The 144179-nt window shown below is 42.5% G+C and overlaps 1 protein-coding gene and 3 long non-coding RNA genes across 5 annotated transcripts; all 4 read left to right on the forward strand.

Moving 5' to 3' along the window:
- Positions 1-46851: 46851 nt before the first annotated feature.
- On the forward strand, positions 46852-57321 carry LOC134163924 (uncharacterized). Its single transcript, XR_009964913.1, has 2 exons — positions 46852-47761; positions 56166-57321. It is a non-coding gene; the product is annotated as an uncharacterized LOC134163924 (long non-coding RNA).
- A 6812-nt stretch (positions 57322-64133) lies between these two features.
- LOC134163926 (uncharacterized) lies at positions 64134-65624 on the forward strand. Of its 2 annotated transcripts, XR_009964915.1 has the most exons (3): positions 64134-64349; positions 65036-65084; positions 65425-65624. It is a non-coding gene; the product is annotated as an uncharacterized LOC134163926 (long non-coding RNA). The 2 variants fall into 2 exon arrangements; XR_009964916.1 differs by having other exon boundaries at positions 64134-65084.
- Positions 65625-66836: 1212 nt separating this feature from the next.
- LOC134163927 (cytochrome c oxidase assembly protein COX16 homolog, mitochondrial) lies at positions 66837-118043 on the forward strand. Its single transcript, XM_062619164.1, has 4 exons — positions 66837-66990; positions 79804-79881; positions 102779-102841; positions 117645-118043. The coding sequence occupies exons 1-4, from the start codon at positions 66877-66879 to the stop codon at positions 117759-117761; spliced, it is 372 nt and encodes a 123-aa protein (XP_062475148.1). The 5' UTR covers positions 66837-66876; the 3' UTR covers positions 117762-118043.
- LOC134163925 (uncharacterized) lies at positions 86071-90484 on the forward strand. Its single transcript, XR_009964914.1, has 2 exons — positions 86071-89731; positions 90349-90484. It is a non-coding gene; the product is annotated as an uncharacterized LOC134163925 (long non-coding RNA).
- Positions 118044-144179: the final 26136 nt, after the last annotated feature.

The following is a 144179-nucleotide window of genomic DNA, read 5'->3' on the forward strand; positions in this document are numbered from 1 at the left end:
CTGCTTCCTCAAACTATCCACAGAGCAGGGCCATACCAGGCACTGCCACGGTACAATGCAGTTGCACACAGAAATGCAAAAAGTTGGACAGCAGGCGGGATTCAGTGTGAAAAAGTATTGCTTAATTTGAACTGACAGCATTTACTGCAACACATCAGAAAGTGTAAGGGCCAAGAGGCATTTCTTTTTAGTCGGACTGCTGATGTCAATTTGGGTAGCAGATGTTCCAGCTAGATTACAGAGGCAGGGCAGAAAAGGTCTTGCTTTCTCATGGTATCTACTTGCTAATTTTACTGTTTCTGCCTACCCTTCTCACCTTTCTATTATACTGAGACCTCTGTGATTTTCATAAGGAAAAAGTGAAAACCTGTGTAATCCTAGTTGTGCATCACTTTCCTTACAGAGAGGCAGGATTGGCCAGATAATGGATGTTAAACATTTGCACTTTCTTGCTTTCCATTTATTTTGGGAATCAGAATATACCTGGACACATGCACATGTTGAAATATAAAGCTGGATGCCCAGTACTCAAGATTCATACCATGCTTTAATTGTGCCTCGTAAAGTTAGATTATATTCAATGATGCATGAAGTGGCAGACAGAAGTATTCTGTGGGGACTGTCACTTAGCAGTGGCAAGCCTATCAAAACATTAGCAGGAATACATAGCTTGCAGCCCTGCATAAACCCTAGTCTCACTGGAATATAAATCTGACCTGCATGGAGTAAGGCATTGCTGCACTTTACATAAACCGAGGTAACTGGAGAAAGCTCAGCTGCTGACCTTCCTCTCTTTAGGATCCTCACTGCCCCAACTCAAGGAACTCCATTCTGAGCTTCCTGATTAATACATATACTGCTTACTGAATGAGACAACACCCTGGCTGTTAAATCTCCTGCTCACTGATGGGTTTGATGTTGTTGCTGTGGCTGTTAAGGAAAATGCATAACTTTTACTTTCCTTTTACTTTGGTTTCCTAGAAGTTGTTTTAGCATGTTTAAGTTGCTTTTGGTATCAAGGTTTGGCTAATATCTGTATTTTACTTTTATTACAGTACAGCCTGGAGAAAAACTCGGGGTTAGGATGGTATAGTAGAAGGCACTGTATATACACATTAACTGTCCTCTGCAGTGCCTTTTTTTTGCAGATTTCCTCTAGCAAGATACACCACCAAGAATGACAGAGGAAAGTGAGCCAAAGAAGTCACTGGACCTAGTGGCCTGACAACATTCAGCAAGAGCCAGACCCAGAGGCCAGGTCTTAGAGCCAGGCCTTAACTCGTTGGACTGGGAGGCCAGTGGATGCCAACAAATCCCATGTGGTCATCCCGCAGTTGTGTCCGGGCTTGTGGATTTGAATTAGCTGCCATTTATGGTGTAGGACGTGTATAAGGGGAATATTTGGGGATGATGTGATTCAGCAGCAGAGGAAAATTCCTTGTATCCCCTCACAAATGCCTCAGGAACTCCAACAAAAAGAGGAGACAGAATTTTTCTTTGTCCCATCCTAGAAAAAAGCAACCCAATCCTTGCTGACTTATTTTCGGCCTGTGGCTGGTTGGTGAAAAAACAGAGACGCGAAAATTGGTTACCGATCAACTGGGGGTTTGTTCCTGTTCTTGGTGTCTTGGACGGCTGCTGTTTTGTTGTGGATTTTTTTTTTTTTTTTAATCCAGGATGATCGCAGTAAACTAATAAAAGGCAGTTCCTTTGTTTAAGCGATGTTTGCATCCGTATGCGGCTATCGGTGTGAAAAGCAGCCATTCCCTGAGCATCCGACTAAACAAAAACCTTTAGAGCAAAGTGCTTAACGCAAACAAGAAGTGCAGCCTGGGGGGGGGGAGGGCAAAGGGGAAGAGTGTGTGAACACTGGGTGGGTTTTTTCTTTTATTTAACTGATATTTCTTCGACCCCCTAAAAAAGAGTCAAACACCAGAATCTGACGATCTTTTTTTCACCTCCCAAGGTTGTGCCTTACAATAGGAAAGGCTTTCCTGTCCCCTTCTGAAGCAAACATGTTTAAAACCGTGGTGACTGGGGATAGCCCCTAAATCTGTGGCTGAGATGGCACCGTGCTCAGCACAGCCGGATTCAGTCGGGCTGAGATGCAGCCAGCATCATCAGCAAGACAAAGGGAGAGAGAATGAAAACGGGAACTAACCCAAAGAATTAAGAGAACAGAGCAGCATCTGATGCGAGCTGAAAGGAAAACCCGGCTGGTAATTCTGAGCCCTGACTGCATGGTTGCCTCCACCGAAAGTGATCTGCTCCATCACAGGAATTGAGGACAGGACAAGCAGGTTCCACCTCAGTAGGTCTCATCTCAGTCACAGCATAACATGCCCCTGGCCAGCTGCAGGAGGGGAAGAGATATTGATGGAGTTTTCTCTTCCCCCTCTGCAGAAATTTGCAGAGAGATTGGAAATGAAGCGAAGGAGGTGATCTCCCTGCGTGCCTGCTCCCAGCTATTTTCTCTCCGACACCTATGTTGTTGCTCTACTCTAGTGCTCGGTCTCAGCTACCGATGGAGCAACTCCTTCATTGCCTGCCACCCAGGCACAAACACCACGTTCTCCAAAACTCAGACAATTTACGTTTAGAAAAATAAAAGCACAAGAGAGCTTATTTAACGTGTGCTCAGAAGTCTGTGACAGTGTGTCTGCTTAGGGATCACAGTGGGGTTTGTTTAACGTTATTGAGAATAGGAGACTTCAAAGCCAGCTCCTTCTGGAAACTTAACAGTCAGACCCCATCTTCTAGCTTTCACACCTTTTCTCTTTGTCTGTCCACGTAAGATTGAGAAAAAATTTAATAGTGGTAGTTGGGGAGGCACCATGTGGGGAAGCCCAGCTAATGGCGCCTAGGCCAAGGAGGAGCAAGGGAGTCAGTAGATGTCCCTGCCCAGTTTCCCACAGAAATGAGGTCAAATAGATGCAGCTCGAGTGTTGCAGTGAGCCCTCTTCTTCATGAAAACTTCAGTACAAATGGTTTTTAAAATTACAGCCTTTCATATACCTGCCTCAGCACCTTTTGAGATTTCATTTTGGGCAAGAGTGGGTTCCAGGAGTTATATTTAAGATGATGAATACATTCCCAGGGCAGCCCCCCACGCTCCACAACCCCTTCAATCACAAAAGAATGTCTTAATCTTTAAATTCCTTTAACCAAAACTTATTTAGGTTCAGGCTAACTTCTACACATTCAGGCTATCAGGGAGAACTATTTCAGCTGGGAAAATGTGGGTAGTTATGCCAGTATTAACATTACTGGGGAAAAAAAAAAAAAAAAAAAGAGTAGTCAGTACCTTAGGGGTTTGGCACAGAACTTTTGAGCTTTAGCAAGGAAATATTCCCGGAGTCAAAGAGGTGGGTTTAGCCATACCTGCAAAAATCCTGCCAAATTTGGTTGTGTTACAAGATTCTGAAAGTTACTATTCCTGCATGTGCAGTAGAACTTGCTAGCAGCCTGTTCTGCTGCTGTGTGAATACTCTGCCCTCACTGGATTATATTCCCACATCCCACTGAACCCTGAATGTCCTTCTGTAGGGTGGAGACTAAATACGTGTTCATTGAGTTTTGAAGAGCATTGATTTGGTTTTGCAGCTCTGGCATGAGCATTCCCGGAAAAGGACCAACGCGTCCTGCCTGTTGATTCGGAGAAAACTCCAGGAACAAAGTCACCAACAAAGTTTCAAGTTGACAAGCAGGTATTCTTTATTGCAGCGCCGGGAGACACAGGGGATAGCTCCTCCTAACGTGTATCACCGTATTGCTACACAGGCCATCCTTATATAGTCACTGGGCATACATACATATTCATGAGGCTACACATGAATTACATCATTTTCCAGAAAGTTTCCTGCATGCATACAAAAATGTGGTGATGGTCTTTGAGAGTTGTTTACTTCTTCCAACAATCTTCATAACTTCTGGCAGTCTTTGAAGCAGCAGCTTAATTAACATTACAGAGGTAGCAATAATCCTGTCCTTCTACTTATCAGTTAGTTTAACTACTCCCATCCCGGACATCTGCTAGTCCCGAATACTCCCCAGTAGATGTTTATACCATCTTAATGGGCTCATTCACACCACGAACACAGCAATCATCCTGTCCTTCTGCCTAGCCCTTAGTTTAACTGTGCCCATCCTGGACATCTGCTAGTCCCAGGTACTCCCTATCCCCAGGTCCTGTTTTTCAATTCGTTTTTTCCTACTCTTTTTGTACTAAGGTTGTAAGGACCTAAAACTATGTCAACTGCCTTCAAGCACCTCAGTTATTTTCCGTTACAAAACCATCAAACTTAACCTTGCTTAGAACTGGTTACATTTTATGCTTTTGTGCCTCCTTGTCTCATTGTGCATTGGTTAGTTCACCTTCTTTCTTCTTCAGTGCAGGAAATCCCAGGCTGATGGTCATGTGTCAGGGAGATTTGGCACATGCCACTTGACTGTCATATCAGTGCTGGGTGATGGGGAGGGCAGTGGGAGGCTATATTAGCCTGCAGGAAGATCTGGAGAGTTTCTCTGGCAGCACTCAGACTCTGTCAGAGAGCATTTCAGCCCAGGGACCCCATGTCCGTACGTGCTCTTTCTTTTATGTAGGTGAAGCACTCCCTTCCATCACTTTACCTGCCTCTGTGTGCGTCCACGGGATTTTTATGGACTCTCCAGTGGAGCTATTCTGGAGGAGCTAGAGCAGGCATCAGTGTCACTGGACTCTTGCAGGTGGGGTAGGACTAATGTTTTGTAAACCAAATTGGATCTTAATTGAGATTCAAAATTTGCATCTCTTCGGTGTGTCTCTTCCATGGAAAGAAACATAATTTGACTGTTGTAATCAGCAGCTGTGTGTGATTGTAGGTATGTGATTTCTCAGCTCCTTTACTTTTACTGGGGAATATCCATAGAGGGAGGGGGGTCTCCCAGATCAGAGAGAAAACTTTCCTAGCAGCCAGCATGGAAATCAACAAGGACTAAACACCATTGCAAGACCCTCCACAAAAAGAAAAGCTTGCTTCTTTACCCTGACACAAAAAGCAGCATGTACAGGAAGAAAACAAACACTTCTTCCCTTCAATTAAACTTGTTAGAACCCCCTACAACAGATGTCAAAGCACCTGCATGATAGAAGATATTATACTGCACATACTTCTTGAAAAGAAGATGAAGGAATGTTTCTCTTATGTGCCTTCCCATTTCCATCCTTGTCCATTGACTTTCTCTTCAGCTACCAGCAGCCTGGAATGGAGTGGTTCTGAAATGCACCAGAGCTTTAGGAGCTTGTACCTGACCTGCTCCTAAATTATCAGCTTGCAAGAAGACAGTCACTTCTTTGACTTCATTCATCACAGTGGATTGTCTGTCCATCCTGTGTCATTTGTTTATGTCAGAGTCCTTTAGTTCTGTAAGCTTCACTTGATAATGCAGTCATCTTATGCATTGCTAGCAGTTTCCTCTTCCTTCAGGATTCATCTTTTGTCTTTGTGGCAAAAACCTTAGCCCCTGCTTTCTTGAAAGCACTCCCAGACACCGTGTGATTCTGCTTTTATGTGCATTCCTAAGCAACAGCCATCACTGTCAGCTCTGCCATGAAGATCATCGTGCCTTCCCACTACTTTTATAAGCTCTGCTGCTTTCAGTGATCAGTGTGATTATTCCCATGGGGCTAATACAGAAAGGCAAGAGTTGCCTAGCTCCATTCTTTCCATCTAACAGAGGGCACAAAGCTTCTTTCTGTAAGTCTTGAATTGGACCTTGTAACTTGTGGCTGAAGTAGAGAATTGCCTAGATGCCTCCATCAACAAAGAGAAGATAGCAGACCAATTTCTGTATCATCATCAGTTTGTTTCCCCTGGAATATTTTATTAGGTGCTAAAATACTTAACAATTTAAATGCAGACTGTAAATGATAGAACATTTGAATTGCAAAATCATAGGTAGGGAATTGACACTCATACTTTTGCATTCTGACATTAGCTATCTCCTGACAAGAAACAGGAATGGTACTGCACAAAGGAAGACGTCAGTATAAAAATTTGGATATTGCAAGTGTCCACCATGCCAGCATACGCATTATTATCTATCCTTACTTTGTGCAGACTCAACCACAACATCTGGCCTGGGTAGTAATCCCTTACTCTCTCAAAAGGTGCAAGTAGGATGTTTATATCCATGTCCAAAGATGTGCATGGCAGCCCTCACTATACTTGCCATGTAAAAAAGGCTCCTCCTCACCACTTGGCCCTGTGTTGGTGATAAGGTCTGAGTTTTTATTTTAAGATTTGAACTGGAAAGGCATTATATTCTTTAAAAAATCTCAAAGCATGCTTTGAACATTAGCAGCTCTAAACTCTACTTACGGTTTCTTATGACATATAACTTGATTGAAAAGTAGGTTTCTTTGAGTTTAATTCAGAGGTGAATGCAAGATCAAATTCTTCCCAAGTGCAAGCGTCTGCAGCCTCATTTCCCAAGTACAGGCATCTGCAATCTCACTTGGTGTGAGGGATGTTTGTCATGCCTGCAGGGCAAATTACTGAACCAGCTTTGGTGCAGAGACATACTTCTGCTTCCTATGCACAGTATCAGAATTATAATCACATAGCCATGTTCCTAGAAGACTCCTGGACAGCACAAGCTCTGCTGATAGGTTTCCAGTTTTAATTGAACTGTGAAGCCTAAGAGCTGTTGACTGACACAGAAGGTGCTGGTAGAAGTAGACCTTTGTTTGAAGCTTATTGACTTTTTTCTGCATAATTTTTTTTGGTTGCCAAATCAATCTAATCTGGAAAAGCTTTGTGAGAGTCTTCACTCTTCACTGACAAAAATCAAAGCTTTGAATAACATAATTTAATTTTTTATGGCTAGCAATAAACTTAACATGGGATTTGGTTTTGCCTTGTGAAAACCAGCCATGCTGGCCCCTTGCTTTTCACAAGAAGCTCAACTCAGCATGACCCAAAACTTGAGCCTCCTTTAATGGAAGAAAGATAAAGCAAACATATTTCTTTAAGAAGTTAAAAACCAGTATGTTTTTTTTGTGACTGCTCAGTCACATCTCATCATCTTGCAAAGCATGATGGAAAGAGGTGTGTAACTCATTCCATTTTTTAGGGTCCTCAGACACAAAATATTCAGCTTGCGTTATAGTGACCTCTGCAAAGAGGTAATCTTTATTAAGAAGACAGGGTAAAAGTTGATATTATAAACTCCTGTTGCATGTCATAACTTTTGGGAATGCTAGGATTTGTACCAAAGCTCAATGACTTCTATGAGCTTTGGGTTGAGCTGCTAAATACATGTTTTCTCAGCATTCGTTGAAATGCAGCCCATCTCTGTAGCATCAAGCAGTCATAGAGGACTGTGTGGCTCTGGAAAGTGAGCTACCCATTGCCAGGCAGTATATACATCATCATGGATGCTTATAGCTGCCCTCCGTTATGGAGAATGGAGGGGACCATGAATCCTCACAACTTGAATAACAGCTCTTGCCAGGTCTGGGAGGGATGCTGACAAACTAGTCTTGAGAGGTTTATATTGCACAGTGACAACATTCAGGATGTGTCTGAAGCTTCTGTTCAGGTTCAGGCAAGATGGCATGAGCTCTCCCTCCACATAGTAGCGGTAATCCTTCCTGAGCTGATAAATTGTTGGGTTTGCAGAACAGTCTAAAGCACATCTAGATTTCCCCTCAAGCCTGAAAATCTTAGCCTCAGAAAAGTTTGAATTTGAAGCCATGGATTGTCTCTGTCCTTTCAGATCATTAACAGAGAGAGAAGCATCACAGATTCACCTTCCCTAGCCTAGAATGCTGCGAAAAAATGTCTCTCAGGGAACAGGGGACAACCTGAATCATAGCACTTGTTGGCCACAGAGTCTGAATTTCTATCAAGCAAATGGAAAGTCAAGGTGAAAAAGTAGGTTGGCATAGTTTGAACCTTTTTTGCTTTCAAGTGAGGGGAGTGCACTAACAAGGGCAATTACTATGTGCTTTGGGCTCCATTTTACATCAATGGTGTCTATCAGTAACACAAACCTTATCATTAGGTATGTGTATCTTATTGTCCCTCCTACTTGTTAGGCTGTTGCTGGTAGTCGAGTGTTTGTTGATATTGAAGCCTTTACATTTTTGAAGTTTTATCTCCAAAACTTAATTCTGTCCAGAAGGACTATAGGAGATTTGGTTCTATGGTAGCCTCATTGCACTTTAAAGACTGTGTGGCTGGCTGGGGCAAGGAGGTAGCAGACTAGGTAATTTGAATTTGTTTCTGCAGAGCTGCTGTATCTCTTAATAACATTCTTAAACTAAGGCTTAATTTAGTTTGCACATGGTATCTAAGGGAAAGGCATTTGGGGCACTTCCAAATATTAAGATTGTAAATTTTACCATTGAGCACAGTAACATCGGAAAAGGGAGAGAATGAAGACTCTCTGTAGCTGCTCTGTTGCTTTTATTGGTGTGTCCATTTGGACGCAACCACCACAACGTAGTTAATTCTTTGCTTTGAGCTGTGAATGAGGAGTGGCATGTATTTGTACGCCTCAAGCATATGCCCAGTTTAGAGGTAAGGAAACCATGGCAGAGCAGTGCAGAGCAGTTTGTCTTAAGGCACACAGGTGGTCAGTGCAGAAGTCCAGCTGTCTAGTTTCCCAATGTGATGTCAGTAATCCTGCCTGGTGAAAATGACTACTGACCTGAAGGATATCTGTTGGGGGTGCTAATGCATCACAGTACAATTTCGTGTCCAGGAACATCCTGCTATCAGAGTAGGTCCAGAGTCTAATCTGGGCCCACTGTGAATGTACAACTGCTAGATGCAACTGCCCATGGCCGAAAATGCACACAAAGGAGTGTACGCCTGCCTCTCATTCATAGTCCAACATTTCAGCTTCAGTTGCTAGTAAAGGGAAGTTTGAGCTAAGATATTAATCTGTGAACTGGAACACCCAGCAGCTTGTCCCTTTCTGACAACTGTGCTGCAAGGTGTGCTACTGCTGTAGCAGGACTAGCTGAAAACTAAGGGTAGTGGTATCTTAAGCTGCCCCAGGAAGAATTTGTGAAGTTTGCCCATCTGAGCCCATAAACTTTCCTCTGTAAGATTGCTACAGTGGTGTTAGTCGTTCAGTTTCAATGAATTTCTTCAGACTAGGGTGAGGAGATTCATTCTTGTAGATACACTTCATGCCTCTATGTTCTGCTGCATATTAGAAAGGGAAGATGCTCCTTTATCTTATCTCACAAGGATGTTCTTACTACTACGAGATAGCCTGAAGATGACAGTAGCTATATAAATAAGAGTATATGGTCCTTTGCATTTGTATATGTGCACATACATATGTGTATGTACATACGTAGGATTACATTTACATTTATTTGCCACAGACTGATCTAGAAGCTCTTTGCAAATTGGAAGTTCTCCATTTCCCTTTCCTCCTACATGCATATTTACACATGCCTCAGCTCTGGAATTGTCTGGACCTTCAATGTTATACATGAGTTTGTAAATGTAGAACTGAAACTGTCAGAACAAGTGAGACAGCAGAAAGCCAAAGCCATCACCTAGAGTGGGACCAATCTCATGCAGGAGCTACCTTTCTCTGCTGGGAAGGATGGCAGGAGATCTCTAGTAACCCCACTTTGTCCAGCTCAGTTCACTTAGAAGATTGCTCTCAGTATTGTGTAACTTGGTTTTATTTGTGTAGAAACCACATCACGGAGATTGAAGTTTGCAGGAAATGGAAACGCAGGCTGAGCCCAAAGAATAACCAGTTGCCACAAAACCCCTCTGGCCTCTCAGCAGTTGAGCTTCATGTGAGCTAACAGCCCACTGACCTTACTGAGGTTACAGGATGCTGTAGCATGACAAGACTGCAGCCAAACGTAGTACGGCTGCAGGCCAGGAGCGAGGGAAGGAAGGCTAGTTCTGCAGGTCTGAGTTTTGTTGTCGCTGGCTTGTATTTTTTGATGATTTGTGTTTGGATGCTAATAGGCTAAAGGAGAAGCAGAGCTGGTTTGACAGATCCATGCTTGTGTTATGATGAAATTCCTGGAGCAGTGTAAATTTTCAGCCATGCGGAAATCTATTGATGCTGTAAACTGTGTTCAGAATGGCAGCAATTCTTCCCAGAGCCCTTAGCCAAAAGCATGTGGATACCGACTTTAAGCAGAGGGAAGGATGGCACTGGGTGTAGGTTTATTTATTCTCTGCCACGCACACCTATTTGATACAACAAAGATACAGAAAAGGCCCAAAGCTGAACTAATTTTTTTCTTCTCTCTTGTCTGTAATCTATGAATATGTCACTGAGTGAATGCAGATTTGTTTCAATAAAATGAACTGGCTGAGCACAGTACTACAAAGCCACTCCAGACAGTCGGTCTGAAAAGGTAGAATTGCAGTCGTTTAATAGTAACTGTTTCTTGCACTGTGAACATGTCATCTTAGAACTTCATTATGAAATACTACTGAAAAATGTATATGATTATATTTGGTTATACAGCAGTCTGGAGCTACATGAGGAGAGCAGAATTAAGGTGGCATATACATTATGAACTTTCAAGTGTTATTCTATTTACTGGAAATTCTGAATGTCATATTAGTTTGGATTACTTGTGCTTTAAATAATTCATTCGGGGTGGGGGGGGGGGAAAGCCTTAAATCCTTTCAGATTCAATTTAGAATTGAGCTTTTTGGGTCAAATTTGGGTGAATACAAACAAAACTACCAAATTTTTCACAACTTCCACCTCGATCAGGTAACACCACTTGGGCCAAGCCTCATCCAAAAGCTGAAAGTGAGCAGGTTTCAGCAAATCTGTTGAAGCTATGGGTTTACACTGAAACATGAAACTCAATGGGATGCATTCATTCAAAAAAGTGTTGTTCAGAGATCCAGTTGTGGGGAGGCTTCAAGAAGTGTTCAGTGCAATGTGTCCCTCAGCACACCAAGCTGTTACACGTCAAGCAAAAGAGCACCGGGACAGTGTATTTATCTTGAAATCTGTCTTGCTCATCAAGGAAACAGCAGTACAAAATGTGAGAGACCTAGAAAGAGAGGTAATATTAAAAGTTGTTGTTGAGCCTTTGCAGCCTTGAGAATCAGGGGACACACTAAAGACATCTGGAAGAGCGTGAAATGGAAATTAGATGTTCCTGGGACAATTAAACTGGAGGGGTAGAAAAGACTGCTCAACAGTGCAGAGCCAGAAGTGTGAGGTAAGGCTACAGTGCTGTGTGAAGGGGGTAGGAGTATAAGGCAGTGCATTTTATGGAAAGTCTGGAAGTGCCAGAGGATCATATATTCCTGCAAAAAATGTTATTAACCAGGGAAGGGCTCAAGGTGACAGCATGAAACAAAGGGAAAACAGTATAGAGCTTTGTTCAAGGCTAAGAGGTTATTTCTATTAATAAGGGGTATTAAAAAGTTTACTGACCAGGTGGTCACAAAGCACAACAATAAAAAAGTTACTAAATAAATAGAACAGCTACTTTGGTGAGTCTGACAGTGGGAAAGGCCAGTATGAATGCACTAAACCAACAGATCAAATTCAAATACAAGTCTAAGATAAAGGTGCTGGAAAGATGATGCAGTGCACATAGCTGTATTGAAAAATTTAACAGAATGAAATTTGGTGGAGGGCAGAAAAACGGAAAACCGAGAACAGTACTAGTGGTATGGCAATCAGCACAAATGATGCAAGAAGTATATAGAACTTATAACAGACCCAGGTCACTGTTAAAACATTTACAAAATGCAGGAAAATTGTGCATAATGAGTGAGGAAAGGGATTCCTCATGTGATGAGAAGGAGATGTTTTTAGGATTGTAACACAATGCAGCAAGTGGAAAAGGATTTTCCAATTAAGAATCACAAACTTCTCATCACTGGCAACAGCACAGTCAGCATTAAGGTGCATGTCAAAATAGAAGAGTTAACGTATCTGCAAAGAACTGCTGTTTGGAGGAACAGGAGCCAAGCTTGGAGAGCACACCCTAACCCACAATTAGAAAGGGAGAAGGTCAGGAGGTTAAGATGTAAGACATCTAGTATGGAGTTATAGATGTATGTCCCACAGTTTGGTCAAGAGGCTACGTGCCACTGAATTTCAGAAGGACAATGTGGAGCTACACATACGGGTGCTAAATAGACCTATGGGCTATATGGGAAGTTCCCTGCAACATCCAACAGCAGACCCAGTGCTTGCAAGGTGTGCTGCATGACAATTTCCACAAGTTTTTTAAAAAAAGAGGTTAGAAGGCAAGTTGCGCAACATGATGAAGAATAAAAGATCCCATAGACTGGATTGACTCCATAGTGGTCAGGGAAAGAGCACAGAGAGGGCTCAGAGGAGGTAAAAAAACAAATGAAAGGGAACGCATTCACTTGCCCATAAGAAAAAAAATCCATTCTGAGATGGCATAAGCCAAATTCTCAAGTAAATTGAATGCAATGGCAGGATTTTAACAGATCTCCTTGGAACACAACGTGCTCCAAGATCCACACTTTGAGAGCAGCATTTGACAGATACTGTGTTCTTAAATGGCCCTTTTGAGTAAATTCAGCATAGTTGTTCTGGCTGCAGTATAATGGCCTCAAGCGCTGTAACTACCAGAGATGGCCTAACAGACAGGGCAGCAGGACCCTTGCCTCAAGAGCGTAGAAGATAGGATTAGAAATTGTAAAAGCTTGGTAAACTTAAACCACACAAGGCTGAATATCAGTTTCAAAGAATGAATTTGGAGTGTGAGACTGTTCTTAAAGGGAAACGTGATTGAGGATGCAGACTTGAGCAATGTTGAAAATACAATCTCAAACACACAGTCTGAAAAAAACCACGAAACTCTTACTCATGTTCAGCTATGTCAGTAAACATATATCATACATCAACACACTGATGATCATACAATTTAAAGGGCTTTTCCTTCACAGTGTTACCCAATTGGTAGGCCACAACAGGAAGGAACTGAAAGATGTCAAGGATGTTCTGACATCAACATCACTTCTGGAATCTTTTTGACCCACAGGAAGTCATAAAATTATCTATGGAGGCTGTCCAGATACCCAAAAGAGGACAAAGGAAAGTACAGTTGTAATGCCATGGAACAGCTCATCAGTTTCACATGCACAGTAGATGTAGACAAGATAAGCAAACAAATTGAAGAAGAGATACTAAATCTGGCATATGGATGTAGACATCTTCACAACTTTTCTGTATGACCTTATTTTCAAAACACAGACATATGAAAGAGAGGAAGACAGAACAGTGGACTCCAGGGCACAAAAAAGGACTTGGAGAAGTATGCCCAAAGGTACATCCAAACCCAATATATACTTTGTGATCCCACCAATGCAATGCAGGTCCTGCTTGGTCATGATAAATATGCATGGCAGTATATGCTCTATCTCTCAATACACGGTCTGATGGTCTGGATCACCCTTTTCACACTGTATCTCTCCTTCTCCAAACATAAGGGTCTGGAGTATGAATCAGGTAGCTTTTACTGGAAGGCTTTTGATAGTTGCACAAGCCCTCATTGCCAAAAGGGAAGGCAAAGAGTCACTGACCATGCTTTCCGCATTCATTCTAATAGCCTGTTCCTGTGGCTAATAGTTGGGATAGGATATAACACTAAACTGGCAGCCAAAGTATCCTGTGGCAGCCTTGATTCCTTTGATCATATCATAAGAAATTACTGGATTGAACAGCAGAAAAGCAATGACTATATGCAGAAGGAAGAGACAGATAAATTGCATTTGGACATAGATCAATGAAGGCACAACAGACATGCCAGAAAAACAAGCAAGCACAGACCAGTCTAGAAGAACAGAGGACTCTTCTGTATGACCTTATTTTCAAAACACAAACATATGAAAGGGAGGGTTTCTCATGAGAAAGGACTGAGAGTGCTCTGTCAACAATTCAATACCATGGGGAATGTTAGAATTCAGGTGTTTTGTAAGGATGTGACCAACCTGTGGCTGTATCATGTGAGAGGCCATGAAGCTGAACTGGGGTGGATGATGCTCGGCTATCTGAATACTTGACTGATGGATGAGATGAGCCAGTAAGAGATGCTGAGACAGATATCACCATGTCACCCAGGAGTATGTTTGTAAGAACATATCTTCCTGAGCCATCCTGAGCTGCCATATGTGCCCAGCCCAGCACATATGTGACCCCATCAGTCACATCCGATATTGGAAACAATAGATACTGTTGGCGGACTTAAATGGGTATCGGGTGCTTGATATACTGATATGCTCACAATCATAGAAAAAGGTAAAAAAAATAACTTTACATGAGGGGCCTGCCACTGGAGGAGAGAGCAGTGCTCTGTAAGGGTGCACCTGCAGGGAGCTCCTCTCAAAAGGGGACCCCATGCTTGGCTTTGGTGTTTAGGAATTTCTTTGTGTGGATATAGCAAACCTCAGCAGGCACTTTGCTTCTGCCAGGACACACAGAGTTGCTCAGTGCAGTCTCAGGAAGATCAGTTGTCTGCTGACAGTGGTCAGGGTTCCTTGCACATTTCCTTAGGCAGCTGGGCCTGGCCTTGGTGGTAAGGAGACTGAGGCCAGACAGATCAGCGGTAGGGGAGATGCTAAGCACTTATGCTCGAGTCAACTATCCTGCTGATCCTGCTTACACAGGCATGCTCAAGAAATTGCTGTGCCATCGTCTATCTCATGCATCACCTAAAAGGCAAGTGACTTGACAGGAAATGGGACCAAGCAATAAATGAACTTACACTGTGTGACTTCATAGGTCAACAGGATAGGGAGGGGGTTAAAATCTCACTGTAGGAGAGGATCAGATTTGAGATCATCTTAATGAACCTGAACGTGCACAAGCCCATGGGACCTGATGAAATCCATCCATAAGTTCTGAAGGAGCTGGTGAATGAAGTTGCTAAGCCACTGGCCATCATATTTGAAAATCATGGCAGTCAGGTGAAGTTCCCGATGACTGGAAAAAGGGAAATATAACCCCCATTTTCAAGAAGGGGAAAATGGATGACCCGGGGAATTACAGACCAGTCAGTCTCACCTCTGTGCCTGGCAAAATCTTGGAGCAGATTCTCCTGGAAGGCATGCTAAGGCACATGAAAAACAACAAGGTGCTTGGTGACAGCCAGCATGGCTTCACTAAGGGGAAATCCTGCCTGACCAATTTGGTGGCCTTCTGTGATGGTGTCAGGGTCTGATTTGAGACAAGGAGGCGCAAAAGCATAAAATGTAATCAGTTCTAAGTAACCTTAAGTTTGATGGCTTTGTAATGAAAAATAACTGAGGTGCTTGAAGGCAGTTGGCATAGTTTTAGGTCCTTAGTACAAAAAGTGTAAGAAAACCAGACCTGGTGATGGGGAGTATCTGGGACTAGCAGATGTCCAGGATGGGAGTAGTTAAACTAACTAATAAGTAGAAGGACAGGATTATTTCTATGTCTCAAAGACCGCCAGAAGTTATGAAGATTGTTGGAAGAAGTATCACACAGTATCACAGTATGCTAGAGATTGGAAGGGACCTCAAAAGATCATCTAGTCCAATCCCCCTGCCGGAGCAGGAACACCTAGATAATGTTACACAGGAATGTGTCCAGGCGGGTTTTGAATGTCTCCAGGGAAGGAGACTCCACAACCTCCCTGGGCAGCCTGTTCCAGTGTTCCGTCACCCTCACTGAGAAGAAGTTCCTTCTCAAGTTTAAGTGGAACCTCTTGTGTTCCAGTTTGCACCCATTACCCCTTGTCCTATCATTGTTTGCCACTGAGTAGAGCCTGGCTCCATCCTCGTGACACTCCCCCTTTATATATTTATATACACTAATAAGGTCACCCCTCAGTCTCCTCTTCTCCAAACTATAGAGACCCAGCTCCCTCAGTCTTTCCTCATAAGGGAGATGCTCCACTCCCTTAATCATCTTGGTTGCCCTGCGCTGGACTCTCTCCAGCAGCTCCCTGTCCTTCTTGAACTGAGGGGCCCAGAACTGGACACAATATTCCAGATGCGGTCTCACCAGGGCAGAGTAGAGGGGAAGGAGGACCTCTCTCGACCTACTAACCACCCCCCTTCTAATACACCCCAGGATGCCACTGGCCTTCTTGGCCACAAGGGCACAGTGTTGGCTCATGGTCATCCTGTCATCCACTAGGACCCCCAGGTCCCTCTCCCCTGCACTGCTCTCTAACAGGTCATTTCCCAACCTATACTGGAACCTGGGGTTGTTCCTGCCCAGATGCAGGACTCTACACTTTCCCTTGTTATATTTCATCAAGTTATTCCCTGCCCAACTCTCCAGCCTGTCCAGGTCTCGTTGGAGCCTTCTGCCGTGTCAGCCACTCCTCCCAGCCTAGTGTCATCAGCAAACTTGCTGATAGTACACTCAATTCCCTCATCTAAATCACTGATGAATATATTAAATAATACTGGTCCCAGTACTCACCCTTGAGGTACTCCACTAGTTACAGGCCTCCAACTAGACTCTGCCCCATAGACTGCAACTCTCTGGCTTCTCTCCTTCAGCCAGTTCACAGTCCACCTCACTACCTGATCATCCAGACCACACTTCCTCAATTTAGCTGTGAGGATGCTGTGGGAGACTGTGTCAAATGCTTTGGTGAAGTCAAGGTAGACCACATCCACTGCTCTGCCATCATCCATCCACCATGTTATTTCCTCATAAAAGGCTAAGAGATTGGTCAAGCATGATTTCCCCTTGGTGAAGCCATGTTGACTGCCCCTCATAACCCTCTTATCCTTGATATGCCTTAAGATGGCACCAAGGATAAGGTGTTCCATCACTTTCCCAGGGATGGAGGTGAGGCTGACCGGTCTATAGTTACCCGGGTCCTCCTTCTTGCCCTTTTTGAAGACTGGAGTGACATTTGCTTTCCTCCAGTCCTCAGGCACCTCTCCCGTTTCCCAAGACTTGGTAAAGATGATGGCGAGTGGTCCAGCAATGACTTCCACCAGTTCCCTCAGCACCCGCGGGTGCATCCCATCTGGACCCATGGATTTATGGATGTCCAGATTGCTCAACTCGTCTCTAACCCATTCCTCATCGACTAAGGCAAACCGCTCCGTTGACCTGACTTCATCTAAGGTCTCAGGGGTACAGGGCTCTTCAGGACTGCCTGCAGCAGAGTAGACAGAGACAAAGAAGGCATTCAGTAACTCTGCCATCTCTGTATCTTCTGTCACCAGGGCACCCATCCCGTTCATCAGTGGGCCTACATCACCTCTGGTGTTAGTTTTATCTGCCATGTATTTGAAAAAGCTCTTTTTGCTGTCCTTGACCCTTCTCGCCAGGTTTAATTCTAAGGATGCCTTAGTCCTCCTAGCTGCCTTCCTACATCCCCTAGCAGCAGCCTTATATTCCTCCCAAGTGGCCAGCCCCTCCTTCCATGACCTGTAAACTCTCCTCTTCCACTTGAGCATACCCAGCAATTCCCTATTTAGCCACGCAAGTAAACAACTCTCAAAGACCATCACCACATTTTTGTACGCACGCAGGAAACTTTCTGAAAAATGATGTAATTCATGTGTAGCCTCATGAATATGTATGTATGCCCAGTGACTATATAAGGATGGCCTGTGTAGCAATACGGTGATACACGTTAGGAGGAGCTATCCCCTGTGTCTCCCGGCGCTGCAATAAAGAATACCTGCTTGTCAACTTGAAACTTTGTTGGTGAGTTTGTTCCTGGAGTTTTCTCCGAATCAGATTGGAGAAAATCCCAGTATTGGATCCTGTTTCATTTGTGATTCCAAGAGTGAAATTGAGATGCAAACAAGGTCAAGTACCGTAGTCAAACAGTTGGTTTATTACAAAAAGAATTATTATAAGAAAGGGAAATTATTGTGATAAAGGGGATAGTGATACGACAGATTGGAAAAAGGATGGAAATGAAGCAAGGTTTTAGGGAGCAGAGAGAGAGACGGAGAGTCACCACTGTGGATCCAGTGGTGTCCCAGGAATCCGTCATTGTCATTGGAGGTGGTGGGAGTTCTCCAGGGTTCATAGTCAGTATCAGAGCAGAGTGTCTTCAGCAGTCCATAGTAGTGATCAGAGGTAGGTGTCCTCGTGGAGATGTCCTTCTGGAGTCGTCCCTCTGAAGGTACCCCATGGAGTCTGTCTCTTCAAGTTGTCCTCATGGCCATGTCTTATGGAGGGTGTCCCTCAGGGTCTGTAGTTGTCATCAATGGAGAGTGTCCTCACGAAGGTGTCCTTTTGGAGTCATCCTCATGGCAATGGCTCCTCTTCATTACTACCTTTTCCCCCTGCTATAATGAACTGGGGGGAGTATCTCTCTTCTTCATGTCACATATTACATGTTCTTGGTGGACCAGTTTCCCTGGTCTTGCAGCCATCTCTTCAACTGCTCTGACCCAGGTGTAGGACCTTGCACTTGGAATGGTTAAACTTCATGAGGTTGGCATCAGCCCACCTCACAAGTGTGTTGAGGTCCCTCTGGATGGCATTCCTTCCCTCCAGCGTATCAACTGAACCACACAGCTTGGTGTCATCGGCAAACTTGCTGAGGGCGCACTCAATCCCACTGTCCATGTCACTGACAAAAGTGTTGAACACAACCGGTCCCAACACCGATCCCTGAGGGACATCACTCGTTGCTGGTCTCCAGCTGGACATTCAGCCATTGAGCACAACTCTTTGCGTGCGGCCATCCAGCCAGTTCTTTATCCACTGAGTGGTCCATCCATCAAACTGATGTCTCTCCAATTTAGAGACAAGGATGTCTTTCGGGACGGTGTCGAATGCTTTGCAATCAGGCAGGATTTCCCCTTAGTGAAGCCATGCTGGCTGTCACCAAGCACCTTGTTGTTTTTCATGTGCCTTAGCATGCCTTCCAGGAGAATCTGCTCCAAGATTTTGCCAGGCACAGAGGTGAGACTGACTGGTCTGTAATTCCCCAGGTCATCCATTTTTCCCTTCTTGAGAGATGTCACAGTACTTGAACAAAACATACCTCTTCATCATTGTGAGGCCAAAACAGTGCTACATGGTAATATATTTATGAGGGTTACCGTATTTCTTAATTACTAATATGGGACTGTGTACCCCAAACTGATTGTTTCTCCACCAAGTCTAGAGCACCTAACTCCTTGCTGCAGCAGTAGACAATTATAAATGGGGGCCCAAGAAATCAAAGGCTCAGATGGCAGAGCTTAAAGGGAGAAAACCTGGTGATCAGATAAGTTCTTAGCTGAAATTTGCCACAACTGCTAGGCCCCAGACTGCAGGCCAGGAACATTATGGTCCTGAAATCATGATGTTTTCTCCAGCTGAGCCTGCGTCACTCCAGGCTGTTTTGCAACCACCCTGGAATGTGATGGAAGGAACATACATCAGGATAGGAGCACCACAGCCCTCTGGGACCAGGGCAGGGCAGAACACATCCTCAGACTCATATCTTGTGCTTCTGGGGTACACTCTCAGTATTCTGTAGTCAATTGCAATGGTGCTTTTCAGCCTGTTCCCAAAGACACCTAGCTGCAGGACTTCTCACTGGCAGCAACCCTCCATGGACTCCGAAGCAGGTTGTTAGACATTGACTATCCAGAGAACTTTCACAGGGGCTTGTGTAAACCCTTAGGTCCAGTTCCATGCTCTGTTTTCTAATCCTGACTTTTTCAAGCCAGCTTTTCACCATCTTTAGCTCTTCTTAACAACAACCTTAAAATATCTGTGTTGTTTTTTGTAAGAACTAGATGTCTGCACTACTGTTGACCTGTGAGACCCAGAAAAGCTTGCAGCTCAGAAAACTAGTCCAAAAGATGGCAAAAAAGATCAGACGCCACTGGCTGAAAAGCTTTCCAACAGCTAGACATTTTTACAAAATGATAGGCCACTTTGGAAAGTGTCTTTGCTCCCTTTTTGGAGAAGGGAAGTAATACCCTTGTTTCTGCCTCTCTTTAGGTTTGGCATCACTGTGATAGAAAGAATATTAGAAAGGGTTTTTGTTTTTTTCTATCATTACAGTGTGATGCTCTCACCAGCACACTCAGGTTTATGAACTGTGTGCAGGAACTGGTCTTCAGCAGCTGCTCTACATTTTGTCCTTCCAGTTACAAACTTTGACTGAAATATTGACAGTGCTCTGCATCTGTGTTCAGCAATGGGGAAAAGTAAAAAGCTATGGAACCCAGACCTACACAAAATCACCCGCTACTGCTTTTTGGGTTGCAATGTGATTTTTGCAACTGCTCTGCAATGCCATTTTTTGTGTAGTTTTCTTTGCATCAGTGTTAACAATTGGCCCATGGCTAGATATTATCTTTAGAGCATTAACTCATGTTTTGATTCTTATGCAGTGCCAAAAAAGGGGGAAAATAATCTTATTTGTAATCCTAGATAAAAAATGCTGAGATTTGAAATGGCTAAACTTCATAGCAGATCCTCTACAAGAACCAGCTGTACTTGACCTGTGCTACCTAGTGAACAACCTTCTGTTTGTATCATGCTAGGAAGTATAGTATGTGATGTAGCATGACCTGCATCTGGCTCATCAGAAGCTGGTGGTTTTGTGACAGGCCATAAATAATCCTGTCCCCATATGTTCGTAGACATACTGGAATTTAATTCATTTACTCACAAAATTTTATTCGCTTAGTTAACAAAACCAATTACAGTCACAGGATTTGTTGGATGTACTATGTAAAGGCTCAAAGCAAAGCTTCTGTCCTGAATCTTCGGAAATCTAGGGGTAGAAAGGGAAAAAAACCCATAAATTTGGAAAATGATTCTACCTCTGACATCATCTCCTACCCTATGTAAAACCAAAGGCCATGTTTACTCCTGCTGGCAGCAAAAAGGCAAGCTGCAAAGATAATATAGGTAAAAGAACAAAGCTAGTAGTGCCCTGGAGTCTTACTAGCAAAGGATTTATCTATAGAGGCTATACTTATCTATATGAAGTTGACTGGAAGAAGGAGGTAGTTAGAATAAACGTCGCTGACATCTTCAACTATGTGCCATTTGGTGCTGCTGGTATCACAGCCTCTTCTCAGCTTGTGCCTGAATGCTGGTATAATGCAGAACCTGACACCATTTTTCTATTCTTCCCCTTGGAAACGTTCAGGGCTCGACTGGCAGTTGTTCCGGCCGAAACAAGCACGTTTCTCCCTGTCTGCCACGTGAATCAGGAGGAAAACCTGTCTGTGCAGGATGCAGCTGACACCTGATTTCTGTGCAGTATTGATCCTGCAGCCCCATTTCCTCTCTGTAAGCTCACAGCCATTTACACAAATATACAAGTGTACACAAGTGTAGCAGTGCTTCTCCGTCTTGCTTGAGCTAGGGACAACAGCAGCAGCAAGTTGGCAGTAGCCTTGCTGAGTATTTGCCATCCAGCTGGCTCTTTCTCAGGTGGTAAGGACTTTCTCAGACCCCACTCAGGTGATGGGCAGGGAACAAAACAGGGCAACTGGAGGCGCTGAGCTCCCACATGTAGCGTGAAGGTGGAAGGTGACCTATGAGATGACCTATGAGAGTCCTTTCTGATGCCACTTCCCTTTGGAAGTGAGGTCCTCTAGGAAGCCTCTTCTGAGAAATTTCTCAGGGTGTACATGAGGCGACAGCTTCTGCCTTCCAGTGAGGAATGGGATGCCTTGGGTATAGAGAGGCTGATGTGTGATGCCAGAGTGCTTATATGCATGAAGCAAGCAATGTTTAACTGCTTTCAGAGTTGCTTTGTTGTGTTTAGTTTTTTTAGTTAAATTTCCCTAGAATAAGAGATACCAGGAGAGGACATACCATCCTCTGCCTGCAACTCATTTCCAGATGCCAGGATGCCCCAAGGAGCTGGGATACCCAGGAGGACAGGCTTACAGTGAGGTAAGAGAAAAGCGTCTTCCTAGTGCTTCAAACTGTTAGCATTCAGAAACTGTTCCTGATCTCCCTGTAAGCTGTTTGTGTATGTGCTGTGGGGAAGATTTTCCCTGCTCTCTTCCAGCTTTATAATCCTCTGGGCCTGAAAAAAAGTCACAGGACAGGACGGGCAGTTGTTGTGGTGAGACACTTCCCCGAAAGACAGTATTTATCCCAGGTAGTAAAGTGGCAGTTGTAGTTAAGGAGAGATGATGGCCTTCTTTAGCAGAGACATCAGTTCTGCACCTCTCCATCTTCTATCCCTGACTGCCGTTCCTCTGCAGGTAGAGTCTGTTGTACCCCAAAGAACATGTTGCCGTTAGAATGTTACTCTAATGACAGCATTTCCTCATAAACCCCCTCCAGAGCAGGCTTAGCCCAGATTGCCCTGCCAGGGTCTTGTCCTGGCCTCTCTGCATGAGTAGTGTTGGAGTTGACAGGTTTTGGGTTTTGTTTTTTCCCAAGACTATCTCCCTCTTCACAACTAAATTCAAGGGCAGATTACTGACTTGCTTCAGCCACTGGGGATGTGGCAGGGCTGCCTTGGAGAGTGGGCTGGTGTCTACATGCCTGGTAAGACACATGGCCTCAGGCTGGCTCTCACTACTTCAAGCCCCGTGGAGATGCTGCCATCCCTGCCTTTCAGACTTTGGACTGAGCAACTCCAATCAGCAGACTGAACGACTCAAATTCTCTTCATCAGCAGATGTTGAATCTTCCCCTTTCACTTTCCAGGAAGGGGGAAGAGACTGATTTATTCTCTTTGTTGGGGTGGCTGAGGACAGAAACAAGCTGTAAAAAGAAACAACATATTCTCTGACAGTATTCAAATCCTGAGGTTTAATGCATACAATCTGCCCTTCCAGGATTTCAGTCCTCTTATGAGTGATATTTTAGTTTGCATCCAAATGCAAATAAAGTGTGCATCATTTAACCTTCTGAGGGAACTGTGCTTTTCACAGGTTAATGATAAACTGGTTGCAGAAAAATACTGTAACTGTGTGTGAGGTTGTATTTCTGCTTCCCAGAGAGGTCAGACTGCTCATTTTTGTCATACGCTCCTTGCTGCAAACTGCTTGGGGAGATGTTTTTTTCTTGGCTGAAGAAGTGGCAGAAGTGGAAAGAAGGAAATCAACCCCCCCCCACTGGTTGCTGCAGTCCTGAGCGAAGGACAGTGGGATTTTGCTGTTTGCAAAGGCAAGTTTGCTGATGACACGAAGCTGTGTGGTGGATGGAAGGGGTGGCATCCGGAGGGACCTTGACACACTTGAGAGGTGGCCAATGCCAACCTCATGAAGCTTAACAAGGCCAAGTGCAAGGTCCTACACCTGTGTCAGGGCAATCCCAGGCACAGCTACAGGTTGGGCAGAGAAGAGATTCAGAGCAGCCCTGCGCAGAAGGACTCGGGGGTGTTGGTCAATGAGAAAATGAACATGAGCCTTCTGCCGTGTGTGCTCGCAGCCCAGAAACCAACCATATCCTGGGCTGCATCAAAAGGAGCATGACCAGGAGGTCAAGGGAGGTGGTTATCCTCCTCTACTCCAGTCTGGGGAGACCCCCACATGGAGTACTGTGTTCATCTCTGGGGCACTCAACATTAGATGGGCGTCTCTTTGCACGGGGAGTACCTGCACAGCAGCAGCCCCATACCAGGGAGCGATTTGGAGCCATGCAGAGGCTTCCTCTGATGCTGCAAAGATTTACTAAATAAACCCAAATGTTTCTGGTGTATCCCTTCCCTTCCCTTCCTGTTGTTCGTGCTGCATGTGTGAGTCTGTTTGAAGAAGTTGTAAGCTATTTCAGCCTTCTACAATGAAGTTAGCGAGCCTCCTTGCTAATAAGAAAGCTGGTGAGAGACTTTTTACAAGGGCATGTAGCGTTAGGACTAGGGGAAAAGGCTTTAAACTAGAAGAGCGTAGACTGAAATTAGACATTGGGAAGAAATTCTTTCCCATGAGGGTGGTGAGGCACTAGCACAGGTTGCCCAGAGAAGCTGTGAATGCCCCATCCCTGGAATTGTTCAAGGCCAGGTTGAACAGGCCTTTGAGCAACCCAGTCTACTGCTGCATGGGGTCTAGTGTCCTCTGTTGCAGGGGGATTGGAACTAGGTGAAGTCTAAAGGACCTTCCAACCCAAACCATTCAACGATTGTATGACTGGTTTTATTACTAGTATTCCCTTTTATGATGATGATGATTAGAGGTATCAACATTTTTACTGGTCATGGTGCAAACATAATAAATTGTGTCTCCCCACCCCTCAGATTATGAATAATCTAACAACAGTCTGATGTCAGCAAATCTGAAACCATCAAGTGGCTGGGAATTTATGCAGATCACCGATCACTTCCTCCTCACATGCTTGAGCCTTTAACTTGGCCTCCTATGCAGTGACTTCATTTTCCTTTAAGGAACAGAGCAAATCAGAGGTCTACACCATGACCTAGGATGTAGTCCCATTGGACCTGAGACTCTTGGGAAAATTTGAAGGGAGCATAGCCTGGTCTCTGGAAGACTTGCAGCACATGGCATCTTGCAGCCACACAGCCTTCCTGGATAGGGACATCTCTGCCCAGAGCTGTGTGTCCTGCTAGCCCAGCCTCTTTAAAGCCTTTACTAAACAAATTCCAAAGGGATTCTGCGAGGACACTACATTCACCAATGTTAAGAATTTGTTGTTAGGGGTGTTTTCATTTGTTTGGTTTTTTTTTGGGGGGGATGTTTTTTCTGTTTATTATTTCATTTTTATTAAGGGTATTTTCTATTTCTGCTATTATTTTTGCTGAGAAGTGGTGACACTTACGGAGATATGCGACTGTAAATGTGCATAATTCACTCTTGACTATGTCCAAGACAATACTCTTTCCTTATCTCAGATAGTGGTTGAATTAATGGTGATGTCAGTCAATAGACTATTGACCTGTTTTGATTCTTCCCCAGCTCAGTCACCAGCCTCTAAGGAGGACATGGGGTTCAAACTGGTCATTTGGCCAACAGCTTTTCCAGATTTTTAGTGTGTTGTGACAATATGATTAATTTCTGCAAGCAACCCACTTCCCAGTCCTCTGATAAACACCCCACAAGCCAGACCAGAGTGAAGCTGCTGAGGGTTTTCATAGACTTCACCAAGGTATGGTTTAGGAGCTAGCTGAGCCAAGTACAGCTTCTGTGTCCTTGCAGTTCTGTCCCTGAATCTGCTGGGTCTTTCCCGTCCAGCATCCACCACATCCTGCTGTGGGCAGTTCTGCAGCATCAGTGTACATCATGTGAAAGCCACCTCCTCCTGAAGGTTTCTAATCTGCCACATCTTGCCTTCATTGAGCCCTCTGAGCTTTTGTATCAGAGGAGGCAGAGTTGATTATCTCTGTTAATTTCTTGTATGCCATCTGAAACACTGATTTCACAAGGGGCACAGGATGGCTGAAAGCTGCAAACTGTGTCTAACATATCAGCAAACATGCAGTAGATTGCTAACAGTCTCTGTGTCATCTCTCTTCCCTTGAATAAGGTGAGTTAGGTAACTTGATGGCATAGAAGGAAAGAGAAGAGGTACCCACGTAGATGCTTCTCTGTAGTCTTGCAACTGCTAGACTCTTTCAGACAAAAGAAACCTACCAGCTCTGTAAAACCATGGCCTCTCTTGCCTTATCCTAGGCTGGCTGCTTGCCAGGCCAGCTAGGCTGATCAAATGCCATTGCATCTCATTGCTTGCTATGACCTGCTCTAGAAAAATGCACTTTTTCTGTCCATGTTCTTACCTGCCGCCCATCTCCTGAGCCAGCCTGTGGAAACTCAGTTTGAGACAGCGAGTGACATACAGCTGTACTCTTCTCCACAGAGATGAGTCTTTCTTTATATGTTTGTTGTATTTTTAAGTCAAGGCCTCTGGAAAACAATCCCTCGCTTTATTAAGTGGGAGATACAAACACTGAGACCTTGGCCTCTGTGTTAAATGTAACTGGAATAAGGTGCACCTCTCTGCTTTCTCTCTGCTTGTTTTCTTCTTTCTATTTCATCCTTCAACTCTGAATGTGTCCCTGGAAATGATTCCTTCAGACAGCTAGTCCTCAGCAGCTTAAAGGATACTACTGCCTGTACAAGAGCAGCTGGATGCCCTCTGCATGCCTGCAAGGCTGAAACCCACTGATTACTTCAAGGTAGAAGATGGGAGGGAAGAGACCAGGATAGCCAGAGCAGAATGGCTTAACCCCTGTGCTGCCAGATCTCCTATCCCACCGTTGTGCCCATGATCTGGCAGTGTGTGTAGGCTGGGACACACTCAGGCGCTGCCTTGGTGCCTCGCTCTTGGAAGAGTGGTTGGTAGAAGGAAAAGAAGTGAAGGTGGTACCAAGCAGCAAGTAAAAAAATGCATCGTCAAACACAGAAACTGCTAGTGTCAAGGAGAGACAGCAGAGAGAACCTGGAAGATGCTGGTGCATTTCCTGCTGAGGGGAAGCAACACTAGAGCTGGGTATTCTTTCTGAAACAGCCATGTTGTAGTCACCTTGAATCATCTTCTCCTCTCAGAAACAGCAACGCCATTGCTCCTAGAAGCTCAGGTTGGTACTGAATGCAAGCCGAAGTCATCCTTGGAGGGTGGCCCCTGCGTGCCCTGGCGGTGAGGACCACCAGCAGCCTGTGGTGGGCAAGAAGTAGGAAGTGGGGGCATGGCTCCTTAGAAGAAAGCCCCTCTGTTCATTCCCCAAAGCCCCCCCCCCCATAGTAGCTGGAACCTTCAGTCCTCTCCAGAGCTCTGCCTGATCTTGAGGCCTCTGCCAGGCCTTGCACTGGGGAGCAGGAAAATCCCTGGGGACTCAGGAAAATTTGCTTTGTGCCATTTCCCTATTTTACTCCTCCAGCTTTCCTGTCTGCTGAGCTTTGTATCATCCTCAACCCCAGCCACGAGGTCCACTCCCTGCCGGACTCCATTCCCTCTTCCCCAAACCCCATACCTGCAGAGCTATCCTCCAGCTGTGTGTTTGAAAATGCAGGCTCTCAGAAAGGGTCTGTGATACTTTGCAAGGAGACTCAGGGATCACTCTGCAGTGCCCTCCCCTTCCAGATCCCTCTACTTCTTGCTCCCAAATACTCCCATTTGCTTCTGTTCAGCAATATGCGAGTGGAACCAGTATGTTGCAAGGCCAGTGAGCTCTTCAGTGTGTACCCTGAGTAAGAAAAAGCAGTTGTACATCATATTTGCAAATGAGAGCTTTCCACTCTTCTCTCCCTTCCTAGTGGCAGCCTGCACTGCTCCTCCTATGCACAGAGTGAAGGCACAGCTGTGTTCCTTCAAGACAGGAGAAAATGAACTGCAGATACCTCGGCAGCACGCCCTCCTCCTCCCCTGCTTGTTAATGCTGGGAAGCTGCACGAGTGTGACGGACCTTTGAAGCTGAGCTGTCACAACTCAAGCGGGAAGTGGCAGCACAAAGGGACTTGCAGCATGCAAGTATGTGCCCAGCACCTCACTCCCTTCATGCCCAGGCTGTGGCTTGCTTCCTGCAGCGATTCCTCTACCATCGGTGGCAGGAGCAAGGCAGAGAGAGGAACGCAGAGGGGACACACTGCCCCACAGTAAGTGACACACCATGAGACTCACAGAGCCACAGCTGCACAGGCCATGAGCATGTTTTGTGCGGTGCCTCTGGGTTTAAGCCAGAGCGTTCATCAGGAGAAATTCACCCTTAGGATAACACCCTACAAGGGACATTACCAACCCGCCTCCCCCTCCTTGAAGGGAAGTTTCAGCGTGTCTCGCTCTGATCTCTCTGCTGTCCGCTTTATCCGGAGTTTGCTGCACTTGATGGAAACAGTTCAATCAGCTTTGGATCGGACTTGTGTCAGCCGGGATCAGCAAAGCCTGCCAGGGGAAGTGGGATCTGCCAGCAAACCGGTGGCGCCCTCTCCTGCCTTATCCTTCCTTTTCGGTTTGCAGCCAAGTCGTCGCTGCCTTTGCAGGGTTTTGTTCAACAAAAATACCCTCCTTCTCCCTCCAACCCCAGGAAAGCAAAACTTAGCTCATCCTCCTGGAGACCTCTTCACCCACAGCAGTTTGCCAGCCACGACTCTTAACAGAAGGCTTGGCACTTTCCCCTTTCTGCCACTCATTTCCGTCTAACAGTGAATACAGAACAGTCTGCAGTGAGAAAAAAACATGCATATTACTCTGCATACGATTCCTCCACAAGGTACCTCTCTGTTTAGGTAGAGACTTTCATCAGTCAGTTGTCCTTCATAACCCCAGCATCAAATGCTGTCCAGAAGGTTGTCTATTATTGTGACTATTGCCACAATAAGAGGCTATTGCTTCTTAAACATCCAGCTTAAGAGGAGGTGTCAATATCTGTAACATGGTACTAGGGGCAGTGGTTCCAGTAGCAAATGATGAAGTCCAAGAAAACTCTGCAGGCTTGAGATCATGCGAAATACAAGGATCTCTGACCTTGTATAGTCTTCCACAATTTTTCTGCCAGCTGATGGTAAATCTACATTAGTGAACAGCAAAGGGGGAAGAGGTTGGCTGGCAAAGGGTAAAGTCAGGATGCCCACAGATCTGCCCATGCCCTTGCTCTGAAGTCTGATGGTGTTGTTGGAGCCTTTCAATTCCTTCTGTTTTCCTTTGGCAGCCACTGCAGTCCAGCCCTGAGGGAAAGACCTTGCTAACTGAGCTGGAATGTGGTTTTATTGCTTGATGCTGACTCAGTGGTTTACAAGGGTGAATTCCAGATGTCATCTACCTGCTAACATCTGCTTAGATGTCTGGGGAGTCAGAGCATGGAGGCAGACCACCTGTCACCCCAAAATCAGAAGAAATACTTGGAAAGTTCCCTTGCAAACAGAAATGTTCATAGGCTAGGGGTCAAATCTTGGACTCTTTTACACCATATGGATTGGCATTGGCAGGAACTGGCAACCTCTAGGGCATACAGATATGCTGCATTACAAGTCTTCATGCATCGCCATGCATGAAGATTTCCAGAGTCAGGAAGAAACAGCTGGAAAAAGAAGCACCAGGTTTTAATGATACATGTACTGACTTCCATTGGATCAGAAATAAAAACCTGTGGGGAGGAGGGAGAGCTGCTCCTCTCAGGTGACCTAGCTTCCGATGGTAAAACAGTCACTTTCCCTGCCAGCTTTCAGCAAGGGTTTAGCTCCCTTCAGCAAAGCAAGACCACACAACCCAGCGTCACCCACAGGGTGAAGCAGTCCCAGGGACCATCAGAGGCATCAGAACACAAGCTGCAAGGACAGAGTAATTCTTTATGAGAGCACAACAAGATTTGTGTATCACTGCTGGGTTTGGGGTTTTTAGCCCTGTTATAACACTGTGAGCCCAAGGAATTGTCAAGGGGTGGGGTGGCTATCGTTTTTTCTAACACAGGTCTTGGATGACCAAAAGGAAGGATGTAGACCTGTTGGAGTGAGTTCAGAGGAGGGCCACAAAGGTAATCAGAGGGCTGGAGCACTTTTCCTATGGAGACATGCTAAGAAAGTTGGGCTTGGTTAGCTGGGGAGACCATATAGCAGTCTTCTAGTACCTAAAGGGGCCTACGTGAAAGCTGGAGAAAGGCTTTTCACAAGGACAAGCAGTGATAGGACAAGGTGGAATGGCTTTAAACCAAAAAAGGGTAGATCTAGGAAGAAGTTCTTTACTATGAGGGTGGTGAGGCACTGGCACAGGTTGCCCAGGGAAGCTGTGGATGCCCCACCCCTGGTAGTGCTCAAGGCCAGGCTGGACAGGGCTTTGAGCAACCTGGTCTAGTGTAAGGTGTCCCTGCCCATGGCAGGGAATTAGAACTGGATGATCTTTAAGGTCCCTTCCAACCCAAACCATTCTATGATTCTATGAATTACAGATCAATTTACTTTGTTCTGCTCCACCTGCTAAGGTTGTTGAATGTAGAGAGCAATGAAAGGCTTAGCTGAGCTGTCACTTGATGGTGAAGAAGGACTGGTGCCCTTAGTCTGTGGTGGTGGGACAACTAGGTTGGAAGAAGGTGTTCTATTAGCCCAGTGAGAATCTGGCTAGAGTCAAGGATTGATTTTAACCTTGAGATGCCTCAAGGGGGAGTGTGATCATATGAATCATATGTGCTAGTTCAATGTTAAGCACCCTGAAACAGGATTTTTTTTTTTGTTTTCTTTCCCTAAAAACATAGCTCTCTGATGATTACTGTAGGCTACAGGATACTCTTGTTCTTAAACTTTTTTATAGAAGCCTAAGAATTATAAGTCTGTATTATTACTAGTGAGTGAAAGCTCAGGTACATAAATCATCACTAGGAGGCTGGAAAACCACGTCCCCAAAGCCCTGCTGCAAGACTGCAAAATAGCCAGAGTTGACAATGCTGCAGATAAGTCAGGCCCAAAGCATCAGAGTTAATGTCCAAAAGGTCATCTCTGAAATTCCTCCTCCTAAAGGCTCCTGCTTCTCTGATGAGGGTGACCTTGATTAACAATGTAGGGCTGTGTGAGAAGGCAAAATCAGCAGCAATTACTAGAGACCATTCAATAAAGCAACAAATGCTGTTTTACCCTGAGGTTTGTATTTATCCTGGCAGTGCTGTGATGAGAGAGAAGAAAAGCCAGGTAAGATGGGTGGTTCTGGTGACTCCTAGATCATCATGCATATTGTGTGGCTTTCTTTCTGTCTCAAAATGGATATAGGCTTTGTGCCTCCTCTTGTTTATTGGGGTACTGCCAAGATCCTTCCTCCTTATTGTCTCGGCTCATAGGAACTCAGCATCAGAGAATATAACTTTTTTTTCCCACACACCCCAGCTGTATTGGAAGGTAGGACTATAAGTTTCTGTTCATGGGGAAGGCAGAGCAACAAGTATGTAGCTGAGGATTAAAAAGAAGTGCTTGGACTGGGAACCTCTTTTGTGTCAGGTCTGTGGCTGCTTTACCAGGGAGAAACAATCAGCTCAAATGAAACTTAACATGAACCAAAAAAAGAACAGCTTGACAACAGTAACCCTTGGCAAAATGAAACTAGTTTGAAAGCCCAGCTGCAAAAAATTTGGCTAATCACAATTTTCATTCTCATGTGATGAGCAATGTCTCCTGGCACCTAGCAAGTAGTCAACACCAAGCTAGCAGAAGACGGGAAAGATGCTGAATAATCCTGTTTTGCAGCAACATCAGCAGGTGAAAATCAGAGGCTGAAAGCGGCAGCAGCCTCCTGAGATGCCTGAAAATAACTGATCCCTTCTGGTACTCCAAGGGTGGCTAACTGTGTAGCTGGTTTTGGCAGCTCCTGAACTGGTGTAGTGGGTATAAACTATACCATTTCCCAGATCAGTTGAGCTTCTGAAGTGAGATAAACTCTGAAGCCCACCTGCTGCTCCCACAAACACCAAAGGGAAGGTACATCATTGAGTAAGCACAAGACCTGAACAATACCTTTCTCTGTGGAAGATACCCTGGCTCTTTTAGAGGCTTTAGCCCTTTCAAAGGGAAGGCTGCAAGCCATGGTTGCTATCCATAAATGTAGTTACTTCTTTGAAGGGTGCTAGCCCTCCTGTGTGGGAACTCCAGCTTTCACTTCCCCTTCTGCTTTCTAGTGTATTAAAAATAGATATTGTGATCTAATATAAGTAAGTTAAAAACTACTAAAAATGGCTTGTGATCTACTAAAAATCTAGGGAGTTTTACATAGGATTTTGGGTAAATGTGTGAACTGTATGAAGTACTGTCTAACTTGTTTGGCCTGATGAAGGTTTGATGTGGTTTGAAAGATGCAGTGAAAAACAGTTGCTGCACTTAGGTCATTAATGAATGGGGGGCCATATATCTCACTCATTCACTTATATGCCAGCAGTGACAGTTTTTTTCTGTGTGTTATGTTCTCACTCAATGCATTGTGCAACCACTCAGGGTTTAGAAGGACTGCACCAGTACCTTATTAATTCAAATAGCATGATGCCAGCCTCAGATCAAGCGGAAGTAGGGGCCTCATACAGTGTCAGTGGTTTCTTTCCACTGTTTCTATGCCAACAGCTGTGAACATTTCATCTGGACAGGAGTGATGAAACTTGCTCTAGTTGGGTTCTTTCTGATGACCAAGCAAGTAGAGAAGTGGCACGTGGCTGTATTGCTTCATACAGATAGACAAAAAAAGCTGCAAGTATAATTGTTTGCTTAAGGGTTTTTCTTTCCTGATGGATGCATTTTTTTTCTATGCCTTTGCAGTATCAGGGATACTGAGTCCTATCTTATTTCTCACTGTTGAAGGAATACTTCTAAATTACGAAAGAGGTGTCTAATGTACAGATATGACTCATGCCTCTAAACCTGATTGCCAGTTGCCAGCTCTGAATAATTTTCAGGTCCTTTTTACTGCACTCCCCCTATATACATCTCCTTAGGATACACAAACCTTTGATATGAACTCCCAAACCACCTGCTCCCTCCTCATCTTCTGCTCTTTCTCTCTTGGCATGAAACGTCTGGCTAAGGTTACTGGCCCGAAGGACGCTGCTGAACTGGGTTATTATCCCCAAAGAAAGGAGCTAGGGAAATACAGAGACCAGTAACTTAGCTCTATTTTTTTCTCCTACAGGCAAGGAAAATTCATGAGAGTAAAAGGCAAGAAAAGAAGCTTTGTTTGAATAGTCAGCTTTGTGATCTGTTTTCTCTTCCCTCAAGAATGATCAATCTATGTGGCTTCTGCCAGCCCAAAGATAATTCTTAGTAACCAATAAAGTAAATTTTTTCCTCTATACCAACAGAGAGCTCCTGTTAACTCATCCCAAAACTGTATTAGCTGATTTTGCTAAGTCTTTTGCAAGGCTCCATATTTCTGTGTTCGGCTTGTGTTTTATCACAGTCACCATGTCCCTATCCAAGACATAGCCTGTGCTTTTCTCTTCTCCACACCACTCTTGTCAGCTTGGAATAAAACTCTTATTTCTTGGTGTTCCTCCTTTCACAGGGTTATATTAAAAAGTACTTTGATTGAATGGGCCCATGGCCAAGTAATGCAGCCCATGCCATACGACTGATGGTGGCAGATACTGCTCTGTAACCAGTAAGTAGTTTTGCAGGAGTTGAACCACCTGGAAGTATTGTGCTGTCCTTAGGCATATTTGTCAGACAGTACAGTGTGATTATTATTTGCATCCTTTTCTTCTCTCTATCCTCTTTCTTCTTACAAAAAAACAGATTTAGTCTGAGTACCATACTCTACCCATGAGACCTGGTGGAGTTTGGTGTAAGAATATTTCTTAAGGACCTATTCAACAGCTCCTGCTTAAACTCTTCTTTCCTCTCATAATGGAACATTCTTACTTCTCTCTTCAGTGCTTTCCCTCTCTCCTCTATGAAACACTCTTCAAGCAAACCAATTGGCATTGCTGAAGGGGAGGCCTGGGTCATAGAATCATAGAATAGTTAGGGTTGGAAAGGACCTTAAGATCATCTAGTTCCAACCCCCTGCCATGGGCAGGGACACCTCACACTAAACCATCTCACCCAAGGCTCTGTCCAGCCTGGCCTTGAACACCGCCAGGGATGGAGCATTCACAACTTCCCTGGGCAACCCATTCCAGTGCCTCACCACCCTAACAGGAAAAAATTTCTTCCTTATATCCCATCTAAACTTCTGTTTAAGTTTTAACCTGTTACCCTTTGTCCCGTCACTACAGTCCCTAATGAAGAGTCCCTCCCCAGTATCCTTATAGCCCCCCTCAGATACTGGAAGGCTGCTATGAGATCTCCATGCAGCCTTCTCTTCTCCAGGCTGAACAGCCCCAACTTTCTCAGCCTGTCTTCATACGGGAGGTGCTCCAGTCCCCTGATCATCCTCGTGGCCCTCCTCTGGACTTGTTCCAACAGTTCCATGTCCTTTTTATGTTGAGGACATCAGAACTGCACACAATACTCCAGGTGAGGTCTCATAAGAGCAGAGTAGAGGGGCAGGATCACCTCCTTCGACCTCCTGGTCACGCTCCTTTTGATGCAGCCCAGGATACGGTTGGTTTCTGGGCTGCAAGCGCACACTGAAGCCAGCTCCTATTCATTTTCTCATCAACCAACACCCCCAAGTCCTTCTCTGCAGGGCTGCTCTGAATCTCTTCTCTGCCCAACCTGTAGCCATGCCTGGGATTGCTCCGACCCAGGTGTAGGACCTTGCACTTGGCATGGTTAAACTTCATGAGGTTGGCATCAGCCCACCTCACAAGTGTGTCGAGGTCCCTCTGGATGGCATTCCTTCCCTCCAGCCTATCAACCGAACCACACAGCTTGGTGTCATCAGCAAACTTGCTGAGGGCGCACTCAATCCCACTGTCCATGTCAGCGACAAAAGCGTTGAACACGACTGGTCCCAACACCGACCCCTGAGGGACACCACTCGTTACTGGTCTCCAGCCAGACATTGAGCCATTGACTACAACTCTTTGTGTGCACACTGATGCACGCTACCACAACACACCTTACCTTCCACGCTGGTCTGCCTGGAGCTTTACATGTGAAGTCCAAGGTGACAACAGGACTAGACATTGCAAATATTTGAACTTTACTGTGAACAGAAAGACCTCAGAGGAAGGAGAGCCACACAGAAAACACATGACCTGGAAGAGATTATCTTGTTTCTGCATATACAGAAGCTAGAGGCTATTATTTACCCTGTGGGCCAGCAAGGTCAGTATGAGTCAATGTTTTGCAAGTGGTCGTTTCCTGTTTTGAAGGTGATGCTCTGAAGTCCTGAACAGGGATGCTGACAGGTGGTGATCTCTGGTATACTGAATGTGTATATAGGAGCGGTTAAGAACAATATAAGAACACACATTTTGGTACCATTTAGAAAGCAACACTTAGGCCATATATAAAAAGCAACAGATAAAATATCTAATCGCTAATATGGACATTTGCATACTTATAGTTTGCTGTTGTGTTAGGCAGTGCTTCTGCATTCACATTCAGTCTGTCATCTTAATGAAAATAAAGCATGTGAAGCCAAAGAAAGCAAGTATTTGTCCACTGATGGTTTAGAGACATGGATGTATTTTTGTGTATATATATTTTTGGAGCCACTTTTATTTTTCCCACCACTATTTATGTGTATGATTACAGGGTAAGGAAAGAGTAGTGTCATTTTAGGCTTGAGCAGCTGGGTGCTACCTCTAAACGACTGATATTTTAAAGTTATTATCATTAGGTTTCAGAGTTAAATGATCTAGTTGTAAGGATGGAGGCAGTGCACACCTGCCATCCTGAATGAGGAGCAGGAGACACTGCTATGATCTGAGATCATAGTGAACTGTAAGATCAAGTACTTTGAAGAGCACTTTGAAGTCAATTGAAAAGGTAATGGATACAAGCAAGCAGCTCATGACAGTCTCTTGTTCTGCACTGTTTGTGAGAAGTGGTCTTTGAGGGGCGTAGAGGTCAAAGGAGGCCCATTTGCCACAACAGCAGCAGACTGGGGAACATCTTAGCCCAGACTGCAGTATGAAGCTCAGATCTCTTTGGAGCCGGAGTTGGACATGTACAAAACAGCCCAGCTTGTCTCAGAAATGTGCAACAGCGTGTGGGGTAATGAGCAAGGCTCCCCTGCATGCTCCCATGTTGGGCTGACCCCTCTGACAGCCTGGTGTTTCTTCACAGCTGCTTTGCCAAGCTGTGCAGGACAACTGGTGCAGCAACAGGAGATCGTGTGGAGTCCCTCTCCATCCCCTGGGCTTTCGTGGGTGGAGGCTGGGAAGCCCACAGTGTCCTGGGCAGACTAGAGTGGGAACTCCCATACACCACCAAGAGTTTCCCCTCTGAGACTGCTGCCTCCTGCTGCCCTTTCCCCTGCCAGCCCTGGGGAAGTTCTGAATCCCTCAGCTGGGATATGCCCCCCACATGGAAAGGGAAAAAAATCCATAATCAGCTCAGTTAATGTTAAATGGATTGTTATTTAGGAAACTAAGCACCAGAAAGTATGTTACTGCTTAACTGACCTCTCTTGTCCTGGCTGTACCTGATTTCAGGAGGAGAATGGCACCATGCACTGCTGTCTTCCAGCTTCTGCAGACACTGCATGGACCCCTGTTAAAAATAAAGATGTAGGTGTTTGTGCATGTGCTGTATCATTAGAGCAGCTACTGTGTCTTTCCATCAGTGCTTCCAATGTTTAGACTACTCTGTGATTTGTTTGGGGTGATTTTTCTTTCTTTAAAAAACTACAGGTACAGACAGTGATGGCTTGTTAATAACACAGTCCCTCTTTCTACACAGGGATGCCTCAGAACTCGTCTGAATCCAGTCAAAAGGCTTTGCTTTAAAATAACTAGCTTTGGTTTTGTATCACAACACACTGAAATCACACCTGCTCCACGCCGAGTTCATTTGTGCAGGTTTCTGTTAACTTCACATTTTAATATCAAAGCTATAAACCGTGGAGTGGGAAGGTGGTGGGCAGAATGGTGTCTTGCAGAAATGCCATGAGGCACGAGGCTGACAGCAGCACTGCCAGGCATTGTTGCAATGATCTTTGTTTTTCTGAGTTATGTAAGTACTACAGTCTCTTCCTTCTATGCCTGTCTAAGGGCAGAAGGCTGACGTTCAATGGATGCTACTGTTGAGGCAGAGAGTAGATAGAAAACAATGCAAAATTCATTGGCAAATCCATTGTCGTGCACACAGAGGCTGAAAAAATCAAACCAACAGCAACATTTGCAGAGCATTCAGTCAGCTCTGGCTTCAGCTGCATGTAATTGTTAGGTGTTCTTGGCATAGGATCAAGGTCCCGGTTTACGGTGTGAGAAGGGAGGGAGAAGGAGGACTGAAGCAGGAAGCCCTGTATTTGATTTGAATAAGTTGCACTCAAAATCAGGTGTGGTGCAAAGTGTGCTGCCTAGTTGATTGGGAAATTAACATTTGAGATTGATTCCTTATGTGGCTGATCTCTTCAAGCATGACAAACCCTGCTTTCATCCTAAAGGATACAGGCTCAAGTTCCAGGTTATTATTTTTAAGCACCCCTAATCTCTCAGTTTAGGAATCCTCCTGGCATAGCTCTAGCAAAGATGGGATTTGGTGACTACTTTCTTTTTTTATTTTTTAAAGATGGTGGTTGCTTATTCTCTGCCACCCCACTCAGGAACCCACTTTTCCCACTATTTAGCTTTTTGCTTATGTTGGTTTTCCAACTTTACTTTCTGAAGGGATTGACTGCTGCTCCCAAATACATCTTTCGCATCAGCTTGGGTTGTCCTTCAAAAGGGGAAACAGCCAATGCAGAGCATTCTGTTGGGAGTCAGAAATCCTTACGGATGAGCTAAACACAGCAGAGCAGAAACCAGGTCAACAGTAGTAGCTCTCACGAGGATTCAGCTATATCCCTGGCATGGCACTTCTGATCTCTCTCCCAACCCTTCTACTTCCCTGTATGGCCACACCAGAGGGAGAAGTGTGCTTAAAATCTTTGTGTGGACAGGGCAGGTTGTACTGACCAAGCATGTTTCCCTTTGCCTTAAGAAAAATTCATCAGTTAATGCCCTGATGTCCCTTCTCCTTTTCCACCCCCATTAGTGAAGACAAAGGCTGTCCACTCTTCTTCAGTATTGTGTTTTAGGAGTGAGGACCATCTCTTGTTGTGTATGTCTGTACAGTACCCATCAGACACGTTCCACATCTGTTCCGCAAGAACATTAGGAACCAGCGGTAGAAAACACCACATGCTCGCCCTTTGTAGTGATGTTAGAATCACTGCATTGTGAGACATCCAAAATGCTAGGACAGCCAAGAAGCTTGAAATCTGACCCTTGGGAATTGTTCTGAATTCGTATTGTATGCTCCAGCTCTGCTGTTATTATATAACCCTATGCTATATGATGGCACCATCGCCTACTAGCAGTGCTCAAGGCCAGGTTGGACGAAGCCTTAGGTGAGATGGTTTAGTGTGAGGTGTCCCTGCCCATGGCAGGGGGGTTGGAACTAGACGATCTTAAGGTCCTTTCCAACCCTAACTATTCTATGATTCTATATACCAGGCCACATCAGTGGAGTGTAGCTGTCAGCTGCAGAGATGAGCTACAACAGCATTTGCACCCAGCCTCACATGACACATCTGCCATGGATGAACTATTGTGTTGCAGTCTCTGATGCAAGTCTCTGATAAGAGACTTTCCATGTTGCAGTGTGATAGCAGAGTAACATGGTGGGACTGTGGTTAGAAACTTCTCAAGAGCTGCTTTCTGCCTTGTACTATCACCCAAAGGCAAATTTGCTAGCATCCCCTTTCTGCCCTAACTCTTCCACAGTCCATCGCTCTCTTCTGTCCCAGGTCCCCTCTGCTTTCAGTCTGTACGTTGTCTTCCATTCTATCAAGGATTATAAGCCTAGCAAGGAGCTGCTCTAGGAGGCAAAGCTAGCCACTACGGAAAAAGCTACTTAAGTACAGGACATTGCAACACATTGTGCCATGATGTCAGATACAATACATGCCTGCTAATGGCCTGCTGGAAATACCTTTCATGCTGCTTTTTAGATGTGAGGAGTTAATATATGTTTTAACTCATGCTTCAGAAATTCCCATGGCTTCAGAGAGGCAGGATTTCTGGCAGAGCGTGATTATCAGTTTTTCATGATGAAGCTACAGTAACATGACACCAGTGGCACAGTTCTAGGAGTCTGAACACAACTGGAACATCCTGATGGGTTGTGAGTAAAGTTATGCCTGTGGCTGTAATGTTCTGTGGATGCACAGGAAAGATGTTTTTCAGATGTCTGAAGGTCTTTAATTCTTTATAATAACTCAAAATGCAGTCTGTTTGATGGTCTGTCCCTGTGACCAATTCTTTGGTGCGCACTGCTACAAGTATGGTATTACATGAGAATCTTGGCTTTAAAATAACTTTATAAAGAGCATTTTGAATGTTAGCTATTAAATTTGACTTGTCAATGGATGGGAATCCCTATGCTCAAGAATAAGGAGTTCAGCTCACTTGATATATGCATACCCACATTTCCACTTCTAGGGGCACTTATTTCACATTTTCAGACATCGCCTCACATACACGAAAGCTATTTTAAAAGCCAGTCAAGACTCTCATGCAGTATCTTGACCCAGGAAGCTAGAATGCTCAGAAAAGACTCACAATTACAAGAGCTGCCCACACTTACGATCTGGGGGAACTGAATTCAGGGCTAGGAAAGATGCAAGACCAGAGAGGAACTGTGGTCAAATCCCTTCAAGACTGTCATGCCAAAGCTAGCCATTGTAGAGCTGACTGCAGGCACTAGTCCTGCTGGATAAGGACTCTACTTCCCCAGCTAAAATGTCCCTTGTGTCAGCCTTACTAGGGTTCCTTGCTAGGAAAGTCTGTGCTCCTGCAGTGTATGCTTCCCCAATTGCACAGAGCAATAGTACCAATTCCAGCACTGAAATCTTAGGGAGAATGTAATTCACAAGGAATGTATTTCCTTATCACACCATTGTCTTTAATAAAATAGTTCCAAAAATTCTTTGATAAAATAGTTCCCAAAATAAGCATGGACTATTTTTTTCAGTAGTAATTTATTCAGCCTAGCAGATGCCAGCATGCAAACTATGCAAAGAGCAAATCTCTTCCTCCAAGTGGAAATATTTACAGATCATATTAAATGGTATTTAGTACTCTGCAAACATATTGTCAACAGTTCCATACAGACTCTTCCCTAATCGCAGCCTGAGAGTTGGCAGAGGCATGTCCTCTGTGAGAAGATGGTTATGGAGTAAAATGGTAGCAGCTAAATGGGTTCTTGGCTTAATTAGACTGGAGTTATACCAGAGGTGAATCTGGCCTAAACCAAGTTAAAAGTGTTATAGGAGCTTGTACCTACCACATACAGGGTTGGAGGGATGATGCTTCTAGGGGACAGCTCTCCCAGGCAGGAGGGGAACCTCTCTTGGCACTGGATGAAAAGGGTGGTTACAATGCAAAGGAGGGAGTTTGAACTTTCCACATGTTTTAAGGGATGTAGTTCCACCTCTTCTTAGACATAATGGACAGGAGACGTTTGGCTATTCTTTCCACTGCATCAACTGGCTAAGTTTATGTGAACAGTCTAAAAGAGCAAATATTCCCTACCAAAATCTGTTCTTAAAACAGAAATGTTTTATTTCTTAAACGCAGACCTATCTTTTGGTTTCTAGCTCAGTCAGTGCAAAATCCCTGAATGGGTTAAGGTCTGGGACATAGCTTGACTATATTGGAGCCATTCTGTTTAAACTTATATAAAATCCCCTTTCCTGCACCTCCAGCCCAATCCCCTTTAACAGAATTTCATTACATATCATAATCTCTGCTCTCCTGGCAATCCGGCACAAATACAAACGAACTGAAAGCTCAATGGTGGCTTAGCCCTCATTTATATTATCATAGAATCATAGAATAGTTAGGGTTGGAAAGGACCTTAAGATCATCTAGTTCCAACCCCCTGCTACGGACAGGGACACCTCACACTAAACCATCTCACCTAAGGCTCTGTCCAACGTGGCCTTGAACACTGCCAGGGATGGAGCATTCACAGCTTTTCTGGGCAACCCATTCCAGTGCCTCTCCACGCTTACAGTAAAGAACTTCCTCCTTATGTCCAATCTAAAGTTCCCCTGTTTAAGTTTTAGCCTGTTACCCTTTGTCCTATCCCTACCTTTCATACTACTTTCATATTCTATGAAAATCTGCTAATGCAAGCATGTCTTAGCACCCCACATTTTCACATGAGGTATGAAAGTTGCAAAGATCTCTAAACACTTCAAAATTATGTCCTCTGGGATTCCCAGAGGAAACAGCCTGACTGATTGATGCTCACTGTGCATCACAGGGAAAGAGGTGAGTACATTCATGACATCCCATTTTCTTTGCTTGCTTGATGACAGCTTTTTGTTTTCAGTGCCCATATTTTCCTAGTCCACATCTGGGCTTCTGCATGAGCATTTTCCTTTTTTCTGCCTGAGACTGTTCTTCCTCGAAATGTGCTTGTTCCCCACTACACCAACCCTAAGGGCCATGTGCCCCCCCGGCCTAGCTCAACAGCTTCTCATTACTTCCTCCATTATTGTGCTTGGTCCTGCCAGATAATGTGTTCTACAGCAGACAGTCCTCCGCCCTCCTTCAATTGCCTCTTCTAATTCTCTTAAATTGCAGTTTCCTTCTCCCTTCCTCCTTCCCTGGAAATGAGGGAGGGAACATTTCAGTAGATATCAGTGTCCTACATGAAAGATGTGATGATATGTCAGTACAATATATACACAGACATGGCTTAAATTGAGTCCTTAATGTGGAGTGCTGGCCAGCTCTGTATTTTGTCTACTTTTAATTAACTGATGGACCACAGTATCAATTCCTCCTCATTGCTCATTCAGAAAGCAAATTTCTGGGATCTAAACTTACACTGGGATGTGTGAATGATTTCAGCGACACTTTCATCTGTGGCCAGATTAGCAGCAGTAGCTGAAATCCTGACATGATTTGAGATAGCAAGAGCTCTTTCTTCACCGGTTCAATGCCACTGGCACAATGTAAAAGCATCTCAAATGTGGACTGCCCCTGTGTGTGCACAATGCTGTTTTCTGCACTTTTTTTTTTGATGACTCTTCTTCGGGTAACCCAGAAATAACTCAAAGCAGCTGACTCCAGGAGATAGGGTGCTTGCTCTAAAATGGGCACCCATGCCTTAAAGGAAGTCCTGCGCCTGCTACCAGTTGATTTTAGCATAGGCAGCAGCACTAAAAATAGCAAAACAATCAACAAGGAGCTGATCTCTACTATTTGATTCAGTATTTAGTTCAGCAGTCTCTACTTAAGCAATGCTGTTGCCAGTAGACTATAATGTCTAGTAAACCAGAGACTTGCATAGTTTAGGGGTTATATGAGAAAAGTTATGTCTAGGTTATGGTGGAATGCCTGTGTTTTTCATAGTCCAGAGTAGCAAGAGCCTGTTAGCCTGTACATTTTTCTCCATTTTCCTCCTTGGTGGCAATTATCAAAGTCTGAATCCAACTTATTCAGCCATTGTTCCTTTACTCATTGTAAAAAATCCTATTTAGTTTGCTTGCAAAAAACATGTCCAAAACACACTGGTATTAAACTGAGCTTTGCCAGAAAGGCACTCCTGCTGCTGCGCCACAGCTTGCAAAAGGTGGTGGATACTGAAAGTCATGTTACAAATGTTCAGAAGAATGAATATACCTCATCAGACTACTGCTTCTGTCCTTGTTTAAGCCGGGTTAGAGTTGTTTTTCTTCCTAGTAGCTGGTGCAGTGCTGTGTTTTGGCTTTAGTCTGACAGCAACGCTGAAAACACACCGATGGTTTAGTTGTTGCTTAGTAGTGCTTACTCTGATGAAGGACTGCTCTGTCTCATGCTCTGACAGTAAGGAGAGACACAAGAAGCTGGGAGGAAGCAGAGACAGGACACCTGACCCAAACTAGCCAAAGAGGTATTCCATACCACAGCACGTCATGCCCGGTATATAAACTGGGGAAAGGCACCTGGAAGGGACCAATCGCTGCCCGGGTCGGGCGGGGTATCAGTCGGCGGGGGGTGAGCAATTGTACTGTGCATCACTGCTGGTTATTGTTTTCTTTTCCTTTTCCCTTCTAGTTTTATATTCTCTGCCCTTATTATTTCCCTTATCATTATTATTTTTGTTATTATTAGTGTACTTTAGTTATTAAACTGTTCTTATGTCAACCCACGGGGTTACTTTCTTTCGATTCTCCTCCCCATCCCGCCCGGGCTGGGCTTAAACCACAATGGCTTCTCACCAGCATATCCTAGCCGGAACTCCGAGGCCACTAAACCTCTAAATACACAGGAACAACGACCGGTCCCTGGTACGTCCTGGTGTACACAAGGGACAGCGGCTCGCGTACCAGCTCCCGCACAAGCCCATCTCTCGCACCGCGAAGCCGGGCGGCCGCTGCGGTAGGGGCGGGGCGTCAGGCGGGCGGACCAATAAGAGGCGGAGGGGCGTGTCCGGGGCGGTGCTTGGTTGTGGCGTGTGTCTCCGCGCGGGTGGGCGGGATCCGCTGGTTCCTCGGTGTGTGTGGTAGCGTGGCGCCTGCGCCGGGGCCGGCCTGCGAGGGGGTGAGGGTGGGCCGGCGGGCCGGCGGGCGGTGGTTCGTCCTGCGCCCAGTCGCGGCTGCCGTGGTTTGCACTCACCCGGTGCTCCTCTGCAGTACCATGTGCGTGTGTTCACGCGTGATTGCGGCCCTGGGGAGGTGGGAGCGGGGGAAACTCGGTTTCTTTGCCGGGAAGAGAGCTGACTGACTTGGCAAGTAAATCACTGCCTGAAATGGGAAGTTTTTAGGCCTTACAGACCACCTCAAAAATACGGTGTCTGGAGCAGATCACCCTCATGCATGGCATCACAGATATGTGCAAATACCTTGTGTCCGAATAAAGAATGTCGAGTGTGTGCAGTTGAGATTACCTTTGTAAATGGAATCCTGCTTTGTGTGGTATGGTACTGAAATCTTTTTCATCTTACTGTACCTTAAGTAAGGGTTCTCAGTAGATCTCACTGTACCCTGGGCAATATTAGCAAAGTGTCAGCTGGGATCTGGTAAATACTGTTCTTTGACCAGCATCCTGTTAGATATCCTTCTGTGGGGCGGGCTGCACAAGAAGCTGCGCCAGTAGATCTGAACGAGAGCCCGGACATCTGGACTCTTACCAGCCACAAACCTTGGGAGAAGTGAACGGGACAAGTCGGGAAGAACTGGAGAAAGAACATCGGGTGAAACTGAAGAAAGAGCATCAAGATAATTTCTGAGGACTGTAAATTTGGAAACAGGAGGATGCTTAAGACAAGATAAAGAATGTGTAGTCAAGGGGAAGTGGAAGTGATGATGTAATGAGTAGTGATAGCAGAGAACTATGTTTAGAAATAATTACTCAAGCAAATGGTGCCCGAACAGGGGCAAGACAGAGGGCCGTGGCTCGGCGAGCGGTGAGGACACCCAGCCAAACTCTGAAAGGCTGCAGCAATTAACTGATACTTCTGACTGAGGTAAGCGGCTGGGAACGGGGACATGGGAAATTCAGTATCCCCCGAGCACAAATCGGTGTACAGAGTACTAGTAAAATTCCTAGCAAAGAAGGGGGTTACTGTGAAAGAAGATAGACTGAAAGACTTGTTAATATGGGTCTCGACCCATGCCCCTGAGGCGACATCAACTAATATTTATCAGAAGGGAGTATGGGACAAGATTGGGGTCTATCTCTGGGTCTGTGCCTCCACCCTCACATCCTTCCACAGTGGATATTGTTCTGACGGATTCAGTGAATGCCTTAACTTTCCTCTTTGCTGTCTCCCAAGTTTTGTCTTCTAGGATTGTCAAAGAAAAATCCCGTCTCAGCATCCTGTCAAGTGAGGTGCCTTGATCTCGTACGCTGGCCAACTGAATCCCTGCTGGGCTTGGTCATGCAGCAGCACTCCTGTCTACTGATACAATGAGTTAACTGCTTACTGGAGGAACAAACCCATAGAAGTATTGATTCTCTGCACCTTGAGCTAAGTTGCAGCTGAGTGAGGTAAACTCACTGCTAATGAGTCTTTTAAACTTTTGTGCCCTTTAGACCTCAGAGGGTTTTTGGCTGATCAGTAGCTTTGAAAACCAGGCTGTAAGGTGCATGTTGATGTAGCATGTCTCTTGAAAGTGCATGTATTTCTGTATTAATCTTACTTATCTACTGTGATTGTCCACTACTATATATGTTAATGCAGTCCCTTGCATGATAATGGATAGTTTAGATGGAATCTATCAATTTTTATTATCTTTCATGTCTCTAGTAGATTAATACACTTGCTGTGCATGTTTGCTGCTTGGTTTCTAGTTTTTATGTATATATATATGTGGATATAAAAATGTACGTATATGTGCATGTATGGTCTTAGGGAGAAATTCCAGACTACATGAGTCTTAACATGTTGGTGCAGACATCTTTATTTTTTGTTTTAATGGCAAATTCCTTCTGGATTTATAAACCCATCTGCCAGAAAACAGACTTTGGTTATCTGCTACTGAAATTCTAATTGGCACATCCATGCAACCTGCAGCCTCTGTCTTCTAAGGAAAGTCTCCTGGCACATGCTTTTCCAAGGCAATGGGAGTAATTTGCAAGCAAAATTTCAAGCTTCAGTGGTGAAAAACATTCAAGCTGAAGATCTGATAATGTATTTGAGATGTCTGGCTGCATACCTGAGTTTACAGGGTTAGGTAATGTACCTAGTTTTAAATGTAGTAGCTTTTTCAGTGAGTGACTGGATTTTCAAGGGAAAATGTAGGGACATTAAGGAATTGAGATGTCTGTTTAAAGCAGTGCATGCTGGAAATATCCAAAACTTTGCTTGAAGAAACCATGAAGAATTGGTTAGTTTGTGTAGAGTGTCTTGCTGCTTTTGTTTTTTAAGGGCCTAGATGCAACTTTTCTCCATGACGTTTTTAGTATACAGTTCTGCTGACGTCTTCTCATGCTCTGACACCCAGTGTTAACTGAGCATGTGTTCTATGTGTCATTATGCACACTTGAACATGATTTTATAACCTGAAAGCGCCATAAAGTGGGTCCAGCATGAGTTTACGCCATCATATCTGTAGTGGAAAATACGGGGGACCTGGATGTAGGAGGAATGGACATCTTTTGTTCTACTGCATACCCACAAACCAGGTGTATTGCAGTGGCTGCTTCGTGCTGGCTGACGTGCATGTTCTGAGTGGTGCTGGTCTTATGGCTCAGAGCAGTGGTACACATGGCTGGGTGTCATGCACACACATTTCCTTGCAGCCCTCATCTCTGTATGGAGATTTCACACACTGGCTGCATGTATGTGGTGAACAGCTCAGATTCATCTGCTCTGACTTGTTTCTGTTCTTATTGCTGGACCTGGCATATAAGTGTGTTCAGGCAGTGCTAATGTCAGTTTTAGGTTTATCCTTGCCCTTTAATTGCTGATTTGTGTTTTAAACAAACGTCTAATATTGAGAGCTATTACCCACTAGGAAAGCCAAAGAAAAAGCAGTCAATTCACCGGCACTTGCATGTAGATCCTCAGCTGGTGTGCAGTTGCTACTGCTATGGCTCTTTTTATATCCTCCATCCCTGGCAGTGTTCAAGGCCAGGTTGGAGAAGTCTTTGAGCAACCTGATCTAGCAGAAGGTGTCCCTGCCTGTGGGACAGGGGTTGGAACTGGATGAGCTTTAAGGCCCCTTCCAACCCAAAGCATCCTGTGATTCCGTGTAGTGATGTTTATCCATGGGGCTTGGGCTAAGGGTATAATTTTGTTGTACTTTGGAGTGCTGGTCACGAGGCTCATCCTGTCTGTGCTCTCAGTACTGTGGTCACTTTTGTTCCTCGGGAGCCATCTGGTGGCAACGGTTAACAATGGCGCGTTTGGACCTGGAGAGCCAACCGTTAGCAGAAATGGCTTCCTACGGCTTCCGTCATTCCTTTACCTATTCCTTCCTTCCTTCCTTCCAATATCTTCCTTCTCCTCCAGGATAATTACAGCAGTATCTGACGAGTTTAAAGATTTGGAATAGCCTTTGAATACCCTTGAAACCAACCTGGCTGTATTTCTACGAGCTAGCATGTTGTTGAGTATGGTTCAGATGTTGCTTAGGCTTAAACAGCTTACTGTGGCTGCTCCAACCCCTGTGAGGGGCACTGTGCCTTGAAGGAGAGGGACTCAGACTCCAGTGACAGGCACTGTGGCTACTCAAATTCTGGCAACAGGGATTTTGGTTACATCAATGCCTGTGACATGCACTAAGGCCACTCAAACCCCCGTGACAAGCACTGTGGCTACTCAAGCCCCAGAGACAAGCATTGCAGCTATTCCAGTTTCCATGACAAGCACTGTAGCTACTCAAACTCTGATGACCAGTTCCACAGCTACTCAATCTCCACCACAGCTACTTTCATCGATGTAAAAAGCGCTGCAGCTACTCAAATTCCACCAGGAGCTGTGCTGAAGTGACGGGAGGTGGTAGTCAGTGCATATTCTTTTCTCTCTGGCTATCCACCTGTCCTTTTTCAGCGAAGGCAGAGCTGGCAGCATGTAACAAAGTTAAATCAGAATCCTGCTTTCCATACAGGAGCTTGACTTTTCTCTGAAAAAGGCGGGTTTGCTGAACCAAGGACCATGAAGGCAATATTTTAATCATCAGGAAATAGTTCAAGAATAAAGCTTTTCACGTCCATCCTCAGGCACCTATGAGTTCTTATCATAATGTTATTAAAAAACTAGGAAGCTCTCCTTAGCTTGAAAGTTATCAGAGAGAAAGGATTAAATACCAGAGAAGGGAGCTGCAGGTGTTATTTGAATTGAAAAGCAGCAGAGCCTTTTACAAACCAGTCTTCAGCAGATCCTAAGGAGCCAAGTAATACTCATGTTTTCCTTAGTCAACAATTGCTTTTCAGTTGCCTTTGTTGCGGAGGAGAAGATAGGTGTTCTGCTGCATAAAAGCCTACATGCAGTTCTGTTAATGGCAGGGGCACAGTGCTCCCAACAGACAAAAGGGAAAGGAGAAAATGAATGAACAAGCAACCAACCAACCACAGGACATGAAAGAACATTCGTAAAGCTTTATTTCCTGGTGCCTGAGCCACTCCTCACGGAAGCTGATGGAGAGACTTGCTTCGTTGCTGCAGCCTTTGAACGCTGTTAGCGCTGTGGGGAACAGGCTGCATTTGTTTTCTGGTTTTTAACTGCCACGTATGTTTAGAGGAAGCTTATAAATAAAGGCACCCTGCACCCATAAACTTATCCTTATGGCTTAGGATGGAAAAATCAAGTCCCCTAAATGGCAAGATGTTAGCACATCATTTAAATTTTTGGAAAAGGGCTGATTTGCCACGTGTGCTTCTGCAGTTACTTCAGGTTTGCCCTTTAAGGTGATCTCTCTAACCAAAAAGGTACTTATTTTATCTGGATTTTTTGTTTGTTTGTTGTTTGTTTGTATTTGTGGTTTGGTTTTGGTTTTTGTTTTTTTTTTAATCTGTTTTACCAAACCAAAACCCCAGTTTCGTGATCTCTTATAAATAAGCATAATATTCGCGCTCTCTGGGAATTCATCTCTAGTCACACCATCATGGGACTGCGCCTTTGTGTGTGCGAACGGCTGAGAACATCTGCCTCCTTTCCATAGAAGAAAACACTAGGGAAAATCCCTGTCCTTTTCCCCACTGCCTGTTGATAAAGTGTCAGCAGCGTAAATGAACTGTCTAAGCATGTTGATAGGTTTTTGAGACTGGAACCTTTTGCTTATGAGGCCTGCCAACACTGCCAGATGAAAGGTCTTTCCCTGTTCCTACGAGTTCTTGTATTCTCTCTTCTGATTGTATCTCCATCCGCAGTAACCTGCTGCTCACTTAATGGTAGGAAACAAGGCTTGAGACTGAAACACAGGATTTTCATAGTTAGCTATTTAGGAAAAGAAATAGATGCTCTTGATGTCCATCCTTCTATGCATAGGGGTTGGCCTGGTCATGTCCAAGCATGTCCATAACACTTGAAAAGGTGACCCTATTAGGCAACAGCTGCTCTCAGCCAACGGTCTTGAAACAGCACTTGATAGAAAGCAGTTCCTCTTTATGCCATTGTGGTAATATGAATGAATTGTAGTTGTTGATTCATTTGGTGGGAGAATCGTTAATATAAATGCCACTAACAATCCTGGACTTAATTATACTCAGAATTCCCAAAATGGTCATCTGTTACGAGGCCACTTGCTGGCCACCTTGTCACCCTGCAGCTGCTGGCTGCACTTGTAAGTGCTGGTTACAAGGACCTTCTTGCTCAAAGAGGGTACTGCCATTCTCCAGTGTTGGTACATAACTGATCAGCAATGCCACTCAGAATTCGGCGCTGAATGTGGTTCATCAAGATATCACATTTCCAGCCACCAGACCTCTCCACTGTGGCCTGGCCAGTGAAGCTGGAACAGTGCAGAGGTGCTATAAGCCAGCTGTCTTATTTCACCCAGAGCTGGGTTAAACTCCCAGAGACTCCATCGTGTCTCTTCTTGGCATCTCCCTGCATGCAAACTCCTGCATAGAGGCACCTATGTCCTTCCAACACAGGACCACAGAGATGACTGACATGTTCAAACTAACATCATCAGGGGTAAGAAAAACTGTGGGTATCAGTCTCTCCTTTCAATGCTTTCCTTTCTTCTCACTCCTGGTTAGTCTCAGACAGACAATGCAGATGTTTCTGCTGCTTTACATGAGAGAAACACCTGAAGTCTTGGAGAGGACCCATAGGAGTGGCAGTGTCCTGCCTGCTGTGGAACAAAAAGGGATTGCATAGGAGAATGGGGACATTTTAGGCAGTTCCTTAAATTCATTTAAAATGTTTTTTGTTTCTTTGCTTGCCTTTGGCTGAAGTTGCTACCTCCTCATTACAGAGTTTGTTCATTCTCATCTACAGTTTCTCAGCTGTATCCTTTCCTCTGCAAGATGCAGGCCATTCCTGGCTCTGCTAAATGTGTGCTGCCTGCACCTTCATGGCCCAGTGCCACCACATCTATTCTCTTGATCCCCACAGGCTAGTTATGTTCCCTAGAGTATAGTTGTTGTGTAAAAAGGACTATTTCTATAATAAATCTGTTTCAAGCAATTGATCCTAGCTTGCCAACTCTCCCAAGGTGAGATTATGCTTTCAAGTGTGTTGTGAAAGCTGTATGTTTGTTCTCTGTCAGGAATGTTATTTTCAGTATCTGCACCATGTACAGCAGCCTGTCAGGAGTGCAGAGCTAGAGGTATGTTCCTTGTTGATGCACTCGAACTCCTTTAGCTCTGCCAGCACTGGGCAGTTCTACTACAGCTTTAGTTTTTGCAAGGTGGCAAAAACCTGGTGCATTAGGCTAATGGTTTATTCCAGATGTGTCCATATACAAACTTCAACGTCATTGCTTTGCTGTGCTGCTCTTTCTACGTATAATTTTTGGTTGCCTGGGCACATGTGCTGGTTTGTATCTAATGGCCTTATTCGGAAATGCTGATAGGCATTGCATATGCTATATTGTCTAGGCCTTGTACGAGCCAGCTTGTGCAAACACACAAAGGCTCTAAAGGCTTTGCCCTTAGGGTGCTCTGGGCTGTGTGTTAGACTCCTCAAGCACCAATAGAAGTCCTTTGTACTCTCTCAGACACTTCCAAGGGAATACTGTACCAAATGGATACATGCCCCATGTGGATGCCACTGTATTTCTAGCAAGACTACCAGGTGGAAGTGGCAGTGGGTGGTTCAGCAGATGTTCAATGCTGAACTCTTCAAGCCTCACTATGAAGACAAAAATGGAAGTAATTACCATGTATTGTTTGAGAAATTGTAATGTTGCCTTGCTCATCTTTGTTTTTATGAATCATAGCCCTACATGGTGCCTTTGGGAGGGCTCACTTAAGAAAAATTCCTAAGTGCCTTGAGTTATACTTCTGTGCATAGCCTGAATTGCCCAAATTACACCATTCAGCACAGCACAGGACCTGTTGCGTTTGAGAGCTTTCTCTTAGGATCTACAACTAACCAGCCCTTCACTTTATTTTGAAAGGGGCTCAGCCTGTCAGACTATCTCAGATAATGTCTAGCATATGCACATAGACCCAAAGCCTTCACAAAATGCAGTGCATTGATAGCATTGTCCTCTAGAAGGCAGGAGAGACCGCTTCTTCCGTTACTGGATGGCATTTAAATTCCTGTTTCCCAGCTGTTAGTCTGTTCCCCTGCTCACAGTTAAGTTTTACAGGGAAGCAGTAAGGCCTTGCTGAGCAGCAATGCCTAGTTCTTAGGGTACTTAGGGGAGGAAGGAGTAATGGGGTGCAGCCCTTACTCCCAGGGCAGTTTGTACATTTTAACCAGGGACTGTTTAGTGCAAAACGACAAAGCTTAAGATGTTCAGAGGATCTTTTTATATCCCAAATTACTTGTTTCTTGATGAGTTCAAGTCCTGGTGTGGATTTGACAGTTGCCTAGAAATAGCACCCAAAATGTCAGGTCCCATTTCTCCTGTATGTTTGGCTTCAGCCATGGATGTCTGAACTGCTGTTTCCAGTTGACTCTGCAGAAGCCAGCTGGGTCATTTGCAGTTCTTACACAGTCCCCAGAAGCAGGTGCCGCTGTGGGAGACTTGGCTTTCTATCATGAGATGCCGCTCAGTGGAAGATGCAAGTATATGCAGCCTTCGATGAAGTTCCTGCCTGAAAGGGGAACTGGTCTCTTGGTGAGTAATCAGAAGCTGTGCTTACTATCCCAAGCACTGTCTTTCAGTCTGTGATCAGGACTGCCTGCCTCTGTGGGTTAATAATTTACACCTCCAGGGACCTGATGGTGAGCAAAAGATGAGGAAGGGAAGTGCTATGCTCGAAAATCATAGATGGGCACAGCAGGTTTTCAAAGGTTAGGGAAGCCCTATGTAGGCTGAGGTGTTCCAGGCACTGCTGCCAGAAGTCCAGTCTTTGGAGTACATAAGTATTCCAAAGGGCTTCCCGTCCCACTCTTCTGCATCAGATAAACTGTAACCAGCTGCTGAGCTCATATCAGGCTTGTATCTCATACAGGCTTAGTCCTTCTGTGACTATTTGTTTCTTTGACAGTGCTCTCTGGTCTGCTACGTATCAAAAGCCTCAGCTACTTTGTTGTCCAGTGTCAACCTCAGGCTCCACTGCAGATATAAGTTTCCTGAAGGGATGGTATCAGGACTATTTGGTATGATGGGCAGGACCAGCGATTTCTGACCCATAATAGTTTATTTGCTAACTCTGACAGAACAAGTATGTGACCCGTCACAAAGATGTTTACCCCTTTTAAAAGAGAAAACCTCACTTCTTTGGCAAGGAAGAAAAAATCCTATAAAATCCTAAACTCTAAAACATCTAAAAAAAGAGTCCTGTTGATGGAAACAATAGATGGTAACAGGGTTCTATGAGTTTATTATCGTTACAGCTTGTGGTTTTCAGCTGACAATTGCTCTGAAGAGCAGCAGTAGGTAGATTTCTCTGTGGCTTCATACGCAACTGGAAAACAGCCACTTCATCTTGCTTGTGCTGTTTTATTTAAACTCAGTTGGCTTAATCTCATTCCATCAGGTTTATTTAATGTTTCTTCATTAGCTAGGTCCTGCTGGATGCTCCAGCACAATATTCTTTATGTCAAGGAGTGAAAAACATATCCCCATTCCCCACCATTGCCCTTTTGCTCCTGTTGAGCATTGTGTTTTGCTGTGGAATAGTAACAAGTCTTCACGGACAAGAGGTGAGGACATGCGTGACTGAGGAAAGGGAAAGCACTTTGACTTCATCATTATCCTTAAGCTCCGCAAAGTGCCTTTTGCTGATTGACGACCTCATGCCCACTCATCTCTGTTCTTCTGTCTCTGCCTTGCCTCACTATTTCATTCTGGGTGAAGAAGCTCTCATACATGAAAGGCAAACATCTCAACATTGCTTCCACATTGGGAAATGCTATTTTAGTTGCTAGGGGATCTGCTTAGCAAAGAAAGCCAACTCTTGAAAATGGTGTTTCCATTTCAGGGAATCTTATCTTGTGCTGTTCTGTTGTTTCAGCTAATTTTCTGAAGAATCATACCCTGGTTTTGTTTTTCTGTTAACATCTGGGGGGAAGTCTTTATCGAGAGTTAAGACTGCTTGAGAACTAAACTTGCATGCACTCATACACCACAAGAAGCCTGAACTGAGTCACTTTCTACACTGGCAATATGTTGCCCAAGTTCCTGGAGAGGAAGAAAGAGAAACACTGCAAAATGTAGAGACAGTTGTGCTGCACTTTTTGGCTTTGCCTCAGGTTTAGCATCAGAGTAGAACACTTTGAATACACTTTTAAGTATCTTGTGAAAATGGTCATATATATCTGGTGAGAAAATCAAATGGATCAGCAAGTTGTCTATGAATGAGTCTTAAATGCAGGTGGAGAGGTCATCTGCTTATAGGCTCAGGTGATAGCTTAGCAATAAAAGCCAGGGATCTGGATGGAGAGGAAGAACTCCTAATAAAGTAATTGTCCCCAGATTAAAAATGTTGAAATGCAGGTTCACATAGCTGTATCTGAGGTGAAGTAGTATGCGGTAAGAAGTGAAATAAAAGTCCTTGGGGTGTATTAGGTTAAGAACAGTCTATGATTGCAAGTAATTTTAGCAGCTAAATGGCTCAGTTTATTCTTTGATACCTAATGATAATGTCTTCAATTTCACACACTGATTTTTAAACAATGCATGTCAAAAGAAAGGGAATTCTGTAGTCAAATAAGGACAGTTACAGATTTGCCACCTTCTCCACACCTCTTTGGAAACCCTATGCTGTTGGAGCAAGCTAATTCCCTTATCCTTGAGGTGACTGTTGGAGTAGGGCTTAGATCATTCTGCTCAGGACACATGGGTTATCAGCTGTAACAAGTATAATGCGGCATAGCCCATCTTCTAGCAACTGCTCCAGATGTGCTCCCTGAAATTCTCTTGAAACCTCCAAGCCCTGCATTTCCCTTGCCAGTGACAGACATCTTGCCAAATAATCCAAATAATCTAGAGTGGATTATAGAATCATAGAATAGAATCATAGAATAGTTAGGGTTGGAAAGGACCTTAAGATCACCTAGTTCCAACTCCCCTGCCATGGGCAGGGACACCTCACACTAAACCATGTCACCGGAGGCTCTGTCCAACCTGGCCTGGAACACCACCAAAAAACTTGAGGGATAATTGACCATAATATTTGGCCTGGATGTACCAGAGAGCCAGATTCTGCTCCAGCACTGGTGTTAAGTCCAGAGTCACTCCACTGAAGCCAGTCACATCCTCCAAATCAAAACAAGGTCCTGTGTGTTTAAAGAGCCACTTGTTACCATAGGCTCAAAAACCTAACAGTTCTGTACCAAGTGGTAGTACAAAAAGCAACAATGAATAACTTTAATTATTTGTACTTCTCAAACAGAGGGTTTCAAAAAAGGCATCAAGAAAGTCACAGATCATTGGAGTATTAGAAAACTGATGTTAGTAGTGGCAACTGTGCTCTTTCAAGGTAAAGGAGTAAGAAACATCTGTAATTACTGTATTAAGAGAATGAAAGAAAAAACACAGAGTCAGAAATCACAGCACATTCTGTAACTGAGCTGCTGTCATTCATCTGATTGAAGGCAGATTTCCAAAAGGAAATCACAAGTTCAAAAGGCTGGAAAACACCAAGTTACACCACCACTCGAACCCACCCGCCTGTGCTGTCAAGCTGTTGCAAAGAACAGACCCAGTATACTGACTCTCCACCCTGCCTGCAACCATGCTACCCAGTCTGCAGCAACTCAACAAGCTAGGATCAGTTGGAGCAATTACTTGCATGGAAATCAGCAGTGGCAGAGCATGTGTAGCTGTTTAACACAATGAATACGTTTTAGAAACATTCTGAGAAGTCACCCAGTTACTGTTACTCCTTCTTCCCCCACACACACTCTGTTACAGACTTACAGGGTCTATGGAAATTGCTCTGTACGGACCACCATCAAGCAGTGCAGACAGCGCTTTTTGGGAACCGCAGCCCTAAGTAGCAAATGCAGTGGATAATTATTCATTCCTGGTTATCCATGTGTGCACACATGGCTAAATGTATAGCTCCCATCTCCTTCACTTCTGCTAAGTCAAACCATCAGTCCAACCTGACATACTGGGAGGCTAAGAGGTCACTGGGAAAGCCAGACCTGGTTTCAAATCATAGAATCATAGAATAGTTAGGGTTGGAAAGGACCTTAAGATCATCTAGTTCCAACCTCCTGCCATGGGCAGGGACACCTCACGCTAAACCGTATCACCCAAGGCCTCATCCAACCTGGTCTTGAACACTGCCAGGGATGGAGCATTCAAAAGCTCCCTTGGCAACCCATTCCAGTGCCTCACCACCCTAACAGGAAATAATTTCCTCCTTATAGCCAATCTAAACTTCCCCTGTTTAAGTTTTAACCCATTACCCCTTGTCCTCTCACTACAGTCCCTAATGAAGAGTCCCTCCCCAGCATCCCTATAGGTCCCCTTCAGATACTGGAAGGCTGCTATGAGGTCTCCACACAGCCTTCTCTTCTCCAGGCTGAACAGCCCCGGCTTCCTCAGCCTGTCTTCATACGGACAAACATCCTTTAGTTTTTGTAGTAATTAGTATTAAGTGTAGGTTTAGATGGAGGAAAAGCAGAGGAATTTCGTATTGGCAGAAGGTATAGTATGGACAACCCTGGGACCACTAACTCATGTAAATTGTGGTGCAAGGTCTTTGGGGTGGAGTTTTCTCCCTGCCTGTCTGGCTCCGTGGGAGACAGCACTGGGAGGGACGGAGAGTTTAGGTATTATGACCTGTACCTGCCACAGACTTCAGGGTCTAGTATGCTGGTGTGGGGCCACACAAACACTATTATTTTCTAAAGACCAGCTCTTGAGGCACCCTGGCTTATCAGTTCCACGTGCCTTTCCTGTGTCTGGTAAGGGAAACGGTAAAATGGAAACTTTCCTTCTGTAGCCTAAGCCAGCTACAGCTACTAAAATCTGGCACCTGTACGTATCTGTGGTCAAATGCTACAGAAGAAAGGGTCTGTCTGTACACAGCAAGTTGCTTCACTGTGCTGAATATGGTATGACCTTGGAAAACAGCATCTGTGGTAGCAGAGTGTAACCCAAATCAGTGCCAGGAGCATCTATGATGAAACACAGGCTTACTGGGAAGCTAGTATTTTTCTGTTTGTTGCTTTCTTTCTGACATTTAGGAAATGCCATATGAAGAGAAATTAAAGGGTGATGTGCTAGGACAGGAAAGGACCCTCAGATACTTTAACTTGACTGATCTGTTGTGTCAGCCCAAGGAAGAAAAGTGAGCAGCAAGAACAGCTTCTTTGCCATCTCCATCCACTTGCTCTGTGCTCCTCAGGGTCTGGCCAGCAACAGCCTAAATATTTTTCAAAAATTTTTGTGTTACTTGGGAAATGAGCATCATTGTCTCGGTTGAGAAGCGCCAGCAGGCCTGTCCTTTTATCCACGGACTGCCTGGAGAACAGAACGCCCAAAGCCATGAATGTTTACCCCTGTCTCTGCTATGATGCTGACAAGGGCTATGGCTGGCAGGGCTCTGTGTATTTGCACATTCACAGCTGTTTCTGACTGCAGAAGGTGCTCCCTACATTTCAAACAGCTCTCTTCTAAGCAACACAGAATTCACCCTGCTGAGGTGGTGGTGCAGAGGGGGATGACATTGCCACTATGCACGTGTAGTGGTACTATTAACTATGCTCCTTTTTTTTTTGTTTGCTCCACAGATCCTATGTGGGAAGGAGATCCCCCACTGGGTGAAGTGCCTGGCCCACTTCAGCTCATGCATCCCCCTCCTCCAGAGCTGCCTCCTCAAGGAGTGGCTGACCCCAGCAGTCCTGCAGAACCATGTCAGCCTCAGCCTCCACAAGGAGGATCAGGGGGACACAGCAGATGAGGAGCCCCTCAGCCACATCATGAACCTGTAGACATAGCCCACTCTGCCCTCAAATAACCTCTCTCCCGATTTCTCTTGTACTATTTCTTTCTATGTCTGCTGCCCTCTTGTCAGCTGAATCCCAAAGTACCCACAGAACTTCTACAGTACCGAGTGTTCCCAGTGTAATGCTTCAAGTTCAGTGCAACTGCTTGGCTGTTCTCTTCAGTTGTTAGAGTGACACCTGATGGTTTTAGCCTTGTTGATAGAATTTGACAGTAAATAGTTGTATTGCCCTGGATTTAGGAAGCGGAGGCTTTAAAGGATGCTTGTTAGCAATAGTGGCTCAGCAGCTTGTTGAGAGAGAAGTTTAATGTCCCTTTGCCCTGAGGGTTGTCCGGCTTTCTTGAAATGTGCATCTTTGAAAAAGAAGAGAAGTCTGAGACATGTTCCTGGAGAGAGCATTCCTCTCTTGAAGCAAGGCAGGAACACACAGGTTTATGCACTGTTATCCAGACAGCTGGTTTTGCCCTTTTCTCCACAGGACTGAGTCATAAATGTCTGCTTTAAACCTGTTACAGCTAAAATCTGCAAGCTGGGATGTGGAATCCCAGATGAGCAATACAAACAAATCAATCTATATAGGAGAGAAAATTAAAATCAGTATTCTATGATCCACATCTGCATCTATGAGAAGCTCCAAAATTAAGCTGAGACACCTTTTGGCAGCTGGTTGCTCCAGAAAACCGTGATGTGCACCGTTCTGCGCTCTGGGGCAGCACAGTTGTAGAATGCGTTTAATTGACGTTGGTACCTAAGGTGTTTTTGCTTGCCTGTCTGAGGGATCTGTGGGAAGCCTTCAATGAAAGCAGATCTTCTAATGAGCTGTCTCAAGTTGTGTTTTGAAGATTGCAACCCAAAAGTAGAGCATTTTGGTTTCTTATGAGGACGTTTAGGGATGTTTCTGGATGGAGTCATGTAGACAGAGCTTTGTTCCATGAAGGCTTGCTGAAGAAATGCAATCCCTTCCCACCCTGGTTTGGAATCGCTTTGGTTCAGTGCCAGTATCTGGAATATGCAGTTTCTGCATTGTGGCAGTCTGGGAACTGCTGGAAAGTTACACAGGTTTAGTTACTGCATGCTCACGTGGGTAATACAAACCCCAGGTAAGGACTGCAGGAGTGACAACAAGGAGCTGGCACTTGTGTCCCCAAAAGCAGCGAATTGATGGAACAACTGTAGAGACTGCTTACAGCGATAGCTGAATGAAGAGAAGCAGCCCAGTGTTAATGCTGTCGAGGTGCTTTAAGGGCCATAGCAGCTGCTTGCTCCTGGTACCTTACAGGGAAAAAGATGAAGAAAAGAAAAAGGCCAGTTTTCCTTGGGTGCTCCAGCGCAAGAGGGACAAGAAGCTGCGGATTTAGTGGGTTACCTCTGGGGATGAAGGGTGGTCACGTTCCTGTACTTCTTTCACAGTGTGCTCGCCATAGCCTTGACCTGTGTTTTTGCCAGTTGGTTGGCCCCTTCTGGGGGGTGAAGGGAAACCTTGGATTTTACCAAGAGTCTAGTATGGTATGCAGAAACAGCAAGCTTACTGACAACTGACTGAGTTGGGTACTGAGGCGAGATCTGTTCTCCACCCGTGCTGTGTTCAGACCTAGGCTCCTGCTCCAGGACAGTCATTGAGGTGCTGGAGTGGAGCCAGAGAAGGGCAATGGAGCTGGTGAAGGGCCTAGAGCACAAGTGTGGTGAGGAACGGCTGAGGGAACTGCGGGGCCTTAGTCTGGAGAAGAGAATGCTCAGGGAGGAACTTATTGCTCTCTACAGCTGCCTGAGAGGAGGCTGGTGCTAGGAGGTGCCTGGTCTCCTCTCCCAAGGAATAAGGGATAGAATGAGAAGAAATGGCCTCAAGCTGAGGAGGGGAGGTACTCCTACTGAGCCTGCTGTCAACCAGCACCCCCAGCTCCCTTTCTGCAAGGCTCGTCTCCAGCTGCTCCTCTCCCCATTTGTGCTTCTAGGTGATGTTTTTCTGTGTCCATTGGTGTCTCTGCCAGGTCTTGCCTAAAGCGCCTGCAACTGTTCTTTGGACAAAATTTACTGGAAGGTGCCAACTCCGGAAATCTGGCACTGGGCATTATTTCTTCTGGGTCATCCCCTCTAGCTTAGGACAGAAAGTGGTGAGTCAGGAATGCGAGCCTTGGAGAGGGCTGTATTGAAGAGGACAATCATTACGGATAGGTAATGTTCTCTCTTCTCCTCTTGTAGGTTTGGAAGAACATTGTTCTCCGGCAGTGAGTGATCTGCACTTTTGAACAAGGTGCTACCTGAAGGAGTAAAAGGAATCGATAGTTATTGCTTCCTTGCAATTCCTTTTTGTACTTGAACCTCTTCCTTTCTCTGGGTTTTCGACTGAGAAAGACCCCTGGAAGCCCACAGCAGTTCAGTGTCCCAGGATGTGGAAGATGCCCGTGGATAAAGAGGCAAACGCTCATTCCCAGCTCGCTGTGGGCAGGCCAAGCAAGCAGAGAAGGCACCAGGTGAGGGCCGGGGCAGGAGAGAGAGGCCGGTGGTGGGACAGGGCCGCTCAGAGCTGCCTCAGTGCCAGGGCCAGGCACTGCTTTTAAGCTCCTGAAGAATTAGAAGATCTTGTAGGCCTGTCTTCCAATCCTGCAGTCATTGATTTCACTCTGGTTGATTTTGATGAGGTAAGGTGTGAATGGCGCATTTACCTGAACCTGGTAGTCAAATAGGTTTTCTGTCTTGCTTCCGGATAGAATCCATCCTTAAGGAAAGATTTGAAATTCAAAGTTGTCAGTGCCCCTGTTTACCCAGCCTAGAGGTGATTGTATGCATTTTTGTAGAGTAGACATGATGAGAAATGCATTTCGTGTATGACATTCTCTCAGGAGCAGACCCCTCATTCACTGAGTGTTAGCCCAAGGCTAACACAGAGAAAGTCTGGCATACTCATTGTCGTGGTTTAAAACCAGTCAGGCAGCTCATTCACTCACTCCCCCCCTTCTTTTCCTCCCCCTACTCCCAGAGGGATGGAAAGGAGAACTGAAAAGAATGCAACTCCCACGGGTTGAGATAAGAACAGTTTTGTAACTAAGTATAACACAAATCACTGCTGCTACCACCAGTAATAATAATGATAAGAGAAATAACAAGGGAAGAGAATACAACACCTCAGCACCAGCTGACCGATAACTCTCCCCACCCCACCTGACCAAGCACTGACTGATACCTCCTCCAACTCCGCAGTCCTCTAACCCATCCAGGTAACTCTCAGTTACATCCCCGCGCATGACGTGCTGTGGTATGGAATACCTCTTTGGCTAGTTTGGGTCAGGTGTCCTGTCTCTGCTTCCTCTCAGCTTCCCCTCCTCCCTGGCAGAGCATGAGGCTCAGAAAGTCCTTGGCCAGGCTAAAACATTTGGACGGTAACTAAAAACATCGGTGTTATCAGCACTGTTCCCAGGCCGAAAGTGAAAAACACAGCACTGCACCAGCTACCAAGAAGGAGAAAACTAACTGCTACTGCTGAACCCAGGACACTCATCATGGTGCTGCCATGAATGAACTCTACTGATAAGTACTGAGCTTGAGGGATCTGGAAGACTGAATGCCAGGGCATCGAAGAATTCAATGAAATGTGTATTGGACCTATCTTTGAAGATCTGTATGGTAAAAGTAAATGGAGGTTGTGAATGCAGATGTAAAACGTAGGGTTGATTCTGAATCCAAATAGGGAGTACTGAAAGTGGTGAGGAGGGAGGAGCATGTTCTGGTGGTTCATAACATTAATTGTTGACATTGCTTAGCTGATGTGTTGTTTGTACGTGACACCAGGTGGGCACACCAAAGTCTAATTGTGTTTTCTCTCCCTTCCCATATGATCTGATGGAAGACTGATGCAGAAGGTGACTTGATGCAATTGATAATGGGATTGTCCTAAACTTAATCTTTTTTTGGGGGAGTGTGTTTTTGCATGAACTCGAGCAGCATGGATTGAAGCTGCCTTTTCCCAGATGCAAAGGACAGTACTTAGTAATCTGGGGACTGGATCCAATCTGTGCTTGATAGTCACTCTCAGAGCTTGTAGAGACTATCTGAAAGCAAAGCTGTGCAAAGTCTGATTTTATTTTCCTAATTCACAAGTTCTTTACCACTGGAATATCTGAATATGAAATATTCCAGAAGATTATTTTTAGCATGTATTGCAGTGAGGAAAATAGACGTAGTTACAGACACTACAGAATCCTGCACTTTAAGGAATGTTCCAGAGCTATATATTTTACACTCTTTCTAACTTAGGAAAATTCTGTCCTTCTGGCAGTGCAACTTGCAGAAGTGGCAGGAAGTTTTATTCCCCTGCAATCTCTGATTTTGATTCTCACATTCTGTGTTTAAGCTCCTGAAGAAGTAGATTCCTCCTCAAGTGAATCTTCTTTATCTGATATCCTTGCTCCCACTCAGGATGATTCTGATGAGGTAAGCAGTGATTGGCACACTTACCTAAACCTTGTAGTCAAATCTAATTGATTTCTGTTGTGCTTCCTGAGGGAATGCATCGTTAAAGATGGATTTTACATTCAATGTTGAGTTGTCAGTGCATCACTTTAAGCAGTGCAGAGGTCATCATATGCCTCTATATAGAGTAGACATGATGATAAATACATTTCAAGTACAACATTCCTAAGGATGTAGGCGCTCTTTTTCACTAAGTAAAGTAGCACATACAGGGTCTGTATGACTCAGTCTCTAGGACTACTCCTAAAGGCCTTAAAAAATCTTTTTTTACATTTGCTGCTCTTTTTGCAGCTAGAATAACACTTGATCCATTTGATACTGTAGTTTTTAACATCACTTTTATGATGCCACTGCTAGCTTGCAAAACAGAAGCAAGCAGCAGGAATCACATGGGGTGGTACCACATCCAGGGCTTCTTCCTGAGCCTTTGCAAAGGAAAGGCCTCAGACTTTACGCAAATATTTGCATAGCCCAGGTTTAGTTCCAGCAGGCACCATCGTGGGCTTTGGGGTTGTGTGTTTTTTTTCTTGATCAGCTGTTGGTCTGATAGGAAGTGTTTCTGGATATCACACCTGAATTGGCCTGTTTGAGGGAGAAATGGGGAAAGAATCTCTTCCAGCCTAAATCCAATTAGGGGATTCTGAAGCTGGGGGGGGGGTGGGAGGAGGCTGTTATTCTTGGTCATAAGCTGCCTTCATTTCCACCCCTTTGCAGCAGCATGAGCAAAAGCAGAAGCAACCACGTTTTCAGAGCAGCAGCTGATCTGCTACTACTTTTCATATTCTTCTGCAAAATTAGAGAGCGATATCCTACCATTCTAAGCTTTTTTGTTGACATTGCTTAGCTGATGTGTTGCTTGTATGTGACACTGGGGGTGCACACCGAAGTCTAATTGTAGTTTCTTTTCTCTCCCTTCCCGTATGTATTGATACCAGTTGGAGGATGAAGGTGAGTTGATGTTTTACAATTGATAATGGGATTGTCCTAAACTCATGTCCTGGGGGCTGTGTTTTCCAATGAATTTGAGCAGCATGGATTGAAACTGCCTTTTTCAAAAGGCAAATGATAATGCTAAAGCATCACACAAATGGATCCAATCTGTCCTTGATAGTCACTGTCAGAGCTTGTAGGAAGTATCTGAAATCAAAGCTGTGCAAAATGTTTTCTTATGTTCCAAATGCACAAGTTCTGCAAACATAAATTTGATATTAATTTAATTATCGCTTTTACCACTGGAATTCTTGCTTTGAGTAAGAAATGGACAAAAGGGATATTTTGGCCTGTACTGTGTGACGGAATCATCTGCCACCAGTTTCAGTGGGGTTGGAACTATATGATCTTTAAGGTCCCTTCCAACCCAAACCATGCCATGATTCTATGGCTCTACGAACTAAAGAAGTTATAGACTCTAGATAATCCTGCATTTCAAGGAATGTTCCAGAGCTGTATGTTTTATGCTCTATCTACCTTAGGGAAATTTTGTTCCTCAATACAGTTCTATAGTGGCAGGACATTTTATTCCTCTGCAGCCTCTGATCTTGATTCTCACATTCTCATGTTCTTACTCTCCTGAATCAGGTGAACCTAATCCTCCTCGAGAAATGGTTGTCATTTTCATTGTTCATATTGAGGTAATTAGTGAATGGCACTCTTAGCTAAACCTTGCAGTCAAATTAGTCTTCTCTTGTGCTCCATGGTAGAATAGTGTTTGATCCAGTCCACAGTGCTGTGTATGACCTCAGTTTTGAGATTCCATTGCTGCTTTGCAAACCAGAAGCAAGCAGCAGGAATCATGTGGAGAGGTATTTCCTCCTGGGATTGTTCCTGAGCTTGGCAAAGGGAAGGCATTGAGCTTTATGGCAGAATCTGCATTGCCCCACCTTTAGTTCCATCAGAGACCGTAGTGGGCTTGGTTTTCTTGTTGTTTTTTTCAGCACCTTTTAGTCTGACAGGCGTGCTTTTGATATCAGAAAAGAAGGAATTTCTTCCAGCCTAAATCCAATTAGGGGGAGAAGGAAAGATGGTGTTCAGGGGCTTCTTTAGCTGCCTCCATTTCTATCCTTTTGCGGCATCTTGAGCAAAACCAGAAGCAACACCTAGTTTCCAGAGTAGCAGCTAATCTACTACTACTTCTAAAATTCTTCATCAAAATGAGAGAATGATACCCTGCCCTTCTCAGCTGCTGTTGTTGTCAGCACTTAGCTAATGTTTTGATCTTTAAGGTATGTAACACCGGTGCGCACACCAAGTCTAACTGTATTTTCTTCTCTCTCACTTCCCATATGTCCTGGGTTCAGCAGTAGCAGTCATGTTTCTCCTTCGTGGTAGCTGGTGCAGTGCTGTGTTTTGACTTCCAGCCTGGGAACAGTGCTGGTGATACCGATGTTTTCGGTTGTTGCTAAGTGATGTTTACCCTGACCAAGGACTTTGTGAGGCTCATGCTCTGCCAGGGAGGAGGGGAAGCCGGGAGGAAGCAGAGACGGGGTGCCTGACCCAGGCTAGCCAAAGAGGTATTCCATACCACAGCACGTCATGCCTGGGGTGGGGGTGGGGGGTAACTGGGAGTTACCCGGAAGGACACGGGCTTCTGGGTGGGACTCATTTCTTGGCCGGTGGTATTGTATTCTCTTCCCTTGTTATTTTCCCTTATCATTGTTGTCGGTGGTGGTAGCGGTGGTGATTTGTGTTGTACATTGGTTGCTGGACTGTTCTTGTCTCAACCAGTGGGAGTTGCACTCTTTTGATCCTCCTCCCCATTCCTCCGGGAGCGGGGAAGGGGAGAGCCCTGGGGGGGGGGGGGGGGCGAAGGCCCTCGATTGCTCTCAGCCCGGCACCACTCACTGGGAGTGAGTGAACAAGCTGTCTGGCTAGGGTTTAAACCACGACACCATATATACCGGAACAGGCCTGCTGAAGGTAAGTTGACGTTTTACAATTGCTAATGATTTTTCCTCAACTTGTTTTTTTTTTGTTTTGGTTTTGTTTTTTTTCCAATGAACATGAGCAGCATAAATTGAAACTGCTTTTCCAAAAGGCAGAGGACAGTGCTAAAGTATCTGGACAGTGTCTTACAGAATGGATCTATTCTGTACTTTACAGTCACTATCAGAGCTTGCAGGATGTATCTGAAATAAAATGCATCAAAGCTGCTCAAAATATGTTTTCTTGTTTTCCAAATACAGAAAGTCTGTAAGGCCAAAGTCACTTGTAACCATCACTTTTAGCACTGGAATTCATCTGCTTTGAATAAGAAAATGTTGAAAGAGGGTTTTATCCTTTATTGCAGTGGAGTTCCTGCAGTGTAGGACATGTTGAAAGCTATTCATAACCACACAATTCAGGATAGTTCCAGGGCTATAGATTTTATACTGTATCTAACTTGCTATCATTAAATTACAGAGAACCAGCAAGAAGGGGGAAATTCTGGACCAAGAGTCCAGCAACAGTCGGATATCACTGTTCCAGCTAGAGGTGATCCAGATGAGCCAAGACGTAATGATATGTATGTAACAGCTAATGTGTCTCTCTAAATTCTGATTTTTTCCAAGCTTTTGGGTTATGTTTGATTACCATGTGAATTTCAGTCATAAAATCTATTTGCATTTCTTGAATAGAACTTCTTTTTTTAAAACCCAACAAAACCGAACACAAGGTTTTCTTCTATTGTTCATCAACTCAGGATCTAATATATTTTACAGTATGGCTTGATGTATGTCGAAATGCTTGTAATACCTGAAGGACACACCCAAAATATCTGAAAACCTGCTTCTTATCATGACAGATTTGATAAGGAAAGAGTTCGTGGAATGAACGGCTTCCAAAGGACAGCTAGATGCTTTTGTCACAAACCCCTTATTTCTGACCTGTTGAAGATTAATGCTGTCATACCTGTGCTGCGCTGTGCTACAGACTGCTGTTACTTGTAACAGTAGAGCAGGGGGACTGACTACATCATCCCCCGTAATGAGAAGCAAGACCCTGTTTCCTTTAGGGAAGGGTCATCCTAACTGCTTATTACATGCAACAAATGAAGAGAGTGAAAGGTACACAGGGACCTTCAGATGAAATGCATCATGGCCAATCTGTGCAGTTGGGGGATGATATGACATTATAGGAACCAGTTACCCTCAATGCACAGTGACATTAATGGATGTGTGTTCTTTCTGCTTTTGTTCTCTTTACCACAAGGCCACCTGGTACCATTAGATGTCTGATCTACATGGATTTCTACTTGGCGGTAAGGATCTGCATTTTGTCGTGGCTTCTTTTTTGTCAGAGGGAGAACAGGGTGCGGGGTGAGCAGAGCCTCTTTGCTGGGTGATGTGGGATGCTGCAGACAGCTGGTTTGAGGTACAGACCTCACTGTGAAGGTCAAGCTGGCTTGCAAGTCAAAGTCATTTCTTGGTGGTCAACATAGTGCCAGAAACACTTCCCAAGGGGGCACTGAAAGACCTTTGGGTTCCTTTCATCAGTAATGTACTGATCCCAGGCACCCAAGTCCTCTCTTCCTGGTGCCAATAGACCAGCAAAGCATAATTCTTCACATCAAATTCCTCTTGTGCTGTTTTTTCTTCCAGATTGTGCAAAATGGATGACATCTTGTGGCAACCATATGCGGCCACGTCTTCTGCAACCAGTGTCTTTATTATTCCCTTATGAATGCCAACACTTGCCCAACCTGCAAGACAGAGCTTGGTGATGGAGACTATCATCACCTATATATATGAGTTTATATATGTTTTATTGTTCCAAATAAAAATAGTTGTGTTTTTGCAAATCAGTGAGTTTTTGCAAATCTAGAGAGCTTTCTTATGGTCCAAGTGGCTTCTTGTAGTGTCCATGGTTAGAATGTTAAAGTTAGGACTGGCTCTATATTAGATCAGTAGAAGAAAATATCTGTTGGGAAGGTCAGTATTTCCTTCAGCTTTTCCTTCTGCTCCCACAGATCTAAAACTTGGCTCCAGAGCCACCCTTCCCCAGCCTATTTTTGGGCCGTCACTCCACCACTTCTTGAAGTGATGCATGTCTGGGCAACAAACCCCTTACAATACACCTCCCATTGTCATCCTCTGAGCAAACTGCTTCAAGTTCTGTATTGAACTAAAGTCATGTTCCTTATTAACCTTGCCTATTCACAGCCAATACTGAATTGTGAGCATTTCTGCAGCTCTTGGTATCCAGTCCAGCACCAATTCTGGCTTGTCCATGGATGTTTAATAAGATTTCCATCCTGTTCTCCATCCTGCTGTCCAGAAATCAAGTTACACAATGTCCTGTTGCACCCTGCAGTTGTGGTCATCGCTGCCTAAACCAGCAGTGCAGGCTTAATACATCAGAAGTTTCCAGAGTGCCTGCCAATAGCCAGCAGCAGATTATGTGCACTGAATTTTTATGTGCACTGGTCCTTCTCTGGAGGAAAGTGATAAGAGGCTTCCCCAGAGCTTTTCTCCAGAAACACTCAGTTCGTGATGGGACAAAAGCCAGCCAGCCATCACGTTTGTGTTTCTGTTCTGCCCCCGAGTTCCAGATAAAGCAATAGGTACACATCTAGGAGAGAACCAGGACTCCAGAGGCATGCTTCACACAGAAAACCTTCTTACAGTATTTCACAAGGTAAAAGAATGCTTAACTCACTGTATGGTGAGTTAGACCACAAAGCTACGTTCAGCCTCCTCGGGGACATGAATACGTGCTTGAAGTATTGGGCTTTACCTCTGAAATTTAACAGCATTTTATAACAGATTCTTAAACACGAAGACATTTTAAAAGCCTAATTTACCATTCATTCCTGGCACAGCATGTTTGTTTTAGCACTTTTTCTTACTTCAAATGTACAATCGGGGTAAGGGATAACGACGCAGGAAAACAAAGGCCCACCCTCCGAAGTCGGCTCCTGCTACCAGACACCCACTGGTGCGCAACCGGCAGCGCAACCCGCAGATACGGCCGCGGAACCCGTCTTGCCCGGGCGCGTTGCCCCGGCAGAGGAGCCGCTATGGCGGCGGACCCGTGCTCCGCCGGAAGCGCTAATGCCGGGCCGGAGGCGGGAGGACGCCGTACGGCGCCTATGGCGAAGGAGGGCGATGGAGAGGCTCCGGAAGCTTTGGAGGAGCCGCACCATGACCTTCGGGGTCCCTCTGTTGGTGAGCAGCATGGGGGGTTGTACCGGCACCGGGCAGGAGAAGCGGCGGCAGGCCCCACCCCGGCCTGGCGAGCGGCCTCCGAGCGTGCGGTGCTCCCGCCGGTGCCTCAGGGCTGGCAGTACGCCCCGGCCCGCCCCGGCCCGGCCCGGCCCGGCCCGGCCCGCCCATGGGGCCGGTGCACCGTGGGGAAGGCCGCGTCGGTGTCAGGGGAGAACGGGTGATGAATTTATGGTGGCAGGAGGAGGAGCGGGTTTTGAGTGAGCTGCGGGACGGTGCCGCCGCCTGCATGCTTGTGGGGAGCGGCCGGTAGGACTCTGCGGTGTGCCCTGACAGGGATGAGGAAAACGCGTCTTCGAATCATAGAAACAGCGAGGCTGGGAAAGACCTTTAGGATCATCAAGTCCAACGGTTAACTCAGGGCTGCCAAGACCACCACTAAACCATGTCACTGAGGGGCTCATCCACACGGTTTCTGAACATTTGGAGGAACCGTGATTCTGCCACTTCCCTGGGAATCCTGTTCCAATACCTGAGCAGCCTCTCTGGTGATCAGGTCTTGGTGTTCCTGGTTTAAAGCACTGCTTGCGTGTTTGGCTAACTTTCCTCAGCTTTTCAGCGGATTTCAAGCCACAGCAGCAGTGATCGTCTGGTAATTTGTACATACAGTTAAAAGAATTTGAGTTAAACGAGTTGATAGGTTAGAGTTATAGTAGAACCAATAGGTGAGGCGTAACTACTTAGAATAGTTGAGGCTAGAAAAGGTCAATAAAGTCAAAGGAATAAACCAAGATTATAAGAGATGCAGCGTAATGGATTGCACTTGCTTATCTTAAGTACCTGTGCGCATTAGAGGAAAAAATTAACAACTTGGGTGCACTTACGTATAAAAACTCCGGGAGATGGACAAAAACTGCAGCCAGGACATTGTTGTTTCTGTTTGTGCAATTCATGTCTGGTTTTCTGTATATACAGTTGGTTCACAGAAAGTAAGCAAAAAAAGAAGTGGATGAAGAGTAGGTTAAAGTAGGTTAAATTCTAACTTTTAATAATACTGCTAGAGAAATTATTGACTTTTTCCTCAAATATGAAGCAGCATGCAGCAGAAAAAATGGAGTGGCCCAAAGGACGGTGACACTTGTTGGAGTTAAAAAAGTTTAAGCCCATTTTTTTTTTTTTTTAAGTCATACTACAGAGGTTCTAGAGTAAGGACTTTAAAAGGATTAAAAAAACATTATAAAATATAGTTATTAGGTGCCTTTGAAATTGAAAGGTATCTTAGGTGGGATAGGTCTTGCAGAATAATAGAATCATAGAGTAGTTTGGGTTGGCAGGGACCTTCAGAGGTCGTCTAGCTCAACCCTCCTGCAATGAGCAGGGACATCTTCAGCTGTGAGCTGTAATACTGTGAAAAGACAGAGATGTTATTGTAAGACACCGAAACTTGTCAAAAGTAGTGTAAAACATGGAACAGGACTCTTACAGTCTACTCAAAGTCCTCAGCTGGAGTAATTTCCCAGCATTGTGGTGCCGTTGCAGAGATGACAAAGACAAGCTGTAAAGTCAGGATTAGAGAAACATAAAAGATACAGCAGGCATTCCACCTTTAAGGAATGCTTGAAGGAATTGACTTAGTTTATTTTAGAAAAGGCTGAGAAGTTCTGTACATCATGTACTGAGAGTGGTGATTGCTTTCCCTATAGCTTGGGAAAGAAGTACCAAAGCAAACTAGCTTCAGAGAAGATGTAAGGAAAATACTGTTCTTCATTAGGAAAGTGCACTCGTGGTACATGCTTAGGATTTTTAAGGAGAGGTTAACAGCCGTCTGGCAGCAGAGGCATAGATTTTCTAAGTTCTTCGCCAGTGCTGGAGCTAGGACTTCAGTTTTGCAGGCTAAGGTAGACCTGTGGTTGTCTTTTTGGCCCTCCTAGTGTTTTTGTACAATCTGACAGAGGTTATAGCAGAAATCTTTGGGGCTGGTTTCTTTGACTTTGTACTACCTAATTCCATTCCATTTCTGTTACCACAGAGCTCTTTTCTCCAGAGACAATATTATATAGAGAAATAGTCTATTATATTTCTTTCTAAGGTTTCATGTCTCCCTGCCTTAAAATTATTCTCTCCTCTGAATGCTTCAGAATGTGTCTGTGTTGCTGCCCAAAGGCTTCCCGAGGAGTAAGAAAAAGGAAACTTCATGTAATTCTTGTCAGCTTCCCAGGTGTCTATTGAACTCTGAAAGCATCTCTGAAGCTGAACAGAATTGTGCTAGAAGATAAGTTACAGCAAAAAAGACAGTGAAGCTATACACAGAATTAGAAGGAGCATGCCTTTTTAACCCTTTAAATTCTACTGAATTTGTTGATAATACTGAAACCAAAGGTTTCTGTTAGATTCTTACATCCTCTGCAGCATTTCTTTCACTAGGAACTTACTGGACTTTACTGTTTAGTACTGCTGGACTTTTCATCAGTACCATATTTGATTTTTCAAAGGAAAAAAAAAATCAAACGGCTTTCATGTCTTCCCTTCTTACACTGCAAATTTAGATGAAAAAATCCCTGTGCTACTTTTTCTAAGGGCTCCAAAGTTAGAGATAGTTAAAGAAATCAGAGACAGGTGAGTTTCTCATTATACACACACATGCACAAATGTACGTTTAAAATACTTCTTTTTAGTGTAAATTATCTTGATCCTTTTTTCTTTGTTCTTTTGGGCTTGTGGCTCTTAGAATATTTCAGTGAAAAAGGAATATTCTTGGTTGACCTTTAAACCTCAAACTGACAACAGCTTTCAGAGTAAGATGTGTAAATCACAGTTTTCAGTCATACTTTCTGAGAAGATAGGTATGTTTCTTTGTGAGCATCAACAAGACTGTAGGAGGTAAGAATGAAACCTGCAGAAAACCTTAATTTGTGAATGTTTAATTATGTAAATCTTACAGATATCTCTACATGGCATAAAACAGTAAGCATGCAGGGAAGAGTGATGTAGCCTGGCATGGAATATCTTAACAGCTTGCTTGCTACAGGGTGAGTAGTCCTAAAGCATTGGTAAAGATAGTAACATCTGTGTAGATGCTGGGATGAACTCCAGTGACCTTACAGATGTATGTGTAAAAATTGCTGTTGTGCTGGAAAGCTCTGCTACCTCTGTGGTAACTTAAACCATCTTTGTCAGCTGTACTGACATCACCGTTTCCTATCATGATAATGAGAACTCTTTCCTTATACTGAAGCTTATCTTGCAACTCTTCAGTGTTCTTGGTTCTGTTACAGAAGAAGAGCTTCAGTCACTGTTCCTTTATATTCCTCAGGGGATCTTGAGCACCCTGGTTTAGTGGAAGGTGTCCCTGCCCATGGAAGAGGGGTTGGAGCTGGATGATCTTTAAGGTCCCTTCCAACCTTAACCATTCTATGATTCTGTGACCAGAATTGGTGAGTCTGTTAATATCCTGTTGCTGCTGTGATGCTTCTATAAGATCCTGAGAGAGCAAGGCTCTTTGGTATTACAGCTAGTGGATCCAGTGTCATACATTTCTTATGAGACACTGGACATCTAAGGTTACTTCTGTAGTGCTGTTAGAATGTTTAAGGGTTGCAGGAAGTTATATTTTTAGACAAGATAAATGTATATTTTCAGACAGGTATGGTACGGTGATTCTAGATCATTGAGGAAACATGTTTGGATTTTGAAATTGCAAAGCAATACTATTCTAACACACGTATTAAAAAAACATTGTATCATATGCTCACACCACTTTCCAAAACTTACATTTGTGGTTATGTCTCTAGACAACTCTAGACAAGGATCTTTCATACTCTGTAAGTTGCAAAATGAATGCATAGATGCAGTTCCAGTTCTGCTGTCACTGTGTTCAAAGGGAAAAATGAAATTCTGAGGATCTGAGGCGGCATCTTAGCAAACAGCAAATGTAGTCTGAGGCTCATTTGCTGATTCTTACTGCACTCCTAAAAAAAGTTTATTGTACGATATATGTAGTGCTGCAAGTTTCAAATTTGCAGTATGCTGCAACATTTTCCATATTTATATAGCTGTAGATTATTACTTTATTTGGGGGTTTTTGCTTGTTTTCTCCCTTCCCCCACTCCGTCCTGTACTGACTACTTTTACAAGTACTTTGCTTCCCTTCCTGGATCTTGTCTTTAGAGTTCTATGTGCTGTGCTAGTGTTGCCAAAAGAGAAGATGGAGGAAGCTTGAACAGTGAATTTTTATCTTTTTTTTTTTGCGAAGAAACATGTTTCTAAGATCTGCTTCCATCAGTGTTTGTGTACCCAGACTGTACTACAATGCCATCTACATTGCTGCCTTGCAAGTGCAAGTTTACTTTGATAAACACTTTGTCAAGAGACACCATGAATGTACATCATGTAGAGGACAAGAAAAAAGGTCAGGTTAGAGAGTCCCTAACAGTGCTGAAGCGATGTGGTCAGTTCTTCCAGGCACCATTAGAGAAGGTCAGTGCATCTCAGGCCTTTGTTAACAAACCAGTTGTCTCTCACCCTTTTTGATAAACAAAACAAAACAAAACAAAATGCCTTTCCCAGACATCATGACGTGAAATTACATGTCTCTGCATTAGTTTTGTTCACTGGTGAAGTCAGGGTCATCTGGACTCCTCAGAAATTTTCTGCAGATATTGTGAAATGGTATTTTCTGGTGCTGTGAGTTGCTGAAAGCAAAAGTTTTACAAGATTAATGGGCAGGGAAGTGATATTTTCATCTTTTAAATGTATTTAAATAGCTACGTTGCCACAGATTTTCTAAATACAACATTACTAATTAATTTCATAAAAAACTGCTGAATTCTGAGTCCTTGGCTATGCTGAATACAAGGCACAATTTTTTTCCCATGGATTCTGGAGGGATTCAGGCTCATAAAACCTGAACACTGAGAAATATGGGAAAGTCTTCTCAGGAATAATGATGTTTCTGAGATCTATTGTTGCCACTGGTGTCTATGCATAGAAAATGTTTATTGTTCTGATATTTGTTCTGATATTGTTTATTATTTTGATATTTGTTCTGATATTGTTTATTATGTGATTACTGCAATCAGCATTTTTCACTTTTAGATATGTCAGTGTTATTGTTAACATTATTCACATTATTGCCTTGAACAATTCATAATATTGAATTGCAGCAATTTTATTAATATATATTACTTCATGTAGCTTTGCAATAAAATTTGACATATGCAGAACAGTTGATTTAAATGTTAATATGCTTTTGAGAGATGACTAGAAGTTAACATTTACCTATGAGAAGAGAATTCTGACTTTTAATATTCGTAGATAAATTGTGATTGACTGTAAAAGTCACAAGCATTACATTTGTAGCATAGAAAAGCAATAAATATAAAACTGGGTTTAGAATTTCAAATTGGTTGCTCCCAATCAGCAAATCACAGAGTGTTGCTTTTATGCTTCAGTGACTTGTATTATAAATATTGGGTCTCTAAGCTTGTGATGAGATATGTCTTTGACTTCTGCTGTGCTTCTGCTTTGCATCTCCTGTTCATCTGTGTGTGTTTGAGTTCACAGCAGAGTGTGGAGCTGTTCAGACAAAACCACCCCCTGGAACTGTTTGTGCAGTAGTGGAAGCCAGTGTGTTTAAGCTGAATGGGCCTCTGTGGACCCCAACTTGTTCAGTTTGAATTAGCTGACTTCCATCTTTCAGTTGACCGTCAGGCCTTAAAATGTGGGAGTTCATATTTTGAATCAATGCCTTAAACTTTTGATTCTTAATCTTTGAGTACTATTTTTCAGTAAATGTTAGACAAGCAAATAGACACTCTTTAGGTCTTCCAGATATCCCCTGTTTCATTTTAAAACATAAAGAATGTATTTGCATTGTTTATTGCTGTTAGAATGGACTAACTGGCTCTGAGGGGAGCTGATGTTCTGTGTCGATCCTCAGAACAGAAACATAAGTACAGAATTGCCAGTTTTCACTTAGTGCTTTTAGCCACCTTCTTCATAGGGTGGTGAGGGTAATGGTGTAAGATTAATATTTTCTCTGTAGTACATTTCATCTTCATCCCTGTCTACCATTGTCAACAGGGAAGTATTACTTGACCCGTAGTGGTTTCTTTTTATGTTCTTTAATGCAAGTTTCATCCTAACACATCACAAGAACACAAGGATGTCATGAGATGTAAACAGTTTCCCACTGTAGTGCACTTTGGCTTGATTTGAGCCAATTAGTAATCACAATGGTACTTTTATAAGGAATCAAGATTTTGGGTTTTAGAAGCATATGAAAGATGAGAAGATGGTGTTCATAAACTGCAGCTTCACCACCACGACAGACTTGGTTTTCAAACAGTTGCAGCTGCGGAGTGAAATTCCCTTGTCATCTGACCAGCCCAAGCAACGTGTATAGTGCAAAATGACAATGCTGTGGCTGAAAATGGCTTTTTTTCACTTATGCTTGTGCTGAGGAACATATGGGTTTCTGTCTCTTCTGCACTGTTCTTATATTGGTTTCTATTAAATGATCTTTTTTGTGCTTCCCAACCTATTACGAAATGGACGTCTTGGTAAACAGAGGTTTAGTTTTTTTCCTGAGACATTGAATAGTAGCGTTGAAAGGATATGGGCAGTTTTTGTTGTGCTCTGGCCCATAGCCATTTGTATTTGCAATTTCAGAAATAATTGCTTTGACCATTCTCTGTACTGAGCCAATTAACCTGATATTGATAAACTTGGGTCCAGTTTAATATTCTGCTGAGTTCTGCATGCTGTGAAAACTACACTCTTCTGCTCTGTCAGTCAGCTACAGCTGGCTCCAGTTCAAACTAGCTGCTGGCCTGGGTTGCCAGCTTCATATCCATGCGGTCATCCACTAGCATGTACCATCCATTTTTGAATATAATGCAGTTCAATCTTTCTACAGTTTGTCAATTCTTGTATGTGTGGTAAGTCAGTGCGTTCTCTTACTTTGTTGAGCTTTTGAACAAAATAACTACTAAGGGATTCATAGTTTTGGTTTCTGTTTTCCCCCAAAGGAGGCCTTTGATCAGAACTAAAAATGATTTCATTTGTTGCAGACTAGAAGAAAAGGTAGACCCCTTCTGTTCCTATCAACGATATGGAGATGATTAGGAAGTTTTTGAGAAGCCTTTGAGCTGTTTTTCTCTCAGCAGTTTCTGCATTAGAGACAAGTACTGGAATGACTGTGGAGAATAAACTCTTGAGAGTTAGAGCTGGCAGAGGGGGGCGCTTCAGGTTAAGATGAATTGCCTGGGTCTTTTCTGGGACTGGCAGTTTGCCCTGCTACTTTATTTAGGGAACATAATAGAGACTTCAGTCTTCTGGGCTGTCAAATTGCCATCTTTCACCAGTCTTGCACTGTACATATATCAGTTCCTTAAAAAGGAACCCCCAAAACCTTTTTTATTGTGACCACTGCAAACTAAAATAAAATATTTCACATGACTGTTCTAGTTTTGAAGCTCCTAATGAATAGCTGGAGGGTTTTGCAGCAGCAGTCTTGAAGAAGAGGTCAGAAAATTACGATGTTCCTTCTCTAGTCATATGTATCATGGCATTTTCCACCACTGCATAATGTGTATTGCCAGCACTAAATACTGTGATTTGGTTAATTTAGGGATTTATGACAAATGTAATTTTGTAATCTGGCTTTCACAACTGGTGCTATTGTAGGAACGGCTTTCGCTAACAACAGGGATACGGTAAATTGCTGGTGCTGCTGGAGGATTAGTTTCTTGTTACTTTGTTAACCCAAGGAACTGAAAGTAGCAGCTTCAGATTATGCAGGAAACTAAAGAAGCAGGGATCTGCTCTAAGTCCCTAGTATTGTTGTTATGAGTCCCCAGTGGCCATCTCATTGTGGTTGGTAACAAATTTAAGTATTTCCCATCCTAAGATGTGGTTAAAGGGATCAGTCTGATGCCATCCATAACTCATTGCATAACACACTTCCCAGTGGCGAAGTGAACAAACAGAATTTTTAAAAGAATGTTATTAAAGAGAATTTGATGTCATTTCTTTACATAAAACATTTATTGAGGTTTCTGAGTGTATGTGACAGATGGTGCTCCAATGTCACATCCTGTCATACATTTTGTTTTGGAACATGCAAGTCTTTTATGCATGCATAATTGCATTACAACATTGTAGAGGTTTTTTGTGTACTCACTGAAACATAAAGAAATAATCCAATGTGAGATCTTTAATGGGAGTTGTGTTAACAGTGCTGTTAAGCTGTTTGCTTTGGTGTTAAGTGCTGGTTAACTAGTATGTTTTATGTTTTTTGCTTTCTTATGGTAAACTTCAGGTGTAACGAAAAAAGTGAGAAATTTACTATTTAATCAGTCTGCTGAATGTATTCAAGTATCTAAACAGGTGATGTTCACTACATAGTAACATTTTTTGCTCCACATTCTGAAGCATATAAAATGAATCCCTTGCAATTAAATAATGCAGGTATTTTTTAACTCCCAGTTTGAGTGCTCTTCAAATACCAATACCATAACATCTCATGATTCTAAAATCAGAATGAAGGAAAATATATTTTAAATTTTCATTATATATGGCATGTCTTTTTCCTTTTCAGTTAACGGGAGGGTGAACTTGAGCCTGACTTAATTAGAATGGTGCCAACCTGTGTTATTTATATGGTGTCCTGAATAGGTTCTACTGTTTCCTTTATGTCTGGACTAGTGGATGGAACATACTCGGCTTCACTGTTTCCCTTGGCTTGCATTGAGCAAATTTGTCCATTGTAGTGCTTTTTTAACTGAAGAGTGTTTTGCAAGGAATCACAGAACTGTTTAGGTTGGAAAAGACCTTTAAGATCATTGAGTCCAACTGTTAACCAAGCACTGCCAGATCCACCACTAAACCATGTCCCAAAGTGCCACATCTACACATCTTTTAAACACCTCCAGGGATGGTGACTCCACCACTTCCCTGGACAGCCTGTTCCAGTGCTTGACAGTCCTTTTGGGGAAGAAATCTTTCCTAATATCCAATATAAACCTACCCTAGTGCAACCTGAGGCCATTTCCTCTCATCCTATTGCTTGTTACTTGGTAGAAGAGACCAACACACAGCCTCCTTTCAGGTGGTTGTAGAGAGGATGAAGGTCTTCCTTGAGCCTCCTGTTTTTCTAGGCTAAGCAACCCCAGTTCCCTCAGTCACTTCTCATAAGACTTGTGCTCTAGGCCCTTCATGTATGTATTCATTAATATAGAGATTATGTTACAAATTGGAAAACCAGAAATGTCTGTGAAACATACAGAATATGCCAAACCAAACAAGCTGATAATGTTGCTGGACCTTTTGAGTCTTATCCCACTTCTAATTATTTTGACTGGTGATTCCTGATGCTTCACTGTTGTTTGCATATGTACGTTCTTCCCTTTAAATGCCGTCAACTTAAACGAAGGTAGTGAGGACATCTTCTAATGCAAAAAAACAGAAAGGAGAGACTTAAACCAAGACTGATATTTCCACTCAATGCATTGTCAGTCACTGAGTCCTTTACTACCCTTAATGCTATCATAGTTGCATAAATTCATTTATACCTTCTTTTATTGGCTTTTGAACAGAGTTTTCAAAAATTTGATTGAATAGCTGTTCATTGCTCTTCTGGCTTGTATAGATCAAAGCAATTCCTGCTCAGGGCTGTCAGATAACTATATTGACATATTCTTGGTTGATTAAATCATTCTGGTCTGGTTTTACAATGAAATCTTAGACATCGTGTTTGGTTCGTTAGAAAATTGGTCAGGTAAACTTGCAAACATATTACTTATATTTTTATGTATATTCTGTGCTTTTGAAAATTATTAAATCTTAATCCTAACCTTCCAGCATTACACTGTGTAATATGTCAGTGGCATTTGTAATTTCTTACAGCATCAGCATGTTTTGATGCAGCCTAACTAATGTTTCATCATAAGGTAAATCAACCATTGCAGTATTGGAAGTGTAAAGGCAACTAACCACACCTGTAATGCCTCATAAGCGAAATATGCCAACTTGCCAGGGTAGTTGCATTGTTTATGCTGCATGAAGAGCAAAAGTACATCAGAAACCAGGTGGGGTTTTACCACAGTAGTATAAAGGTGATGTGAGTAAAATTAGTCACAGGATAAAACCTCTCTATAGGAACTGAGGTGTATGTGTGCAACTTCTTTATTTTATGTATAGTTGCCAATGTAAAATGCACTGTATAACCAGATGGTTGCTGTCAAGCAAGTGATAGGGTATGATGAGACAAAATAAGTAGCACATGACTTATTTCACTTAAAAACCTTCTACTTAATTTGCCTTAGTTACAGTGTACATTACATAGTTTTAAATGATCAGAGGTAAAGAATGTAAGAATTCTTTTTTTAGCTTGGAGAATGGCTTTGTAAGCCACAATGTACCTTTTCATTATTTTAAATAATAGTTGGGTTATGAGGAGCAGGCCAGTTAAAGGTCTGCCAGTTGTTTGTATTGCATCTCATAATGGTATATACTCCCTGGAAGTTTGTTGTTAGGCAAACTAATTTTCAGTTGTTGTCACAAGTAATTGCTACTTTCTACCTTGTTTAACAACTGTGTGCTAAACCATTTCTAGTGTAGTTGCTTTTGCAACTGTCATAGCCACTCTAACAACAATGAACTGTGGTTTGTAACAGCCATAAATTTGTCTGTAGCACTTCTGATTTCTGTTCTTTAGGGCTCAAAGTTAACTCATGGCTGTTAATTAGCATAATACTTGTTAGGAGTTAGAGAAAAGCAGCTAATGAAAATTTATGCTGAGGTGTCAACCATATTAAAATTCAATTACAGTCTGATCCTTGAGACTTTTGGCATTATGCATTACCGTATGTTCAGCTGACAAATCTTCTGCTTTGGTTAAATAAATCCTGACTAATGTTGTTTTGTTCTGTTTTTTAACTATTTTGAATACTTTTTTTTCTCTTTCCTGTTGCTCTTTCTTACCAAAATACTGATGTATGAGGAAGACTGTTCCCCTTTATACAAACACCTTTTTTTCTATTGTGTATTTTGATGATTCAGTATTTGCAAGAGTGTCATTAATTCCTTGAACAGTTATGATACAAGGACAGTGCCATCCGATTTTTGCTAGGTCAAATTTCTAGTCACTGAAAGTTAGCTTGCTAGCACATGATGATTTTCTGATTGGCTTTCTGAAATCAGCATTCTGTGGCCTGTCAGCTGGATGTTCGTATCACAGAACGTTGATGTGTTTGTTTCTAATTAACAGCTAGCTTCTTAGGCTTATTGAAAGGGCCATGCCAAAAAGAGACTGTGGGCCCTTTAACTCCTGCCTATTGGTGAAGAGTTCCCTGTCCTGTGAAGAGAGTACATTAGTTCTTGGCTGCTAATCTGTAATTTACTAGTATCTAAGTGAGTGTGGGCACTGCATTCACATGCTGGTGAGTAGTTTTCACCTGATTGATAGGAAATAACGTAGCCCTGCAAGTCCTGCAACTTTTAGAAAAAATAAACATAGAAGGCTTTTTTTCCTTTTTTCCCCCTTTCTTCCCCTTCCCTCATTAATTTGAATGAATATGGCTTTTTGTCTCAGTGACCTGAACATTGGATAGCATACTTTTTGGAAAAACACATTTTTGACTACCTTACCTGTGCAGCATAATTATAACAATTGTTGGACACAGGCCATAGCTGCAAACCTAATATGTAGCAAGAAATCTACCAGCAATGTGTAGAAAGCAGTATCCCGTGCAGCAACAGCCTGTATTGAAGGACTGTAACACTAATGTGTGATGATAAAATGTGGTGGTATTAGGTTTTGTTTTTCGATTTTGTGGGGTTTCTTTTTGTTTTTTTCACTCAGGTCCTTAGAGCTTTCTCATGCTTCCACCTTCCTTAGATTTATGTCTTTAGAAGTGACGGTTTTTGGCCTCCTGTATGTCTGCCTTAACAGAGAACAGCAGACAGTCTGTCAGGTCAGAGCAAGAGCAAGAAGTGTGATTCTTCCACAGAGTAGCTAGATTTCTACACTAATTTTCAAGTCCTTAATGGTGTTTGTTAACGATACTTGATCTTCTGTTGGTCTGCCATTTTTAGTTGTAAAATATAGACAGTTTTATGATCTCCCTCTGTCATAATAAAGGATAATTGAACAATTTATGTGGATATGAAGTTCCCCCCCCCCCCCCCATTTCTTCCTTTATTATTTGTATTCATAAGCTTTACAGGTGTGGAGAGAGTTGAAAAACAACTAAGAAGGCAATAGTAAAAGCGTAGGTGTGCTGGATATGATTTCTTAGCCTATGTGATAATGTGTCACTGAACCACAGCTCAAATCAGCTGTTCTGATGTTTAGTTAGATCTCTTACAGACAGACATCAGAGTAAGTCGATGTGGCATTGTTACTTCCCCATAGAGTTGGAAAATAATAAGAATAAATCCAGTAGTGGTGAGGTAAAGGTTGCTTTGCTGCAGTTATGCCAGGAAGCCATGTGGGGAGAGAAAAGAAGGTGTTTGAGGAGAGGAAGTCCCTGGAAAATATGAGTCCTGAAGCAGCTGTCTTGGTATATAAGAGAAATTTGTGAAATCTGTACCTAGAGAGTGGAAGAAGGCTCTGACTTTGTATCTGCTTACTCTCCTATACATACCTTTCAGTTGGTTATTTTTTTCAGCTCCTGGTGTTTCTGTTGGAAGAATAGTAGGGTCCCTTGGTAAATGAATTGGGTCAGGATGCTCCCTGAGTGCTCTTTGTAAGTATGCAAAATGTTCTTTTTCATAATAGTAACAACAAATTGTTTTCATTTTGTTGTTTTTCAGCTGTATCTTATTGGAGGATCTTTGGGACTCCGTGAATTTGCTCAAATAAGATATGATGTCCACAAACTACATGGCAAGGTAGTTGAAATGGTTTTCTTTTCATTTCATTTTGTATGTGTGCTGTCTTCTAAAGAATTGCTAGGACAAGCAAGCTATAGGTATTGGGGATTGCCTTTCACCCCTGGGCCCTGGGCTGCAGCTGTCTCTTGGACAGTGAGTGGTGTAGGTGGCAATAAAGGGGCTGACACAGTGATGAATCCTTCTACTGTCTGTGAAACAGATCAACATAAGTAACAGAAAAACATTTTTCCTTAGGCTGACTGATTATAAATGACAGTTCTGAATCCTGAGAAAGAAGCATAGCACGTCTAGGAGTTTATTACAGAGAATAAGAAATGTAGACTAAGACTAGAATAGTTAGGGTTGGAAAGGACCTTACGATCATCTAGTTCCACGCCCCCTGCCATGGGCAGGGACACCTCACACTAAACCATCTCACCCAAGGCTTCATCCAACCTGGCCTTGAACACTGCCAGGGATGGAGCATTCAAAAGCTCCCTTGGCAACCCATTCCAGTGCCTCACCACCCTAACAGGAAAGAATTTCCTCCTTATAGCCAATCTAAACTTCCCCTGTTTAAGTTTTAACCCATTACCCCTTGTCCTCTCAGTACAGTCCCTAATGAAGAGTCCCTCCCCACCATCCCTATAGGTCCCCTTCAGATACTGGAAGGCTGCTATGAGGTCTCCACACAGCCTTCTCTTCTGCAGGCTGAACAGCCCCGGCTTCCTTAGCCTGTCTTCATACGGGAGGTGCTCCAGTCCCCTGATCATCCTCATGGCCCTCCTCTGGACTTATTCCAACAGTTCCATGTCCTTTTTATGTTGAGGACACCAGAACTGCACACAATACTCCAGGTGAGGTCTCACAAGAGCAGAGTAGAGGGGCAGGATCACCTCCTTCGACCTGCTGGTCATGCTCCTTTTGATGCAGCCCAGGATATGGTTGGCTTTCTGGGCTCTGACTAATGTAGACAGAGACTAAGGTAGACTGAGAAAACTGGTATTTTGAAAGGTTTTGTTTTCAAACGATGCTTGGCATGGAGTATATAATGTCAGATGCTTTTCAGGGCTTGGCTCTGTGTTGGCCAAGATAAGCACTTTGTGGCATACCTGTGTTCAGTCCCGTATTTTACACAGCCCATAGACAGGGGAGAGTTATTTTACAAATATTTTCTCCAGTCCTATCTTAGTTATTTCCTTTCAGTCCTGGGCATTTAGGACCAGTTGGAGCCTTGTTTTTCCAACCAGATAGGGTTGGAAAACTGAGGGGTTTTCCAACAGATGGGGTTGGCAAGAATTTGCCTGCTGTGTTTCTGTCAGTATTTTGGTCTGATTCATATTCAGTGAACTACATTTGACCTCCATGATCTGCACTGTGACTGCAGCTGAGGGAAGATGGTAATAGTTGTGCTTATTTAGATCTATGAGGCAACTTGTCCCAGCATCTATTAGCAAGGGAAGCATCTCTGAAATAGATAATAGTGCATGAAAGCTCTGAGGGGAAGCTACTACACCCTGGAGTTCCTAAGCTCTGAAAGCTAGAATAGGACATCTGGATTCTGCTCTAACTGGTATTATTATTACTTAAGGTTACAGCATTTCTTTTGGTTTTATTTTTATTTATTCTTTATGATTTTATTTGAGAATAGATGAAATTTTAATGAAGAACAATGCAGTACTGGCTGAGAACTAGCAGCACCAACTTTGAGCTTGTTTGCAGAAAGACAAATCAAAGCAATGTGTGCCATTAATATCTGTTTCTATGTCCATAAAAACAGACTTAATAACTATTCTAATTCATTAAATAAGACAGCAAAAGAGACTAAAGTATATTTTAACTCATAAAGAGAAACTAGCTTAAAATGTACATGAAACTCAGAAAAAGAATGTTAATCTAAGTAATTTAAAAAATCTTGATGGTCATAACATCTGTTTAGTTTGTCACTGGTTAAAATGTTTCTGTGTTGGAGTAGAATATGCTTTTCTCATATTAACACACTTGGGCTAACGTAAATCCTTATGAGAACAGGGATAAGCGTGCCTTTTTGGGGGTTGGACAGGTATTTGCAAATTGCAATAGGCAATAAAATAAATAGGATTTTTTTCTTACAGTTGCTCCTTTGGAATAATAACAATGTTTAATTAAATAACACTTTTCATAAAAGAAGCTTCAAAGACTTTCACAGAATTTAAATGAATTAAGCTTTATAGCCTTACTGTCAGAAAAGGCAGGATTATTTCCATTTTACTACTGAAAAAATTGAGCTTGCAGGAAGTTTAGCAACACATCCAAAAGTAGCCTAGGATTTGTAATACCTAGTGTCTGTCTTTTCTGGTCATGTTGTAAGGATTTGCAAACTATAATATCCCCCCTTTTGTAAGCATGGATGCTGGAGAGGGACTCCTCATCAGGGACTGCAGCGAAGTCAAGAGGTAATGGGTTCAAATTTAAACAGGGGAAGTTCAGGTTAGATATAAGGAGGAAGTTCTTTACTGTGAGGGTGGTGAGGCACTGAAACAGGTCACCCAAAGAAGTGGTGAATGCTCCATCCCTGGCAGTGTTCAAGGCCAGGTTGAACAGAGCCTTGGACAACATAGTCTAGTGTGAGGCATCCCTGCCCAGGGAGTTTGGAACTTGATGATCTTAAGGTGCTTTCCAACCTGAACTGTTTTATGATTCTATGATTCTATATTATAGTTACTCCTAAACTTGTTTTCTTGATAATTAAACTGCTAGATAGACAGACAACCTTTTGTGGTATATCTCTACTATATTTAAAATGTTAAACCAGGATCCCTGCCCTTCAAAAGTATTTGTCCTTTTTCAGTCTAACCATTCTCATTGTGCTGAGAGGAAAATCACGTAAGTAGGCAAGTTCTCACTTGACAGTGGTATTCTGAAGGAAGTGTTATAGTAGAACTAGTGTCTGTGTTTCAGTGGCTAAGGGGTTAACTGCCACTTTGTATTCTTGTGGCTTAATGAGCAAAAGCTGCATTAGTGATAATGTCTATGTTATGTCAGACTGGCTTTTGAAGCGTTTTGCTTGATAAAGGAATAAAAATTTAAGAGAAAATGGTTTGGACTTTTGAGGGAGTATGGTGTAGTGGTGATGCACTGGTGTAGGATGAGGGTTACGGTTGTGAGAGAGATGGAGCCTACAGCTGTGACTGGAGTGGGGATGGGAAGGGACTACAAAAGGAATTCTGTCCTCTTGTTCATTTGGGCCATTGCCTGGCATCTTGGGCTAAGGCTCAGATGATGTGTATGAGTAAGAGACAGAGCCTAGAGCTACAGTTGAAGAGGAGATGTTAGCATCTCAGATATTTTACCCATTTAGTATAGCGTCTTTGGATATCAGGGCTTCATATATGCCCATCTCTTGCAAAATAGACCATTTTGGGTACACCTTAATTTGCTCAGGATACCTACATCAGTCATGTTCCCTCAGTGTACTGAATGTTCTGCATTTAAAATGAGCTTACCCTGGGACTCTTATTGATGCAAGTGCCTGTTTAGGCTAGTCAGAATTCTCCTGAAACTAATCAAGGATTTCTCCGTTATCTATTGTTGCCAAAATGTCCATTAATAGAGAAATCATTAGGTTAGGCAGTGTTTTTTTTTCTGGGAAGAATTTATACAAATGAAAATTGGTTATAGAAAACCAGGTATGCTTATGGGAAAATCATGTAGAATTAATGGAGAAGAAATGAGTATGTTTGTATAGGCATTGTTCCAAATGCCTTTACTATTAACTGGAAAACTAGGCCCTTTGTCTGTCTTCTTGTTGAGTATGTAACTGAACAGACATGCTTATTTAATGAGTTTTTTTTACAGAAAATGTGACTTCTATTAAATATACAGAAAATGTTTTAAGTACATAATAAAAAATTGTTTACTATGTGCCTACTATTGACACTCAAAGCATGGTAGATACTTGCTGATTCAGATCTGATTTGGATACAGAAATCTTGCACATGTGGAATGGTCTGTACTGCTGAGTGGTACTTACTGCAGGGTGTTGAAGAGAAGCAGCATATTAACTACCTGGGAAAATCTGGACTTCCATCTCATCAGCAAATCAATTAGACTAATAAAATAGAGTTTGTATGCTCCAAAACGGCTTTGTTGAAGAAATATTATTGCAAAATAGGTTCTCAGAATATGGGGAGGGGATGGGACTGAGCAAGTTCCTCCAGGGTAACATGAAGCAGAAGCACTTTTAGGAAAGCTAGAATCTCTGGGTCATTTTGTCAGGAAACCAAATACCAGTTAACCTTTGAAGTCTGGAGGCAGTTCCTGCTGTGGATTACGTATGACTGTTACAATACTGGCCTCTTCAGTGTTTACAAACTGTGTAGGTCCTATTCACTTTGTCTTGTGCAAATTGAGTGCACCCTAAAAGTAGAATGCTAAAATATGAGAAGAATAATGCTTTCTGTCTTAGTGAAGCAGGAAGTAGAGGTAGTAAAGAGTCAAAAAGACAGAAGTTTGATCTTTTCTCCTGCACGAGTTTCATCCTTGAATCTGCTCTTGTGCATTAGAATGTATATGACCATTGTGCAGTACTTTAGGAATTAAAATCCAAGTGAAAATGAAAATACCTGATGTGTTCTTTCAGAGTACCATCCATCCTTTATGAGCAATAAAACTGTAAACCCAAAAAGAGTATAAAAGGAGCTATGGTGGTCATGTGGAGCATATTCATAAGTAGGTGTGCTGGGAATGTAAAGCTTTTTTTGTGCAGACTGAGTAGATTGCCTTTAAAATTTCTGTAAAGGGAATGGCAGTGTTTTGAGTTCCGTAGGTAATCTTTTTGACCAATTGATTGGCATGTGTTTATCCATGAGATATTGCTTATAGACACCTGCAAGGTGTTAATGTTGTCATTGTCAGTTCTCATGCATTGCATTTACTTGGTGTCTTGAAGTCCTAACTCGTGAAATGATATAACTGTGAGGATCTCAGCTTTCATTTTATAATCCTAGAACTTGGAGTTGGGAAGAAGAGCACATATGGTGTGTAGAGGATTATCCCAGAAGCTTTGCTGACCTTTGAAAAAGAAAAGAATGAGGAGTGGAAGAGAAAGACAGCTAATATGGTCACTTATGACATTCTGACACATCACTGGTTTATACCTGCTCTCATAATTGGGGTTGATAGTGATTTAAATGTGTTGACTGTTGGTCGGTTATACTCAGTGTTACAGTTTTAGAATATTGTTACTGGGTTCCTGGTGTTGTCCTTTAACATCGTGTCTTGCAGCTCATGAATGGTGTTAGGGGACCCATAGCAGCATGCAGTTTAAATAACTGATCTCATTGGAAATTTTATTTCCATCGTTCAGGTTCTTGCCTCCATTCCCTCTGCCTCAGGTCCTCTCTGCCTGTGAGCAAGTCACTGAGTTCTAATGAGTCTCGCTTTCTCAGTCTACAAAAGGGAGATAATTACTACTGCTCTACTTTACATGGGGAAAGAAAAGTTAATTAATTCAAATAGAAGGAATTATTTACATTTTTATGAGTACTTAAGAAACTATTTTCTGAGGTGAGATCCATTAATTCAAGTGTTTTGAGTCGGGGTGAAGTAGTGTAGGAGGAAACAGGAACAGATGACTGACCGGTTTCTATGAGGCCTTTATATCAGGGGAGAACACAACTTGCATTTGCCTTAGGAAAGACTGGGGTATCAGTCCAGTATTTTCTCATTATAATAACAGGATAGTTGAGAAGTGGTATCCACCTATTAGAATGCTTTTGTGTTGCAGTCAAAACATTACTCTGGTTTACAGACAGCCTGCAGTTTGTTTCAAACATTTGAGTTGAGATGGTGACAACTGCAGCAGCGCAGTGCTTGAATGAGGTTGCAACATCCACCTGAAAAAGGGGAATACATTTGGGAGTGACTGGACAAGACCATGCTGTGTTGCTGGCTGGCACATTCTTATTGCTTCATTATGTAAACTTGCTCAGGGATGTCTGCAGGAGTTGTACACACACATAGGCATGCCCTGAAGTATTAAAACTAAAATTGTTGATTATTGCTTCTGTTTTACCTGCCTGTGAACTCCACCTGGATAGGATTTCTGTGCCCCAGCAAAAGTTTGGTTCGGTTTTTCGGTTTATTTGGTTTACACCCTCTTCCCTGGGGGGGGCTGTGAGAAAGATAGAAGTGTTACAGAATTAAATGTAGTTTAAAAGATTGTAAAGTTAGTATGGTTACTTGAAAAATGTCTTGTGTTTTTATATGTCACATAATTTTCTTCCTTTAAATAATATATTTCATATGAGGTGAAGATTTAAAACCAAAATAACCTAAACCTTTGAATATGTCTGTAGCATTTAAAATGACACAAATAATGCTGTTTTTTTACTTATACTTGTGGAAGTCAGCAGATTGTCCCTATCATTAAACATATTGCAAGCTACTAGTGCTAGATAGAGCTGCTTTACCGCAAGGTATCTTACTTATCTTATTTGAGTATAAATAGCAGTATTTGCTCTCTTTGCAAAGCTATCAAAGATACTAACAATTTAACTGAGATAGCAAGCAGTATTACAGCAGGATGTAAAGGCCTGGCCAAAAGTTGACTGATTTCACCATTTCAAGGAGTAATCTGGATAGCCAAGTCATTGTGATTGGGTTGGACTGGCAAAGCCCACGGTGGTGTAGTTTGTTCTAATGACAACTAATGGACTTAATGCTATTGCTGTCAGCCCAGATCTTTCCATGCACTTACTTATCCTATGTGTTCTGCAGGCTTTCTGCTTGATTTTGTTCCACATGAATTTATACTCATTCTCTAGACTTCCTGCTGTGTCAGTACTCCCTACCTATGCTAAGGTCAATTTAAATTAACACTGTTAGTATTCAAAATACTCTGGGTTATTTGTATTATTAGAATTTAGTGAAATTTGAATAAATATCTGCTCCTATGTCTGTGTCTGAATTTGTTTATATTTCATTTGACCAATGAATGGTGGGTGAGATAAACCTCTGCCTAACTTCAGGTGCAGATGAGTTAGGTTTTGGGACACATATGTTAAAATGGGATTTATTTTCTCTAGATATGCCCATCTCTGTTCAGCTGATAGTAGGAGGAGCCTAGATACAGACTTTATGCTTCAAGTCAAAAGTTGAGATGGATAGAATTAGGTGAGATAAAGCCTGCCCTAAATATTATTTCCCTGGAGCTTTATTGGCAGTCTAGCAGATGGCTTGAAGGTAGAGAAGCTCTTACTTAATCCGTTGTTTGTGTCTGAGGAATTCTGTGATTCTGGAGAGTTTGGAATCATTTTAGTGTCACTGAACTTGGAAGAATAATTAACTCTTCTCATCTATCATTTTAGCATTTCTTTTTTATAAATATATATTCATGTGTTTAATTGGTTTCAGTAAGCTAATTACACAAGCACAGTGTGGCAAGGGATCAGTGTTGGTGATTATTGTTATCTTTTATTTTTGCATAAGCAGGTCAGGTTAGTGTGAGTCTCAAGTCTAATGAAGGAAAAATTTGGCTAATTTCCTTGTGTAAGTAGATTTAGTTGATTTTCAAAAACTAAATTCATTGATGAGCTTGGTCCTAGGTCCCCCAAAAATTAAGAAAATAATACAGTGAAATGTTATTTGGTGCTTTAGATAATGTGAGAGACATACATTTATCATTGCTTACAGGAGAAAAAAAAATAAATCTTTGTCAGTTGTTTATGTAACGAAGCACATTTTACTAAATTAAAGCACAGACCTTGCTTTCAAGCATGGCCTGCTTTGTGGAGGGTTTTAGAATTGGATGTTAAGCGAGGCAGCCTGGCTTTTGATTGATGGCTAAGCAGGTTCCCTTTGTTTCTGTTGGCAGGGGAAATTTGGAACTTGTTACATCTTTTGACCATGGTTCAGAGCCATCCAAGGTAGTAATTTCAGTCCTGCAATATGGCACAGAAATGAAAGGGTAGCAGAGCTTTTCATACTCTATATTGTGGTGGTACCAGATGTTCAGACATAAATTTTCTTTCTTGTTTCAGTTCAGTCCAGAGGATTGTATGAAAATGAGCTCTTTATCCATGCTATTCTTGAAGATTTTGAGGTTCAGCTGCTAGAGTTGGGTTCATGTTTTTTGCATTGATTTCAGCAAAAAATAATCCATTTTGCTTTATCTCAGATAATTTCCCCACTTTGTCTCTAAACAGCAGCTTACTGAATTTGCTGTGGTGTCAGACAGAGGTGTATGTTTTCATTTATCAGACATTGTTTCAGTTTAGTGCATTAACCACCATTTTTCTGTAAAAGATAAATACAGGGTCAGTCTGGGAATTCAGTAAGATTTTTGTCTCCCCATTCTGAGGCTGACACTGTATGTGTGTTTTTGAATGATTTCCAGTGATTGAATCCACCTAGACCTACTGCTTATTGTCACCACAAACAGCTTAAAGCACTGTAGGACAGCCCGGAGATGATGTATTGCTTGTGATTGTCCTTTCATACCATCTTGCATAATGTTTAAAAAAATGAGACCAAGGTTATCTAGCCTGTTCTGATGAAACCAGGAGACCTCTCAATACCAAAAGACTTCAGTTAATACCCTGAAACAGCTATGGGCTCTCAAAATCACAATGTCGTTGTTAAAAGTTGGGACTGTCTCATGAAATCTGGATGGGATGATGTTAATAGTAATACAGAGATTGTTTTGGTAATATGCGTATTTATTGATGAAGAATTAAAGCTGTACTAATTTTTAACTTTGAAATATCCATTTTTTTAATGGGTCTTTATTTTCAATCTTGTAATATTGTGCCAGCATAATTTTTTGGCAATGAATATGAAAATATATTGTTAATGATACTGAGTTTGGCCACAGATGCTAAATAATAATTATGATGAAGTGTTTAACTGAATCCTTGTCTAAAATTTTTTAATAAGTTTTTTTTTTAATGAAGAAAAGCCCTTGCCTGTGAGTTTCTAGGTGTGCATGGTTACTGCTGTAGAAATTGCGAGGCTCTTCTGCCGTCTATGCTGTGATGTCATGCTATATCCTGTGTGTAAGGATACATTAATAAACATAATTCAGTCAAAAATGGCATGTATCTAAGAGGCAGGGAATTCTTGTGCCTTTTATAAAGATTGGGAAAATTAAAGTTTCAGATTGAGAGTTTTGATTCTTAAAACTTCCATTCCGCAGCTACCTGCATGTATGTTGCTTTTAGACTGAAGATCCTTTACGTACCTAAAATTCTGCTTTTGGACAGGCTCTCTACTACCATAGTTTTCATGGTGCTGCATAGCTTGGCGTCTGTTAAATACATAGAAAATCTTTTATGCTCCATTACATAGATGTTCTTCAATTTGTGTTAGCTGAGATGTGAGCTCTGGTAAACATGCTGTGAGCGCAACTTGTGAGGCTTCACACGAACTTCCTATGATCCATTGTTTCAGACAGAGGATGTGGATGGGAGTTTCAACGCACATGTCCTTTCTCTGGGAAACATTCAGTAACTGTAAATTTGTAGATTGCCTGAAGCTACAGGCATTACCAGCTTTTCTTTTTAAAATTCATCTCAGTATGAAGTAATTAAGAAATTGGGAGAATGAGAGAGAAAATGTTATTGTGACTTAGTGGTTAGATTAGATATGTGAAGTAGGGGAAACCTGGGTTTTAATTTCTATGCCATTTAGAATTTCTGTGTTTTTATGAAATGAGTATTTGATATTAAGCATCTTGAAGTAGAGTTCCATTTTGTAAGGACATTGTTCCTTCTCTGAAACGAGGGATTTGTTCTTTTCTTTAAAATGAACAAAGTGTGGTCTACCTCACTCTGAGATGACTGAAGACTATGAATCCTAACTGGAAGGAGGTATCTTTTCAAATCTCGGGGTGAGTTGGCTGGTTCTTAAAAACTCTTCAGTCTTTCCTCTTGTCTGTCTGTAGTTACTGCTGCTCTAATTGCTTCACAGTGTGTGTCCTCTTTCTAAGCATCTAAATCTTCTCTTGCCCTTTTTTTTTAATTCCAGAAGTCTAATTCAGGCTGTGGATTTTGCTACATAACAAGGTGCTAGATTTCTGTAAATCTAGTTCTGAATCTTCAGATGTGTGTACTAATACGTGTGCCAAGTGCTATTTGCCTATTTTAATTTGCTTTCTTACATGCATATGCAGTTGTGGATGCCCTTAAAAGATTTCATTAGAATGAGTAGTTGATGTGAGGGCTCTCATATTTATGGCCAGGAAATACAGGACATTGTTTGGATCCTATCTGGCAGATCTTACTTGGGAGTACTCAGTAGAGGGAACATGCTAGGTATGTTCTGCACATAAGGTAACTCTTTGTTCAGATGCACAAAAGTCCCAGTGGATTTACATTGTTCAGGATTTCCAAGCATCAAGCAGCCACATTAAAGCTGCCACCTGACTGTGCTGCCCACCATCTGGAAATTCCAGGCACATGGCCAAATTTGCATGCCATTTATTTATTTATTTATTTATTTTGCCAGGACGAGATTTCTGTGTTGAAAAAAAGGGCTGTGATTGGATTAACCTGGACATATGGCAGCTTTACCTCAGATTATTGAGCTTCTCTGTGATGAAATACAAAATAAAGTGCAAGTATTAAGAGTTCCTTGTTTTAAACAGGAGCCATTTTTCCATTTCATAATTCTTGATGGAGTTTCTGTTGTCAAGATTAGATTCAGATGAAGAGAAGGTTATTAACCAGAGAAACTCATTCTGACGCCACTGCAAGTGGAACTAATTTAAGTACATGAAATGTTGATAGCTCTCAGATTTTTACATTTTATATACTATCAAGAACTCATTTTGGTTCCTCTAAATCTTGTCACATTGCCACAATTAATTACTGGTATTTTTGCCTTGCAATTGAAGTGATTACAAGTGTGTAATTTAGCTTCAGGCAGCTTTTAGCCAAAACATAATTTAATATCCAGCGATTTTTCTCCTCACCTCCATCAAGCACCAGAAAACATCCAGCTTTTCAGACTCATCTCATGAAGCCAATGGCCATGGTGTCAGCATACTGGAGCTCAAAAGGAAGTTCTGGAGTCTCAGTTCTTAGGTCATGATTTTCTGCACTTCTGGACTTGGAGAAGTCTACAAGTCTACTACAGTTTTTACCAAGAAAGTGTTGAATACAATTTACCCAGGAGTGTTTCCGTTCTAAGGTGCAATCTCTACTTAAATGGACCTTTGCTGTCTTCTTCTTTGTGTTTTGAGGTTAGAAAGACTTGAGTCAATTTGTTCTGTTGCAAACTTCAGCCATGCAGCTGTCTGAAATAGCATAGCCCAAACTTTTATCTGGAGTACGATCACTAATGAGAAGGGAAAATGCATTATCTGTCTCTCTTCAAATATCTGTCACTGCAGAAAGCATTTATAGGTTTGCTTGTGATTCAATAGGTGGTACGTTTTCCCTAGAGTCAGCACTGAACCTCCTGTATGTTGTCAGGCAGTGCTTAACTGCCTTTTCTCAATGAGGCATAAAAATGAGACTTTGCCTTTAGAAACTTAATGAGTGCTGAAATTAATGTTGTAGCTGGTACAACATCATGTCTTGCCTCCCTGGAGTGCAGCTCGAGGAGGGTAGAAGGTATCTGAGATAGTATTTTGTCCCTATGCATATATGGCAGCTATGGGGTCAAGAAATTCACAAGCTCTCTGTAACAGTCCCTCACTTCTGCGAAGTCTTCTCAAAGACTATGTGTACTGTTCATAAAGCCTACCAAGCTCTGGGATGACTTAGAGCAGGAGACTAATTTAGGTATTCCCAGAGGAATCTCTCTTTTTTCATTGATTACTGAAAGAATGTAGGGATACAAGATTTCTGGATACTGCATAGGGAAGAGAGATGACTTGTCTTATTAGTAGCTCAAATGTATGAATTAAAATATTTTGCATTCATAATTCCCAGTGAATGTAATAGAATTGTTTTGTTAATATTGGATGTTTAGCTTTTTAAGTACATCTGGCATGATAGGAAGAAAAGTAACTTTGCTACTGATGTTTTACATCTAATTACATAACTTTTTCCATTTTACTGATCAGAATGTCTGAACCTTTGGCAGGTAAACATGTTATTTATTAAAATGGTGGCAAAATATCTTTCAAAAGAAAATAGTGCATGATGTATATCATGTTGCAAATTGTAGCAATAGAAAATATAGGTAATTCGGAAGATTAAAAGCTTTCTGTAAGTGCAAAATATTAGAATAGGCTTTTTTCTTACTGTAAAACTTCACTAGATGTCAGTGTGGAAAGTATTTTTACTTAAATGCTATGTGAACCGTATGATAAGTGTTAATTTAAGACATGCAAATTTAGGATGGCAGTTATTAGAATTTGGTAGTTGGGGAGTTCTCAATACATAATTTGTAGAAATGCAGTTTCAGAACAACGAAAGCAATTTCGGTAAGTTCACACTGAATTCTGATAATTGTTTCTGTTCAAACAGACAGAAAAACATCAAAGCAGGTTTCAATGCTTACTGAAAGTTTGGAGGTTTGTATTATAAATAGAAACTAAATTTTAAAACATAATTAACAGATTTTAGTGTTAACAAAAGAGCAGACATTTTGGTTTGGCTTTACACTGTTGGTTGTTTTGAGCCAGCGGAAACGTTAAATGTATATTTTCTTGCTGTTGTTTTGTGAAATCTGGGCTTGTTTGCATGAGGATAGCAAGTATATTTTCATGTGGTTCAGGACAGGCCTTAGGCATTAACTTATACTTTTAGAAAAAAAAAATGCATAAACATTTACATATGTTTATGTTTGATTCAGGAAAGCATTCCTAATCTGTATGTGTGCTTGTGCATTCTTTTAACTGTGTTACGTGTTTATATGACATTTGACGAATCAGAGTAGCTCTGTTCCTACATGAGAAGGTTGGTTGTTGCGATTTTTGGGAGTTTGGGTTTTTGTGGTGGGTTTTGTTGTTTTATTGAAGCTTCAGTGCATTCACTGAAACTTTAAGGTTTGGCCTCCTATGAGGTAGTTAGACTTTTCACTTTAAATGTGTTCCTGATACACCAAGCAAAAGATAGTGGTTTAGATATTGTATGGTGCCTTTGGTTGTGCTCTTGTGTTAAAATGAGCTGCTGCCGGGATTAATTTACCAAGATGAGCCTAATTGAACGATCAGTGCACAGGTATTTCTGCTGAAGCACAGAACTAAGGAGTACACCCTCTCCAATCCTATTCTGTCTGCTAGTACAGGAATGAAAATATGAAAACAAGAGGAACACAGACTGCTTGCATGATGCCTTCAAATGCCAGTTTATGATTTCTGTCTGGAAGTTACTTGCTTTTAACAGAAACTTAAGTGACTTTTTCTGTTTTTCAGAGTTACCACAAAGAGGCTAATTTTGTCCAGTTAGGATGTGAGTAAGGGAGTAATAAGGAAAAGCTTAAATGGTATTTGCACCAATGTTCCAGCTTTAACTCGTATAGTAGATACATAGCCATTAAAAAGCAATATTTTAAAAATATGATAAAGAGTGTTGACTCTGCAGGAGTTGCATCTAAAATGTGTATTTTGTCTTTATTGTTTCTAGCTATTAAGTATCTTCCATTTAGAGGCAAAAGGTGGGTTTTTTTTGTTTGTATGGTTTGGGTTTTTTTTACCTAAATACTGGTCTCAAACTCACACTCTGTGTAAGTCCTTAGATGCATCTTTCCGTAGCATGTCCATTACTCCCAGCAAGTTGGTGCACATGAGACCAATTAACCCTGTAATTTAGATACAGCAAATAATTACTTAGTAAATACTCAAGAACTCTTAACAAAGTTTCTTTTGTATTTGTATAGCTTTTATTCAAAGTAAAAGCTTTTGCTTTTGCCAAAAAAGATGATGTGTTTCTGAATGCAGGAGTTCAACGTTTTGTATATTATCATACAGTAAAAGTTAGGGTTGGAAGTGACCTTAAAGATGATCCAGTTCCACCCCTCCTGCCATGGGCCAGGCATGTTGCTCAAAGCCCCATCCAAACTGCCCTTGAACACTTCCAGGGATTAGAACTGGACTTCCATCTTGCATACATTGGTTAATGCTGTACTGATAGTAACTAAATAACATGCTGGTGGGTTAACTGAAATATGTAGAAAATGCATTTGAAAATGTGGATGTCAAATATGTGTATTAACAGCAGACAAATTATAACGAATTTTCAGAGGTTTATTCTCCAAAGAGATCACATGTAAGTTAAATTATGATAAAACCAGTATTTCAGAACTTGAAGCCTTTTAGTAGATTTCATTAATTTTTCATGTATTATACCTACACATTGAGGAGAAGGAAAGGATTTTTTTAAGTACTGCTTTATGTAACATTTCCTTTTTTGCACTGATACCTTAAGGGTGTTTCGTTTATGCCCTGTACTTCACGATGTCTAAGTAGCTGTAGCAGGACAGGTGTAGCATATTAAAGAGCCTTTACAAAGGCACCTTGAGAAGTTGTATTTTAATGTTTTTGAAATAGGCAGCTTATTCCTCTTGCTGTTTTCTCTGTCGGGGTTTTGTGATGGCTGACTCAGCAAATTCAGCAACTCTTGTTCCAGCCTAAGAATCACAGTTTTTGTGACCAGCAGTCCACATTTTGACCCACAGGAAGGAATGTGCTGTTGTCTTACTTTTCACTCCTTTCTGTGATGAAAAATAAATGCATAGAATTCTCTCACCAACTTTTGTCTTTCTTCCATAGTTTAGACCTGTGGCTGACATACTCCAGCCATTTCACCTGGGAGGTCCTATACTCCTATACGTCTTTTTTTGGAAGAAAGTAGAAAGGGGATTGGGAGACATTGCACATATACTTAGCGTGCTCTTTGTACTGTTGGATTGCGGGAAAAAAAAAAGATGTGGCAAAGCCCAGGAATGCCAGCTTTGAGATGCTGTATTGGAGAGCTCTGCCATTATGATTTTGAGGGAAGAGGTGTGGTTGGGTCTATACTTGGAACTGGTTCATCTTTATGCATGCAGCAAAATTTGCTTTTCCTTGCAGGGTCCTTTCAGAAGTACCAAGGGTCTTCTTGTTGGGTTCAGACTTGTGGATTGTTGTTTTTTTTTTGTCTATTGAAATACTTTATACTGGAAGGAACAAATTTTGCACTGAATTTTACTGTGAAATTAAATTAATGCTAGCTTACTCAGAGCTGAGGTTTAAGGCTCTGATTTGTATTTTATAAATCAAATAAATCAAAATTGTGCACCTGCAAATCAAGCTGGATGCAAAAGCATACAAATCATTGATTAAATGCCAGAGTACTTTCTTCTCAGAACTGAAAGCTATAAAACTTCTGTTAGTTTTGATGACCTTATATATGAGAAATCTAGAAATGCTTAAGTGCTTGCCGAAGTATGGGATCATCATATTGGCTTTTTTTATGCGATTAGCTTAATTGCATTTTCCATGGCATTATCATGTGAAAATGAATGGTTCAGCGTTTGGGACTGTAGGTCTTTTTTTTTTTTTTGGTCCATCTGTAAGCAAATAAAAGATTTGGATTTTAGGAGATGACTGGTGCACCGTGTACTGTAACTCTGGAAACTGCTACTATTTTGTATTGCTCCTTTGGAAATGTCTGCATTGTTTTATGTCAGAGACTGGGTTGATTTGTTTGTTTGTTTGTTTAACTGTCTGTATTCTATGCAGATATTAGGAAACAAAGGACACAAAGCCAGGTTTTGCACATAGTCTCAGCTGTCTCCCCTGTGTTATTCCTATCCAAGTATAAGCAGTTTAGAATCATAGAATGGTTTGGGTTGGAAGGGGCCTTAAAGATCATCCAGTTCCAAGCTCCCTGCCATGGGCAGGGACACCTTCCACTAGGCCAGGTTCCTGAAAGCCCTGTCCAAGCTGGCCTTGAACACTGCCAGGGATGTGGCAGCCACAGCTTCTCTGGGCAACCTGTACCAGGGCCTCAACACCCTCGTAGTGAAGAATGTAGCATTACCTGAGTGTTTTGAATGTATTAAATGTTATAAATAACATAGGTAAAGGATCTTGTAAATGAAGTTGCACAACTTGGTATGTTCTGCCTCTGTTGCCAAAAAATGTATGCCAGGAGTTTGGCATAAGTACAACTTTTGTTGTACTTTACAGTCTTTACAAGTTTTGTTTCTTTAATTCCTTAAGTAGAATGGTGATCAGCTTTGCTGTGGTTTACACTGCACTTCCTGAGTCCTGGGGTTTATCCTCTCTTGTCTACAGCTTCTCTTTCTGCTCAGAGACCACAATTTGCAATATTTATGACAGACTTGTAACAATTTCTGCGAGTCTTTTCTTGTCAAGGAAGATAAAAGCTGACTGATCCATGCAAGATTGCTGATTCTCCACGTAGGGGAGTTAGGCATATGCTAAATGTTTTCAAAGATTTTCTTTTGGGAGAGCCAGACCTGGTGGTTCTAATTTACTCTTTAAGTTTAAAGAATGGGTGGGGACAGCAAAATGAAGAATTTCATGTAAACAGTCATTTTGTGGACTCTCTGTGCTGTGGATACTGCTGCAGAATTGTGTCCCATCTTTTATGCTAGTGTGAGCAGATGGAAATAAACCAAGGTTAATTCATGTTCATTGCATTCAAGCCATTGTCTTTACCCATTTCCAGATTAAAAGGTAAAATCTTTTTCAATGGTATATTCTTTTTGTGGAGGATAGGAAAGGATACTCATGTTTTAGAAAAATAACTAGTTTTAGTGTAGAAACATCTTCTACTGCCTTCTGGAAATGTTTGCTGGAGTTCTAAGACTTTGGCATGCAAATATTTGGTCAGTGCATGCAAGTCTCTGGGTACCCAGTATACAATTTACTGCAGTGACTTTTGTGAGAGGAGACTGTTAAAAGCACAGTCCTCTTCTCATGACGTGGTTTTCTCCTGACAGTTTCTTTGTGTAGTAATTGAACCCTTAATTTTAGAAGATGCAGTGTATTGGAGACTTGGTTAGTGCTAAAATCCATGGTCACAAATAGTAAGTGGGCAAATAAATAATAATGGTTATATCTGAGAGAGACTGCTTGTGAAAGGTGGCTATTTAAGTTAGAGATCTAGGCATACATATATTGTGGACACCTGGGGTGCTACCCTGAAAATTAGAATATGAATTGACTCTGCTGAACAGGAGTGACACTACTAGTCTGCTTTGCATTCCCCTGTTTCATAGAATGGTTGAGGTTGGAAGAGATGTTTAAAGACCATCCAGTCCAACCCCCCTTGCAATGAGCAGGGACATCTTCAGTTAGATCACGTTGCTCAGAACCACATCCAGCCTGGCCTTGAATGTCTCCAAGGATAGCACATCCACTACCTCTCTGGGCAACCTGTGCCAGTGTTTTACCACCCTCATTGTGAAAAGTATCTTCTTTCTATCTAGATTAAATCTTTTGTCGTTTGAAACTTTTACTCCTTGTGCTATCACAATGGCTCTAATACAAATTCTGTCTCCATCTTCCTGATAAAGCCCTCTTTAAGTACTGAAAGGCTACAGTAAGGTCTCCCTAGAGCCTTCTCTTCAGGCTGAACAACTCCAACTCTCTCAGCCTTTCTCATAGGAGAGGTGTTCCATCCCTCTGAACATTAAAAGGGGATAGCAGTGGTGTTCTTCGGGTTCCATTGTGGGAGAGCTGTTCTTTCCATATCCTGGAGGTGAAGTTAGTGACATTCACAAATTGTACAGTTGCTTTCTGTCTGTATTATTTGCCTCTGAACCAAAATGAACTGTGGTCACTGAGGATCAGTGCAAAATTGTTAGCGAGAGATATTTTTTAGTAGCAGCACATTTAGGTTTATAACTGTACCAGAAATATTTGTGTCATAAACAAAATTTCCCTTTACTGAAATGGATATAGAGAGGCCAACAGTTTGTCACAGTGAGCTGCAGGAGTCCCTAGTTTTTGGTAGGGGTGGCAAGCACCAGATATTCCTGCTTTGCTCTAAAGTGATGCCTCTTGCCTGCACCCTGAGATGCGCCTTTTTTTCCACCTAGAAATTCTGTCCAGATTCTCATTGGAAAATTGAACTGTCATCCTTATAAAGAGAAGTGGCAGCCACATTTTAAATTTTTTTTTAGGGATTTAAATCCTCAAATAGCTGCCTACTAAGATTTCTAGGAATATTTTTGTGCTTAACCCCTATTACTTTTAGCCATCTAAGAATTTATTTATTTTTAAGTCTGTATCTTTTGAAGTTAAGGAAAGATAAATCTGCAGGGACAGTGGAGTCTGAAATGGGTCAGAATTCTAATTTGAAAACTTTCTTCTTTAACCCTTTTTGAAATGTGTCAATATACCTGCCCTTGCACTTCTAATTGATGTAATATGGAAAATAACCGTGAGAATGTTTCATTCGTTTTTGCCACAAGTGCTGCAAAGGAAAAAAGCCAAAACAAAAAAAACCAAACCAAACCAAAAACCCCACAAACAGAAAACAACCCACGCCCCAGGAAAAAAAAAAACAACCCAACAGTAAAGACTTGAAAAATGCAATTTACAGCAACGGTTTTGAAGCCTTGTAGTCACCATCTCATGAAAGCTGTCTGAATACTTACATCAAGTATTTCAGTAGGAATTTAACATGAAGTTACGCTGTAATTATAATTCTACACATCTTTGAATTCCGTATTTAGAAACAAAGCTTGACTGTAAATGGACTTAAAGGAGAATCTGAGATTTTGCCTGACAAGAATGAGTCCACTAGCATAAAGGGATATTTTTTCCTGTTCCTTCCTGCCTCCTAGATAATGGTGCAGAGGACACTGCCAGGCTACTTTGGCATTTGGACGTTTTCTGCTCCCCTTATCCTATTTACTAATAGAGATTTGAATTCATAATTTAGCTGATGATTCATTTACCAGTACATAGCTGAATACTTCTAGCTCATTTGGCAGCATATGTGTTGGCATAGCAGTCATCATGGAAGCAAAATGTATGTGTTTTTATTTGGATCTTGTGGCAAACGTGTAATACAAAGGAGCTACTGCTTTGGCATGGGCACTTTAATGGCTTTGCCCCCATTTTAAGTGTTCTGTGGTTACGATCTGTGATCATGGCTCATGTTGATATTTTTCTGCCTTTTCTGAATGAAAATAGCACCATTCTGTTTTCTTTTCTTCTTTTTGTTCTTTTGATGTTGCAAAAATAGTGCAGCATCATACAAACACTGTGGAAACAGGACTTTATAATACACTTCTTCTCAACTGTCATCTTGGTTCTGAAAATGGTAACCTGTCTGTTTCCATTTGGCAACTGCAAAACAGGGTTTTGCAGTCAAGGCTTTAGAACGTGCTGATGACTCAATTTCTGTGTGGAGTCAAGCATGTTTAAATTATGCTATGTGGGTAAGTATGTAGGGAGCAATAAAGGTAAAGAGAAGGTAAAGATGAAGAAATGCACACTTGTGTGCTTGTGTCCCCTTTGTTTTTGTTTTTGTGGAACTTTGAGCAAAATAATACAAAATAATATGCCCTGCAGAGTGGACTTTAAGTCTTTCATGTACCTGTATGTTAAATACTAAAAGTTTGACAAGATGTGGATATAGTTTGCCCTCAAAACAGGGCTTAATTAGCCTTTTTTTGTTAAGTTAATTTGCTGAATAAAATTCCTGGTTCTGAAGAAGCAGCAGCTTCTCTTCATCTCTCATTTACAAGATAACTTTTTCCTAAGAAATTTCAATTAGCCTCTTTTATTCCTGCTTTTTTGTCAATATTAAAGTGACAGCATCAAAAGTTATGAGTGTTTTATCAGTTTTAGCTAGTCTTCTCCGTTTGTGAGGCAATAGAGAAAGAAGACACAAGGAAGTCTGAGGATAGAGGGTCCTGGGAGGATAAGCAGCAGTAGATTGCTTGTTTCCCTTTACCTTACACAAATGTGGTCATGCAAGAGAGCTAAAAATTGTTAAAATAAAACTTGATAGTGGGGATATTGAGCTGTCTTTGTAAGATAAATTCTGGCTGGGGTTGATTAACTAAAAATGCTGCTCCAGCTATGTTTTCTCAGGTGCCTTATTATTAAATGAAGGGAAAATGTACGAAGAAATAAAATTCTCTTGCTCCTTTACTTCTGGAGCATTTGTTTCCCCTTGCCCGTATGTGTATTGCAAGAACACAAAGCATAACGAATAGTGTTTGCATTTAGTTCTGAATACAGTGAGGTCCATGATCACTCTTATCTCTGTGAAAGCAAGCTCCAAAGCCTGTCTGGCTGCCCAAAGAGTTTGCATTTCTGCACATGTGATGGATGGGTTTGTAGTTCTAATGAAGCATGGCTGTTGTTGAGGTCATGGTCACAGGAGTGAGGCAATCCATCTTTAATGAGGGGCAGTTCTATGGAAGCCTTGAATGCCAAGGCAGAGAAATAGCATTTAATTTTTTATCTGATGTTGAGGGCCACTGCAGAGACAGTGCCTTGTTTTATACAGCTTTTTTAATTACAAAGAAGGTGGGAGCTGTATCCTGTACAAACTCTAACCATTTTAGATGTTTTGGCTTCTTTCCCATATGTAAAGAGTCTGGAGGTTGCAAAAACATACATTTCTATGGCCAGATTTAGTCATAGAATCATAGAATCATAGAATAGTTAGGGTTGGAAAGGACCTTAAGATCATCTAGTTCCAACCCCCCTGCCATGGGCAGGGACACCTCACACTAAACCATCTCACCCAAGGCTTTGTCCAACCTGGCCTTGAACGCTGCCAGGGATGGAGCATTCACAGCTTCCCTGGGCAACCTATTCCAGTGCCTCACCACCCTAACAAGAAAGAATTTCCTCCTTATAGCCAATCTAAACTTCCCCTGTTTAAGTTTTAACCCAAGGTCTTCATTCTCACAGTCCCTGCGTCTGCTTTCCAAGACTTGGGTGGTGTGGTCAGAGCTTTTGCCAGTGAAGACCAAGGCAAAGAAGCCATTCAGAACCTCAGCCTTCTCCAAATCCTGTGTAGCCAGTTCTCCCGAGAGCTTCCTGAGGGGGCCTACGTTCTCCCTTGTCTGTTTTTTATGTGCTATGTACCTGTAGAATCCCTTGCTGTAATTCTTAGCATCCCTAGCCAAGTTTAATTCTAACTGAGCCTTAGCTTTCCTAACCTGGTCCCTAGGTTCCCGAACAATATCCCTGTACTCTTCCCAGGCCGCCTGTCCTTGCACTTTTTATAAGCCTCTTTTTTTCATTTGAATTTTCCTCAGGAGCTCCTTATCCATCCAAGGAGGTCCTCTGGCCCTCCTGCTGCACTTCCTTCTAGTTGGGATGCAACACTCCTGAGCTTGTAGCAGGTGATCCTTGAATATCAACTAAGAGTCTTGGGCCCCCCTGCCCTCTTGGGCTATATCCCATGCAACCTTACTAAGCAGGTTCCTGAAGAGGCCAAAGTCTGCTCTTTTGAAGTCCAGGTCATTGAGGTTGCTGCACACTCTTCTCACTCTCCTGAGGATCTCAAATTCGAGCATCTCGTGATTGCCGCATCCAAGGCTGCCCTGGAGGGTCCTGTTTCCAACGAGCCTGTTGGTGAGCACGAGGTCAAGCATGGCACCTCTCCTTGTCGGCTCCTCTATTACTTGCAAGACGAAGTTGTCTTCCACACAATCGAGGAACCTCCTTGATTGCTTGAGAGATTGATTGCCTCCTGGGTTGTGATGAGATAGGGAAGTCAAACCTCTGGCCTTGTACAGATGGTGTTAGACTTACCTGTCTGAGCATCCGTAGGAATTGAAGTCTCACAGGCTGCATACTAACTAGTAGGCAGTAACTGTAATCAAGTGGAACATTATGGCTTAGGGAAATTATTCTTCAGAGCAGTATTAATAAAGATAGTATAGGTATTTCAAGTACCTCTGAGTATGAGGAGCTTGTGTTGGTGCACAATCTGAAAATGTGTCTTCCATCAACCAGGCAAATTCTATATCATGTGCTACCTCCTTTTTCTTTTCTAGACTGCTTATAGACATTTCAGGTTGGTTGTGTTGAGGGTAACTGTGCCCTTTTCATTCAGATCAAGAAGCAACAAGTGAAGAATAACAACTTTTCTTCACTGAACTATTTTTAGTTAGACTAGTGTACCAGGAATGTAGAACTAAGCACATTGCCAGTCTCTTTACATCTCTGGTTTGTTTAACACTGGTTGTATTTAAGGTCTGAAAATGAGAATGTTTTCTCATGGTAGATTTATCTGATATTTTAATTGGTTAGCCAATGACTATGTCTGAATACTGCATACATGGCTGATGTCTGAGGAGAACATAAAATGTGTTCTCTAAGTATGAAGAATGCTAATTATCTTTTTCTCCTTTGCTTTTGTGCTTAGGCCTGTGGGAGACAGATGTTACTTAGCAAAGGGAGGGATGAACATAACTTATTTTGGGCTCTGGAAAAGTTAAAACCTGGAATGCATCTGCTGTGGTTCACTGGCATGTCTGTTCTTGCATTTGTTCCTTGAACAAATTTCTCTGAAAGGTGGCAGGAATTGCTGGCATTGTCAGTACATAAAACTAAGAAAGAGCTGTGTGTTCCCCAGAAAACTGGATGTTTGACTCATGCTTAGACTTTGAAGACCAGAATGTATTGTATACCTACTCACTGAACACAATGTTCAGGAGGAAAATATGTAATGTGATAAGAATTTTCTCTTTCTTGGTCTTGTTTCTTTTAAGGCTTTCTTTAGTTTCACATTTTCGAACTGAAGAGTTACACATTTAAGTATCTGAGGTGATACAAGTGCAGGGCTAGTTTCAAGTATGCTGCTTTTTGATTTGAAGAGTTTGGCTGTTGACCTGTCTCATCCTGGTACATGAACAAATAGCATATAAACTCATTTAAAGGAGAGAAGGGTTTGCTTGTACCAATATTTAATTTATTTGAGGTTAAGTTTTCTTAAAAAAAAAAGTAAAATTCCTTAAAGCAAACATTTTTGCTGTATTTTTGTTTGTCTTGCAGGTTGATCCAGCTTTGAAAGAAAAATTAAAACAGAACACTGTGACACTGGAATCTGAATATGAGGTAAAATAAATTTGTTGCTTAGGGCTTGTAAGCTTGGCTACCCTTGATTACCCTGGCCACTGGTGGGTTGTATCTGTCCCTAGCTAAAATTAGATCAGCCATCTGCCTTTGACTCAGTGATGTCCAATAAAAACAAGGTTTTATGTAAAGAAAGGGTTTTGAACATGCAGTGCTTCTTTCTGAACACAGCTTTACTTTGATGTCTGGGTACCAAGTACAGTGGTACAAACAAAATCCACTATTTCTGTGGTTAAGGTACAAATAAAATCCACTGTTTCTGTGGTTAACTAGTCTATAGGTGTAGGGCTGATGTTGGCCTTAGATGGAATGTGTGTACATATATGTCAGCACTTGTACTGCATGAGGTTTTGATGGTCTTTAGACCAAATTACAGAACAATGTGCTTGATGTGCTTTCTGTTATTTCTTGCTTCAGAAACTTAATGTGTGTCTTCTGTAAAACTGCCATTCGTTTTTCAGTATTTCAGAAAATTTAAAAGAGAAATATTTCACTCTTTCCTCAATGATTTATTTTCTTCGAATATTACTGAGCTCCAAAATGGCTGTTTTAACCAATTTAATATCCAGAGTTTCATAAATCTTCAGGCCTAAATAAAGTCATGTTAGGAAAATGAGAAAAAGTCTCCCTTTATCTAGAAACAAATCATAAAGCTATTTAAGGGATTTTTTTTATGTCTTAAAAGTACTTGGATAAAATGTCCTGCTAATGCTTTATCTATCTCTATGGTCCGTATGCTGAACACAGGGTTTCTTTTTCTTCCCATACCACATTCTTATAACAAGCCTTTGAATACCTTGATTGCACCCATAGCTCTCATATTTAGATGTCCAAGTGGCAGCACATGGTCTTGCTAATAAAAACTTTCTTTTGTATTACTCTTTTTTAATTTTTCTGAAATAAAAATAACTTTCGTATTTTCACATGCCTTTTTCACATGTATTTTTCACAGAACATCTGCCTACCTGCCAGGTTTGTGGCAGTGTTTTACTACTATTGTAAACAGTTTTGGGCTGTTCCCCTTCTACCAAGAACTGTAGTTTATGATGTATAAAAAGGGAATAAAAATATCTGTGTAGGGAATAAAAAGATTTGATCCCTGAGTACATATGGAGAGCTCCAGTGGAAACTCAAAAAATACAAATCCATTAAGTTCTGATTGCCTCTGGGATTATTGTGTCTCTCACTTTCCATAGAATATACTGTAAGGCTGCTCTGGTTTACTTATGTGGAAGAACCACAAGCAGTAAAAAGAACCACATATATCTGTTTAACTCAATACTTAACCTCAAAATCAACTGATCTGTATTCAGATATGACTTGCGTGCTCTCCAGAAGTAAATAGCTGAAGGATAATATTTAAATAGCCGTAATTGCATTATCTTTGTAGATAAATCAATGGTAATAAAATACAACTAGCATAACAACATATTACAAGCTTGCTTGGGTAATGAGGCTACTTCCTGATGGACAGAAATGACAGAAGCAATCTTTTTATTATCTTTTTTTTCCTTAATCTAAACTGCAGAATGTTCCCAGTAGTGTTTGGATGTTATAGAGGACACAGCAGTTCAACAAAATTTTGCAGTTCAACAGAAATTGGCATTTCAACATAATGATTCAGATTATTGTTTTGAACTCTAATCTCAATATATGCTTTACTATGGGCACCAACTTGCAAGCACTAGGCATATGCATTTCATGCTTCATACCAGCAGGCTCCACACCGAGTATGTGGCAATTTTATTCAATGTTACCTCTTTATTCTGGTGGAAAAAAATCTAGCCAATCACAGAGTTACAGCTGACATTTAGGAAAGCAGGATTCCGTGGACCCTATGTGTTCAAGGCTAGGGACTCTTGACAGGGGTTTTTCCCCATTTATTTTTTTACTTGTCCAAAATGCAGCTCTTAAGGACATCTTCTAATTCTGTATATAGGTCACACAGGAGGTTTACACTGGTGGCTCCTACTAAATAGGGCATGATAAGAGATCAGGGACAGTTAAAAAAAAAAAAAGGTTGCTGTTTTGATATGTAAAGCCTTATTTTACAGTATTATTGGCATTATATCTGCAGCTGTTACTGAGGATACCAGGCCAGCTCTTCTGAAGCATGGTTACCTGATGCATGCAAACGTCTATTGGCCTTCCCTAAGACTTTTATAAATAACTTATTGTTCTTATAGAAATGTATGTATTGAATACTGTCATGGTTTAAACCCTAGCCAGACAGCTTGTTCAGTCACTCCCAGCGAGTGGTGCCGGGCTGAGAGCAATAGAGCCCACCCCCCCCGGGGCTCTCCCCTTCCCCACTCCCGGAGGAACGGGGAGGAGGATCAAAAGAGTGCAACTCCCACGGGTTGACACAAGAACAGTCCAGCAACCAATGTACAACACAAATCACCACCGCTACCACCAACGACAACAATGATAAGGGAAAATAACAAGGGAAGAGAATACGATACCACTGGCCAAGAAACGAGTCCCACCCAGAAGCCCGTGTCCTTCCGGGTAACTCCCAGTTACCCCCCCCACCCCAGGCATGACGTGCTGTGGTATGGAATACCTCTTTGGCTAGCCTGGGTCAGGTGCCCCGTCTCTGCTTCCTCCTGGCTTCCCCTCCTCCCTGGCAGAGCATGAGCCTCACAAAGTCCTCCATCAGGGTAAACATCACTTAGCAACAACCGAAAACATCGGTATCACCAGCACTGGTCCCAGGCTGGAAGTCAAAACACAGCACTGCACCAGCTACCACGAAGGAGAAACATGACTGCTACTGCTGAACCCAGGACAAATACATACTGAATTGTTTTAGGAAGTCATCATTTCTGCTGTAAACATAAGCCTTTATGTGCATATTGCAAAACTTAAACAGGGGGAGTTTAGGTTAGATATTTTAGGAAGAATTTTTTTACTGTGAAGGTGTTGAGGTGCTGGAATAGGTTGCCCAGGGAAGCTGTGAATGCTCCATCCCTGGCAGTGCTCAAGGCCAGGTTGGACAAAGCCTTGGGTGAGATGGTTTAGTGTGAGGTGTCCCTGCCCATGGCAGGGGGGTTGGAACTAGATAATCTTAAGGTCCTTTCCAACCCTAACTATTCTATGATTCTATGATTTCAAACATGTTGAAGTCTGCATTTTGCCTCCAGTGTGTTGGTGGTGATTAAAAAGTTGTAATCACAGATTTAATCGATTCACTGTGAGGAAATGACATAGAGGCAGTTTTTCACCTTCTAATTTACCTAAGTATATTTCCTCAATCTATACAAAAAGTATTTTATTTCATGTAGGTATATTTTCTTATACTATTCTAAGGAAGAAAGAATTTGCATGTGTAATTTGTACTGAATTTCTTTTATCTCAGCTCTGTTAATAATGCCATTTATCTTGGGCCCTGGGACATGACAGAAGAGCAAGCTACCTTTGCATGTCTTCCCTGCTGTTTCTGTATTCCTCTCACACACTTATGTGTCCTCATATGGCCAATTAGTCCTTGTTGCTTCCTTTTGCCCAATAAATCATGCCTCTGTCCACTAGTGATGCTGATACTAATGTGAATGTAGTTCTGCTGCTGAGCTGGGTCTTGTAGAACACCCTGTAAAAAATGTCAAGTGTTTGACCTGTGACAAAAGCCTGGAGTATTTTATTTGAAAGGACAAATATATTGTTTGAAAGAGAGGGGATAAAAACCTGATTAATGTGATGAATGAAAAACATTCTCACAGATGTTTAACATTCACAGTACTTTCCTTTTCACTGTTTGAATGCTATCTCAAAATAACATTCCTAATTCCTAACATTTGGTTTCTGAACTTCTGTGAAATTAATGGTCTAGTGCACACTAAAAAAGCTGGCCTTAGTCAGTTACGTCAATTCCCAGAATAAAGAATTGTTTAGTTTTTTTTCAATCAAATAAACAACATCTTCAAGTGGAATTTATTAACATGTTAAAATAGAAAAGTCAATTAAGTTTGAATCAAGTTTGTGATATCCAATGGGAACCACTGGCAATTGAAGGCAGAGGAAAAAAAAAAATCACAATAAATAAGAAGTGTGAAGGATTGCTATGGAAACAGTAAATGAGAAGTTATAAAGCAGAGAAGATTGATAAAAGACAGTAAAGACAACAGAGAGTTGTCTGATAAGTAAGCTAACAAGGATATGGGTAAGAGGATGGTGTTGCAGGAGACTAAGAATAAAATGAGGATGTAAAATCATGAGTAACCATGTTGACAGAGTAGCATCATTCAAAAAATTTATTTATATTTCTTTTAGAGAAAATGGTATTCAAATCAGAAGAGACAAGAGATGTACTTCCAAACCTCTCAATAACCAAACAATATGTTATTTAATATCTGTTAGGGTCTGCTGGTTTATTGCAGAGTTCCAAGAAAATGCTTGGAAGACTTCAATGGCTGCTGAAAATCACAATCTGGGAATTAATGGATCTTTGGGAATCGTAAACAGACAGGATGGTGATACTTTTAAGTGTTCTGTGAAATTTGGGATATATCTGGGCAATACTGACTACTTTTTTCAGGGATATGGAAGAAATCGTAAATCATTACTGATGTGCATGTGACACAAAAGTATTGAAACAGTAAAAGTATGGCAAGTCAGGGACAGAGAGTTGTTTGTATGACGTGGTAAGCTGGGCCCATTAAATAAGCAAAGTACCTTTTAAAGCAGCCAAAGATACATGTTTAAAAAACTGGAAATGCAGGCCAGAGTGGACTGCATTGTGGAAAGCAGCAGCTCTGGAAAAGATTTAGGAGTGAGTGAATAAATAATTTGGATTGATCTTCTACCGTGATGCTGTTGCACATAAAGCTAATTTAGTCTTTATGAATATAAACAGGAGTGATAGGTGGTAGGAGCAGGTGATTTTACTTCTGGCTGTGGCACTGATGAGGCTAGTACTGAAATACTATATCTACTTTAATGGGGGAATGGTTTTAAACTGAAAGAGGGTATTTTTAGATTAGGCATTAGGAAGAAATTCTTTACTATGAGGGTGGTGAGGCACTGGCACAGGTTGCCCAGAGAAGCTGTGGCTGCCCCATCGCTGGCAGTGTTCAAGGCCAGGTTGGACGGGGCTTTCACCTGGTCTAGTGGAAGGTGTCCCTGCCTGTGGCAGGGGGCTGGAACTAGGCGATCTTTAAGGTCCCTTCCAACTCAGACCATTCTATGATTCTACTTCTGTTGTCCACATTTTGAACGGGGCTTTAAAAATGGGATAGGTTGCAGAACAGGCTGAATGCATCAACTTAGGTCTCGAGAAAGTGCCTTAAAAGAAATGTAACAATTTAAATCTCTTTAAAGGTACCAAACCCAATGTTAGTTATATATATAAATACCTTCATAAGAAGGAGGTGCTAGCTGCTGAAGATTTTTTTTCTTTTTTATTGCATCAAGGATACTAAACTTAGAAATAAGGTCCATTATTAATACATGGGAACACTGTTTGAACACAACAGCAAGCAAAATAGGTTTCGTGCCTTTCAGAGTATCAAAGCTGTTTTAATTTTTCTTTCAACTGGTTGCAAGCTATTGGACTCAGCATGACATAAGTGAGTAGCATAAGTATATGCTGGTCTGTGAATGTGCAGTATAGAGAACGCTGCTTTCTTGACTCAAGTATATGAATATTGAACAGTTTTTGTGCCTCATAATCTGATAAATTTTAAAAGGTCAACATTATCTCTGGACAAAAATAGTGTAACTGTTTGTCCTGAGACTTACAGCAAAAGTATTGCAATTGCAGTATTAAAATGTTTATTCAGGACAATTCACAAAGTAAAAGCAGATACATGAAGCGGTGGCTTGGGAATAGAACCTGTGTATTTCCTGTCTTAAGAGTAAAAAAAAAGAATTTGAATAAGCTTTTCTGAAAAAGATTCAAACCAGTTAAAGTTCATTTGACATAACTGCAGGGGTTGTAGTGCCAGCAGAAAGGATGAAACTTTTACTAACATAGTAATTTATAGTACTAAATAGATGCATTGAATTGTCTGGACACCAGGACTACTCTAGAAGGAAAGTAATTCCTCAATGCCAGTAGTTGAAATCAGCAAGTATCTTGTTGCTGCCATTATCAGTACCAGAGGATTAGCGAATTTGCTGTTGTTGAAGAATTAACAGATTAGGGTATTGAATAGGTTTATTTCAGTGTCTGTGAAGATACTAGTGGCTAAATACCTTGAGCTGTTTGAGATATGAGAAACATGTTGGGAAAAAAGCCCTCCTTGTGACTGTTGACTAAATGAGATTGAGTTATTATTCTTTCGCCCTTTAATTGCTCCATCCCTTCCATGAGCTCTTTGTGGTCAGTGCATTGTTTAGCCCAGCCATTAGGTTCCAATTGTCCTTCAGGTTGTGTCTGGGATGAGCGGGGTTTCTTGGATTTCAGTTTATTCATGTGTAAAATGATCTTGAGTTTTTATTTCACTGTAATTTTTCATTACTTACTGTTTTGTAGAGAAGAACAAAGTGATAATAGCTTATTATTAATGGAAACTGCCAGGGGCAAGGATTTTAGTTAAAATAGTTTGCGCTAGGCATTTTATTCTGAGTGGATGTCGTGAGGATATAGCGAGGCTATAGTTTGCTCCTTTTCTTCTTGACATCTCACGTCTTTTGTGCCATAGTTCAAAATGTGATCAGAGAAACACAAGAAGGCGTGTTTTGGTGACTGGTATGGCACAGGAAGAGTTCTGGTGGAAAAGCCTTCTTGCAGGAAGAAAGACACTCAGCCTCCAGAGGAAACTTCACAGGGTTTTCCTTTTTACTGGTCTTATATCTGGAACTCATCTCTATTGAGCAGCCCTGTAAATTCTTTCCTGTTTATATTTATGGCGTATCTTTTTGCGCATGGTTTTCTTTAACTGTGAGTTGTTTCTTTCATGTGTGTGGCATTTGCAGTTCTCTTTTCCCATAAGAAGACACTCATTTCTCACAAATGGAGAACAAAGTGAAGCAGTTAACAGTGCAGTCAGACAGCAAACATGGTCAGGACATATAAATACCTATTTTAAATATAACATCTTCTCCTCACCCTTTCTCCAAAACAGAATCCTTCATACCTGCTTGTGCTCCCTTTGTGCTTTTTCTTTTAGTCCCGGAGGAATGAACCAACTCTTACCATGTTAGGGCCAACACTGTGTGTTGTCTCAGTTACAGAAAAGAAGTTTGAGTAGGAAAAGTGGCATCCACACAGCATGGCTGAATTCTTTCATTTATTGTCCTAAGGGATGCTGCTAACTTCTACCAGGCAGTATTGGGAATATTTTCTTATGCAGCTGACTAGGTGGAAATGTTAAGCACTTCTGTCATATTAATGGGCCCCCTGTGGGGAATTGCTAGATCTTTGGTATGAAGTAGCTTTAGTTAGTAACTTTAGTGTATGGGAATTTAGCTACACAGCTGAGGCTATATACATTCCTCTCATGGAGTGCCTCTGAAGAGGGGTACAGCAAAACAGATAGATAGTTTTGAAGGAAGCTCTTGTTCTTGTCTTGTCAACCAGGCAAAGTGGCTTTTTGCAAGAATGTCCTTCTGTTTGTTTTACTTTGCTTTTTTTTGCCAATTTCATAAACACTATCTGGAATATTCTGTGACTGTCAGCATAGTTCCAGATGATGCCCACATGGATACTTAGGCTAAATTTGAAATATACTTTAAAACATTGTTATACAATTCTTATGTGTTCTTTTAGTCTCAAATTACTGCAACCCATCTTTAAGGCTCTAACTATACTGTACAAATATACTCTGCAATAGCAAGTTACTGTCAGAGTGCTGGTTACTCTCTGTCCTAAGAGGCTTACTGATCAAATGGAAAAATGTGATGCAAGATGATGGTGGAGACTGACCATGGAGTTTACACACTTTTAAAATAATCAAAAATTTGAAAATTGAATGGGGAGTGTTATTATTTCAACCTCTGACTTCATTGTGTGGTAAGACTTGACTTTTGCCCAAGTATAGCTGGGAGACATCACTGAGCAAGTTCAGAGGATGAGGAAAATGCTGTTGGCAATTCAGTATGTAATACTCCATCTTGTTCATAGCATCTTCTTAGCAACTGATGGGACAGCCAGGTGTCCTGCTGTGCTGTCTTACAGCTCTAACATGAAAATAACAGAAGAGTCTTCAAGTGCAATGCAGTTCAAAACCAAAATAGCCTCCAACTATAGAAAGACCCCAGAACTTACCTTCTAAAACTTCCCCTTCACTCTTGTGAAAATTTAGGTAGATGTCTTGATCCTTTTCAGATAGAAGTCCTTCTGATTTGATTTTGAAGACCTGTTGGTTCTGATACAGTGAAAAGTAGATTTATTCTCAAGTGATTTGCATACTGTATATTTAGGAGTTTTGCTGAGAAGTAGCTTTTCTGTTACTGGCAATATAGTGGAGGACTAACACTCGTATTACTGTCCTCATCAAACAGAACCACTACTTTTCTTTTTTCTGTTTTTTTTTTTTCCTGTGGGAAATCTGCCCAACACCACAAATCAAACAGTGGCCATTGAAAGAACTGAAAATATTTATGGCTGAAAGGACTAAAGTTCCTCTGTTAATGTTAGACAAAACATTTCTCTGTAGTTTCTACACAGAGAAAAGCATTCTGTTTCAGTATTTGACAAGCAAGTTTTGGAAGAGAGATGGGTGGAAAATCAGCAGGAAAGTGTAGATAAGAAACAAAAGTCCTGAACTACACTAACTCTGTGTGACTGTTAGCGGAAATAACTTGAGGCCAGGATAGAGGAGCAGCATGTGAGAAACAGAGGATTTAACTCACCAGTTCAGGAGGGTCAACTACTCAGTAAGGTTGGTTGATGATTTGAAGGAGTGTGTTACTTTAAGGTAGTTGTTTAATGGCCTGGATTTAAGTTTAATTTAACATGTTGTCCTAAGCCTTCTCTAGTTGTTTCTTTTCTTATACCCACCCACTTCTCAAGTAGTTTCATAGTGCCAACTGATAATTTCTTGTGGTAGTCTCTTAGCCTTTTGCTGTGATGTTCATCACAGCTTCTTCTTCTTACATAAAAACCTGTAAAAGCTTATTTTTCACATCTCTTCAGAAGGAAAACCACATCATGCATCTAATACATTTTGATCCTCGTACACCTTTTTATTTTTTGATTAGAGTATCTTTTTATCATTATTAGGTGGACATAAAGTGCCAGATTTTACATACACAAAGTAAAAAAAAATCTTGACATTTCCAGGTATTTATAGTTCTAGCAAGATGCTTGAAATAAACCTTCTCTGTGGAGTCAGGAGGCTTTTGTTGGTTCCAGACAGGGACGTGCTGTGGAAATCCGTATGTTCTTTCTACCAGCCACAGAACTGTCATTTTATGCTCTTAACTGCACTCCTGCATTTCAAAAGATCACATATCCCCTTCAGCCAAGCTCACCTTTATATAAGTTGAACAAGATCCTGAAAACATCCCAAAAGCCTGTCCCTGACTGCTCTTCTTTTAGAGGGTTGTGTTGCAGTAACTAGGACATACCTTTACAAAGTTTAGTATAATAGAAAGTTTGCAAGATCAGGCTCTCAACGTTGGGAAGTTCCTTGGTCCTGTTAACTTGGGTAGGTCTCCCAAGCAGTAAAGTCAGAGATAAACCTTAATAAGAAGTCCTTCTCTTTCTGGGGAACATTATCTGTAGCTTGAGAAAACTTCTGTACACAAGGGAAATGAAAATGTACTTCATTGCTTAATTAAAAGTGGAATTTGCTGAATTTTGGATGTTTGATCTTGAAAGTGTAGTGCTGCACTCATGCTATTCTTTACAGTGGATCTTTCAGAGTTTCATCTTTGCTGAAGAAAAGAAGATAAGCTGAAAGTAAATGACCTATGCATGAGTTCCCTTAACTTTACCCATAGAGTTTGTGACCGGGAAGTGCATCTTGGGTGATCTGCAGGTGTAATGCATAAATGGCACTGGGTTATCCTCTGACATTTAACATGATTATTAAGACTTTCTTCATTTTAAGAAGGGAAACTGTCAGTTAGGAGGACATCATGGCAAATCCTAGTTCCTAGATGGAGGTCTATCTGCCTGCGTTATTTTCTGTTATTTTAAAAACTCGGGGCTGTGTAATCATGTAGTTTTAACCAAGTGTTATAATTGTTCAGTTTACTGGGTAATTTGCATCACTCTAGTATTTCCACACAAAACTATGGCAGCACTCTGCAGATATTAATTAAATTCTGTGACATCTCTGAGATGGAGGCAAGTTCTGATCTTAGAAAAAATTGGAAAAATGATGCACAGACAAATTGGTGGTGCAGTTCCTTGATACACATCTTTTACAATATAGCCATTTGCAGATGTTTCTGTTTTCTGTCAATGATTCCTCTAGGTTTGCCAGTTCAAGTGTTTGCCCCGTCTTATGCTTAAACAGGTTCACTCATAAGCAGTATGCATTTGTTTTCCTAATCTGTTTTATTTTTGTGATTGGGGCATAGCTCCACATAGTGTTGAATTGGCGTAATTAAAGTGAAAAGAGGGAATCAGTCTTTAAATGAGTTCACCATAAATCAGTTAATTGTGCCATAGATGGCTGATAGTGAATCCCATTGAAGTAAGCAACGGAACTTCTGTTGGTTTTAGCATTGTATTTTTTGCCAGTCTTCAGCAAAACCAAAAAGTGAAGCAGCTCTTCGGATGCTTACCTGTAAAAAAACCAAAACAAACCAAATTCTCTTGATGAACAGAAGAATCTTATTCTGGCCATAGCATGCTGCTTGCTGACTTGCTTGTATACTAATAGCATAAAACCAGAACATTCTCTAGTTGGAAAAAAAAGAATTTTTAGAATCTTAGGATTTAATCACTAATCACAGTCTGTTAAATCACAGATTATTAAATCACTGATCACAGATATTAAATCATGTCACGTCCTAAACAAAGTAAGTAACACTAAGTTTATATTAAAAAAATGAGATGTCAGAAAGTTGGCTGTTGAAGAAAGCTGTGAAAAAAACAATAAGGCCATATCAGTGTGATGGTAAAGTTAAGATTTAGGCACAAGACAGCAGTTTCAGCTTTAGCCTTAGTACTGTACTTCTGCATCTATATGTCATCACAGAGTTCCTAAATATCTCTTATATGGTCTTCAAGCTGTTTTGACACCTGTGCAAAACTAGGCTTGTTCCATGCATTTCTTTCACTGCATCTTTCAGCCATGAGGACACATTCTTCCCTGCTTATCTTTTATCTGAAAATGGGTTTGCTTACTATAATGATGGAAAGTAATTGTCTCTCTGAATTAGAGCAATTTCTTTCTGTGGTGCTCATCACAGAATTTATTGTATCAGGCTGTAAAGTAAACAGGATTTTCTTATTCGTCCTTTCGCATGTGGGAAACAAAAGACCAAAGTCAAATAGTTTTTTTGCAAGTGACCACCTTGAATGAACTCAGCCTGAGCACCAGTAGCTCTAAATGAGGGCTGTCCTGCAAGAACAGAATTCAAGCTCTTTTTTAAAATTTTGTTTTATTTTAAGGCTGACAGAGGATTATGGCTTTTGCTTAATACCAAGCATCTGAACCAGCAATTAAGAAGTGAAGATCTCTCTACATCCTTATAGGTACCTTTGCACCAGGCAAGTTGTTTAACTAAAGTCTTAGAAGTCAAGTGCGTGGCAAATGGTTCAACAGGATTTTTTTGTTGAGCTTTGTTTTTTTTTGTTGTTGTCTGTGCCCCTCTGCACAGCTTCTTTTTTTTTTTTTTTCTTAAATTTACAGCTTCTGTCAGACCTGTAGTTTTTAAGAGGCAGTTTAACTGATTTAGGAAGTGAATTGGTAGATTTAATGGACTACACTGATCTTAATTTAAACAGCTAATTTTCAATATCCTTTGGGCTATTTGAGACAAGCAGGAAAAGTGGTATTGGTCTGATCTGATTACATTTCACTGTAGTCTCCGATGACTGACATAGTGCATTTGAATTGGAAGAAAAAGCTTTTTGGTTTTTAGACTGCCAATTCATATGGATTTCAATTTAGTAAAAGCAGAAGTGATAGTTTACCGTCCTTATGTGATGTCTCCATGAAGTTAATTGAGCAGAGTTCAGGTGGCCAAAAAGGGAAAAGAAATTAAATGAGAAATTGTACCAGGCTCTTGTGCACCCCAGCCTCCTTGCTGGTGGGCTAGGGTGAGAAGCTGAAAAGGCCTTAACCCTGTGCAAGCACTGCTCAGCAATAAGGAAAACATCCCTTTCAACACAAATCCAAAAGAGAGCCATATACTAGCTACTAAGACGAAAATTAACTCTATCCCAGTCAAAACCAGCACAGGTAGATACTTACAAAAATACCTGTACAGTAGGAAAGCATTGCAGACCAGATTTTCAGGTCCCCTTTCACTGGTGATACTCCTTGTGCTTATCCACATGCATCAGGAGTCCTCTATTCTTGCAAAATTGATAGCATCAGTTTAGAAAATTGCATTGTCTAATCATGCTGCCTTCTGATGACTGAACAGATACCTGTCCCATAAACTGCTAATTTTTGCAGATACTGCCATGTGCCAGTATAGAAGATGCTTTCTTCTTGAATTGCAGCCAGTTATGAAAGACAATTTTTATACGTGACACTAAATTTTAATGATCTTTATAAATATAATGAGAATAAAAATTAAAAATACAGTCTATGTATTCATTAATCTTTATATCTTAATTGATAAAAATAACTGTCAATAGATCTCATCTGTTATGTAGTTTCAGGCAGTGCCATTTGCTGTACATAAACCTTAGTGGCTTTATTCTGTCAGTATATCACAGTGTTTTCTGGGTAACTTTATGCTTCCTGTTGGAAACTGCCAAAGTATTTTCTTACCAGTTTGTTTAGCTTTGAAATATTTCCTGTTTTGGACAAACCTTCTCTCTGAAAAGCCTTTGTGAAGTTTCAGTGGCAGATTAATATGGACTTCTGGTAAGGACCTCCAGTGTGCATGTCTCTTTTGATAGACTTCTTTATATAGCCTGTCTTTAGATACTACAAGTTTTGTTATGTGTATTTTAAATGTTATTTCTTGTTCAGACTTTGGGAGCTGAGCACCTTTGGCAATAGTTCAGATCCTCACAGCTGTGTGGTGCCTTTGTGTTTAATAAAATCAGCATGCTTCTGTTAAAGCACAGGGTTATTTTCAGTGTAGTTTCTTTGACACTTCCAATAGAATAAGATGATAAATTCTTAATTTGCAACCAGAATGGATAGTTGCTGCTGCATGGAATGATGGATACCTTCCCTCCTTCTCCCTCTTTCCCTGTCAGCTCAGATTCCATCCAGTTGAAATGAAGTATTGGCTAATCATAAGATGTATAAAGTAGTGAAGACAATTCTTCAGAAAGAAGTGCCAAGTCCACTGTATAAAAAATTCAATTGCTCCTACTTTGTGAGTCTGCTGTGTTTGTGTACATGTTCTTATGTAACTTCTGTTGAATGTTACCTAATTTCTTTTGATATCTGACTAAACTCATTGCAATTTACTCAATTGTAGAAGTGGCAGAAAACTCTTGCGTAACATGGACTAATAGCAGCAGTTCTGTTATAGCTGTTGAATTATTCTGTGACTGTTATTCAGGTCTTTCAGTGTTTAGCATTGATTTGGACAATTGACAGTAAGCAAATTAGACCACAGGCTCAGGGCAGGGTTAATTATTTTCTGATGTATTTTTACAGCATTTGCTGAGATGAGGCCCTGATCATAAACCAGACGTTTAAATCCCACTGCAGTATGTATCATTAATGGTATGGAGGATTGCCCTATTTACTAGTGTGTAGAGCAGCCCTGGTTCTGGCAATGGAGTGGACCCCCTCCTCAGTCTCCTGTTGGCAGACCCCCACTGTATCTGATGTACTGTTCCACAGGCTGGTATGTGAGTATTCCCTCTGGCTGGTATTCCCTGTGTCTGCTGGGAACAGACTTCTAAGTCTCTTCTCTAAGTGTCAGTCTCTAAGGACTGTGGAGATGCAGTATGTTTGTGTTGTTCAACTGCAGCACTTGATAGGTGAGGTCAGGAGAACTCCTGTTCTTCATTTTTGTGTGTCTCTAAGGCTAGGTAAATATGGCAGTTATTAGTTCTTCTGACTGGCGATGATAAGAATAGGCAGTGTGGTAAATAAAATCTAGATAGTTTTTAAATGTCTGACAGTTTGGTCAGTTAGTGTATCTCATACATGACTTAGAGACTTATCTGTGATGGCTGGGTGCCATGAGAAACTTAGGCAGCAGAAAGCATTACATACCTCTCTGAAGTTAAACTCACATGAATTGAAGGGGATTGCCTTATTACTGTCTTCCTTTGTGCTAGATAATTCAACTTTTCCAGTGTGCTTTGTGTTGACAGGGTATTTGTGCTGACAGGATACTTCAGATCACTAATTGCTAATCTTCTGCTTGAGCTATACCAATGCTCCACTACTTCAGTACATGGCAGACTTGCAGTTGAAGAACAGATCTGGAAAACAAGGTGAAAGAAGAAAGAAGAAGTGAATGCAAGATACCTTCAGTCATGTTCAGATGCAATAATGCTTCCTTCTATTTCTCAGTTAATAAGCAGATGGAGTGATGTAACTATATTAATGTAACTATACTGATAACTCCCATGTGTTTTTTTCCTTGCTGTTGAACTTCTCTTGCAGGGTAGATGAAAGTTCATCAACCCAATACTGATACTGAGCTTCTTGTGTTAAAAGAAAACCATTTATAATAATACTTACTTTAAATCACGGGCTGTCAAGGTCACACTGTTATTTTTGCTGTTTGTCTGCAGAAGCTGAATAAGACTGGCCTAAATAACTGGGAGAACATCAGAGGACCCCGTCTGGGGGAAGATTCTAGGAATGTTCAGAAGCAACAGCGGGAAGCTCTCCGTCTCAAGAGACAGTGACTGAGCAAGCCTACTTTGGTGCCTCTGCAAAAAACCAACCAAACAAACCCAACCAAACAAAACAGTCTCAGGCTGGACTGTCTCAGTTTTCAATACAGTTTCATGAATACACATGGGAAGAGGGGATTGCACTGAGCTGGTGTACATACAAGTAACTGAAATCAATCCAAAAGGCACTGTATTATGTGAAGCTCTTTCTTTGCATCTGTTTGCACAGAGTTCTATAGGCTGCATGTATGAATTCTTAATTAAAAAAAAAAGCTGATTATTTTACTGAGAATATTCCATTGTTTTTCAGTCCCTGTCATTCAAAACCACAATGCTTCAGCAAGGAATAACATTTCAGGAGTCACTTGTCAGTACCAGGAGTTATCATCCTAATGAGAACAACAGTGCTGTCATCTAGATACATGTGACCAGATAAATGCTGCTCTAGAGAGCCCCTGCATGACTTCAGGCTCTTAAGCTTGGAAGGGACTTCACAGGCACATGAGCTGTTCGAAGCAGTGAGCACATTTTTGGCTAAATAGTGTTCTTGTATGTCATTTCCAGGAACTTAACCGTACAGAGGCATATACAGAATGTCAGCTTGTAATTGGTCAAATAACATTTGTTTAGCTGTGGTTAGATTTTTGTGATTAGTTTATTGATATCTTTGTGCAGGCAGGACCTTTGCACAGCAACTTCTCAGCTGAAGTTGGAAAAATTCTTCCTCAACAAGAACTGCACTGTTTCTCTGTGAGCAAGTATTGTAGCAGAATCTTTCTGAACTACTGTGTGGCAAAGTTCATCTTACATGTATTATTACATGTGTATTTGTGCATGTGCACATAAATTTTTTATCTTTTGATGAATTCTGCTGAAATGCTTGTCTTTTTAGATTTGTCTTTGTGTGGCAAATGTTTGCTGTTAGAGGACACCAGGCTACCATTCAGGACCCTTCTACTGGGATAGTTCAATAAAGAAGCATGTAGTCAATTTTTCAAATGGAATGAAGCTTTTGATAAGGTGTTAACAATGGACTGGTAAAACTCCTGTTCAGAGAAATGAAGAAGTAGAGCGCAGGTTAACAGTGGATTCTAGTTTGAAAGCATTCAGTGAAAAATAATGATGAACAAAACACTCACAGAAATATTTAATATATTTTTAGTAACTTGATATTCCAAAAAGACTGTTTTGGGAATAGTCATCTTATTTCAGCAAGTCTGGAATACAGTAAGTAATTACTTTTATGGAGAACGCTTCTTATGTCATAACTTAGGACCTAGTTTTAGTTGGTTGCTTGCTGGTTGTAGGGTCCCCTACCCCTCACTTTTTCATAGGCACTATATTTTCTGTATTTTTGTTGGGCATATTTGTAACTACCTTTGAAGTGGTGTCTCTGGAAAGTGATGGATTTATGTTAGCATCTCTGAGAAACACATGCAGTTGGAAAACTTTCCAAGTCACCCTTTTCTTCAACTTCCCTTTTAAGAGACAGCCCCTATCTATTGATAGTCCACTCAAAAATTCTTTATGGTTTATTTTTTTTCTTTCTTTTAATGCTGTTGACACATTTATAAATTAAAAAAAAAACAACAAACCCAAACCCAAACCCCAATCAAACAAAAAAGCCCCAAAGTAACTTTTGGCAACTGTACTTCTCATAAAATGGGGAGAGCTATTTCAGCAGTTTCTCTTTATTGCCATGCACTTGACCAATGGCTTCATGTATTTTGCTATGCTTTTCCTAGCCAGTGAATTGGAAATAATAATACTTACGGAAGGCGTGTTGAGAGTCAGTTAAAGTCTCTTGTCATGTAACCTAAAGTAGAAGCCACTCCAGAAATGTGGAGAATTACAGTTCACAACACTAGCAAGAGATGATGCAAACTTCAGTTGGTTCAGGATTTGTGCTTAGTTTGGCTGCTTATTTGAGCTGTCCTTTTGAAGGCCACATTATAGCACTTCTGGTTATCTCTTAAGGCACCTGGAGACAACCTTGTGGAATTCCTGAATTGTTATTCTAAGCATCTGTGGCTGGGGGGAGTCAGAGGTAATTAAATACAAGTGTTAGTCAGAGACAGTGATTGACGTTTTTTCATCCTCTTTAGTAACTGACATATACCGGTCTGAGGGGAATGAAGCAAAGCTTTAATGAGAGGTGTGAAGTATTTAAGGGCTAAAAGAGAGGACTGAAGAAGCCAGATCTTCTGATTTGTGTTGCTGAAATTAGAAGTAAAAGAAGGAAACCTGACTGGGTGTTTGTGTGTATGTGGACCGAAAAATCAGTTTCAAAATCCCTGTTTTAACAATACAGGATAAATATTCTTCAAAGAAACTGGCAAGTTTGGTCCCTGGGACCCTCCATAATAAAAGCAGTTGGACACAGAGCAGAGGGAAACTGGGACACCTGTCTCTAGGGGTAGAGAGAGCGCAGTGTAGCACCAGTGGGAATCTTGCTGGATGGTTCCCAGCAGCAGCTACCTGTAGCCTAAAATGCGAACCGGATTTCTGTATGAGATCAGCCCTGTGGATCCTACTTATTGAGTGTGTTTCTCCTGTAGTACTTCCAATTTGCAGACTCATGGATGACCCAAATGAGAAAATGCTGAATATCTTAGTTCAGCTGTAGCACAGGTGAAGGAGACACTCAGTGAAAGCTGTAGCTACTGTGATCCAAAAAAGGCTTCAAAACCTACTTAATAGCATAGCCGTTGAATTTCAGATCTCCTAAATACATCTGGATGAGCAGCTGGATGTTTAAAACTTTTAGAATCAAGATGCAGAGAACAATTTTGCCAGTAGTGATCCTCCAAGGTCTTGAAAATGGCTCCAGCTACACAAAAAATTAAGGTTATGGCTTAATAACGGATGAGTGATGGGACTTTTAGACCAGAATAAAGAATGTAGAGACTTCTGAATTACAACTTAAATATACCTCATCATCATCTGGGGACAGTCCCAGAAAGGTCCCGTTTCTTCACAGAGAAGCAGCAACATGGAGTGATTTAAAGGTCACTGTTCTTTGGATGTTTTACACAGACACCTTTTCTTTCACTGTATGTGTGTGTATATAGGTGAAACTTAAAACAGTAGGTTTCACCTTCAGAAATAACTGCATAGATCCTTGTACTTCTTGATGATCTTGCATTTGCTCTGAGTTGCTATATTTGAATTTCCAGCACAAGTCCAGGGCAAGTTTCATTTTTAGATCTTGTATTTTCTGGAGGCTTTTCTTTCTGCAAAAAATGGGAAAGCCTAGTATTATCCTTTGCTACTAACTACTTCATGTCCACTGGAAAAGAAATAAGAACAAAGAAACAGAGAAAAGAAGGGAATGATCTGAAGTTTTAGGAAAAGCAGAGTAACTATTTTTACATGAATATGGCCAAAGAATTTTCCATAAACGTTGATGGTTAGAAAGGTTGCTTTTTGTCAGTGTTTTCAGTGGAAAACCTCTTTTCATCCTTCAGTGGAGCAAGGTTCACAAAAAAAATTTCCACTCTGTTTTAGACTTGTGAACTAGAAGGTTTTAATCAAAGGAAGGTAAGTGCTCACTGTTAGGTCTCCTTTTCCTGCAAAGACCTGCAGCCAGACTCAGCTAACACACAGTTTCTAGACTTGGGAACAAAAGCTCCATGCAGATGTTTTTCTTAAACTTGTCCTCACCCCAGGAACTTAAAGCAGTCTTTCATACCACTGGAATCAGGCCGACTGTATTTTCTTGTTCAACGTGTACTTTAACTGCATGTTTAACTGTCTTGCATTACACAGACCAGCAATTAAAGCCTCACCCTCACCATCTCCGTGTGGCTTGGGAGCTATGTTAAAATTAAATTCAACCAAAGCAGCAGCTGATAGTGCTGCAGAAAGCACATATAAAAAGTGGTTATACATCGCAAATGTGAAAAAGAAAGTAGTATATGTATCACAAACACAGGTCATTTGAGAAAGGGTTAAAAAGAAACCCAAATCCAAAAACCAGAAATGAGGTGGTACTGTGTATTGCCAGTGCCTCTGTAGGAGAAATTTATGCACTTCCACACAGCACACTTGGAGTCTAGCTTGATGTGCTTCAGTTGATGGAAAAAATGACCATACTTACATTGCATGTCTGTTTCGAAGTAGTTGATGAGATCTTTGATGTTCAGTACTAACTTCGCTGCGGGTCTTCGGTACCAAATCCATTATGGTATCAATCTTAAGGAGGCCCAGTGGCTCCCAGGAGTATGGCTTAATCCCAGGCAGGATCATCAGTAAACTCATCTCTGTGCCTTACAAATCATTCTCGCTCCTCTTTCTGTCCTGCTTTTCAGTGTTCCTCCTGAAAAATAATGGCTCTGTCTCTGAGCTGCTCTTTTGTAATGGAGCTGGCTGTAAAATGTCACCCTCTTTTTAAAAAAAAAGTTCATTTTTTTAATGTCTGCCTACCAGGAATTGCAGAACAGTGGTTTCTAAATTAATTTGAAGGTGTCCTGAATGTAAGCTCAGAAACATGAACCCAGTATTAGATCCCCTTAAGTATGGCACCCAGCATATACCGTCTCTTTTTATCTTTAGATATACAATGTTGTGCTCTATGGTTTGTGTACAAAGGAAATTAAATGTACCTTTTTCTTTAAAAGATGAGATCGTCATCCATCACCAGCTGTCAGTTCCTAATGAAGTTGCCCAGAGAACTGTTACCTGTGATTCCGTGGCTTTATTGGACTATCTTTTGTTGAACAGAGGACATCAGAATAAAATTTTAGCTTAATATAGCTCTTTTCATACTCCCGAATAAACAGAGAAAAAGAAGAGAGCAAGAGCAAAGAATCTTGCATTTCAGACTCTGTTTCTTCTGTTCTGCAATAGATGGGGCATTTTAAGAACGAAAAATAAGGAAAATGAATGTGAAAAAAAAGGAAATAAGAGAAAAGAAGATGTGGAAAGAAAAAAAGCTTAGGGACAAAAATGGTAATATAAAACAGTGTGTTCTTTCTCACTGGTCCCTCTGGATAGAGAAGGAAGGAAAATTGTTTCTGTCTAAGGAAAAATTTTTGAGCTTAAAAAATACTTGTCTCAAGTCAGAATGAAAAGTTTGAGTATAACAATTTGCAAGGTGGTGGTTTTAGAAATACTTTTGTTTGGGTGAACAGCAATGTTTTATTTTGCTTTTCATGTTTTTCCTTTCTTGATTCTTTTTCCTCAGTTTAGCCCTAGAAATGAAAACCCGCCACTGAATCTGAAAAGCGTGTTTTTCACTTTAAAGAGTGTCGGCACAAAATGTTTCAACAGCTTCCCAAGCTTTTCACAAAAAGTGATCTCAATAACAGTAAAGATCTATCAAGAGAGATCCATCACAATGAACAGGTTGCAAAATGTCAATCAAACAGACTAAAAAAGTAAGACTGGAAAAGTTCCTGTATCAGCTGTACCAGTCAGTTCCTTCATTATGTTGCGAATGTGGATCCTGCTCATGGACGAGTGCATTGCTGCACACCTTTGTGGATGTGTACACCTGTGTTCGGGAAGTTGCCTGCTTGCAATTTAACTGAGCATTTTGGTAATCAGTAACTCGAGAGGAAAGACCTACCCCTTACTGCATCCAGTATTCTGCTGTCTGTCTCAGGTGATACTGTTTTAACTTCTACACAAACAGATGAAGTTCCTTCTAAAAGCTACTTCCCCTCCCTCCCTGCTTTCCCAAATACCACAACCTGAATTTATTTCTGTTTAGTTCATCTTATAGAATCACAGAATGGTTTGAGTTGGAAGGGACCTTAAAGCTAGTTCCAGTGCTCTGCCATGGGCAAGAACACCTTCCACTAGACCAGGTTGCTCAAAGCCCCATCCAGCCTTGAGCATTGCCAGGGATGGAGCATCCACAAATGATGATATAAAATACTGTAATTTTTTATTAGATATTCAAATAGTGTGCTCATATGTCGTAATAAGAAGAAAGACAACATTTTTCCCAGTCTAAAAAAAGACATCACTCCTGTTTAAGTGCTTGGCCTAAACAGGCCAAATTCCGTAATTTTAAGATCCCTGTCTGGTAGCAAATTGGCGATGAAAGACAGAAGTCTTACTCATGTTCACATATATTTCAAGCAACTATAGTCCATCCAATTCTGGAGTCATGTTTTACCATTACTTAGCTATCCATCCCACTGCAGATGCATTTTGCCTTCCAAGCATCCTGACTGGGCTGTAGATGTGATTAAAGTTAAACTCAGAACAAAAGTCTTGAGTTTGCACATTTCTTGTAACGGGCCTTCTGGGCTGTGTGCTCCCTGTGAAGTGCAAACATCCTTATTGGCTGTGCTGCAATAATGGGCAGCAAAATCACATGCTTTATTTTTATCATCCTTTAAATGTGGATGAACTTCTATGCAGTTTGGTCAGTTTTTGAAAGTTCACTCTGGCGCTCATATGAGATTTTTAGGTTTAAAGTGAATTACAACACAGTGTTTTGCAGTTTGACTTATGGAAGCCATTGAAGAGGGAACAGCTGGGAATATTCATGGTATGTTTCAGTTTAGCTAAAGCCCTCTATATTTTAAATAATCAGAAATTCAAATACCTTAAATGCTTGTTTGAATGTCTGGGGTTTTTTTTGTATTTTCCATGGCCAGCATAGAATGTCATTTTCTGTTAAGTGTACCGAGGTTTCTCACTAATCCAGGTTATTCAGACTTTGCAAGAAAAAGCTGGATATAGTAACCTCTACTTTCTATGGACAGACCCAGTGGGATGGTCAATGATTTTGAATCCAAGTAGGAGGAGGAGACCTTTATCTCTTACCTTTCATCTGGTCAAGAAGATTTCTTACCTCTGTAATGAATTATTCACAACAGAAATTAAAAATTGAGCAGTCTCTGTCCCTTGAAGCTACACAGGGTTGTTTAATGTTATCTGTCAGATCCATCTAACAAATACTGTATATGATCTTCAAAGTGCAGCTGTAATGTCCTGGCAAAGCCAGATTTCCACATTATTATTTTAGGTCAACCTCACTAACTTGATAGTGACCTCTGCATGTGTCGTATCATACACAGGTCTCACAGCTATTTATCCCTGAGGAGTCTACTGTTTCCCCCCATCTTCTTTGCTAGCAGTAGAAGGATGCACGGGATTGTCTACAGCTCCCTAAGATTAAAACCACCAAGAATGCTCCCAAATAGGAGTATTTTCTTGATTTTTCTTTTTTTTTAGTTCTGTTGCTGGCAAACTCTATCCACTTCAGCTGACATATTCCATACAGTCTTTTTGCATTTCCCTCTCTGTGTGTTCACATAATGCCAAGAAACTAGTGGGAGAACAGGTGTTAGTTCTGCTCTGTGCTCTCTGCACAGAGATAACCGTGATCTAGAAACTCCTTCAGCAGTCAACCAAGGTATTGCTGTGCCTTGTTCTTTTGTCCTTGTTCTTTTGCTCTTGGAGGATTCAATTGCTTTCTGCTTTCTTTGCATGAAGAGGTGTAGCAGATCTGAAATTTTGAGAATATATAATACCTTAAGGTCTCATGTGCTGCCATATGACTGTTGTAGCTTTTTTTTAGACTGTGTGCATTATATATCAAATATAGTAGATACATACATACATATGTACATACACACACACACATTTAGGCTGCCCCAAAGACTGAATTCTGTTTTCTGTACACAGACAGTGGAGAGCTGGAGCATAGCATCCCATTGCAGTCCCAAGGTGGGCACTGGCATGGAGCACCTCTGAGGGATGAGGATGGTTGCCTTAGTTGTCTCCATGCAGTGAATGCCTGCCCAGGTTATACAGAAGATAATTAATATTCCCACTGACACACATGGTAGCTCCATTGAAGTCAAGTGTCTAGGCAAACATTAACATCAAGGTGCATGCAGACAGTGATCACCTCATACAAAGGTAGATGTACACCAAAGTGGGTGTTGAATTGTGCTCCACTGCTTCTTCCCTTCGGCTGATGCGTAAGGCACTTAGATTACGAGCTTTGATCACTTTGCCTTTACAAGGCTATATTTTGGGTGAGCTGGACCCAAAGAAATCTCTTCATTTAGTAAGCAGTCAGGGGGACTCCATTTTTGACATTGGAAGTTAAGATAAAACATTTGGATGGGTGCTTGCAAAAACAGCAAGAGTCTGTGTTGTTCTGCTAGTGCCCTCGAGCTTCCCTCCCTGAACCCTCTGGGTCAGAGTTATGGGCTCTGAATGAGTTTGAAAATTGGGGCAGCTCTGATATTGCCATATTTTTAAATGTCTTATTTCTTCTTTCTCTTGAGAAGCTGCTGAGTTTCTTGACAGCTTGAATAAAGATTATCTCAGTAAATTATTATTACAAAGATTAGTAAATATCTTACTCTGTCATACTGCTGTTTAGATAGAAATTGCAATCCCAGCGTTGCCTACTATAGTGGTAACGTATCTAAGCTACCTTCCCAGGGAAAACTATGGCACAGACAAGGGGAAGTCATGCCACAGGGTTTCTTGGGCAGCACTGAGTGCAGTCCTGTCTGCTGTCTGAAGCAGGGATACATCTTTCCTACTTGAAAAGCAAAGTTTTGCATACAGCATCCTTCAGCCAAAGTTCATGTTGTATGAGCAACAAGGTCAGAGGATTCATAGTCTCCTTCAAGTCAAGAGAGAGCAATAAAAATATATTTTCTGTCATTAAAGATAATCTTGTGTACAGTAAGGGCACTAACAGTGTGTCAGCAAACTGGCCCTGTGAGACAACGTTATTGATGCTACTTCAGGCTTCTTGTTGCATGCAAAACAGCATTACTATTACAGTAGAGAACTGGCACAGACCTTTCAGGATTATGTATGAAGAGCAGCAACTCAAATACCATCTGCCTAACATCATAAATTCTAAGTATTATTCCAAAGAGGTTTGCCTGAATCTCTTCTGCAGAGCGCATAGCTCTTCTGCAGCTGCCAGTTGCTTTTATCCTCAGTCTCCTCCCCATTATTGCTTCTTGGCTTTTGGGCTAAGGTCAAGTGTAGTACCAGTTAAGTCTTGGCATCTCCTCTCTTTGGGGACCCTTCTGCCCTGGCAGCAGGGTGGAGTCAGTGACCTCCTAGCTCTTTTCCATCTGTAACTATCATCATTCAGGCTCTTTAAGAGACCTGGAAGCTTTTAAAAGTCTCCTTTAAAGTGCCTTGCAAGCACAGCTGAGATGCATTGTCTTGAAGTCTGTTTCAAAAGACAGGTGGGTCTGGGTTTTGTAGAGTGGGAGGGATTGCAGTGTAGTTGGAGGACAACAGCTGTGTTTACCTGTAATAGGGGATTTTTTTTTTTTTTTTTAAATTTTTTAAGTTACTTTAATGCCTGGAGAAAACATAAACCAAAACATTTTGGAAGACACCACAGGTAAAGTTCTCTGAGAGCTTTGCACCCCTGCATCTTCTGGGACCAGGCAAAAAATCTCTCTTACGTAGGAAGACCTTAAAGTACTGTGGTAATATAAGTATGTTTTTCTAGTTTTGGTAGTTCTAAACTTTTTAATTCAAAGCTAATATCCACAAGGGCCACTATAATTGCCAGCTGGACTTAGTGCCTGAAGACCTTACCTAATCCTGGTTTTTATACAGGGACCTATTAATCTGCAATGGAAAAGTTTGTTGAGCAGTCAGAAAGGGGAGTAAGATGCTGAAGTCCCAGACAAAAAACTTTGGAGGCTATTTTATTTGAGATTTTGTTGGAACGTTGGGTTTTTCCATGCCTTCCCTTCCTGAGCTGTGGCCCATTTTAACTACTGTGACAGTAAGTTGGTGCACCTGTTACAGCCTGTGATATAGTGCAGGTGATGTGTTCCTTCCCAGTTTGTTTTTCATCCTGATGCAGCTACAGAGTCTAACCCTTCAAATGAGGAGGTCTCCAAGTGGGTTTTGTCCAGAGATCTTTGCACATTTTTCTGGCAGTTTCTTTCCAGAGCAGTCTCTGTTTTGCTGTCTATCGTAGGCCCACCTCAGGGTTTATATGGAACAGTTGCATGAGTGTAAGTACATGATGCATGTGGGGGTTGGTTTGTTTGGTTTGTTTTTTTTTTCCCTAAGTCACTCATGGAACAAGAAACCATATATATGATCTCTGGAAGAGACCATAAAACGATAGAGCAGAACCTTGTGTGTAACTTGAATAAAGGAATTTCACTCCAGCATTCCTACATCAAACCCTGTAACTACAGGGTATCTTCTGGTCCTTGTGTTGGCAGAGATCATTTAAAAACTCCTTCCTTGTCTCTGCAGCTACCCTTTGTAGAGGAGATACATGGAGGATGTTGTGAATTTGCTTTCCACCTAAGGAGGGCTGGCCAAGTACCTTCTAAAACCTCTTCTGGGGCAGTACCAGCTAGCTCTATATGCCTTGGCATAGGGAGGGATGAAGGAGATTTCTGCTGCAGGAAATCTCTGGTTGGCTTTTGTGGGAATGTAGTGATGTCTTCCAGAGTCTTAGTCTCTCAGCTGATTTTGTCTCAAAGACATGTCTGGTTTAATGGCACAAGCTGTGGGAGGCCAGGTTTTTTCACTGTCTCTTGGTGCTATTTTTGGGATGTGATTTTTCTATTTCAGTTGGCTGGGCACAGAGGGAGTATCGCTATGCTTTAGGGAACACTGCAATTAGATTCACTGAAAACAATCATGATTAATAATTATGACTGTTTTGTTACTAAAAAAACGGAAAAGGTAGAAATAAATAAGAAACTACAGTTACTTTGAAGGCAAGCTCTGTCTGTGTCTCTTTGAAGAGCTTTGAACTGACGTAGGAGCGCTTGGGCTCTCCTCAGGGGACAGCAAGGCTCTCATTTCCATACGTGGCAGTGAGCCTTGCTCCAGTGTGTAAGTAATCTGATGAGTTGTCTGATGGAAGAACGGCATTTATCAGCTGGTAACTCTTGTTTGGTAAATCCCAGATAACTGCAGCAGCTGGGCAAATCTCAACTGTGTTCCAAATAATTAGCAAATGTATTTGAACCAATAATGGCAGGGAAGCCACTGAAACAGCTTTCCTGAAACAAATCAGTGAATAAACACTGCGAATTTTCAGTCCAAGTGAAATCTGTTTACCAAGGATAGCTTCTTTCTCTCTGGGAGTACATGGCCTCAGGCCTCTGATGTCTAACAGAAGCTGTTACTACCTGAAATCACACTTCATTATCCCATTAGAAGCTGAACTAGAGAAGTGTCATGCTAGCTGCTGGCCCCTTTTGCTAGGCTCTTGTTCCTCCTCGTGTCATGGTTGGGGATGTCATTGTATGAGGAAATCATGCTGAGCTGGGAAGGCTGCTGGAAGACTGCTGCTCTGCATGGCTGGCTTGCTGCGGAGCCACAGACAGGCTGGAGTGAACTACAGCAGAGAGCCGGTGCACTGGGAGGGCAGGGCGCTGCTGGTGGCTCAGTGGAAGGAAAACATCTGTTTTCTTCAAGTTTCTGTAGAAATGGAACATCCTGTGCAGTGAGGGCCTGGCAGCATCACTGTCAGTCCCTCCTGGGCACTGTGGCTCAGTGCCTTGGTCCTGGCAGGACTCTCACACCACGAGCCAGTGGTCTGCTCAGGACATGGAGAGGGTGCAGGCTGTGCTGTCCTTGAGGCAGAAGCTCTGAAGAATGTCTCTGGAGCTTTTTGAAACTCTTAGCATTTATTTATGTGTATATATATATACACACACCTATACATAAAAATATGTATATAAAATATATTTAGTTCACTTTTGACTATCATAGGAGCTGGAAAACTGTTTCATTTGGTCCAAGCACATGTGAAAGAGTCTTTAATTTAAAGTCGTCTCATGGGGGACCACAAAAGAAGTGGTAAAAATGCTTTCAGACATCCATTTATTCTATGAAATTTTGAAATGAATATTTTGGAGTGTTTATTAAAAGAGGTATCTATTAAATAGTCCCCTGCTTTTGTGTGTACAAATCAGAGGTATAAGGGCATATTCTTCTAAAAGCGCAATGAAAAGCTTGAGGGTTTTTTGGATACTGACAATGATTTTGAGTAGAAATGTTTGTATCTCCTTAATCTTATTAATACAAGAGTGTTTCATTAATCTGTTGCTTGAGGTAAAATTCTCCATCTAACAACTGAGGTCTTGTACCAGATTAATGTGTCCTGGTTTTACATAAAACCAGCCATGTTGCTGGTTTTTCTTCCCTTTTGATCCTCTGTTGTTGAGATTTATTGCCTGCCATTTATAGCTTTTGCAACTTGTAATTAAGGATTCTATTTTGAATACCTAATGCATAAGCAGGAATTACTGTAACTTAGTATTTGGATACGTCTTTCAAACCATAGCAGAAAAAGAAAATGCTTCAGATGTGACGTAAAAGCATTTAAAGCTGGAGACTGACTTAATGTTACATGAATAAACTGTATTTTTATTAAATACTTTCTCATCAATTTGAAGAGCTCCCTGCATAAAGTCTGTCTGGTATCATCTGTAGGCTGGTGTGTGTGTATATATACATATATGTATTTATTTTAGCATAATTGCAAGTACATTAAGCATTTGGAGCAAGAAAAATTTAACGTTTGCATCGTTAATTTTTTTTTTTTAATCTAACCCCTCCTGGTTTTAAATGCTCAGCTGGCTTTGTACAATAGAGACTGACTGGATATTCGTCTCTGTTCTGGAATGAGTATTGGAACACCTGATATATGCATCATAGCCGTATCTCCTGGAAGGACAACTTACCCAGCCTGTGCACTGCTCTCCGGGCCCCTACCTCTGCAGGGCAGCCAGGAGCGGTAGGAGCTGGGAGGACTTTTGTGGTGTCTGTCCTCTGGGAGGCTTGTGCTCTGTGGGAGCATGTGGCTGCTGCACGTGTGATGGGCCCCAGCTCTGTGTGTCTGCTGCATACTCAGTCTATGGCAAGGAAGGGGCTGTGAGAACCTCAAACAGTAGCTGAAGTGGCCAACAGCATGGGAAACTTGGACATTACTGGGTTAGACCTTTAATCATGCTGAAGGGCTGGCAGATACAATGATGGGTAGGAGAAAAGCTTTTTCCTTTGGTTGGGCTGGGAGATTGCTAACTGATGGTCACCCAAAGAACTAGACTGGGCTGTAAATGTTGTATAAAGGAGGGAGATAATGAAAAAAAAGAAATGGTCTTGTGCCCCTGAACATCTTTCAGATAAAATCTCTGTGTTGGCTAACAGGAAAGACGGAAATTCTGTTCCACCAGAGACAGGGGAGTGGAATGAAAGCCCATGTATATTTTTAGCATCCCTTGTAATCATTTCACCTTTTGAAATGAAAGCATCAGTGCATTAGAGCAGAGAAACTGGAGAGAGGACGTGTTCTACCAAGGAAAATGTCATGCTCAGAGTGGATTGACTGAGTCACAGACTGACTGAGAGATATTAGTATTCGCCAGGGCCAGAACCATTTCCTCCTTGCTGCAAGCTTCCTTCCTCTTCCAGCTCCTCAGCTGTACCTCCTCCATCACGCATCTCTGCTTGTTGTCTTCTCAAGCATCTCTTCCCAGGTGATTCTACCCTCCAAACTATACCCAGTTGGAATAAAACTCAGCATACGCAACATGCTTTGGGATGTTCACCACGTCGTGCCCAGAGAGTAGGCAGCCCTAGCAAGGTGACATTATCTTAATGGAAGCTACTTAGCAATGCTCTTTTCTGCTTGCTTCTTAGGCAGAAAGATAAAGATCTATCATGAGGAAGAGAGGAGGGCATCTGTTCAACAATGAATGCATATTTACTGTTCACCTCTGAGATGCCAATGAGCATTTGTGCTGTCTATTTTGAGCTGACTATTGGCATTGGAGAAATTACTGATGCTGCTGTTGAAAGAAATTGTCCCTCAATTTCTAAGGAGGCAGATGAGGTCTGTTAGACTCTCCCTTTGTAATCACATGCTGTTGCTCTGCTGCATCCAGGAAAAGGGAGTAATTCCCTGTTGTTTCCACCCTTTCCCTAGCCTTCGTAAGCTGGTAATCAAAGCCTAGTCTCCCTGCATTTACACAATACCTAGAGCAAGATTCATCTGCTGTGGATAAATTCCTTGGTGCTGTTGGCATGCAGCTCAGACGGTTAGAGGTCACTTGTAGCTGTTCACTCTGTGTCCCTGGGCCCAGCTCTGGCAGATGCAGGTGGGCACCAGCTGTAAGAGCTGGAGGAGTGGTTTGCACTGGGTTTTAGCACATTGTTCAGTGCCCAGGAAGGTAAAGAAGCAGGAGGGATACAACTGCTTGAGGGGGGCTGACTGTTGTGTGCACGGCCATTCACTGCAGCTTCCTGTGCCTTGGTGAAGGTGCTATCTGTGGCTTAGGTGACCCTCCTTACCAAGCAAGGTAGATGCACAGTTAGTGCTGTAATGCTTTAAGCAGGTCCTGTTGTCCCAGAGCCTCCTTTACATGTCCAAGAGTGGCAGGCAATCCTTGCCTCTTTCCCTTCCTCCCTCCACCTCTTCCCTTGAGTGTCAAATTAAGTTGTTCTCCATTGTACTGGCACCAGCAGAAGTGTGATGTTTTTTCGGTACCAAGACTTTTGTTTCATGTTTACCTCTCACCGCATGACAGCCACCCGTAAGATGAATTATGCCACACTGCTGGCTTTCTTTTTCTCCTTTCTGGTGTATTTTCACTTGATACACAGCTTCATGTCTTGACTTGAATGCAGAAATGGAAAACTTCACTCTAAGAGTATGGAGGTTCCCCAAGAGCAGCAAGCCTTCAAACACCAGTGGAGGGAGCTGAGCCTGGTCCTGCAGCCACTGTGCTGCCCCTACACCTCCTGGGACAAGGCATGCTCTGCTCCTGTCTCCCAGGACAAGGTGACACTCCTTCAGCTCCTGGGGAGAGGTGCTGGTTCAGAGGCATCCTCAGGCAGCCAGCCTGCCCTGTGTTCATTGCTAATTTTGTTTAGCCTGATCAGAGTTGAGGAAATTTTTCAAAGAGTAAATGGGACTGCAATAATTTTTTTTCCCATCAAAAGGTTTAGTGCAGATCTCCCTCCCCCCCCACTATTTGTTTTCATCTTGGTTGTTAATGATGACAGTCTCTATTTGCACAGCACTCACCTGAAGATCTCCAGATACTTTTCTAAAGGTGGATATCTATTTTTAACCTAATTTTATAGGTGGTGCACCTAAGAAGTAGACAGGTTTGTGCAACAAACTCCTCACAGCACAGCTGTGCTGGGGTGAGAAGAGGTGAGCTGGCTGGCTGGCTGCTGGAGCTCTGCTGGCAGATGGAAAGGTGCAGATCCTTCTGCTGGGGTGGCTTTAGGGCTGCCTGTCCTAAAGTGTGAATGGGGCCAGCCCTCGTCAGCCTGTGTGCCCTGTGTATGCTCCCCCATCTACCCCTCTTCTAGTAAACATGGGTATTCTCATCCAGAGCTGCACTGTTGGTGGCTTGGAATTGTTGTGCAAATCCAGGATGTGGCTCCGTTGTCCACTTGTGTGCACACTGGTGTACAGTACCTTGCTAAAGCATCCCCAAGGCCACTCAAGCGAGGCCTCTCCAGCTCTCAGTTAGTCTTGGCTGAGTTAGGAAGCAGCCCTGTGTACACGTAGCATTTACTTTAGGGACTTACCCATCAGTTAAAGTGGAATTATATGGTTAATTTACTAAATTACCCTAGGCTTTGCCTAAGCATGTAATTAAGAATTACATACTTAAAGTTAACCATTTATAGGTCTGGGGCTTGCTGTCCTGCTTCCATTTCCCTAACAGCACAGGCAAATTACTTGTGCTCTTGTCTTGTTCTGCCTAGGATCAGAGAGTGACAGAGCATACAGACACATAGGAACACCTTATTGCTCTGGGAAGCCATCTTAAAACATGGGAGCATTTTGGAGGTCCAAATATTGCTGGAGACGCTAATTTAAATGCTGCACAAACCTTTCTTCCCTCTGTGCATGGGTTTGGAAGGAGCTGGCCATGGTTGTCCTTGGCTTATAGGCTGGCAGATCTGTGTCACCGCCTGACCAAGGATGGCTTGGTGTTTAGCTAGCTCAGCTTTGCAGACTGAAGCTCTCTCATACCTGCCCTGTCAGTGGTTTATCCAAATAGCTATCAGTATCCCAGGGGACAGCACTGGGGCAATGCAAGCTTCTCCTCCCTTATGGTTAAACTAGTATTGAAGGCTGTGAGTGAAGAGTGATGACTGGCCATGGTGACAACAGCCTTCCACTGGAGACCCCCATCTACAGGAGGAGGCCAAAATTGTTTTGCTCAGTTATCCAGATGGTGTCAGGCAAGGAGCTACTGAGTAGGAATGGGTCTGAGCTGATGATGGCTGCAGCTGATGCCCTGTGTCCATCAGCTTCAGCCTGCACTGGAATGGAAAATCCCTGGCCCACAAAATGAAAGCTACCTTCGATGCCCTTGGACTAATCTGGCTCTTATGGTAAACCTAAAAATGCTGTTTCCGCTGTTCAAACAGAGGATTGCCTGCCCACACTGAGTAATTTCCACTTCTCTTTCACTCCAGAGGTCCCAGTGACAAACATTGTATTGCTTCAGTGTTAACTGCTCAATTCATCTTGTGCACCCAGTTTGGTTTTCCACAGCTTTTAGCAGTTCTGTTGTTTGAGCAGAGCCTCACCCCACATCTCCTTCCTGCATAACTCCTCTCTCTGTAACAAGCCAGGGAGAAGCAGGTTTGTGTGTGTGTGTCTGAGAGGGAGAAGCAGCTCTTTCCAAATTCCTGCCCATCATGTGGCTGTTCGGCAACTGAACCTTCTGCTGTAGCCATTTGGGTGGGTTTTTTTTTGCAGAGGCACCTCCTCGTCTCTGATCTTCTGATAACAAACATCTCCTTTCATATGCTACATCAAGGCTGATGCTCTGGCCTCCCATTTCATTTACTCTTCCTTTTAATGCTGTGCCAAACATATTAACATCAGGCACTGCTGCCCTGAACCCTTTAGTGTAACTCTGAATGCAAAACCCTCCCTTTGCCCACTTGGCCAGGGCTTTGCTGGGCCAGCTCCCTCCTGGCCCCATGTACTGGCTGTGACAGTGGTAGCACCATCCAAACCATGGCCTGTGTATTGTCCTACTTATTGCTCACTCTGGATCCAGAGGGCTGGACTGTCTTGTGGCCCAGCTGGCTCTGCTGTGTCCGTCTCTAAAGGCATCCTGCTGCCCTCTAGTGAGAAATGCTTGTGGTCCAAGCCCAGAGTTTGGAACCAGAAGGAGAATGAAGGGGGCCCATGGAGTAAAATTAATCTGTTGCGTGCACACATAGGCCTGTTATCAGAGCCTGGTGACGAAGGACCTGCTGCTGACCACAGTGCCCAGCTCCTTTGGGAGCACATGCCACATCCTCCTCCAGGCTTTGTGGGGTACTGCTGTGCTGCCTCTGATTTACCTGCTCACATGTAAGCTTTATCCTCAGTCTCAATATACTGCAAACCCATTAAAAATCAGGAGCAGGCTGACAGGGAGAGAGACAGGCTATGAAGGCAATGGAAGAGAGTGGGGGAAGGTGCAAGATACTTGACAGGTTATTATAATTAGGGATTTTCTTCCTGTTTATCCTAGTGTAGCTGCATGCAAGCCAGTTGGGCTGCTCTGTACGTGCTCTGGTGTAACTGAAGTTTGCCGCAGTGTTGGTATGAACATTCCCCCATTGCAAAACAGAGGGAGAGTCTCCCATCACCCCCACCTCTAGTGCACAGGAGGGGTTTATCCAACATGACGGATGCCCTGCAACACACCGCTGATGCCCAAGTTAATGAGGCAAAGGAGGATCCGGTCACTCTACATTACTGACACCCCCCCTTGGGCAGCCAGAGTACTGTGCAGTGTGACAGCTCTTGCTGGCTCTGGCTTAGCTGGGATGAGTCACTTTGAATGCCTGACTTCTTGATAAATCCTGCAGAAACCGGGGCAGTTAAATGTCAACCAATGGGGAAAATCTTCAGCTGGGGTAAGTTAAAGTAGCTCTGCAAGTGTCAGGGACACTGGGGCACCAGCCACCCACCTCCAGAGCTGGCTGGTTCAATAGCACTCACCTGCAATGGATGTGCTCTGGTGAGGTAGTCCACAGTGTTTTACTGAAAGCCTGAGCTACTGGTACTGTTTTCTCTCTCAGGAGGCCTCAGGGTTTGTCTAGTTGCTGGGGCCAAGTAGGTGAAGAAAGAGGCTTTGTCTTCCCCTGCTTGTCAGGAATTCTGGTAAATGAGAAAATTCTTCCGTTTCTGCGTAACCTATGGTTCTTTCCAGCTCCTCAGGTGTCTCTTCAGTTGCTTTAAAAGCTGATGGGAATCATTGATCTCATTTATCTTCTTTATATCTTGACGGATTCTTTGGAAACCAGAGTCTTGTGATGCAGAGGAAAAGCAAAGCTTGTCTCATGGGCTGGAACAAAAATGTGCTTTACTGTATCTGAAACCCATAAGGTGCCTCTGTGGGTTGTGCTGAAATCAGAGTTCCTGGCATGGAGCAGACCTCGACCCACTTCTGTGCTGTGTAGAGGACTCTGGGCTCCTGGTCCTCTTTTGTAAGGGTAAGAACCTCTTTTGCTACTGCCCTCGTGCGCATTTCTCCAGCTTACCTGATCTCACAGCTCTGGGCAACAGCAGTTCTCGCTCAGGAGGGAAGCTGCACCCAGTATTTCTTCCTCTGCCCTGGCTTCTCCTGCCCTCTAGGGCAGGTCTTGATGGTCCCAACCAAAGCATTAAAGACAGACCTAACTCCACATTTCCAGATTGCATTGCACAAGCTTCTGTCACACCTGCAGCTCTCATTTTAGGTCTTATAAGTGGGCTTGATGATCATTCCTAAGAGCACTGAGGGAAAGCTCAGTAAAGAATATGGTTGACTCTAACCCTGGAAGCAGCAAGAGCCACTTTTTTCAACAGCTGTGCTCAATAGTGAGATAAGTTTCAATGACCCACCTGCAGGAAAGAATAAAAAGAGAAAGAATTCATAATTCTGGACAGTTCTTGACCTACTTCCCAGCCACATTCCTCCCCCACCACCCCCCATTGCCTGTGCAAGCCCAAGGTTTTGCAAGGAAAATTGCTGTGTGACTGTTAAATGCAGTTTTATTTATTGGATGCTTTAGAAAACATCAAGAGCAGCTAAGGGCACAGACAGACAGATGAATCCAAATGATTTACTGCTTTGCCTTTTATAGCTCTTGATTACATCAGGTTGCTGCATCAATATCTTGTCTTTTACAGTCCAGCCTTATGGGCCAGCAAGGCAAAGAATATTATTGCTGGGTGGTTTTCCAGGTGGTGTGACAATTGGAATAGCTTTCCATAGGGGTGGAGTGCAGATTCCCAAAAGCTGGGAAGCAATTTAACCTCGTGCATGTTCAGATGCTGGTCCAGCCCGTAGATCTGAAATAAAAATACCATTTTTATGAAACCTCCATGTATTTTAGGACTGGCTGGCTGTAGTTGAGCAAAAACTTTGCCTGAGTATTTCACTGCATCTGTCTTTCATCCAGGCTGCAATCTAGAAGTGCAAATGGCTCTTTGTAGCAAAGGATGAGTGAGGACTGTGAGCTAGGATCTGGACTCCAAAACCCCTGGGGTATGAAGCTGTTTGAGTCCAGTTCAGAGAGAGGCTCTGGTAGCAATGCTTTTCTCCAGGCTGGGATTCACAGGCTTCATCTCCTTCAAAATATCAGCAGTGGAGGATTCGGAACTTAGTGCGCCAGTGCCACATCAGGGCTGGCTTTGCTTCTGTAAGCCTCATGGTCCTTCTGGAAGAGTGCCTTCCTGCCTACCTAACAGCTGAGGAAGTGTCTGATGGGGTTTGGTTTTGAGGACCCAGCAAAGCCTGCAATGGGAACAGATTCCAAATGTCCTGATAGCTCCTGCAAAGAACCAAAAGGAGATTTAATCATGGAAATTTACCCTTGCCCCCTCCCTTCTTTGTCCCCTTCAGCAGGCAAACCAGCTTTTCCAGTGGGTTGCAGAGGGTGGCAGAGCAAAGGCAACTAAGTGGTGTGCTCTTGGTAAAGCCCTTCCCAAATCTTTGTACCTGAAGTCAAGCCATAATCATAATCATCACTTCTGATATGGCCCAGAGTAGCTGGGACAAGGGAGGAAGGGAGAAGTGACAGGGTACACATTGACAGATTTCCTCTCAGTGATCAGAGAAAGTGGGGCTAGAAAAGCAAGTACTAAACCAGTTCATCTATGTCTTAGTGAAAGGGGCAACAGTTGTGACTTTAAGCCCTGGACAACACAGCGTGGGGGAGTGAGGGAGAGGAGGAAGCTCCCTGGTGAAAACCGTGTTCATGAACAGTTCAATTTCCTACTGTAACCAGGGCTTATGCCTCATTCATGTACATCTCTAAATCAGATATGCTTCATACTCCTGTTCTTTGGCTGTGCACTACACACAATGAGTGACAGCAGGAAATTGAACATAGGGCTGCATGTCTGTAGCTGTGGGGAGTGTGATGGCACCTGCAATCCAACCAAGTATCTCATTCTGGTGGCTCCAGAACTCACTGAAATACAGTATGGAACCTCAGATCCAATTTCCTGCTCTCCTTTATCCTGGGTGTACATGTCAGTCAGAGCGACTGCCTGCCGTTATCGGGTGATCCATCATATTAAAACAAGGAGTAAGGAAAAAACACAGCAAAAAGGAGAAGAAATGCTTTGCAGACTTCAAAATCCTTCCCCTTTTATCCTAGCCCATAAAACTATGATTTAGTTTTGTATCCTGGCTCAAGGGTTTCTCTCTGCTCAGGTGCTCTGATGTGTTTGGTCCAGTTTGGACCATAGCACTGCTCCTGTGTGTGCTGACCTGGCCCACACTAGCCTTCTCTTCTGGACATGGTCAAGGCAGGTGCCTATTAGGACTGTCTCTTCACCTGTGCTGGCTAACACCATCCCATGCCAGGGAAGCAGGAGAACTGTTGCTGTCCCAGGTAATCCCCTTCTCTACCTGCTTCATTAAATAATAAACAGGCAGACTGTAATCCCAGGGTGGTGTACGAAGGACAAGGTCCTTCAGCGCACAGAAAAGATACAGGCTGCATCAGGAGGTCTCCATGCGTGTTGCACGTGTCTCTTTGAGAGACTGAGGCAGTGCCAGTGTGACTGCAGCAGCTTCCAGAACAGTTCAAGGTCAGGAGCAAACCAATGACCTGTTTGTCTGTGATCTTGCCTGTTAGTAGCAGGCATCAACTCAGCAGTTGTCATTAAAGGTCTGATATACTCCACCAGTGGGCTGCTGACTGTGATGTTCTGGATGGAGTCCAAGTTTCATTCTGCTTCTGTAAATTCCCCTTGGAAGGTACTGGACACAACACGCTTTGCTTTCTGCCCTCCACCACTCTGTGCTGCTTCTCCAGGCCCTCCAGCAGCTCTCATAGTGTAGCATGGGCTATACTGCTCACAGTGACAAAGTTCCAGACAATTTCCATAACATCAGGATTTGGCTTGATCTCTTCATAATCTGTACCCTGCTAAAGTGACTGGAAGCTCTGCATCTCCCCCTGTGCACTGCAGCAATGTTGGGACTGGTCAGGACCTCATTGCACTTATCTCTGTGAATGCATTGCGTGAGGGAGAGGACCTCCTCTGGAAGCTGTGGATGCAGATGGGGCAGCTTGTCCTCATGTTCTCCAAAAGCCCAGAGAAGGCATCCGAAGCTCATGAGTTTGCATTTCCTGAATTGGCTCTACAGGATGTGGAGACCTTCGACCTGGATGAGAGGAATGCAGTGCTCGGACAGTTCAGAGTGCCTGGAGGCTGAGTCTGCGTGCTTCATGTTTCACAGACAGGGTGGCTGGGCTCGGAGCTCTGCCTTTGCTGCTGCTGAGAGGTGCAAGTCTTTTCCAGGCAGTAGGGCCCTGGAGTAAGTGTGGAAGTGTCTTATTTACTGTGTGCTGGTAAGAAATCCATGAAGGCAACTTCCACTGCTCAGCATCACAGCATCCTGTGAGGTTTCTATAGCAAGGACTGGCACTCATCTGTGTGCTTCCATCCAAGAAAAGAGGTGACCTGGTTTGGAGTGTTTTGTCTCATTGCTTTCCCCGGTAGTACCTTGGGTAAGGGGGGAGTTGGTAGCTGCAATTGTATTCAGGAGAGGAAGGTTTCATGTCCCACCTTCTGTGATCAAAATCTCTGTCATAAAACTAATCAGTGATTTCACACTTCCTGATACACTATGAAAATGATTAGACACAGCAGCAGCTGGGGGAAGTGATGGGATGCATTGAGGCTTTGCTCCTGTTAATATCTTTCTTCGTTCTCCTCCCTTTTTTTTTGAACACGTGTTCACTGTGTGTCCTGGGTTCAGCAGTAGCAGTCATGTTTCTCCTCCTTGGTAGCTGGTGCAGTGCAGTGTTTTGACTTTCAGCTTGGGAACAGAGCTGATAACAATGATGTTTTGGTTTGGCCAAGGACTTTGTGAGCCTCATGCTCTGCTAGGGAGGAGGGAAAGCCAGGAGGAAGCAGAGACAGGACACCTGACCCAAACTGACCAAAGAGGTATTCCATACCACAGCACGTCATGCCCAGGAGGTAACTGGGAGTGAGCCGGAAGGGCTGGGACTGCAGGGCTGGAGGAGGTATCGGTCAGAGCTTGGTCGGGCTTGGGGGGCGAGTTATCGGTCAGCTGGTGGTGAGATGATGTATTCTCTTCCCTTGTTATTTCCTTTATCATTGTTATTATTGGTGGTAGCAGCAGTGATTTGTGTTACACCTTAGTTACTAAACTGTTCTTATCTCAACCCGTGGGAGTTGCATTCTTTTCAGTTCTCCTCTCCGTCCCTCTGGGAGTAGGGGGAGGAAAAGAAGGGGGAGAGTGACTGAACGAGTTACCTGACTGGGTTTAAACCACGACACTGTGGAAGCTGGCAGAGGACTTAAAATCTCAATACACCCACTAAACAAGTCCAACAATGAAGCTGCTCTTGCAGCCTGTCCCCTGACCTCATGGCAACAGCTCTCTGTCTCATGAAGGCAGTAAACCATGAAGCCACCAATAAAGAAATGGGGACAGCGATGTGTCTATGGAGAGGCTAGATAAAATGTGTTTCCTGGTTTCTGTCTTTCTGAAGGCATGACAAAATAAACTTCACCTCATGGCTTTATTGCACATGCTTGTCCTTGCACACACTTACAATGATGGGATTCAAACCCTTACAGCATGTGGAGGGGGAGCCATGCCCTTCACCTTCCCTGGAACCTCACAGTGGGTCTGGCAGTGATGGGAGCCAGGGACTTGCTGCCAGGCTTCTGAGTGCAGTAGGTGACCAGCAGCAGCATGTGGATCTGCACGATAGTGTTGGGCAGAGGAGGTAATGCTCCACCAGCCCGTGGAGAAGACGGGAACCTTGGTCTTTGCCCCAGAGGTGGCTGTGGCAGCCAATGGCTTGGCTATCACTTGCTCCCCAGTAGCAGTCACATCACTCTGCCAGTGCCCTGTAGGACTTGGAGCCACTCTCCTTCTCAGTCACAAGAAAGCACTTGAACAGGCACTATAAAGATGTGAAGTGGAATACCACAAGAGTATAACCATGCCAAGTAAGAGTTCAGTCCATTTCTAGACACAGCTGAAACCAGTGAGATGATGACAACAGCTGAAGGGGGAGCACAAGGGTTCATAGCAGAACCAGCTGAAAGTGCATCCAAGCACTGCAGGCCCTGCTGCTCCTGCAAAATCACATGATGCTAGGGAAGGAGGCTGCTTCCTGATGCTACTGCTCCTGGGATGCCATTTCCCTTATCTAGTAAATACTAACTTCTGTAATGAGCCTCATAATGAGCGTGCTGAACCACACCTTCATCTTCTGGAGGGCATTGCAACCAAGTGTCAAGCAATTAGCCCTTGTAGCAGCTTTGGGAGATGAGTAATGCCCATTGCATTTCTGGAGTTGCCTGGCACTGCTGAAGCTCACAGAGTAAGCTAGGGCAGGGCTGGGAGCAGCAGGTCAAGTAACTTGGTCTGCAGGCTGCTGGGACTCAGGAGCCTGTCCTGCTGCATGGGTGATGATAGGGAGATGCACCTGGAAACTGATTCCGACATTGTCAGTACCTTTGACTTCCAGATCAGGAGTAAATCCAGGCCCTTTTGAGGACCTTGGATGCAGCAGATGTGAGCTGAGTGCAGGCTAGGGCAGGGGACAGCATGTGGAGGCAGTGGCTGGGGAGCTCATACGGGTTCACAGATGACCCTGTCTCCAAGAGGAGGGGTGCTGGTGGCAGGGCAGGGCAGGGCTGAGGGCTCTGCCGCTGCAGAAAGACTCCTGCAGGCCACTCCTGGGGCATGGCAAAGGCAGGTCCGAACCAGGACAGAGGCAGCAGCACACTCCCAGGGACTGCACCCCACTGACAGCCTGTCACCACCCTGCCAGCCTTTGGGGCTTGGTTTCCTCTGAGCTCTGGTGTTTGCATGAGGTTCTGCTGCTCTCCCCATTAAGGTAAGTGGCATTTTCCCATGGTTTTGTAAATGGCTTGTGGGGTTGGTAGCTAACCTGCCAAGAGCTCTGCTGTGGCTTTTGAGCTGGGCTCCTGAGGCAAGGAGGTCTTCCTTTGCCTTCCTGTGCTCATGTGGTGGTCTCTCCCATAGCTGCTAGCCTGCTGCAGGGAACTTTGGTAGCTGGGTAGCAGTTCCCAAAACCTTAATTTCCCAGTTGTGAGGAGCTAGGCAGATGGGGGAAGGAGACAGAGGCTCAGGATGTCCAGGCTGAGAGAAGCACCCAGTGCATTAGAGCTCTACTACTAGACACTGAGTGTTGCCAGCTTGGTCTTGTCTACCAGCGGTGCTGAGCGATGCTGGGTCACTCCTGTCAAGGGCTGCTCAGGTGGCTGGTGAGGTGTGACCTTAGACAAATCTCCTGCTGGCATTTGGAGATGAGGTGTGCGTGTTTTCTACCTGGTATTTCTGCTCATGGTCTTTGAGGTGAGGTTGGTGTATGTGGTAAACAGCACTGTGAACGGCCCTGTGTGACTGGGATTCCTGGAAGTGGGAGATACTGCTCTGTAGCTGCAAGATGGTCAGCAGTGCAAAACTGGAAGTGAAAAACCACATAGACCAGAGGCTGTGCAAAATGGCCATAGCATCCCTCTGCCAGGAGCACTAGGAGTATGCTGGGAGCAGGACATGGGCAGCCCGAGACTCTCCAGGCCAAAGTGCTGCTTCCATTATGAGTTATTCCACCTTTTATCTGCAGAGTGAGATTCCTTCTGCACATTATGGGGTGCAAATTAGTTATCATAGAAAGAGAGAAAAGCGAGAGCTGCTCCAAGCTCACAGTGTATGTGATGTGTTGGCAAAGAGCAACAGCTAAAACCTTGTCCCCACAGCAACAACAAAAAGAGGGGCTTAAAGAGTGTGTGTGGTGAGGGGGGCAAGGGTAAGAGGCAGGAGCAGGTAGGATATGATGTACAGAAAGGGGCAGATGTCAGGGCAGAAGCTGAAGGTGGGACTTTGTACAAAGTACATATTGTGTGTAAAAGAAACACCTTTAAAAGGAAACCTGACTAATAAAAGATCACCTTGTCTCGTGCACAGGGCTGAGTGTGCCTTTCTCCTCCACAAATTAACTTTTTTCCATCTGGATCCTTTTGCGTTCTCTGAGGGTTGGATCCTGTTGTCAGAGCAATACTGTGGGACTGCTTTGGGCTGCGAGTGTGCTTGGACAAGCTGGTTGTGTTCAGCAGGATCTAGGAATGTGTAGGTATGTGTTGCATGTGCCTGAGTCCTTCTGTGGTTGGGCCTTCTTTTAAACATCAAAAGAAGGGCTAATACTCAAACTCCACTTTGAGGAGGGTCTGAATAAATGAATACTTTAGCCAATGTTTTTTACCACCCACTTAATCCAAAAACATGACACGCATCAGAAGGACAGTTCGGTGACGTAACTTCAGATTCAGAATCAAGGCTTCAGTGCTGAGGGTGGTCGCAGCCCTTGTGTGAAGTTCTGATGGCAGGCTTCTTCCCAGGAAGACTGTCTCTACCTACCGTTATTGCCAGAGCAGTCTGGGGTCAGTTTACCACACCAGAAGCATTCATCCCATATGTGTTTCCTGGGTTCTGCCAACCTGGACAGAAGTCACGTGCATCCTAGAGATGGATGTGTGTCTCTAATCTCTCCATGCACAAGTTGCTTGCTCCTTTAATTAAACTGCTAACTTTCATTAACGGTTGATGTTAACATACTTTACAGTTCCTTTTCCCCCCTGATTTTTATAAACCAGGATCAGAATCTCCTGGAGGAAGCACGGCTTTTTTCTAACTGCTCAAGGGGAAGTGACAATCTGGCACTCTTCACTTTGTCCTAGATTTTTAAAAGAGGAGACACTATTATATGGGAGATTCTTTTTTTTTCTTCAGTAGGTCTCAGCTCTTTTATTAAGAAAAGTACTACGTTGACCTTAGGGGAATAGTAAAATCTTATTCTATCTTTATCCAGCATTTATTGTTATTCCCATTGGACTGTGCTATCACGGTCTGTAGTTGTGCTATCTGGTAACATCCCCTGATGTTGGAGGCCTTCAGT

The sequence above is a fragment of the Pezoporus occidentalis genome, unplaced genomic scaffold, assembly GCF_034315485.1.
Source record: "Pezoporus occidentalis ecotype Australia unplaced genomic scaffold, CSIRO_AGI_Poc_V1 ctg21, whole genome shotgun sequence".
NCBI classification, from domain to species: Eukaryota; Metazoa; Chordata; class Aves; order Psittaciformes; family Psittacidae; genus Pezoporus; species Pezoporus occidentalis.

Excerpts from the sequence above, each read along its gene's own strand:
- LOC134163927 (XM_062619164.1), top strand. The coding sequence starts at position 66,877 with ATGCCGGGCCGGAGGCGGGAGGACGCCGTACGGCGCCTATGGCGAAGG. Across the intron at positions 66,991-79,803 it reads CCTTCGGGGTCCCTCTGTTG|CTGTATCTTATTGGAGGATC; the intron begins GTGAGCAGCATG and ends GTTGTTTTTCAG. Across the intron at positions 102,842-117,644 it reads CACTGGAATCTGAATATGAG|AAGCTGAATAAGACTGGCCT; the intron begins GTAAAATAAATT and ends GTTTGTCTGCAG.